The 144,179-nt window shown below is 39.2% G+C and overlaps 7 protein-coding genes, 1 non-coding gene and 2 pseudogenes across 8 annotated transcripts; 5 read left to right on the top strand and 5 right to left on the bottom strand.

Annotated features, from left to right (window-relative positions):
- Positions 1-20,043: 20,043 nt before the first annotated feature.
- LOC131490829 (olfactory receptor 1L8-like) lies at positions 20,044-21,977 on the bottom strand (annotated as a pseudogene).
- Positions 21,978-35,387: 13,410 nt separating this feature from the next.
- Positions 35,388-36,400, bottom strand: LOC131490828 (olfactory receptor 1L8-like). Its single transcript, XM_058693288.1, has one exon. It carries the CDS (start codon positions 36,398-36,400, stop codon positions 35,456-35,458), a length of 945 nt encoding a protein of 314 aa, XP_058549271.1. The 3' UTR covers positions 35,388-35,455.
- A 20,806-nt stretch (positions 36,401-57,206) lies between these two features.
- On the bottom strand, positions 57,207-58,356 carry LOC131491387 (olfactory receptor 1L8-like). Its single transcript, XM_058694244.1, has one exon. It carries the CDS (start codon positions 58,354-58,356, stop codon positions 57,397-57,399), a length of 960 nt encoding a protein of 319 aa, XP_058550227.1. The 3' UTR covers positions 57,207-57,396.
- Positions 58,357-69,008: 10,652 nt separating this feature from the next.
- Positions 69,009-71,220, top strand: LOC131491386 (olfactory receptor 1J4-like). Its single transcript, XM_058694243.1, has one exon. It carries the CDS (start codon positions 69,080-69,082, stop codon positions 70,088-70,090), a length of 1,011 nt encoding a protein of 336 aa, XP_058550226.1. The 5' UTR covers positions 69,009-69,079; the 3' UTR covers positions 70,091-71,220.
- Positions 71,221-76,262: 5,042 nt separating this feature from the next.
- Positions 76,263-77,839, bottom strand: LOC131491388 (olfactory receptor 1L8-like). The gene has a single exon (XM_058694245.1). The coding sequence runs from the start codon at positions 77,621-77,623 to the stop codon at positions 76,679-76,681; it is 945 nt and encodes a 314-aa protein (XP_058550228.1). The 5' UTR covers positions 77,624-77,839; the 3' UTR covers positions 76,263-76,678.
- Positions 77,840-90,927: 13,088 nt separating this feature from the next.
- LOC131490964 (olfactory receptor 1J4-like) lies at positions 90,928-91,896 on the top strand. Its single transcript, XM_058693360.1, has one exon. It carries the CDS (start codon positions 90,967-90,969, stop codon positions 91,894-91,896), a length of 930 nt encoding a protein of 309 aa, XP_058549343.1. The 5' UTR covers positions 90,928-90,966.
- Positions 91,897-96,034: 4,138 nt separating this feature from the next.
- Positions 96,035-111,339, top strand: LOC131491385 (olfactory receptor 1J4-like). The gene is given in 5 exon segments (XM_058694242.1): positions 96,035-96,155; positions 96,158-96,189; positions 96,192-96,354; positions 96,357-96,522; positions 110,397-111,339. Coding segments are annotated over 5 exon segments (1,425 nt in total).
- On the bottom strand, positions 108,312-108,386 carry TRNAK-CUU (transfer RNA lysine (anticodon CUU)). Its single transcript has one exon. It is a non-coding gene; the product is annotated as a tRNA-Lys (tRNA).
- A 4,758-nt stretch (positions 111,340-116,097) lies between the features above and the next one.
- Positions 116,098-117,012, top strand: LOC131490963 (olfactory receptor 1J2-like; annotated as a pseudogene).
- Positions 117,013-138,793: 21,781 nt separating this feature from the next.
- LOC131490962 (olfactory receptor 1J4-like) lies at positions 138,794-139,862 on the top strand. Its single transcript, XM_058693359.1, is given in 2 exon segments — positions 138,794-139,333; positions 139,335-139,862. Coding segments are annotated over 2 exon segments (1,068 nt in total).
- The last annotated feature ends 4,317 nt before the right edge of the window (positions 139,863-144,179 follow it).

Raw genomic sequence — 144,179 nt, 5'->3', positions numbered from 1 at the left:
TCTTCTTTTTTTTTTTTTTTTTTTTCCAACGTTTTTTATTTATTTTTGGGACAGAGAGAGACAGAGCATGAACGGGGGAGGGGCAGAGAGAGAGAGGGAGACACAGAATCGGAAACAGGCTCCAGGCTCCGAGCCATCAGCCCAGAGCCTGACGCGGGGCTCGAACTCACGGACCGCGAGATCGTGACCTGGCTGAAGTCGGACGCTTAACCGACTGCGCCACCCAGGCGCCCCCATATCTTCTTTTTTTTAAGGTTTTATTTATTTATTTTGAGAAAGAGAGAGAGAGAGTGGAGTGAATAAGGGAGCGGCAGAGAGAATCCTGTCAGCGCAGAGCCTGTCATAGGGCTCCATCCCATGAACTGAATCATGAGATCATGACCTGAGCTGAAACCAAGAATCAGATGTTTAACTGGCTGAGCTACCCAGGCACCTCTTGCATATTTGCTTTTATGATGTGCCTGTTCAGACCTTTTGCCCACTTCTAATTGGGTTGCTTGTCTTCTTATTACCATTGTAAGGTACCGGTATTGCAAATATTTCCCCCTATTCTGTGGCTTGCCCTTTCATTTTCTTAATATAATTTTGGAGAACATAATTTAAAACATTCTGATAAAATCCAGCTTACCATTTTTTCTTCATGATTAATGTTTTTATTTTTTTCTTATCCAAGAAATTTTGCTTACTGCAAATATATGTTTTTGCTAGAAGCTTTATACATTTTAGATCTAAAATCCATTTTAACTTAATTTTTGTGAATCATGTGACATAGGGTCAAGGTTTACATAATACATTTAGACATTTAGTTGCATTAGCATTATTTGTTGAATAGACTATTTCTCCTATTGAATTTCATTTGCACCTTTGTAAAGAATTAAGTGACTGCATATGTGTGGCTCTATTTCTGGACTCTGTTATGTTTCACTGATTTGTTTATCCTTATGACCCCATCACACCAGCATGTAGCTTTATGGTACATAGCTTTTTAGTAAGCCTTGAAATTTTTTAACGCAAGTATTCCAACTTTGTTTTTATTTCTAAGAGTATTTTTGCTTTTCTAGGTTCTTAACATTTCCATACAAATCTTGGAATCATCTTGTTAATTTCTATAAAAACACTTGCTGTGATTTTTGATAGGGACTATGTTGAATCTAGAAATTAAATGGAGAAGAAATCTTAATATTGAACCTTCAATTCAGGAGCATGATGTATCTCTTCATTTATTTAGATCTTCTTTAATTTCTCTCAGCATTGTTTTATGTAGTATTCAGTGTACAGGTCTTGCATGATTTTGTTAAATCCATCCAGAAGTATTTCAAGTTTTTGGTATTGTCAATGGAATTGTTTTTAAAATTGATTTGACTTGGATTTTCCCCCCAGGGATATATATTTTATTCATGACAAAGGTAGATCTACAGAATAGTGGTAATATGACAATATTTTAAATAAATGATACTGGGTCTGATATACAATTGTATATTCATATGTAAAAAATAAGAATTTCCCCCTACCTCACACCATATGCAAACAAAAATTCAGGTAGATTGCAGATCTAAACAGGAAAGGCAATCAATATATCTCTGAATAAGGAAAGCTATCTTAAACAGAATATCAAAAGCATTAATCACAAGACAAAGATTGGTGAACTGGGCTGCATTAAAATTAAGAATTTTTGCCCATCATTTACCATTAAAAATGAATGAAATTTATTCAGAATGAAAAAGCAAGGCTTGAATTTTTTTTTTTTTTTTTTTTTTTTTGCTAGTACATATACAGAAATACAATTGATTGATTTTTGGATTCTGTAATCTAGTTAAATTCACTTATTGGTTTAGTAGATTTTTTTTTCTAGATTCCTTAGGATTTTCTATGTAATTAATAGTGTTTTTTGAATAAAAACAATTTTGCTTCTTCCTTTTCAATGTATTTGCCTTTTACTGCTTTTTCTTGCCATGCTGTATGCCTAGGACCTGTAGTACAAAATTTAATAAGATCAGTGAAAGATGACATCCTTCTCTTGTCTTGGAGTGATTGCATTTTTTTTTTAACCATAGATGTTAGCTATAAGTATTTTTGTGGAATGACCTTCATCAGAGAAATTTCCCTTTTAATCTGAGTTTACTCAGAATTCTTTTTTATTGTTGATTTTTTTGTCAATGTTATTTATGTATCTATTGAGATTATCTTTTTTTTTTCATTTTTACTCTGTTGATATGGTGATTTACATTGATTGATTTTTTAAATGACTTTGCATTCCTGGGGTAAGCCTCTTTTGGTCATGAAGTCTTATCCTTTTTATATAGTACTGAATTCAATTTGATAATATTTAAAATGGATTTTTGTATTTATGTTTCATGAACGATATCAGTCTGCAAATTTCTCTTCTTTTTAATATCTTTGGTTTTTGATTCAGGGTAATTAACGCTGGTCTCATAAAGTAGATCGGGAAGTGGTCACACTTCTATTTTCTGAAAGAGTTTTCATAAGGTTGGTATTATTTATTCTTTAAATGTTTGATAGAATTTATCAATAAAGCCATCTGGGTTTGGAGGCTTTGCTTTGGGGGAGGTTTTATATTATTAATTTCATTTTTAAAAGAGTTATTTTTTGGGGCGCCTGGGTGGCGCAGTCGGGCAAGCGTCCGACTTCAGCCAGGTCACGATCTCGCGGTCCGTGAGTTCGAGCCCCGCGTCAGGCTCTGGGCTGATGGCTCAGAGCCTGGAGCCTGTTTCCGATTCTGTGTCTCCCTCTCTCTCTGCCCCTCCCCCGTTCATGCTATGTCTCTCTCTGTCCCAAAAATAAATAAAAAACGTTGAAAAAAAATTAAAAAAAAAAAAGTTATTTTTTTGAATTTTTTTTCATCATTTTGTCTCTCAAGGAATTTGTCCATAGGTTGTTGAATTTATCAGCATAAAGTTGTCATAATATTCCTTCATAATATTTCTAATGTTATTATATGTATATATATATACACACACATACATAATGTTAATAATAGGAATACATCCTTCCTATTGATTTAGATAGGTGAAATTCACTTAGATGTACCCCTATTTTTTCCCTTTCCACCACATTTCATTTCTCCCTGCATTTTCTGTTTCCATCTGGGATCATTTTCCTCTCTCTTTAGTGTGAGACTTCTGAAGCATATGGTTATGCTCTTCTCTTTCCTGATTACTCACCCTGCTCTCAACATCCTGGGTTGTCATGCAGCTAACTCCTCACTGGTTATCTATAACTGGGAGGGTATCTCAATTGTTTGTTTTGGCTATTCTTATAGGTTCTATTTTTTGTGTTCCTCCCCTCCCCCCAAATATCTCTACTATTTTTGTTTTCCTCTTCCCACCAGAGAGTCACTACCACTTTCCTTTGTGGCCAGTCTTCTCAGCCCACCCACCAATAACTCTCTGCATAGCCCCAATTACCCACATCAGTGCAATAATTGCAACAATAAGCTGATGTTGAAAACACAGCAGAGAGAATTATTAACCTGAAGAGTGCTTAGGGAAAGCTATCAGAGAGAAATTAGGTCTTGAAGGATGGCATTAACTAAGTGGAGAATAGAGGTAAAGATATTACAATCACAAAAACATGGAGGTGTGAAAAAGCGTTGTTTGGGGAGTGCAGCATGGTTCATCAGAGTTTGGTATAGGGCCTGCAAGGTGAAGACACAGTGTTCATGCTACAGTCTTCCTATTCCATATCCATGGCAGATATTGTTAATCTATCACATAGCCTTGTTTCTCATTGGGATTGAGCAGAGGCCTTGAATCATTCTCAAATTAGCACTCCAGGCCTCTATTCTTAATTAAATAGTGGTGGCATAAGAGATGAAACCTACTTATCTTGGTAATGGGACAATGATAGGTCATGAAGAGAAATGAGGCTGGGGAGTCAGGCAGGACCCAGGCTGGGACCATGTTTTGATGATGACATTAGTGACTGTAACCACTTGGGGAGGCCATGAAGCTTTGGGTGTGAAATATCAGAAAAGTTTCAGTGCTCTTGGAGCTGCCTCTGTGGGGCCTGTTCTATTCTATAACCTTGCTAATTAGGCCTCAGAGAACTCCATTTGAGAATCTTCTGGCTATCCTGTATTGGCAGTAATTAGCCACTCAGAAGTTCTTCATGGTTTAATTGACATCTGTGGTTAAAAGTTTGGCTTCTGAGATGATTAGGAATTAAGCATTGTCTCTCAGTGGATCAGTCTTTTTACTGGAAACATGGACTTTGGCTATTACTGACTCAAAAGTTGCAGGAACAGAGGCTTTCTCAGCCCCATCTGAGAAATGTAACTCCAGACCAGACCTAGAAAGGCCTAGGGCCTTCCTAAGTCTGGTCTGGAGTTACATTTGAAATTGAGATTAGGATGGAGGGCGGGCCTTGCAAAGCCACAGTCATCCCTTGCAATTTCCTTTGCATTGAAGGAAGTATACAATTGTAAGATGGGATTGGTGAGTGCCCTGAGGCAAAAGTGTGTCTGATGTGTTTGAAGAATAATAAAAGGGCAAGTGGATTGGACTGAATGAGGCCAGAGAGAGGTCACAGGACCAGTTAGTTCATATAGGACCTTGTAGATCATTGCAAAGATTTTGGCTTTAATGCTGGCTATTTTTATCAATATTTTGTTGCCAATGCCTTTTGATCCTATTTAAGAAATATCCCCTTAGCCCAAGGTCTAAAATAGACCTACCTTTATTTTCTACAAAATGTTGTATTTTTTTTTTTTTGAGTCAGGTTTTATGGCACATACATGTATTTATACATTTATGCATTTTATGTATAATAAAATTTATCCATGTTAAATATTCTGTTGGATGAGTTTTGATAAATGTATGCTAGTTATGTCATAATCACAATCAAGATATAGAACATTTCCATCACCCTGTAAATTTCTCTCCTGCTCTTTTGTAGTCATTACCCTTCTCCCACTCCTGGTTCTATACAAATACTGATCTGAATTTTGTTTCCTTTTCCTGAATATCAGATGAACAAAACCACGCAATATGTAGCCTCTTTGTTTAGCTTTTTTCACTTTGTATACTGCTTTGAGTTCATCCAAGTTGTTGCACGTATAAGTAGGTCATTCCTTTGTATTGCTGAGTAATATTCCATGTATAGATGTACCACTTGCTTATCCATTCATCAGTTGCTAGACTGTCTCCAGTTTTTGGCTACTGTGAATAAGGCTATAGTTCCTTGTGTAAACATATGTTTTCAGTTCTCTTGGGTAAATACCTAGGAGTGGGATTACAGGGCTGTGTAGTAGGTGTACGTTAAACATTTTAAGAAACTTTGAAACCATTTTAAGTAACTGCCAAAATAGAAAGTGACTATTCCATTTTGCAATGGATAAGATTTCCAGATGATGCCCTCATCAAGACTTGGTATTGTTAGTCTTTTAAATTTTAGTCATTTTAATGGATGTGTAGTGATATCTCATTGTAGTTTTAATTTGCATTTCTCTAATGACAAATGATGTTGAACATTTTCCATGTGGTTATTTGCCATCTGTATGAGAAAGAGAGCTATTTAGTTGTTTGTTTAAAGGAACTGGCTAAGGCTGAAGACTGAGGGAAGTGTAGTTCAAGTCCAAAGGCAGTCTGCTGACAGAAACTCTTCTTGCTTGGGGGAGGTCAGTATTTGTTTAATAAATATTTAATAAATATTCAACTGATTGGATGAGGCCCACCCACATTATGGAGGATAATCTACTCAAAGTCCACTGATTTATTTTTATTATTTATTTATTTATTTTTAAATTTACATCCCAGTTAGTTAGCTCTTTCCATAATTTGGCTACTTCAATGTTTATTTTCCATTTTTATAAAAAGATTTTTCTTTAATTTTTTTCTACAATATTTTTTATTTTTTGGTAAATTTTTTATTCTATTTTACTTTCTTCATTTCATTTTATTCTATTGTGTTCATTTTTTTAAATTTTCAAACGTTTTCCTAGTTTTTTTTCCTTTTTTTTCTTTTCTTTTGTTTCCCTTTTTTTCTCTATTCTATCAAGCTTCTTCCAACAACCAGACAAAAACGCATCTAGGATCTAGCATTTTTTATTTGATTTTTGTGTTGTTTTTAGTTTTTAATTATGTTATTAATTCTTTTTCTTCCTCCAAAGTGACAAAATGAAGGAATTCACCCCAAAAGAAAGAAGAGGAAGAAATGACAGACAGGGACTTAATCAACACAGTTATAAGCAAGATATCTGAGCCAGAATTTAGAACCATAATAAGAATGTTGGCAGGGGTTGAAAAAAGCATAGAATCCCTGAGGAGATAAAAGAAGTAAAATCTAGTCAGGATGAAATTAAAAATGCTATAACTGAGATGGAATCTTGAATGGATGCCATGGCAGCAGAGATGGATGAAGCAGAGCAGTGAATCAGCGATATAGAAGACAAACTTATGGGGAATAATGAAGCAGAAAAAAAAAAGAGGGAAACTAAGGCAAAAGAGCACGATGTAAGAATTAGAGAACTCAGTGACTCATTACAAAGGAATAACATCCAAATCATAGGGGTCCTGGAAGATGAAGAGAGGTAAAAGAGGTAGAAGGTTTATGTGAGCAAATCATAGAAGAAAACTTTCCTAACCTGGGGGAAGACACAGACATCAAAATGCAGGAAGCTCAGAGAAATCCCATTATATTCAACAAAAACTGACTATCAACAAGGCATATCATAGTCTAATTCACAAAATACACCGACAAGAAAGAATTATGAAAGCAGAGAGGGGAAAAAAGCCCTTAACCTACAAGGGAAGACAGATCAGGTTCACAGCAGACCTATCCACAGAAACTTGGCAGGCCAGAAAGGAGTGGCAGGATATATTCAATGTGCTGAATCTGAAATATATGCAGCCAAGAATTCGTTATCCAGCAAGGCTGTCATTCTAAATAGAAGGAGAGGTAAAAAGTTCCTCCAGATAAACAAACACTAACGGAGTTTATGACCACTAAACCAGCCCTGCAAGAAATTTTAAGGGGGACTCTTTGAGGGGAGAAAAGATGAAACAGAACAAAAAAGGCCAAAAGCAACAAGGACTAGAAGGGACCAGAGGACACCACCAGAAACTCCAACTCTACCGGCAACACAATGGCAATAAATTCATATCTTTCAGTACTCACTCTAAATGTCAATGGACTAAATGCTCCAGTCAAAAGACATAGGGTAACAGAATAGATAATAAAATAAGATCCATCTGTATGCTGTTACAAGAGACCCATTTTATTTATTTATTTTTATTTTTTTTAATGTTTATTTATTTTTGAGAGAGAGAGACAGGTGAGCAGAGGAGGGGCAGAGAGGGAGAGGGAGACACAGAATCTGAAGCAGACTCTAGTCTGCGCTGTGAGCACAGAGCAAGCCCGATGTGGGGCTCGAACCCACAGACTATGAGATCATGACCTGAGCTGAAGTCATATGCTCAACCAACTGAACCACCCAGGCACCCCTACAAGAGACCCATTTTAGATAAAGACACCTTCAGACTGGAAGTAAGGAGATGGAGAACCATCTATCATGCTAATGGTCGCCAAAAGAAAGCCAGAGTAGCCATACTTATATCAGACAATCTAGATTTTAAAATAAAGACTGTAGCAAGAGATGAAGAAGGACATTATATCATAATTACATGCTCTATCCACCAAGAAGATCTAACAATTGTAAACATTTATGCACCCAATGTGGAACGCCCACATATGTAAATCAATTAATCCCAAACATAAGAAACTCATTGTAAGTGATTTCAACATCCACTTACGACAATGGACAGATCATCTAAGCAGAAAATCAACAAGGAAATAGTGGCTCTGAATGATACACTGGACCACATGGACTTAACAGATATATTCAGAACACTCATCCTAAAGCAGCAGAATACACATTCTTCTTGAGTGCACATGGAACATTCTCCAGAATAGATCACATACTGGTCACAAATCAGCCCTCAACAAGTACAAAAAGATCAAGATCATACCGTGCATATTTTCATACCACAACACTATGAAACTTGAAATCAACCACAAGAAAAAATTTGGAAAGACAACAAATACTTGGAGACTAAAAAACATACTAAGGAATGAATGGGCCAACCAAGAAGTTAAAGGGGAAATTAAAAACTACATGTAAGCCATTGAAAATAACACCACAGCCCAAAATCTCTGGGACGCAGCAAAGGCAGTCGTAAGAGGGAAGTATATAGCAACCCAGGCCTTCCTAAAGAAGGAATAAATAATAAATCTCAGATACACAACCTAACATTACACCTTAAAAATCTGGAAAAAGAACAGCAAATAAAACCTAAAACCAGCAGAAAATGGGAAAGAATAAAGATTAGAACAGAAATCAATGCTATCAAAATAAAAAAATAAAAACAGTGGGAATGCAAGCTGGTGCAACCACTCTGGAAAACAGTATGGAGGTTCCTCAAAAAACTAAAAAGAGAACTACCCTACGACACAGCAGTTGCACTACTAGGCATTTATCCAAGGGATACAGGTGTGCTGTTTTGAAGGGACACATGCACCCCCATGTTTATAGCAGCACTATCAACAATAGCTAAAGTATGGAAAGAGCCCAAATGTCCATCAACTGATGAATGGATAAAGAAGATGTGGTTTATATACACAATGGAATACTACTTGGCAATGAGAAAGTATGAAATCATGCTATTTGCAGCAACATGGATGGAACTGGAGGGTATTATGCTAAGTGAAATAAGTCAGTCAGAGAAAGACAGATCATATGTTTTCACTCATATGTAGAACTTAAGGAACTTAACAAAAGACCATGGGAGAAGGGAAGGGGAAAAAATAGTTACAAGCAGAGAGGGAAGGAGGCAAACCATAAGTGACTTTTGAATACAGAGAAAAAACTGAGGGTGGATGAGGGGATGGGGGAGAGGGAAAAATGGGTGATGGGCATTGAGGAGGGAACTTGTTGGGATGAGTACTGGGTGTTGTATGTAAGCAATGAATCACGGGAATCTACCCCCAAACCAAGAGCACACTGTACACACTATGTTAGCCAATTTGACAATAAATTATATTTTAAAAAAGGAAAATAAAAATATTTTTTTCTCTTTCTGTACTCAAGAATAAGAAAAGAAAAAGAAAAAAAAATTGAATATATGGACCAACACAGAATGAAATGTGAATGAAATTATGTCTAGTTTCCCCTAGAAGTCAAACTATGAAGAACTTTATAGTCCATAAACTAAGCAGGCAGAGAGACTTCTGGTGGTCCTCTAGAGCTCAGTTGGCGCAGTTGGATGGGGCTTGGTGTAACAGCTTTGTTCTCCACTAGATGGTGCTGCTTAGTGGGGTGGATTGTTGTGGAGCATATGCAGGGGTAGGTGCATGTCTGGAGGAGGTGAAAATGGTGTCACCCAGCTTCCAGACTCTAGCATCAGAACTCTGTGCTCTCACCTACCGGCAATCAAGCACTCTCCTTTGTCTTTGGCTTCCATCCACTCCCTGCCTCTGTAGTGCCTGAAACCAAGCTATCAGCCTGCTAGGCAGCACCTCCCTCCTGAATTTTATCTCAGATGGGGCTGTGTTTCCAAACCCCTCACTTCTGAGGGCCCTGCAGCTTGGACCTGCTCTGACCCTTTGGGGGAGGGCCTTCTAAGGAATGTCTGGGTGCTGGCCTGCCCCTGGGAATGGCTACCATGCTGCTGCAGAGGCCCAGAGCCTTTGGCTGGTTGCCCCCCCCCGCCCCCCGAAAAAGTTTGCGTGATTGTGCAACAGCAGCATTTCAGGGACTACAGCAAATCACAGCACTCATCTGGCACCAGGCTTCACCACCTCCTAACATCCTTGTTCCAACACCAACAAATGTGGCTGTTCTCTGCGGTTCCCTGGGACCTTTGCCTGTGGGGAAGCCACATGACTTCTACCAAATGTCCTCTCAGCAGGGGAATTGCCTCTTCCCATATGGCCCAAGGACCCCTTGGACCTCTCTGTTCCTAGGGATTTGACCTTCCCACCAGAGCTCTGCCAGATAACAAGCTATGGAGTTTCCATCTCTGTGGCCCCCTGTTTATAGAGTCCTAGTGGTATTGCAACCTTCTCCTTTGTTTCTTGTTCAGTCGCTTGTGGGTGTTTCCACTCTCACTTTCTCTCCAGCTGCTTTTGGAGGGAGTGCTTTTCATATACTTCCCCCCTGTCTCCATCCTCTCTCTGCAAGGAAAAACAGCTCGCTAACCTCCATGGCTTCTCTCTCCCCCCATTAACCTCTCCATGCCACAAACCTCCTGAGTTCTTTGGCTCAATTTATGCAGATTGTTGTGTTAATCTTCAGATCAATTTTCTAGGTGTGCAAAATGGTTTGGTGCTGATCTAGCTGCATTTCAGGGATGATAGAAGAAGAAAACTTTCATACTGCTCCACCATCTTGCCCCTCTTGCCCAAATCCACTGATTTAAATGTTAATCTCATCCAGGGGCACCTGGGTGGTTCAGTCAGTTAAGTGTCTGACTTCAGGATATGATCTTGTGGTTCAAGACTTTGAGCCTTTTGTCAGGCTCTGTGCTGACAGCTAGGAGCTTGGAGCCTGCTTCAGATTCTGCGTCTCCCTCTCTCTGCCCCTCCCCTGCTCATGCTATGCCTCTCAAGAATAAATAAACATTAAAAATAAATAAATAAATAAATAAATAAAGTATGTTAATCTCATCAAAAAATATCTTCACAGAAACATTCATAACAAAGTTTGACTAAATATCTGGTTATCAGGGCTCAGCCAAGTTGACACAAAAAGTTAACTATCTTCGTTCTTTTCCTCTCAAATGTCTCCATCTTCACCTTCAACCTCCATAAATGGACTACACTTTTACCAATATCAAAAACAAAAAACTAAAACTAAATAGAATCTTACATTTTTTTTGTGTATATATATATATATATATATATGAAATAATGCTTATGATCAGAATTGGGACCTTTTATGAAGAAACAAAGTTTAAAAATCTATACTTTCACTACCCAGAGAAAACTATTGTTTCTATGTCTTAGTAGATTTCCTTCTCTGACTTAAAGTTATTTATTATTTATACCAAGTCTTCTTTCTGAAGAGCATAAGACAGCTTAGAAAAATATATAAAATACAAGACAGGATAAACTGAAAATGAAGTTAGATGCAGCCGAAGAAGGTAAAAACAAGGGTGGGAACTTAAAACTGGGCCAGGGATGACTGAAAACACAGAGTGCAATGACTCTTGTTAGGGGTGGGCCTCGTATTTGGTTCCAAGCTTTCCAGTCAGTCACAGAGTTCACAGTAGCCAAAGATAAAAATAAGCCAGTTGCTTTGGTGAAATACTATCATGTGTATTCTAAGAACAGACACATTTCATGGGCTTTCTTTCAATCAGCTTCAAAATAGGCTTTTGGCAATTACACTGGTACATAAAAATTTACATAGGCAGTAATTTGGAGGCAGAAATAATACCATCTAGATGTTCAGGTCTCCAGTGATCTGGGCTGGCAAGATGTTGGATTTTAGATTTGTAGGGAAGTATGGATGGGTTGCATGTCCTTTGCACTATCTTCTCTAAATGATTTTCCTTTAGAATTTTGATATAAACACCAAGTCCTTTGGTTGTCGCCTGAGCTTTGGCTGGTGTTTATTATTACTTGAGTACACATGAGTCCTATTCAGAGTTGGCAATCAAGTAACACACTGTAGTACTGAGAGCTGGGTTTGGAGTCAGACAGATATTACAAAGCCACTCTCTAACTGGGGCCATAAGCAAGTGTCAGGGTCCTCACATGTAGAGAGGAGATAATATTAGTACCCATCTTCTTGGGTTCTGTGGAAATTAAGTAAGATAATACATGTAAAGTATTTAACATAATAACTAGTACATGATAAGGGTTCAATAAATAATAGTTATTAGTTTTATTATCCCTTTATAAAGCTGAGGGACATAACAAGGACTCGTGCTTACAAAAGAATGCCATCAGACATCTGCTTCCAGGTGAGCTGAGGTAGCATCCATTGAATACACTCAAGGACCCAAATAAAATGTCTACCTTAGACTACTTAAATTTTGAACTACCTCTCAGGTTCAAGTGTATTCCATACCAGTGCTTTTCAGATATCAGTCTATAGCCCATTATTGGTCCATGAGGAAGTTTCCATTGGTCTTGAAGTTTTCAAGTGCATGTGGCAGGTCTCTCTCTCAGCTTTTCAGCCTTGACAGAAACATTGTACATGAATAGATTGTAGAGATAATTACCTGTTTTAGTCCATCTGGGCTGCGATAACAAAAATCCCATAGACTGGGTGGCTTAAACAGCAAACATTTATTTCTTATAGTTTTGGAGGCTGGGAAGTCTAAGATCAAGGTCCCTGAAGATTTGGTGTCTGGTGAAGGCTGGCTTTCTGGTTCATAGATAGATGGCTGTCTCTCTGTTGTGTTCTCACATGGTAGAAGGCGCAAGGGAGCTCTCTGGACTCTCTTTTATAAGGGCACTAATCTCATTCAAGAGGGCTTCACCCTTGTGACCTAATCATCTCCTAAGGCTCCACCTCCAAACACCATCACATGGGGGAATAGGGTTTCAACATAAGAATTTTGGGAGGATATAAGAATTCAGTCGCTGTGTTATTTGAGGTATGAGCTCGGTGTATTAATTCATAGAGGCCAATAGCTAGGTGACTCACCTCCAGCTTTACCAAGCAAGGCTAACTTGGTTTCAATAAATTTCAGGCTACTTGCTATATACGGGCTTGAAACACTGCCTCACATTGTACACTAAGTGTATGGATTTAAGTGGAACAAATGATTCCATTAATAATCATAGTAAGATAAGATCCTGAATATTTCATATAAATGGATATACGACAATTAAATTTTTTAAATATTTATTTATTTTTGAGAGAGATAGAGACTGAGTGTGAGCACGGGAGGGGCAGAGAGAGAGAGGGAGACACAGAATCAGAAGCATGGTCCAGGCTCTGAGCTGTCAGCACAGAGACCAATGCAGGCCTCAAACTCATGAACCGCGAGATGATGACCTGAGCCAAAGTTGGATGCTCAACTGACTGAACCACCCAAGCGCCCCAATATACCACAATTTTTATATCCATTTGTCTGCTGATGGATAGCTTAGTTATTTCCAGTTTTTGACAATTTAAAACAAAAGCTTCATACACATGAATGTTTACAGCAGCTTTATTAATAATTGCCCCAAATGGAAACTGACAATACTTGAGTAGATAAACAAACTGTGGTACATCCATACAATGGACTATTACTGAACAATGGAAAGAAATGAACTATCAAGTCATGAAAAGAGACAGAGGAGCCTTAGAGGAAACTTACATGAATATTGCTAGGGGAAAGAAGCCAGTTTGAAAAGGCTGCATACTCTATGATTATAATTATATGACATTCTGGAAAAGGCAAACTATAGAGACAGTTCAAAAGATCAGTGGTTGCCAGGTTTTGTTTGTTTGTTTGGTGAAGGGGGGAGATGAACAGGTGAAATACAGAGCACTTTGAGGGCAGTGAAACTATTCTGTTGTAATCACAGCTCAAATTAGCGTTTCACTGGTACATACACATTCAATTTTTGTATGGAGAAAACATGTCAAATTGTTCTCCAAAGTAACTTAGCTAAATTATCCTCATATGGGCATTGTCAAAGTCCATCATTGTCCCCTACACTTGCCAACACTCAGAATTTCCAGAAATATTTTTTTCTTTGCCAATCTGTTGTATGTGAAGTATCATCTTGCTATGGTTTTGATTTGTGTTTTCCTAATTACTCCTGAGGGTGAGCATCAACCACCTTTTTGTAAAAATCTTTCCAAAATGAATTATAAATTTTTCTTCCTTTTAAGAGTGGCTATTAAATGTAATTTGACTTTTCTGATGGGCCATGGTCTCTATAAAGTCCCATCTTCCTTCAGGGCATAATAGAGTGTGGTTTTTGGACAGTTTGCTCTTCAAATGAATGGCCCCAGTGGAAGTTGGGCAGAGATAAAGAAGAGGAATCATGATGGAGCCAGTAGGTTTGGGAAGGGAAGTGGGAGAAGGAACTGGAAATGTCAGCAGGGTGCTGATAGGTGTACCCAAGTCTACTGATACGTTGTAATACCAGTCAGGGGCCTGTTGGGGCAATTAGGGTGGAGTTAAAGTTGCTGAGCTCTGGCACGTTCTATTTCCTATGTCTTCCGTGTCTTACAGAGTCTCTCCCCTGGAGCATGCAGCTGTACACATCCTGGCATGGAGTGGTCATTCCTAAATGGAGTGGTCATTCCTAAAAGGAATGGTCATTCCTAAATGCTGTTGCACAACACAGTACGGAGTCTGTTGCCTCAGATAATCTGAGGAGCATGTTCAAATCCCCTGAGCCTCTTTCTGGTGATGCTGGTCAACTAGTCTGGGATGGGACCCTGAAGGCTATGTTTTCCAGATCTTTCTGAGAGTTTCCCCAGGAACTGCCCCATGGAAAAGGACATGGTATTTTGCTTAAGCCTCCATGTCATGAGGCTAACCCTTGTGGGCTTGTTGCTTTGATGCATCTGAATAGAGGTTTTGCTGTACCTCCCAGACTGGCCAGAGGAAGGAAACTCCCTGCTCCATATCCACAGCTACATTCCGGAATCTTTCCTAGGTGGCCAGAGCACAGTAAAGAAAAGGATCACCTATTATGATATTAGTAAAGATTCAGAAGTACTAAAAGAAAATTATACCACAGAGGCCACCTTACAAGTACAGCACAGGCCCCAAATTTCTCTAGGAACTCTTACCAGGCCAGTGACTTCCTGTCTTAACAGCGGACAAAGATATTTCACACCCCATCCCTGAGACAGAGGCCTTTTCCTGCCTCAGGGTCAGAGCCAAAGTGGCTCTCAAGACCCACAGAAGGAGGTGTTCCCCTTACCTGTGTCTAGCTCCACACCCCCAGTGTGCTTAGCCATCTAGAATCAGTTTTTATAGTTCTGAAGGAAGGATTAGTGACTAGTATAGAGAACTCTCCAAAGATCGCCTGTAACACCAAGTTTGTAAACAACTACAAGTTTTAAAATACATTAGAAATTTTAAAACGTATCTGAACACATGAACAGAAATTTAATAAATTATCAGAACCTCATGCCAAAATGAATATCCTAGAATTGAAATGAGTTCTAAATAAACAGCCTAGAAAGTTCATAGTCTGGGTTGCGGGATTTGAAAAGTCCCTTGAGGCAGTGTAGTGTAAACCCTGACAGTTGTTTTTTTTCATTTTTTGTTCAACCCTGACTTAAGGTTGGATCGCCATGACATCCATTTCAAAGAAAGATCCACTTCAGACAAACACACTGTGAGCCACACAACCAGATAAAGAGAAAGGCCATCTCCCCTGACTGAGGCTCCTTTGTTTTAGAAGTCTTGGTTGATTTTTTTAAAAATTTCCTTTCTTTTCTTTCCTTTTTAAAAAAAAATTTAAATGTTTATTCATTTTTGAGAGAGAGAGAGACAGAGTGTAATTGGGGGAGGGGCAGAGAGAGAGGGATACACAGAATCTGAAGCAGGCTCCAGGCTCTGAGCTGTCAGCACAGAGCCCGATGCAGGGCTCAAACCCACAAACTGTGAAATCATGAGTCGAAGTTGGACACTTAACCAGCTGAGCCACTCAGGTGTCCCTTGGTTGATTTTGATAAAAGGACCAATTGGGCCATTTGTCTTTTCTCTTCCTTTGCTCTAAATTCCTGCTCTTTAGTTGTTTTTTTTTTTTTAAATGTTTATTTATTTTTGAGAAACAGGTTTGGGAAAAGTATGTTTCTGTCAAAGAACAATTTGCAAGAAGCTCTCTGAAACTAGTTGTGATTATGGGGTACTCTTAGGAGGCCTGAGAAACAGGACAATAAGGTGGCAGAGAGAGGCCACCTTTATATGGACAAAGGTTGTGGTTTAGTCAAAGGAGGGAAAGTCAAAGGAGGGAAAATGAGGCTGTCTTCTCCACAAGCTCAGAGATGCAGAGAATTTCTTCCCACTGCAGGTGAGGACTGAGCCAAGCAGATGACCAAGATGACCTTAACAGTTCCCCTCAGCTTGCATTAAATGGTAGCCTTCTTCCTGAATCTGGGACCCCAACATTCCTTTTATTAGAAAACTTGTAACTGTGAATTCTTTCTCTACCTCTTTGAGATATAAATCTTTTAAAAAACTTCTTGCCAGTTTCTCAACCTAGGCTTATCTTTCTCAAGGACCTGGAGCTAACTCTTTGAAATGTAATCATTTCACATGAGATAGTGCCCCATCTTCCAATGTCTGTGGGTGCCTTGCTCCAAGTTGCAAAATTGCCTTCTATCACCAAGAAACAGGAAGTTTATTTTCCCTTTGCAAAAAGCCAATTAGCAAACACAGATGGTGTATGACTCCCCTAATGTCCTCTGGTACTTTTCCTCTGGCTCAGCCCAGGGCTTACAAACCCTTTCTTTCAGACTGAATTCTGTTCTTTCTCCCTATTTTGAGAGTTTTAAATAAAGTCTTCCTTTATTTGGATTGGAAGAATAAACATCGTTAAAATGTCTATACTACCCAAAGCAATCTACACATTTAATGCAATCCCTATCAAAATGACACCAGCATTCTTCACAGAGCTAGAACAAACAATCCTAAAGTTTGTATGGAACCACAAAAGACCCTGAATAGCCAAAGTAATGTTGAAAAGGAAAACCAAAGCTGGAAGCATCACAACCCCACACTTCAAGCTGTATTACAAAGCTGTAATTATAAAGAGAGTATGGTACTGACAAAAACACACACACATAGATCAGTGAAACAGAATTGAGAACCCAGAAATAGACCCACAAATATATGGCCAACTCATCTTCTACAAAGCAGGAGAGAATATCCAATGGAAAAACGCAGTCTCTTCAGCAGATGGTGCTGGGAGAACTGGACAGCAACATGCAGAAGAATGAACCTGGACCACTTTCTTACACCAGACACAAAAATAAATTCAAAATGGACGAAAGACCTAAATGTGAGACAGGAAACCATCAAAATCCTACAGAAGAAAACAGGGATCAACTTCTTTGACCTTGGTTGCAGCAACTTCTTATTAGACATGTCTCTGGAGGCAAGGGAAATAAAAACAAAAATGAATAATTGGGACATCATTAAGATAAAAAGCTTCTGCACAGAGAAGGAAACAATCAATACAACTAAAAGGCAACCGACAGAATGGGAGAATATATTTGCTAATAACATATTGGATAAAGGGTTAGTATTTAAAATCTATAAAGAACTTATCAAACACAACATCCTCCAAATAAATAATCCAGTGAAGAAATGGACCAGAGACATGAATAGACACTTTTCCAAAGAAGACATCCAGATGGCCAACAGACACATGAAAAGATGCTCAACATCACTCATCATCAGAGAAATACAAATTAAAACCACAATGAGATACCACCTCACACCTGTCAGAATGGCTAAAATTAATAACTCAGGATACAACGGATGTTGGCAAGGATATGGAGAAAGGGGAGCCCTTTTCACTGTTGGTGGGAACGCAAACTGGTGCAGCCACTCTAGAAAACAGTATGGAGGTTCCTGAAAAAATTAAAAATAGAATTAGCCTATGCCCCAGAAATTGCACTACTAGGTACTTATCCAAAGGATAAAAAAATGCTGATTTGAAGGGGAATATGCACACCAATGTTTATAGCAGTGTTATCAACAATAGCCAAATTATGGAAAGAGCCCAAATGTCCATTGACTGATGAATGGATAAAGAAGATGTGTATATATGTATGTATGTACATATGTATGTATGTGTATATATATAATGGAATATCACTCAGTATCAAGAAGAATTAAATTTTGCCATTTGTAACAATGTGGATGGAACTAGAATGTATTATGCTAAGTGAAATAAGTCAGAGAAAGACAAATACCATATTATTTCACTCATATGTGGAATTTAAGAAACACAACAAATGAACATAGGGGAAGGGAAGGAAAAATAAGATAAAAACAGAAAGGGAGGCAAACCATTAGAGACTCTTAAAAAGAGCAAACTGAAGGTTGCTGGAAGGGAGGTGGGTGGGGGAATGGGCTAAATGGGTGATGGCCATTAAACAGGGCACTTGTTGGGATGAGCACTGGGTGTTGTATGTAAGTGATGGATCACTGGTTTCTACTCATGAAACCAATACTACACCATATGTTGACTAACTTGAATTTAAATAAATCAAAAAAGGTCTTCCTTGCCTGTTTCACTGCCTGGTGCCAGTTTTGCTTTGATACATGCCAAATATGTGTTTCTCACATTTACCAATCAGATAAGACACTCATATTCCCTGGGATAGAAACCGAAACAGGGTGGGAAAAAAATGAGACAGTGCCTTAACTAAATCCTCTTCTCATGGAGGAAAAGATTGAGACCAGGAAAGCAGCATTCCCATCAGACAATGATGCTTACTTAAACTTTTTACTCTTAGATGTTCACTTATAATATAAAATTTTCCATCTCATTCTGAATTTTCATTTCTTGCCACTGGAAAAATATCTTCCCAAGGTAATTGAGACTGATATTTCTTTTAATCTCTATTGCCTAATAAAATTATAACAAAATGTCTAAATCTAGGACATTCTCTAGAGTCAGCCTTACTTGGACATATACTTTATTATAAAATATTGTTGCCAGTTGCGAACATGAGGAATTTGAAACTCTTTAGTATTAAATTATTTCTATGAATTGGAAGTGACCTTGAATATCATCTAGCTCAATTCCAGTCTGATATATAAAATGTCTTTGTACTACCCTTCTCCAGTGAGGGTGGATGTCACCTTTCAATAACTCTGACATTTGAGTTTCTTTCCTTATAGTGTGTTAGGAATTACTTTCCCCAGTCTTACAAATATTGTGTCTAGTTCTGTCTTCAAAAGCTACTCAGGGTAAACCTCATTACAGAGAAATTTTTTTCTCACCTTAGAAAATAGATCGATAGATAGTAATGATGTCAGAAATATAGATACTTCCAGGGTGAATGACACCAAAAAGATGCTCAGAAGAGGCCATGGACCAAAAGCTGTCAGAGGAACAAAGGGAAGGAAGCCAGGGAAGACACAAAAAAGTAAACGTCAGTTCCATTGCACGTGGCTGGTCACCTGGAACATTGGACCTAAGTTGTTAAGTCAACCAGGTCCTGAGGGCCAACTCTTGATTCTATACTGTGTTCAGGACCCAAGACACTGCCAAGAGAGATTCCAAAAAACGAGGAGACATTATCTATTCTCTGTCTTGCATGCAAAAACTGTCTCTGCTGTTGGGGAGTTCCTAATCTTACAGGGAAAACAAAATGCACACGCACCTGTGTGTGTGTGTGTGTGTGTGTGTGCGTGTGTGTGTGTGTGCGCGCGCACAATATCACCTTAAGTAATTTCAGGGACGTTGAAATTGCTGAAAATTGAATAACTAATTGAAGACGTTTCTTTTTTTAAGTTTTTATTTAAATTCCAGTTAACATACAGTGTAATATTTGTTTCAGGTGTACAACATAGTGATTCAGCACTTCCATAGTGATTCATCACAAGAGCACTCCTTAGTCCCCATCACCTATTTAACCCATTCCCCACCAACCCCCCTCTTGTAACCATCAGTTTGTTCTCTATAGTTCAAAGTCTGTTTCTTGGTTTGTCTTTCTCTCTTTTTCTATTTTTCTTTTTGCTTGTTTGTTGTGTTTCTTAAATTCCACCTATGAGTGAAATCATATGGTATCTTTCTCTGACTGACTTCTTTCACTTAGCATTATACTATCTAGCTGCATCCACATCATTGCAAATGGCAAGAGTTCATTCTTTTTTATGGCTGAGTAATATTCCATCGTATGTATGTACCATATCCAATCGAAGATGTTTCTTAAATTACATAAGGATACTGGGAGCTCAGGTTTTTTTGTTAAATGTTTACTTATTTATTTTGAGATACACAGACACACACACACACAAACACACACACACACAGAAAAAGAGAGAGAGAGAGAGAGAGGGAATCCCAAGTAGGCTCCAAACTGTGAGCACAGAGCCTGACATAGGGCTCGATCTCACAAATGGTGAGATCATGACCTGAGCCGAGATCAAGTCAGACGCTTAACTGACTGAGCCACTCAGGCACCCTGGGAATTCAGAGTTATTGACAAGGAGAAATCTAGTCAAGAAAAATTAGTGAGAAATTTTTAGTTGCACTTGGAAGGAGTGGATAGGAAAAGGGAATGGGAGTAAGAGAATGAGAAATGGGTGCAAAGACCCTGGGTCAGTTAGGTGGCCCTAATGAGGTGGCTTTGATTGGTGGGTATGTGATAAGATATATTATTATTATTATTATTATTATACTGTAAGATAAATATAAAATATTATGAATATATAAGACTTGGTATATAATATTCTAGTCTGGTCACTTATACAATTTCCCACGAACACTCAGTTTAGGTATGCTAACTTCTAGCAGCTTGGTATGTAGACCAGGAATCAGCAGAAATGAAGGCTCAAAGAAGACCTGCTTCTGAGTGTGCTCACGAAAGTGCTGTCTGGGACTTCCTGCCCATCAGCTTCCTCAGGCCTTGCTTCATGTCTTTGTTCCTCAGACTATAGATAAAAGGGTTCAGCATGGAGGACAGAACTGTATAGATGACTGTTGCCACCCTGTCCTTGATAGTATAGCTAGACAGGGGTCGGAAATAAACATAAATAATGCTTCCATAAAAGAGGGTCACCATGGTGAGGTGGGAGCCACAGGTAGAGAAAGCTTTACGCTTCCCCGCAGCTGAAGGGATCTTAAGAACAGCAATGAGGATCCGGACATAAGAGATGACAACACACATAAAGGGGGTCACCAGGGTTATCAATCCTTCTGTGTTAATTACAATTTCATTGACAAATGTGGGGGAGCAGGACAATTTCAGCAGAGGGTTGATGTCACAGAGGAAGTGGGGGATAACATTGGAGTCACAGAAGGTGAGACGGTTTATCAGAAGAACTAGTAACAGGGAATGGAGGTCAGAGATGGAGCAGGAGAAGGCCAGCAGCAGGACGCAGCGGCGGTGGCTCATGGTGGTGACATAGTGGAATGGGTCACAGATGGCCACAAAGCGGTCAATGGCCATGGCAGCCAGGAGATAACTTTCTGTGTTGGCAAAAGCCAAGAAGAAATACATCTGGGTCATACACTCAGCGTAGGAGATGGACTTCTTCTCTGACAGGAAATTCACCAGCATCTTGGGAATGATGGTTGTTGTGTAGCAAACATCAATGAAGGATAAGATGCTGAGGAAAAAATACATAGGTGTCTGGAGTTGAGTGTCAGAGCGGATGGCCAGGATGATGAGCAGGTTTCCTACCAGAGTGACCATGTACATGATGAAGAACAGGGCAAAAAGTGGCTTCTGATCCTCAGGCCGGGAGGACAGTCCCAGGAGGATGAACTCAGAGACACTGCCGGTTTGATTGACCCTCTCCATAATCCTGCATGTACCAGTGAATATGGAAAATTCCAGAACTTTCAATTCAACAAGTGCCAATTTATTCCTATCTCCCCAAGAATTTCTATAAATTGCCCATGATTCTGTCTTCCTTCCCTTCCACAAAAAGGAGTTGAACAATACAAAAGTTTAACCTGTGTTAAATGCAGGGACATAAGAGAAAGGATTTCCTTTCAGAAAGAATCCTTGGTGGACCTCAGTGACGCATGTTTCTCTAGCTACCCATAAATGCTTATTCAGATATGTCAGGTTGAGGCTCATCTCTCTACCCTCCTTGCAAACAAAACAAAGTAAATAAACGATAACAAAAAACCCCAAATACCTAAGTGAAACAGGTAAATATGAATGCTGACATAGGCGCACAGTGTTTATAGTCAACATTTCAGAGACAACATTTCATTAAAAGCTGGCAAAAAAACCCTCTATTATATGTGAACCTATTTATTAGAACACTCTTAGACACTGGGGATTTATGGCTTCACAATTGTTCAACACCGTTGCATTAAATGCTCACTGGGAACTCAATTGCTTAGGACTGAACTTTGTACTGAGAGTACAAAGATGAGTCATTCTTGATTCCTAATCTTAAGGTGGTTATAGTCTAGTAGAGAAGAACTTTTTAAACAAATAAGCACAATAAAATGCTACAGGTGTAGTGACAGGTGCACTGGAAAGCAATGAGCTTAGTGTGGTGTCTCTGCTAAGAGCACACATTTTGAAATCAGCTCCTTCATTTTCTGGGTGTGTGGTCTCGGACTGATTACCTAACTTTGATTCTTGATGTCCTCACCTGTAATATGGGGACAGTAAATACCTTCTCACCTCACCTTTACTTCACCCTTCTCCACTTGCTTTATTTAATTCTTTACTTCCTGCCAAAATCCTCTTGTCTGTCAGGTGTTCGGGGATGCTCTTGAAAGCAATTATTCTGTGTTTCTTGGCAAATCTCTCAGCCTTTGATTTTTCACTGTTTGACCACCCTTCACCTGAGTTTGTGAGACTTTAAGAGAGAACTATTTTTGTGTGCTTTTAGGATCTTAATGAGTATGCAATTAAGGCAAATAATAACAGGTATGCCTAAAACATATCAAGTCTTTGCTATGTATAAGGCACTGAACTAAATATGTACATTACTCAAAACAACTCTGAGCTGGCTCTCAACAGCATTCCCTTTTAACAGATAAGAAAATTGAGGTTAAAGTGTTGAATACTTTTCTCAAGATCATGCAGCCCACAAAGGCCAAAGCCTGGATCCCAACAAGGATGGTCTTAAACACCAAACGCTACCTCCTCACACTTTAGCAAAGCTTCAACAAATTTATGCCAAAAACAAATTTTTCACTGTAGAAATTTTCTACCTTAACATCCTTTTTCCAGTAACTGATCCACTTTCAAAATCAATGTTGCATGGAGTCCTTTACTGTAATTGCTAGAGACAGGACCTCCTTCAAATCCAGTGTTGAGTGGGGCTGTGTTCATGGAGCTATGGCAGGGTACAGGAAAACAAACTTGGGATGCAGAGAAAGAAGCTGTGGGTTTGAATTTTGGCCCTACTAATCACAATGTGTCTTTGGCAAAATCCCTTCCCTGTTCTGCTTTGCTCTCCTCATACATAAGACAAAATAAAGCCTGTTCTCAAGAGAAAAGTGAGGAAGATGCATGTGGAAGCAGTTCGTAAGCCACAAGCTCAATAAACATTTTGGGGGTGACTGGGAAATGTCTGATAAAGAAGAAGCTGGTGGCTGGGAAGGAGAGGCGGGGCTAGACCAAATACAGAGGGGGAAGGGAAGGTCTTCTGTCTGTGACAACAGAGGGGGCTGGGGCTAGAAGCATGCAGGAAGACTGTGTTGCTGGAATCACAATCATTTTTCCATTTTTTTTCTGTCTAGTGCCCATCAGCATGGGCTTTGTTTCTCTAGGGATCTCCCATGTTTTACCTCATAAATATCTCTTGAATCTTGCAACATTTTTCATCTCCCCACTCTGGTGAAAAGCCATCATTCCTGCCTAGATTATTGCAGTATTGTCCCCATGATGTACTTGGTTCCCACAGCCCCTCTGACACCCCCTCCACCATCCATTCTCTGCACTGAAGCCACAGTGTTCTTTTAATAATAAAAATGTGATCACCTGACTCTTCAGGCTAAAGTCTGGGTTAGCTTTCTAGGGCTTCTGTAATAAAGTACCACAAACTGTGTGGCTTAAAACCATGGAAATATCTTTTGTCTCAGTTCTGGAGGCTAGAAGTCCACCATCAAGTTGTTGGCAGGGTTGGCTCCTTCTGGGGCTGCGAGGGGTCTGTCCCATACCTCTCTCCTTGGTTTGTGGATATTGGTCTTCTCTCTTGGTCTCTTCACATTGTTTTCCCTTATGCATGTGTGTTCCTGTGTCCAAATGTCCCCTTTTCATGAAGACATCAGTCATATTGGATTAAGATCCATCCTAATAACTTCATTTTAACCTGATTAGCTCTGTAAAGACCCTATCTCCAAATAAGGTCACATTCTGAGGTATTGGATATTAGGACTCCAGTGTATCTTTTTTCAGGGACACAATTCAACCCATGACAGACACTTTCCTGCTGCATAAGCCTCCTTATTACCCACAGACTGAAGGCCAATTCCTTCTTGTGGCTTACTGAGCTTCCGTGAGGTAGCTCCTGTGGGCTCTGTGGCTCATCTCCTGCCTCCCTCCTGGCCTTCGCCCATTTCACACTCCAACTGTAAGGCATTTTTTGCTTCTTCTTGACTCAAGCATTTCTTATTCCATCTGCCTAAATCATCCATTCTCCCTGTCTGTTAGTGCTGGTGGGAGGTCCTCACCCTCTAGCCTCCAGTAGCACATTCTTTTGGACCTCCTCCTGCACACACAGTATGAACTGGAGCTGAATCTTAGTATTTACAACACTGTCTTCCCTGCTAGACTGTGACCTGCCCAAGTATGAAGACCGTGTCTGGTTCTTTGTTACACCACCCTCCCTGGCGTGCTGCCTGGAACATAATAGTCCCTTGATAAATATTTGCAGAATGAAAGAATGCCTAGATGGTCATTTTGGGTTCTGAACAGATGTAAGGAAGAAATGCAAAGGACGTCAAGTGGCTGTCTAAAGAACGGCACTCTACTTAATTCACTGCTGGTGGGGCAGAGACCAGCCAGGAATGACAGGAGCCTTCTCTTCTGGAAGGTGCCCCTTGATTTCTTACTGCATCAACTTTAATTGTTTTAATGTTTACTTATTTATTTTGAGAGAGAGAGAGAGAGAGAGAGAGAAAGAGAGGGGGAGCTGCAAAGAGAGGGCTGGACTTGGGGCTCAATCTCACAACTATGAGATCATGACCTGAGCCAAAATCAAGAGTTGGACGCTTAACTGACTGAGCCACCCAGGCGCCCCTGCTTTAAAACAGACTCATAGGGAATCTGTACAGGAGAAACTCTTAGAGATCATGTAGTCCAATCCCTTCATTTTATTTTTTTTGTATTTTTTAAATGTTTATTTTTGAGAGAAAGAGCGTGAGTGGGGGAGGGGCAAAGAGAGAGAGAGGGACAAAGAATCTGAAGTGGGCTCTGTGCTGACAGCAGAGAGCCCAATGGGGGCTTGAACTCATGAACCATAAGATCATGACCTGAGTGGAAGTTGGAAACTCAACCGACTAAGCCACCCAGGTGCCCCCAACCCCCTCATTTTCAAGAAGAGGGAAATTGAGGGCTGCTGGGAAGCTGGACCTTAATTATCATGACCATTTGAATTGGTAGAGTGAAGAATGGAACCCAGGTCTCTTGGCTTCTCCCTGAAGAGAGGAAATGCCTTGCCTGTTATAGAGCTCATAGAGCATGGAGGCAAAGGGCATAGCTCTGGCTCACTTTCTACATATGGGGTCCTGTCCTTATCAGGCAAGTGGTTCAGGGCAAGTAAGTTAACCTCTCTGTGACACAGTCTCTCCATTCATAAAGTAGAGATAATGGGAGAATCTGTTTCACAGCATTGTTGGCTCAGTGAACATGTAAAAAGCACAGTGCCTGGCAGGGGGTCAGCACCCCTACCCCCAAAGTTAGTGATTTATATTACAAGTCAGAAGAAAATATTTTGATAAAGTTAAGTGACCAGTCACGGTCAAATTTTGGAAGTCTGCCTGTTCTGTACTTAGGTTAACCAAACATGTGAAAACCGGAGACTTAGTCATGGTGACCACCCGTTCCTTTTTGTACACATAGATAGCACTTGTCTTCATTGGGCTCATTTTGACAATGACACACGGGTAATCCCTTCCTGATTCACTGATATCTTATCAAAACACTCAAATGATTTTGACATGGACCCTTTGGAACTCACTGTTCTCAGATGGTGGACAACACGGAAGGCATACCTGGTAGGTGTGGACTGTGAATGGAAACTCTAGTCCTGGTTGTTTGCTATGTCCAGATGTTTTCTCTCCAGATGCAGATGTGTCGGTGCCATGTCTGCAAATTTATTCAGAATTTGCACTTTAGCTAAAGGTCCCAGCCTCCTTAGATCATCCCCTCACCTCTGCTGCAGGAAGCCAAGGAGAACAGGGAGGAGCAGCCCACATGCTCAACAGGTTTTCCAACACTGCTTCAAATTTCTTACTTGTCCCCAGCTCCAGCCTGACTCCTCACTTCAGGAGACCATTACCCAGAGTAATGTGTCCAGAGACCTCTCCCAGCCTGTAATGGTTTAATTCCTTCACTGGGCCTCCTTGGGGCTGCTTGTGCTCTGAGGGAACAGGGTATTCTCTCTATCTGCTATTCCCTTGGGGAAGTCTGCTTGGTGCCCTCTCCAAGGTTAGAAAGCAAAGCAGAGCCCAAGGGGATGGAGAATGTCTGGGGCCTCCTACTTGGTGTTGGCAATATTCTCCGAGCCTGCGCAGATTCATGGCTAGGTCTCATAGGTGTGACTCAGAACAATGGTGGGTATTTTGGAAGATGGGGATGTCAATGGAGGAGACTTGGTATTTTCATTTCAGGAGGGATAGTCTAGGTAATTAGGGGGGCAACAGTTTTCAGATAGTGGAAAGGTGGGTGTGTATGCACACACATAAGCATGTGGGTGTTTGTGCTAGTCCAGGGACAAGTGATAAAGGTAGATTAGAGTCTGATGTTGGTTTATGAGGTAGTATCATGTTCATTGGGTTCAAGGGGTATTGATGATGTCAGGGGCTCTTAAGTTTTGGATTTCCAGTATGAAGTCAGAGTAACATTTTACATGGTTTATCCATTGGGAAAGCTCTTAGACTTGTTCCAGTTTCAGCTGAAGTAGTGGCCCAGCTGATGTGGAGACATCTGTCCTCTGAAGAGAACCTCTGACTCCTGGGTTAAGGAGGAGTGTGCAGGCATGGCTCTTTGGATGCAGGGAAGCATCCTCAAGAATTTCTGTACAGATCAAAGGAGGCGGGAGCATGCTCAGGAGAAGGACCGGACTTTCTGTTAATCTATATGTTGGGGGTCCTGAAAGTTATCCTCTGAAATACCCTAGTCACATGAAAAAGAACTAGTCGAATGCTTGGCTCCCTTCCTTGTTTGCTCTCTCCTTCACTTTCTTTTTTTTTCTTTTTTCTTCCTACTTCATCCTCTCCTGAAAAGAATGGAGTTGTTTAGAAGACACATACAATAAACAAGAAAATAAATATATTTAACGACTAAATATCTAATTAGAAAATAAATTAAAAATAGCTGAGGGGCAAGACACAAAAAAGCAAAGTGTAGAAGATGATAGCCAGTGTGAGGGTGGGCACAAAATCAGAAGGAAGCTCTGATACCCTTGCTGGAAACGCATTTAGCTCTGCGTTCGCTAATAAGCAAAGTGGAGAGGGTAAGAAAGTCATGCATATGACTCTCAGCATCTAAGAGATAGAAGCAAATTGGTTTTGTAGGAGATGTATTACCAATTCTGGCTCTCTGATCTGAGAGAAATATCTCTTGTGGGTTTTCACGAAGAGATTACTGTGCACTGCAAACAAAGCCTTCTCTACAAGACCCTTAGAGGAAACAGAAAATTCTTCTAACTGCATCAGTGGAGGCTTTGGGGGCATCCTGCCAGGATCCAATTTAGTCAAAGTGATCCTTAGGAGGCCCATAGTGTAGGCAGGTAGGCAGTTCTCTGATGATCTGGCTTGCCTCAGTGTTAGTCTTTACTGAAGGACAGCAATTTTTTTTTTAACGTTTATTCATTTTTGAGAGACAGAGACAGAGTGTGAGTGGGGGAGAGGCAGAGAGAGAAGCAGAATCTGAAGCAGGCTACAGGCTCTGAGCTGTCAGCACAGAACCTAATGCGAGGCTTGAACTCACAATGCGAGATCATGACCTGAGCCGAAGTTGGACGCCCAACCAACTGAGCCACCCAGCTGCCCTGACAGCTACTCTTAATGTAGAGACATGCCTGACTCTCCCAGTGCATTGTTAGGCTACAAGAGACTGTGCACCCTCTGACACGGTGTGTACATTTCCTATGTATGTAGAAATGTGCTTTTTTTTTTCTTTCTGGGGATGACATACACTGTTTTCATTAGATTCTCACATGGATCTTGACCTAAAATGGAGCTGTCTACACAGAGCGCTGGTGCTTAGGACATTCTCCATGAATGTCGTTTATCTCCACTAGGTTTTTTTTTAATGTTTTATTTTTGAGAGACAGAGAGACAGAGAGAGAGGGAGGGAGAGAGTGGGGGATGGGAAGAGACAGAGGGAGACACAGAATCTGAAGCAGGCTCCAGGCTCTGAGCTGTCAGCACAGAGACCGATGCGAGGCTCAAACCCTTGAACTGTGAGATCATGATCTGAGCTGAAGTCAGATGCTCAACCGACTAAGCCACCCAGGTACCCCAAATCTCCACTAGGTTTGATAGTTGTGTTAGTGATGATGAGTTCTGGATTAGCAGGTTCTCAGAAGGTCACTCCTCTGTGTCTGGTGATGTCTGTCAGCCATGCTGGGCTAAGACTGAGATGTACTTGCCAGGTTAAGAAGCTTAATGAGGACAGGGCCCTTTGCACATTCTATTTAATGCAATTGGCATCCTGTGGAGTGGGGCAATAGACCCTTGCTTGCTCAGGAGGTTAATTCACCTCTGCTTGGTTGTGAGACTGGAACATTCTGCTGATAAGTCCAATCCTCCCATAGAGAGGAATCTGGAATCTGCTCTAACACAATGATCAAGGCCACCAAACTTCTGTGCCCAAAGCAGGATCACCATAATTTTAGCCTGGAACTTTCTTTTTGTAGCTCTGTTTTTAAATTTCAGAAGTAGTACATGCTCATTCAAATAATTTAGAAGTTTAGTTAGTGAAAGTGAAGAGTCTCCCCTTCAAATCTCAATAGAACTCTTCCCTTTATACACAAACGTGTTTATATACAAATGAAGCCTTGCTATTTGTATTGTTCTGCAACTTCTTCCCCCCATGAAATATTCTATCAGTGCATATAAACAGCACTGATATTAAAAATTTCTAACAACTGGACTACTGATATAAATTAATTTATAAATTTAAAACATATATTCCACTTAGTGTCTAACTCAACTTAACTGTATACATCAGGGGTTATGAATTATATGGCCTGCTGGCCAGATTATGTCCACCACCTGTTTTTGTAATGGAATTTTGCTGGAACACAGAATACTCATTTGCTTACATTTTGTCTGCGACTGCTTTTGCACTACAGTGGCAGGGTTGAATAGTGACAGAGACTGTATAACCTGCAAAATATTTACTATCTGGCCTTTTACAGAAAAGTTTGTCAAATCCTGATAAATATTATAGAGTCCCTTAGCAAGTCATTACAAGCTGTCAGCACAGAGCCTGATGTGGGGCTCAAACCCATGAACCATGAGATCATGGCCTGAGCTGAAGTCAGACGCTTAACTGACTGAGCCACACAGGTGCCCCACATGTCTCACTTTTCTAGAGGTAAATTCACTTCTTTCCCTGGTTAATAAGTCTCCCTGGGTATTACATCAACTGGAAATTTTGGTTTGGTTCCCTAAAAGATATTTTAATTCTGGAAAATATTTTATACCTATGTTCCATTTCCATTCATTTTTATAAATTGATGTAAAAATTTTTTACTATATAAAGCTGAATAGCTGCGACAGAGAGATTAAATAATGTTTAACACATCCTCATTAGTTATTATAACAATGCCACTTTCCTAACCTTCCCAGAAAAAAACACCATTTTCTTGTATACCATACATTTCTTGTAACTGGTGTAATTACTAAAGATCATTCCTCAGCAAACTCTAGTTTCTATCTGGTCTGGGGCATAATTATACTTCATTCACCAAAAAACGAGTTTTCTATTAACCTAGGATTTAGGTATCATTGTGGAGCACTGTCCATTTGTCTCCCATGGGGATGATCCAAAGTTGATCCTTTACCTGTTCAAAATTACCAATAGTATCGCGGAAAGCCAAATTCCTTTTTTAGAAGTGTCAGTAAACACCATCCTTACCAGTAAAATCTTGCCTTGGTTTAGGCTGGCCATACTGTTCCCACAAATGAACCTCCTCTTGTCTGAGCCTGTAGCACAACTGGCCACTGCTGTTTAAATATATCAGATGTTATTGCTGTCAACATGGCGATTGTTCCCTCCTGGGTGAGGGTGTGTGTTTTTTCCCCGCGGTTATTGACAAACAAGGTGTTGAGTCAGTTTAGTAAAGGCACAGTCCATTCAAATATTGCTTCATCATATTTCTGGGCCAAATGCCAAGTTCAGGCAGTTTACTAGAAGAAAACTCCCTCTGGTGACCATTTAGAATGTAACAGTGAGACTTCAGGATAGTAATTTCTCTTGACTCCATACACTTAATCAAGCTCCTGACTCCTTAACGACCTGTTAGTCCTCAGAGCCAATGCTGTATGATCACAAGTGTTGTTGCCATGAATATTTGTGGTGCAAGACTAATTCAAGTACACTATATTCACCAAAAAAGTGTTATGTTCCTCAAGGAATTGCCAGGTGAGCATGTTCACATAGCAGGTGCAGTTAAGTTCAAGTATCCCAAAGCCTTCCCACAATTTTTTTCGGAGGGGGGGTACTTTGCAGAGTGCAATCATCATTGATATGTGACAACTCTGTAATGTCAACGTTCCCCTCTCGTTCTTAGGTCTCTTCTTTTCTTGTTCTCCCTTCCATTCCTTTTTATGTCCTTAAATCTTAGCTTTAATATGAGATCAAAATTTTAAAAAAACATTTACCTCTTGGACATCATTGTAATTCCTTGAATACCTGGTGGTATAGTTTTCCATCCATGTTTATATCTGGCAAGTTAAAAGAGCAAATTAAATTCCAACATTTTGGCAGATGACAACAATGTGTGTCCCTCATATACAGGTACTTGCTTTAATAAAGGCGTCATCCTGGTTAAAGAAACATAATGTAGCAGTTGTTAGCTAACAGTCACAGTATTCCCAGTGAGGTTCAAAGGCAGGAATCAAAATGATAAACATAACAACATGGCACTAAAATAATAATTCCAATCTACTATTATCTAGACAGCTCATCAAGGAACACTGAGTGATGTCTTCCCTTCAAATTGTATGTATAAAGGGCAGTGTGGCTTTGGTCCAACTGTCCTTGGGAAAATGAGTCCTGGGGCATATTCTAGTATTGGCCATGACTAAACACTACATATGAGAGAAATAGCTAAGTCTATTACTGTCATGCACTGAGGTGGTTTTTAAGGAAAGAGTGACAACTCCCTTTCCAGCCAGTATTTTCCATTATGTTATTTCTTTTCAACTGCCACAGGTCTCTCTCACTTATTCTAATCATTACTTGTCTTACCTAAACTGGGCTTCACTGAATAGACATCGCTGGTTCAGCTATACTGCCCTCTAGCGGCACGTAGCGGGATTAGGCTCTCCAGAGCTGCTGCTTTTGTTCATTTCTGGGAAGGAGAAGAAAGGCAAAGGATGATGGGCGAATCTCCACTAGGAAAGAGGGAGGCATCACCTATGGCCACTCTTAATTTAGGGCCGCTAGGTGAAGTCATTATCTGGCTCATTTTTCTTTTAAGAATATGCACAAGTTTAGAGGAATTTAAGTTGAATTCTGAGCTGCAATGTCTCCTTCTGGACTGGATGTGCAGATGTTATCCTGGACTCAAGTCAATTGGATTGACAGGACACAGAGGCATTTTGTGAGGTGCAGATAACTTTTGTGAGGTGATAGGTAGCATCATCTCTGTCCCTTTCATTCCTACCTCTGAATGTCCCAAATTTTCAAAGATATTTCCCTAATACTGTCCCTTGTATTCAGATGAAGCACATATTTGCCTGGTGTTAATCTGTCCTGTGCACAGGTGCTGATAGTCCCAAAGCCACTTCTCATTATCTCCAGGTCATCCAACTTCTTTTAAAATTGAAATGTAGTTTACATCTAGTAAAATAGTGCAAATCTTAAGTGTATACCTTTTACTAATGATTTGTTTATCTAATTCCTGTTAATGAACATTTGACTTGTTTTTAGTCTGCTCTATTATGAATAAAGCTGGTGTGAATATTTTGTACAAGATTTTTTTGTATAGACTTAGGGTTGTTTTATATTTAATTTTATTAGGAATTGCCAAACTGTTTTCCAAAGTGATTACATAATTTCACATTCCCACTATCAATATATGAGAATTTTGGTTGTTCCAAATCCTACAAAAATTGTGTATTGTCTTTTAAATTGTAGCCATTCTTTTGAGTATTATGTGGTATCACATTATGACTTTAATTTCCATTTACCTGGTAAGTAATTATGCTGAGCATCTTTCACATGCAGTATTGGCCACTTGAATATCTTCTTTTGTAAAGTGTCTTTCAATTTTTATATCTACTTTTAAACATTAAATTTATGCTTTTACTTTTTGATTTGATTAAGTTCCTATATATTTTAGATATGTTTTTTGTCTGATATATGTAGTGTGAATATTTTTCCCATTTTTACTTTCTTTTTTTAAGTTTATTTATTTATTTTGAGAGAGAGAGAGAGAGAGCTGGGGAGGGGCAGAGAGAGAGAGAGAGAGAGCATCTCAGGCAGGCTCTGTGCTGTTAGCACAGAGCCCAATGCAGGCTACAACTCTCAAACCATGAGATCATGACCTGAGCAGAAATCAAGAGTCAGACACTTAACTGACTGAGCCACCCAAGCGCCCCTCCATTTTCACTTTCTTAAGGTGACTTTTGATAAGCAGAAGTTTTGAATTTCATGAAATCTACTCAATAATTTTTCTCTTATGGTTAGTTCTTTTGTTTCTTGACTGAGAAATCATCACTCATGTCAAGGTCACAAATATATTTTTCTATTATTTTTGGATAAAAAAAAATTAACAGTTTCAGCCCTTACATTAAATCTATGAGCCACTTTGAATTTATTTTCATGTATGGTGTGCAGTAATTAGTAGGCTAATTATTTTCTGTGTGCATATCCAGTTGCTCTAGCATAATGTATTGAATGGGTACTCCTTTCTCCACTAAATTGCATTGGCACTTGGTCAAAAGTCAAGTGATTATATAAATAAGTATATATTTCTGTGTTCTCCATTCTGTTACCTTGATCTATTTATCTATTCTACACCACATAAATACTGCACTATATTAATTATGTCAGCTTTGTAGAAATCTTGAAATTTGGTAATGTGTTTCCTCCAACTTTGTGATTTTTCTTCAAGGTTGTATTAGCTGTTCTAGGTTGTTTTAATTTTCATTTAAATTGGGCTTGTCAATTTCCAAGGACAATGACCAGGCTCCTGCGCTGAAATTTGGAGTAAAGTGCATGGAATCAGAGTTCACTCTCCCACAGCTTAAGCAGTAGCAGCCTGGTCACATTTGGTGTAGGGTATCTATAGACTGTGATTAGGGGAGGGGGTCACAAAGGAACATAAATTACAATGACCTCTTGTTTCTCAATGGAAACACTTGATGCAGTAGGACAATCCAGGTTTATCCTTAAACTTTCAAAACTTTTGGTTTCTAGAATGTTATATACCATCAAATTATAATTCGAGTGGCAGAACCAAACTATGATGTGTTTCAGATATGCACACACATAGAAAGTTTCTCCTCTTTGGTACCTTGCAAAGAAATTCCTTCACCATTGCATTGGCCATCTGATTTATTAATAGGTTTACATTTAATGTGCTATCAATATTTATTTAAATGAATTAGAGATTACAAGTGTGCATTAATTGGAAATTCTCTCTGTCCCCTACTACACTTACATTCTTACTGCACTGACTATACCCACATATACATTTCTACAATCTTTAAAAGCATAATGAATTCATACTTTTATACTTGTTCTATATCTTTATTTTTCCACCTAATGGGTTTTCAAGGAAGTAATAAACATTTATTTGATTCTTTCAACTTGCTACATATTCTTTTTTAAAAAAATACTTTTTGAGAGAGAGAAAGCAAGCAGAGGAGAGGGGCAAAGGGCAGGGGGAGAAAGAGAGAATCTTAAGCAGGCTCCATGCTCAGCACAGAGCCTGATGCAAGAGTTCAATCACATGACCCTGGGATTATGACCTGAACCAAAATCAAGAGTTGGATGCTCAACTGACTGAGCCACCCAGGCGCCCCTCAACTTGCTGCATATTCTTACATTCTATGTAACTAATCATAATATCTCCATTCTTCATAGATAAGATTTTAGGTTGTTGCCATTAAAAAAAATTGATGTTTTTATTTATATTTGGGAGAGAGAGAAAGAGAGAGCGTGCAAGTGGGGGAGGGGCAGAGAGAAAGGGAAACACAGAATATGAAGCAAGCTCTAGGCTCTGAGCTGTCAGCACAGAGCCTGAGCAGGGCTTGAACCCACAAACAGTAAGATGACCTGAGCCAAGGTGGGACGCTTAACCAACTGAGCCACCCAGGTGCCCTGACTGTTTTGCCAATTCTTATCTGTAATAACTGGAAATCAGTGAAAAAATGTATCTCAATATCCAATATACTTTTATGATACTATTTCCATAGGTTAAAACCCGAAGAGTGGGAGTTTCTAGAATAAAGTATTAAATCACATATTTTTAAACATATATGTTTAGGGATAGATGGAGGAATGAGAGGTTCCAACTTCCTCCTTGTGGAATGGATAACTTTCATATAATCACTCTTGGTTCTTGTTCTTTCTGGCTATTACCATTTTTAAGTTGTATAGTAAAAAAATAAGAGGAAATATAAGAGAAATAAGGCCACAGCAACATAATCAAGAATAGAAAGATAAGGAGCACATGGGTGGCTTGGTCAATTAAGCATCTGACTTCAACTCAGGTCATGATCTCACAGTCATCAGTTTAAGCCTTGTGTCAGTCTCTGTGCTGACAGCTCAGAGCCTGGAGCCTGCTTCAGATTCTGTGTCTCTCTTTCTCTCTTCCTCTCCCCCACTTGCTCTCCCTCAAAAATAAATGGACATTAAAATTTTTTTTAAAGAATAGAAAGATAAGAGTAAAGGCAAATTTTAATTTTTAAGCAAGAATAAGTTTTATGAAGGAAAAAAAATAAGAAATTGTAAAAATCCTCATAAGAAAATTAGCTAAAATTTAATTCCTCTCCTCCCCTTCCCTCTCTCCCTCTATTCTTTCTCCCTTGAAATGTTTACAAAGATATTCAACAGCTTTAAATTAGGTAATCGTTTTCAGCAATATACTGAAATGTGAAAGGTATTGGAGAGTAAGTCTTAATAAAAGGACAGCAATTTTTTCAGGAAATATTAGTTGGAAATGGTTAAAATATTATTTAGAGGATGAGAATGTGATGCATCTTTGTGAGAAAGTTGAGGAATAGTAAGGAAGAGTATCATGATTTAAACAGAGCGGGGGACAATTGTGGGCTGTCATCAATGCATGTGATCACCCACAATAGCCGTGTCTCACATGGATTAAAAAAAACTAACCTCTAGCAGTTCAGTTGTTCACCAAGATCTAGTAGATATTAGATTCAAGTGAAGCAGATTCCACTTGCGTGTTTGTCAAGAGGGTGCTGCCTGGGATTTCCTCCTGCCCATCAGCTTCCTCAGGCCCTGTTTCAGGTCTTTGTTTCTCAGGCTATAGATAAAAGGGTTCAGCATGGAGGTAAGAACTGTGTAGACAAGTGTTGCTATGTGGTCCCTGGCAGTGTAGGTGGACAGGGGCTGTAAATATACGTAGAAGATGCTTCCATAAAAGAGGGTTACCACAGTGAGGTGAGAGCCACAGGTGGAGAAGGCTTTGCGTTTCCCAGCAGCTGAGGGGATCTTGAGAACTGTGATGAGGATTCGTATGTAAGAGAAAGTGATGCACAGAAAGGGGGTCACCAAAACAACAGAGCCTTCTGACATTATCACAATTTCATTGAGAAATGTGGAGGAGCAGGACAGTTTCATCAGGGGACTGAGGTCACAGAGGAAGTGATGGATAACATTGTTGTCACAGAAGGTGAGACGATTCAGTAGCAGTGTGTGTAGGAGTGAGTGGAGGTGAGGAAGTGAGCAGGAAAAGGCCACCAGCAGGACACAGCGGTGGTGGTTCATGGTGGTGACATAGTGGAAGGGGTCACAGATGGCCACATAGCGGTCAAAGGCCATGACCGCCAGGAGGCAGCTGTCAGTGTTGCCCAGAGCATAAATAAAATACATCTGTGTCAGACACCCAGCATAGGAGATGGTCTTCTCTGACAGAAAGCTCAGTAGCATCCTGGGGACAATGGTTGTTGTAAAGCAAATGTCAGTGAAGGACAGGAAACTCAGGAAGAAATACATGGGGGTCTGGAGTTGGGGGTCAGAGTGGATGGCAAGGATGATGAGCAGGTTCCCTGTTATGGTGACCAGGTACATGGTGAGGAAAAGGATAAAGAGTGGCTTCTGGTCTTCAGGCTGGGAGGAGAGCCCCAGGAGGATGAACTCAGAAACACTGCTGGTTTGGTTGACTCTTTCCATTGACTTGAGTCTAGTTATATACAAGACGTTTATTTTTTTTACCATACTGTAAGACCAGAGCCCAAATCCTGAGAACCCAGCAAGTCTGTTTTTTCTCTGGTTGCAATTAGTTGCTCTGTAGGGACAGCTTATTAGTCTCATGGTCCTTGATGTGGTCCTTCCTTCCCAAATCCATGGGCATCACAAGGGCCTTATATTGAAGGCTGGAGGGATAGAAGAATTTACATTTAGAAACCATATATGTATGCAAAAATACCTATGAAAACATATTAATTTTATATATATTAACTGTTGACATATATGTGCTTTTTCTCAGTCATATCCAATTACCCAGTGATGGATATCAAAGTGGCCTCCATTTATTGCTACTACAAAAGTTTCTGCAATGAGAGATCTTGAATAAACAAAGTGTTTTAAATCAAGTTTTTGGAGTCAGCATATTCATCTATATCTCACCAATGAACATATTACATAGAGGTTCTCAAAGTTTGAGACACTGTTTATTTATATATTCGTTGTTGCCATAAAAATCTCTACAACGAACATGCTTATATCATGAAAGTGTTTGAAATAATTTCTTTAGAAGCAGCATATTCTTTCACACCTTTTCAATGACCCATTTACATTAGATTTTCATGCATTAAAAATTCTTATTCTATATTAATATATTCATTTATTTAATGTTGAAATATCAATGTATTAATTCATTTAACAGTTAAATGCTGTACAGATATTAACAATTCTATAATGTCATGTACATCATGGCGATTATAGTTATAACATTGCATTGCATATTCCAAACTTGCTAAGACAGTAAATCTTTAAAAAAAAAATGCTTACAATGCAATGGTAAATTGCTAAACATCTTTATACCTCAGATTCACTATGTATGATATTGGACACAAATATTCACATGCTCATGAGAATTTAGTGAGAAATGAGAAGACAGAAGAGAGACAAGCATATTGTGAACACTCAGGAGAAACCCTTTAAAAAATTTTTTTTTAAATGTTTATTTACTTTTGAGAGAAAGAGAGAGACAGAGGCATGAGTGGGGAAGGGGCAGAGAGAGGGATACACCGAATCCAAAGCAGGCACCAGGATGCAAGCTGTCAGCACAGAGCCCGACGAGGGGCTCAAACTCACAGACTGTGAGATCATGACCTGATCTGAAGTCGGACGCTTAACTGACTGAGCCACCCATGCGCCCAGGAGAAACTCTTGATCATCATCAATCCCATTGTTGCTTTCCCTTATCTGCTATGACTGGTTGTCCTCAAAATCAATTAACTCACATGCTTGAAGTGTCATATCCCTCAATGCCAAGTTGTCAGACTAACCTCATGATTTTGTAAGATCCTATGGAAGGATGATTTGTTTAGGCATTGAATGATCTGAGTGAACCAGTAGTTAAAGTTAAAAACAATAACCAATATTATTGAAAATGTACTACATGTCAAGCTTGTGCTAAGCACCTCACAAATTCCCACGATGAGGGATCACAACGTATGTGTTGTTATCAGAAGCCTGAGGCTTAGAGTGAAGTGGTTTGCTCAAGGTCACTAAGTAAGTGAGTAGCAATCAGGATTTGAACTCCAAGAGGAATCACTCTGAAGCTCATGCTCTTAACCCTCAGGCTACACCTCCTCGTGTTTTGGTGTATATACTGTCTGTCACAATCATGCACAGGCACTGTTTTCCTCACTGTGTCATTTCCTAAATGACCTCCCTTTCTTTCCCTCTTAACTAACAATCTTTCTTTTCCCATGTTCAGAATCTATCCTTGTAGTGGCTGAAGAGGTGACCGATCTTGCTGTGTTACACAGATTGTGGATTTGAAATTTTGAACATCTATGATTAAATGGCCAAAATCAGGTGGAAAAAATTGGCCATGCATGTCTGGGGCATGTCTGGCATGGAGAGTTGTGGTTGGTGCTGGACAGTGTCCTCGAGTTAAGACAAAAGATGGAGGCTTGATTTGTCCTTGGTCACCTGCTCAGAAGCTGATTCCGGATGTTTTATGAATAGCAAATGAGACACCATGTCTGCAAGACAGTTTTTTAAACACAGGTCAATATTAAAAAGTGAGCCATCTATGAAAAGGCTGCCTGTGGAAATAAGAAATTAGTGGAGATTTGGTTTAATTAATGATATTGGGTGATCCAGGTCATAAGTGAGAGGATCACCTATTCTGATAACTAGAAAAAAGGAAGGTCTTGAATCTGAGAATCAGGAAGAACAGTTCTCAAAGCACAGGGTAAGTGTGTAAGACTGGGAATACAATAGTTTTCTTTCTTTCTTTCTTTCTTTCTTTCTTTCTTTCTTCCTTCCTTCCTTCCTTCCTTCCTTTTCTTTCTTTCTTTCTTTCTTTCTTTCTTTCTTTCTTTCTTTCTTTCTTTCTTTCTTTCTTTCTTTCTTTCTCTTTCTTTCTCTTTTCCTTCCTTCCTTTCTTTCTTCTTTCTTTCTTTCTTTCTTTCTTTCTTTCTTTCTTTCTTTCTTTCTTTCTCTTTTCCTTCCTTCCTTCCTTCCTTCCTTCCTTCCTTCCTTCCTTCCTTCCTTCCTTCCTTCCTGTGTTTTGCTTCTAGCAAAGCACATAGGGTAGATGGTCTTGAGGTCAAACTGGATGGACTGAAAACCAAAAGCTGGGCGGAGGTTTTAGTTGGACCCTATGACTGCTTAATCCACACAATATTTGAAAATTCAGGGAGGAAAGAGTAAGTGCCAGAGGTTGGAGGAGCCAAGAGGGTGGCCAGCTTACTGAAGCTCACCTCCAGATCCAGATGCTGCTCTTGCCTTCCCATTTTCTCCAGAAGCTGGTCTGCACCACATCTGCTACTCAGCTGCAAGTCTGCTTCTCAGCCAAGCACAGCCCCCTCATGTTTCTTCCATGACACTCTGGGCTGATTAACAAGGAGAGGAACAGGAAAGGCGGGGGAGCTGATGTGCTACTTGGAAGGGATAGCACATTTCCCCTCACTGGCCTCCAATCCCTCAAGTCTGGCCCCCAGCATGCTGCTGCTTTCCCAGCTCCCCATTTCAGAAGACAGAGACGTCTTGACTCAAGGGGCAAGGACCGTCTTGATGGCAGAAGCTCAGGCAGCGAGTGTCTCCTGAGTCTGAGCTCTGCTCTGCTGGCCTCGGGGGCCCTTGTTAGGCTGAAGGAGTTGTGGTGTGATGACCTCTCAAGGGAGCTGGTCCTGTGATTGCTCTAGGCAGAGGAAGCAGACTGGAAATCACACCTAGCATGGCTGACTCAAGGGGACAGGGGAGACCTGAGGCTTTCTGTTTTGATGTGGGGCTCATCCCAGAGCCACTTAACCTCACTGCAACATCTCAAGGGTGTGCTTTAGTCTCCCCAACTCTGGGTTATCAGGGGTGGACAAACATTTATGTGGGTGAATATTTTTTGTTTGGGGATGCAGGTGTGGACCGCGGTATATTCTAGAACAGGGAGGTGGCAGTTTCCAGGGGATTCAGTGGGGGTAGATCAGTGGTATGTATGTGTGTTCCAGTGTCTTGGCAGGCATGTGGATCTGATTATTTTTTTTCCTCTGTGGGATTAGTTTAATGTCGGTTGATGTATGTTTAAAGCACAGTGTATGCAATGGTTGTTGTCATATTTAGCTAAGAAAAATAGTACATGTGTTTTCAGAGTTTAGGCTCAGAGCAGTCTTTTAAGGGTTAGTGTTAAAGAAAGAAGATTAAAAAAATTTTTTTAATGTTTATTTATTTGAGAGAGAGAGAGAGAGAGAGAGAGAGAGAGAGAGAGAGAGAGAGAGAGAATGAGTGGGGGGGGGCAGAGAGAGAGGGAGACACAGAATCTGAAGTAGGCTCCAGGCTCTGAACTGTCAGCACAGAGCCGGATGTGGCGCTCAAACCCATGAACTGCAAGATCATGACCTGAGCCAAAGCCAGAGGCTCAACTGACTGAGCCACCCAGGCGCCCCAGAAGAAAGAAGATTTTAATAGATTGCTGGCATTGCCAGTAAGTTAGTTGCTTTTAACAAATTACTTAGCCTGCATAATAGAGCCTCAGTTTTCATCTGAAAAATGAGGATAATGACTCATCCTGGCATTGAAACCATATAGAAAATTTACTTTGGAATTTTATAGACAGAATATTGTATATCATGGTGAACACTATCCATAACAAGATGTAGGAAATGAAACACATTTTGCTGTTGTCGCAATACATGTGTGTGTCTGCTTCCTTAGCCTCAAGGTTAATTTTTCAGCTTTAATCTATGTATTAGAGTAGGTACTACAGAGATAGAAAGTCCTGGATTTTTACTCCTGCCTCTTCCTCTTACTAGTCATGTGGCTGTCCTTTCTAATCATTCATTCAACTTTTTCTCATTCTTTCTTCTTCCTCCCTCCCTCCCTCCCTCTCTCCCTCCCTCTCCCTCCCCCTTCCTCCCTCTCTCCCTCCCTTTCCTTCCTTCCTCCCTTCCTTCTTCCCTCCCTTCCTCCCTCCATTTCAGTTCCTTTTCTTCTTCTTCTACTCCTCTCCCCCCTCCTCCTTCTCCTCCTTCTTCTTTATATTTTGGTTACCATACAGTGTAATGTTAGTTTCAGTAGTAGAATTCAGTGATTCATCACTTACATTCAACACCCAGTGCTCATCACAAGTGACCTTCTTAATACCCATCACTCATCCAGCCCACCCCTCCCTCACCCACCTCCCTCCACCAACCTTCAGTTTGTTCTGTATTAAGAGTCTCTTGTGGGGGCACCTGGGTGGCTCAGTCAGTAAAGTGTCTGACTTTGCTTCAGGTCATGATCTCACAGTACATGAGTTTGAGCCCTGCATTGGACTAGCTGCTGTCAGTGTAGTAGGGCCTGGAGCCTGCTGGATTCTGTGTCTCCTTCTCTCTGCCCCTCCCCTGATTGTGCTCTCTCTGTCTCTCAAAAATAAACATAAAAAAATTAAAAAAGAGTCTCTTGTGGTTTATTTCCTTTTCTTATCTTTCCCCCTCCCATATATTCATCTGTTTTATTTCTTAAATTATGTATATGAATGAAATCATATATTTGTATTTATGATTGATTTATTTCACTTAGCATAATAGATTCTAGCTCCATCCATGTCATTGCAAATGGCAAGATTTATTTTTTTGATGGCTGAGTAATATTCCATTATATGTATATACCACATCTTCTTTATCCATTCATCAGTCAATGGACATTTGGGCTCTCTCCATAGTTTGGCTATTGTTGATAATGTTGCTATAAACATTGGGGTGCATGTACCTCTTGGAGTTTGTATTTTTGTATCCAATGGGTAAATACCTAGTAGTGCAATTGCTGGGTTGTAGGGTAGTTCTACTTTTAGTTTTTTGAGGAGCCTCCATACTGCTCTCCAGAATGGCTTCACCAGTTTGCATTCCCGCCAACAGTGCAAGAGGGTTCCCCTTTCTCTGCATCCTCGCCAACGTCTGTTTATCTACAGTTATTAATTTTAGCCATTCTGACAGGTGCAACTTGGTATCTCATTGTGGTTTTGATTTGATGGTGAGTGATGTGGAGCACCCTTACATGTGTCTGTTGGCCATTGGGATGTCTTCTTCGGACAAGTGTCTATTCATGTCTTCTGCCCATTTCTTCACTATATTATTATTTTTTGGGGGGATGTTGTATTTGATAAGTTCTTTATAGATTTTAGATACAACACTTTATCTAATATGTCGTTTGCAAATATCTTCTCCCATTCTATCAGTTGCCTTTCAATTTTGTTGGTTGTTTCCTTCTCTCTGCAGAAGCTTTTTATCTTAATGGTGTCTCAATAATTCATTTTTGTTTTTATTTCTCTTGCCTCCAGAGACATGTCTAGTAAGAAGTTGCTGTGGCCAAGGTTACTGCCTGTGGTCTCCTCTAGGATTTTGATGGTTTCCTGTCTCACATTTAGGTCTTTCATCCATTTTGAATTTATTTTTGTGTATGGTGTAAGAAAGTGGCCCAGTTTCATTCTTCTGCATGTTGCTGTCCAGTTTTCCCAACACCATTTGCTTTCAGCTGTTTTTGTGTCAGTACCATATTGTCTTGATGATTACAGCTTTGTAATACAGCTTGACGTCCAGAAATGTGATGCCTCTAGCTTTGGTTTTCTTTTTCAACATTACTTTGGCTATTTGGGATCTTTTCTGATTGCATACAAATTTTAGAATTATTTGTTCTAGCCCTGTGAAGAATGCTGTTGTTATTTTGATAGGATTACATTGTATGTGTAGATTGGTTTGGGTAGTATTGACATTTTAACAATATTTGTTCTTCCAATCCACGAGTATTGAATGCTTTTCCATTTCTGTCTTCTTCAATTTCTTTCATGAGCATTCTATAGTTTTCAGTGTACAGATCTTTTACCTCTTTGGTTAGGTTTTATTCCTAGGTATTTTATAGTTGTTGATACAATTGTAAATGGGATCAATTCCTTGATTTCTTTTTCTGCTTCTTTATTATTGGTGTATAGAAATGCAACTGATTTCTGTACATTTATTTCATATCCTGTGACTTTGGTGAATTAATGTTTGAGTTCTAGCTGTTTTTTGGTGGAGTCTTTTGGCTTTTCCCCATAGAGTATCATGTTGTCTGCAAACAGTGAAAGTTTGGCTTCTTCCTTTCCATTTTGGATGCCTTTTATTTCTTTTTGTTGTCTGATTGTTGAGGCTAGGACTTCCAACACCATGTTGAACAACAGTGGTAAGAGTGGACATCCCTGTCATGTTCCTGATCTTAAGGGGAAAGCTCTCAGTGTTTCCTCATTGAGGACAATATTAGCTGTGGGTCTTTTGTATATGGCCTTTATGATCTTGAGGTATATTCCTTCTATCCCTACTTTCTTGAGGGTTTTTATGAAGAAAGGATACTATGTTTTGTCAAATATTTTTCTTCATCTATTGAAAGGATCATATAGGTCTTACCCTTTTATTAATGTGATGTATTACATTGATTGATTTGTGGATATTGAACCACCCCTGAAGCCCAGGAATAAATCCCACTTGATTGTGGTGAATAATTCTTTTAATGCATTGTTGGATTTGGTTTGCTAGTATCTTGTTGAGAATTTTTGCATCCATGTTCATCAGGGGGGGTTGATCTGTAATTCTCCTTGTTAGTGGGGTCTCTAGCTGGTTTTGGAATCAAGGTAATGCTGGCCTCATAGAATGAGTTTAGAAGTTGTCTTTCCATTTCCATTTTTTGGAACAGCTCCAAAAGAATAAATACTAACTCATCTTTAAATGTTTGGTATAATTCCCCTGGAAAGTCATCTGGCCCTGGAATCATGTTTGCTGGGGGATTTTTGAATCAATTTATTGATTCAATTTCTTTACTGGTTATGGGTCTGTTAAAATTTTCTATTTCTTCCTGTTTCAATTTTGGTAGCTTATATATTTCAAGGAATGTGTCCATTTCTTCCAGATTGCCCAATTTGTTGGCATATAATTGCTCATAATTTTCTCTTATAATTGTTTGTGTTTCTGCAGTGTTGGGTGTGATCTCTCCTCTTTCATTCTTGATTTCATTTATTTGGGTCCTTTATTCGTTTTGATCAATCTAACAAAATCAATCAATTTTGTTAACTGTTTCAAAGAATAAATTTCTGGTTTCGTTGATCTGTTCTGTTTTTTGTTTTGTTTCGATATCATTGATTTCTGCTCTAATATTCATTATTTCCCTTCTTCTTCTGGTTTTAGGTTTTATTTCTTGTTCTTTTTCCAGCTCCTTTAGGTGTAAGATAAGGTTGTGTATTTGAGACCTTTCTTCCTTCTTTAGGAAGGCCTGGATTGCTATATACTTCCCTCTTATGACTGTGTTTGCTGCATTTCAGAGGTTTTGGACTGTTGTGTTTTCATTTTCATTGGCTCCCATGTATTTTTTTTTTTTTTTTTTCACTTAACAAAATGCATTTAATTTTCATTAACATTTGGAAAGCATTCCATTATATGGACGTACCACAGTTTGTTTCTAAATTTCAGATTAATTGTATTGTTGTTGGAATTTTTTTTTTTTTTATTAGGATTGCATTAAATTTATTTATTTATTTATTTATTTTTATTTTTTATTTTTTATTTTTTAATATATGAAATTTACTGTCAGATTGGTTTCCATACAACACCCAGTGCTCATCCCAAAAGGTGCCCTCCTCAATACCCATCACCCACCCTGCCCTCCCTCCCACCCCCCATCAACCCTCAGTTTGTTCTCAGTTTTTAACAGTCTCTTATGCTTTGGCTCTCTCCCACTCTAACCTCTTTTTTTTTTTTTTTTTTCCCTTCCCCTCCCCCATGGGTTTCTGTTACGTTTCTCAGGATCCACATAAGAGTGAAATCATATGGTATCTGTCTTTCTCTGTATGGCTTATTTCACTTAGCATCACACTCTCCAGTTCCATCCACGTTGCTACAAAAGGCCATATTTCATTTTTTCTCATTGCCACGTAGTATTCCATTGTGTATATAAACCACAATTTCTTTATCCATTCATCAGTTGATGGACATTTAGGCTCTTTCCATAATTTGGCGATTGTTGAGAGTGCTGCTATAAACATTGGGGTACAAGTGCCCCTATGCATCAGTACTCCTGTATCCCTTGGATAAATTCCTAGCAGTGCTATTGCTGGGTCATAGGGTAGGTCTATTTTTAATTTTTTGAGGAACCTCCACACTGCTTTCCAGAGCGGCTGCACCAATTTGCATTCCCACCAACAGTGCAAGAGGGTTCCCGTCTCTCCACATCCTCTCCAGCATCTATAGTCTCCTGATTTCTTCATTTTGGCCACTCTGACTGGCGTGAGGTGGTATCTGAGTGTGGTTTTGATTTGTATTTCCCTGATGAGGAGCGACGTTGAACATCTTTTCATGTGCCTGTTGGCCATCCGGATGTCTTCTTTAGAGAAGTGTCTATTCATGTTTTCTGCCCATTTCTTCACTGGGTTATTTGTTTTTCGGGTGTGGAGTTTGATGAGCTCTTTATAGATTTTGGATACTAGCCCTTTGTCCGATGTGTCATTTGCAAATATCTTTTCCCATTCCGTTGGTTGCCTTTTAGTTTTGTTGGTTGTTTCCTTTGCTGTGCAGAAGCTTTTTATCTTCATAAGGTCCCAGTAATTCACTTTTGCTTTTAATTCCCTTGCCTTTGGGGATGTGCCGAGTAAGAGATTGCTACGGCTGAGGTCAGAGAGGTCTTTTCCTGCTTTCTCCTCTAAGGTTTTGATGGTTTCCTGTCTCACATTCAGGTCCTTTATCCATTTTGAGTTTATTTTTGTGAATGGTGTGAGCAAGTGGTCTAGTTTCAACCTTCTGCATGTTGCTGTCCAGTTCTCCCAGCACCATTTGTTAAAGAGACTGTCTTTTTTCCATTGGATGTTCTTTCCTGCTTTGTCAAAAATGAGTTGGCCATACGTTTGTGGGTCTAGTTCTGGGGTTTCTATTCGATTCCATTGGTCTATGTGTCTGTTTTTATGCCAATACCATGCTGTCTTGATGATGACAGCTTTGTAGTAGAGGCTAAAGTCTGGGATTGTGATGCCTCCTGCTTTGGTCTTCTTCTTCAAAATTACTTTGGCTATTCCGGGCCTTTTGTGGTTCCATATGAATTTTAGGATTGCTTGTTCTAGTTTCGAGAAGAATGCTGGTGCAATTTTGATTGGGATTGCATTGAATGTGTAGATAGCTTTGGGTAGTATTGACATTTTGACAATATTTATTCTTCCAATCCATGAGCAGGGAATGTCTTTCCATTTCTTTATATCTTCTTCAATTACCTGCATAAGCTTTCTATAGTTTTCAGCATACAGATCTTTTACATCTTTGGTTAGATTTATTCCTAGGTATTTTATGCTTCTTGGTGCAATTGTGAATGGGATCAGTTTCTTTATTTGTCTTTCTGTTGCTTCATTGTTAGTGTATAAGAATGCAACTGATTTCTGTACATTGATTTTGTATCTGGCAACTTTGCTGAATTCATGTATCAGTTCTAGCAGACTTTTGGTGGAGTCTATCGGATTTTCCATGTATAATATCATGTCATCTGCAAAAAGCGAAAGCTTGACTTCATCTTTGCCAATTTGGATGCCTTTGATTTCCTTTTGTTGTCTGATTGCTGATGCTAGAACTTCCAGCACTATATTAAACAGCAGCGGTGAGAGTGGGCATCCCTGTCGTGTTCCTGATCTCAGGGAAAAAGCTCTCAGTTTTTCCCCATTGAGGATGATGTTAGCTGTGGGCTTTTCATAAATGGCTTTTATGATCTTTAAGTATGTTCCTTCTATCCCGACTTTCTCAAGGGTTTTTATTAAGAAAGGGTGCTGGATTTTGTCAAAGGCCTTTTCTGCATCGATTGACAGGATCATATGGTTCTTTTCTTTTTTTTTGTTAATGTGATGTATCACGTTGATCGATTTGCGAATGTTGAACCAGCCCTGCATCCCAGGAATGAATCCCACTTGATCATGGTGAATAATTCTTTTTACATGCTGTTGAATTCGATTTGCTAGTATCTTATTGAGAATTTTTGCATCCATATTCATCAGGGATATTGGCCTGTAGTTCTCTTTTTTTTACTGGGTCTCTGTCTGGTTTAGGAATCAAAGTAATACTGGCTTCATAGAATGAGTCTGGAAGTTTTCCTTCCCTCTCTATTTCTTGGAATAGCTTGAGAAGGATAGGTATTATCTCTGCTTTAAACGTCTGGTAGAACTCCCCTGGGAAGCCATCTGGTCCTGGACTCTTATTTGTTGGGAGATTTTTGATAACCGATTCAATTTCTTCGCTGGTTATGGGTCTGTTCAAGCTTTCTATTTCCTCCTGATTGAGTTTTGGAAGAGTGTGGGTGTTTAGGAATTTGTCCATTTCTTCCAGGTTGTCCAATTTGTTGGCATATAATTTTTCATAGTATTCCCTGATAATTGTTTGTATCTCTGAGGGATTGGTTGTAATAATTCCATTTTCATTCATGATTTTATCTATTTGGGTCATCTCCCTTTTCTTTTTGAGAAGCCTTGCTAGAGGTTTGTCAATTTTGTTTATTTTTTCAAAAAACCAACTCTTGGTTTCGTTGATCTGCTCTACAGTTTTTTTAGATTCTATATTGTTTATTTCTGCTCTGATCTTTATGATTTCTCTTCTTCTGCTGGGTTTAGGCTGCCTTTGCTGTTCTGCCTCTATTTCCTTTAGGTGTGCTGTTAGATTTTGTATTTGGGATTTTTCTTGTTTCTTGAGATAGGCCTGGATTGCAATGTATTTTCCTCTCAGGACTGCCTTCGCTGCGTCCCAAAGCGTTTGGATTGTTGTATTTTCATTTTCGTTTGTTTCCATATATTTTTTAATTTCTTCTCTAATTGCCTGGTTGACCCACTCATTCGTTAGTAGGGTGTTCTTTAACCTCCATGCTTTTGGAGGTTTTCCAGACTTTTTCCTGTGGTTGATTTCAAGCTTCATAGCATTGTGGTCTGAAAGTATGCATGGTATAATTTCAATTCTTGTAAACTTATGAAGGGCTGTTTTGTGACCCAGTATATGATCTATCTTGGAGAATGTTCCATGTGCACTCGAGAAGAAAGTATATTCTGTTGCTTTGGGATGCAGAGTTCTAAATATATCTGTCAGGTCCATCTGATCCAATGTATCATTCAGGGCCCTTGTTTCTTTATTGACCCTGTGTCTAGATGATCTATCCATTTCTGTAAGTGGTGTGTTAAAGTCCCCTGCAATGACCACATTCTTATCAATAAGGTTGCTTATGTTTATGAGTAACTGTTTTATATATCTGGGGGCTCCGGTATTTGGCGCATAGACATTTATAATTGTTAGCTCTTCCTGATGGATAGACCCTGTAATTATTATATAATGCCCTTCTTCATCTCTTGTTACAGCCTTTAATTTAAAGTCTAGTTTGTCTGATATAAGTATGGCTACTCCAGCTTTCTTTTGGCTTCCAGTAGCATGATAAATAGTTCTCCATCCCCTCACTCTCAATCTAAAGGTGTCCTCAGACCTAAAATGAGTCTCTTGTAGACAGCAAATAGATGGGTCTTGTTTTTTTATCCATTCTGATACCCTATGTCTTTTGGTTGGCGCATTTAATCCATTTACATTCAGTGTTATTATAGAAAGATACGGGTTTAGAGTCATTGTGATGTCTGTATGTTTTATGCTTGTAGTGATGTCTCTGGTACTTTGTCTCACAGGATCCCCCTTAGGATCTCTTGTAGGGCTAGTTTCGTGGTGACAAATTCCTTCAGTTTTTGTTTGTTTGGGAAGACCTTTATCTCTCCTTCTATTCTAAATGACAGACTTGCTGGATAAAGGATTCTCGGCTGCATATTTTTTCTGTTTAGCACACTGAAGATATCGTGCCAAGCCTTTCTGGCCTGCCAAGTTTCAAAGGAGAGATCAGTCACGAGTCTTATAGGTCTCCCTTTATATGTGAGGGCATGTTTATCCCTTGCTGCTTTCAGAATTTTCTCTTTATCCTTGTATTTTGCCAGTTTCACTATGATATGTCGTGCAGAAGATCGATTCAAGTTACGTCTGAAGGGAGTTCTCTGTGCCTCTTGGATTTCAATGCCTTTTTCCTTCCCCAGTTCAGGGAAGTTCTCAGCTATAATTTCTTCAAGTACCCCTTCAGCACCTTTCCCTCTCTCTTCCTCCTCTGGAATACCAATTATGCGTATATTATTTCTTTTTAGTGTATCACTTAGTTCTCTAATTTTCCCCTCATACTCCTGGATTTTTTTATCTCTCTTTCTTTCAGCTTCCTCTTTTTCCATAACTTTATCTTCTAGTTCACCTATTCTCTCCTCTGCCTCTTCAATCCGAGCCGTCGTGGTTTCCATTTTGTTTTGCATTTCATTTACAGCGTTTTTCAGCTCCTCGTGACTGTTCCTTAGTCCCTTGATCTCTGTGGCAAGAGATTCTCTGCTGTCCTGTATACTGTTTTCAAGCCCAGCGATTAATTTTATGACTATTATTCTAAATTCACTTTCTGTTATATTATTTAAATCCTTTTTGATCAGTTCATTAGCTGTTGTTATTTCCTGGAGATTCTTCTGAGGGGAATTCTTCCGTTTGGTCATTTTGGACAGTCCCTGGAGTGGTGAGGACCCGCAGGGCACTTCCCCCGTGCTGTGGTGTATAACTGGAGTTGGTGGGCGGGGCCGCAGTCCGACCTGATGTCTGCCCCCAGCCCACCGCTGGGGCCACAGTCAGACTGGTGAGTGCCTTCTCTTCCCCTCTCCTAGGGGCGGGATTCACTGTGGGGTGGTGTGGCCCGTCTGGTCTACTTGCACACTGCCAGGCTTGTGGTGCTGGGGAGCTGGCGTATTAGCTGGGGTGGGTAGGCAAGGTGCACGGGGGCGGGAGGGGCAGGCTTAGCTCGCTTCTCCTTAGGTGATCCACTTCAGGAGGGGCCCTGTGGCAGCGGGAGGGAGTCAGATCCGCTGCCGGAGGTTTGGCTCCGCAGAAGCACAGAGTTGGGTGTTTGCGCGGAGCGAGCAAGTTCCCTGGCAGGAACTGGTTCTCTTTGGGATTTTGGCTGGGGGATGGGCGGGGGAGATGGCGCTGGCGAGCGCCTTTGTTCCCCGCCAAGCTGAGCTCTGCCGTCCGGGGGCTCAGCAGCTCTCCCTCCCTTTGTCCTCCAGCCTTCCCGCTTTCTGAGCAGAGCTGTTAACTTCTGACCTCCCAGACGCTAAGTCGCGCTTGCTGTCGGAACACAGTCCGTCCGGCCCCTCCGCTTTTGCCAGCCCGACTCGGGGGCTCTGCTTGGCCGGCGAGCCGCCCCTCCGCCCCGGCTCCCTCCCGCCAGTCCGTGGAGCGCGCACCGCCTCGCCGCCCTTCCTACCCTCTTCCGTGGGCCTCTCGTCTGCGCTTGGCTCCGGAGACTCCGTTCTGCTAATCCTCTGGCGGTTTTCTGGGTTCTTTAGGCAGGTGTAGGTGGAATCTAAGTGATCAGCAGGACGCGCGGTGAGCCCAGCGTCCTCCTACGCCGCCATCTTCCCTGGATTCCCATGTATTTTTTAATTTCTCCTTTAATTTCTTGGTTAACCCATTAATTATTTTCATAGGATGTTCTTTAATTTCCAAGTATTCGTGGTCTTTCCAAATTTTTCTTTGTAGTTTATTTCAAGTTTCATAGCGTTGTGGTCTGAAAATATGCATGGTATGATATTGATCTTTTTGTCCCTATTGAGGGCTGATTTGTGACCAGTATGTGATCTATTTTGGAGAATGACCCATGTGACCATGAGAAGAATGTGTATTCTGCTGTTTTAGGATGAAATGTTCTCAATATATCCATTAAGTCCATGCGGTCCAGTGTCATTCAAAGCCATTGTTTCCTTGTTGATTTTCTGCTTAGATGATCTGTCCATTGCTGAGTGGGTGTTGAAGTCCCCTACTATTATGGCATTATTATTAATGAGTTTCTTTATATTTGTGATTAATTTATTTATATATTTGGGCTCTTTCAAGTTGGGGGCATAAATATTTACAATTAAAAATTTTTTAAATATTTTTTTAATGTTTATTTATTTTTGAGACAGAGACAGAGTGTGAGCGGGGGAGAGGCAGAGAGAGGAAGACACAGAATCTGAAGCAGTCTCCAGGCTTTGACCTATCATCACAGACTGATATAGGGCTTGAACCCACAAACTGTGAGATCATGACCTGGGCCAAATTTGGACAATTAACAGACTGAGTCACACAGGCGCTCAAAATATTTACAATTTTTAGATCTTCTTGGTGGATAGACCCCTTAATTATGATATAATGCCCTCCTTTCTTGTTACAACCTTTGTTTTAAAAGCTAGTTTTTCCGATATAAGTATGGCAACTCCAGCTTTCTTTTGACATCCATTAGCATGTTAGATGGTTCTCCATCTCCTTACTTTCAATCTGCAGGTGTCTTTAGGTCTAAAATGAGTCTCTTGTAGGCAGCATACAGATTTTTTTTTTAATCCATTCTGAAACCCCATGCATTTTGATTGGAGCATTTAGTCCACTTACATTTAGAGTGATTATTGAAAGACATGAATTTAGTGTCATTGTGTTTCCTGTAGTGTTGCTGTTTCTGATGGAAAAGATTTCAACCTTTGACCATTGAATATATTAGCTGTAGGCTTGTCATATATGGCCTTTATTATGTTGATGTATATTCATTTTATATACAATTTATTGAGTTTTTGTCATGAAGGAGTTTGCATTTTGTCAAATGATTTTTCTGTGACTATTGAGAGGATCATATGATTTTTAATCTTTCAGTGCAAAGCCCGAAGTGGGGCTCAAACTCACAAACTGTGAGATCATGACCTGAGCCAAAGTTAGATGCTTAACCGAGTCACACAGATGCCCCCAATGGATTTATTCTTAAGCATTTTATTTTGCAACTTGCACTTCATTTATAACATTCTATACGTGTGGTGTATCATATCTGTTGATTTGTGTATAGGGAACTATCCTTGCATGCCAGGGATAAATCCCACTTGATCACCATGCAAGATTTCTTAAATGTTTTGTTGGGTTTACTCTGCTCACACATTGTATTCCTAATTTTGTTTAGTTGTCTATCTGTGTGTTCTTGTACTTTATTAAACTTCTTCAAGAAAATTATTCTGAATTCTTTGTCACACAATTATAGACCTCACTTCTTTTGGATCAGTTATTGGAGCTTTATTAGTTTCCTTTGGTCGTGTTATGTTTACCTGATTCTTTATGGTCCTTGATTCCTGGCATTGGTATCTGAATATTTGAGTAAACAATCTTCTAGACTTCCTAGATTTGATTTAGCAGGGACAGTCCATCAGTCAGTTCAGCTTGGGTTTATGGATGGGCCAGTTGGTAGCAGCTTTAAGCAAGTGGGGCTTGCTAGTGGGGATTCTATTGGGTAAGGCCACTGCTGACTCTGATGTCAGGGAGGCTGCAGTGGCCCCACTGAAGCCCCACATTTGAGTGTGCCTGCTTACTGTGGTCCATGATCAGTGGTGACTCTAGCTAGGGTCTGTTATCATCTCTGTTCAGGCAAGGTGCTGGCTATGGTGCTATGTTGAGCAAAGACCGTAGGAGTGCAATGGTGAAAGTAAGAACAGTTGCAATAATGCAGGTGAGAAATGATAGTGGCTTGAATGAAGGTGGTTGCAGTGAAGGTAGATATTTTGTGAAGGTAGAACCAACAAGACTTTCAGATACATTGGTTGTGGCATGGGCAAAAGAGAAATGAGTCCAGAATGACTCCAAGGTTCCTGGCCTGAGCAACTGCAAGGGCAGAGTCCTCATTAATTCAGATGAAGAAGCTTGTAGGGAAGAAGGTTCAGAGGAGATCAAGAATTTGGTTATTAGAGCACCTGGGTGGCTCATTCTGTTAAGCATTCAGCTCTTCATTTCAGCTCAGGTCACAATCTCACAGTTCATGAGATTGAGCCTGGCATCAGGCTCTACACTGACTACATGAAGCCTGCTTGGGATTTTCTCTCTCCCTCTGCCTCTCCCTCACTTGTGCACACTCTATCTCTCTCTCAAAATAAATAAATAAACTTAAAAAAGAGTTTGGTGGGGGTGTCTGGGTGGCCTCTAACTCTTGATTTCAGCTCAGATCATGATCTCACAGTTCGTGAGTTCGAGCCCTGTGTTGGGCTCTGCACTGAGGTGTGGAGCTTGCTTGGGATTCTCTCTTTCTCCCTCTCTCTTTTCCCATGCTCTCTCTCTCTCAAAATAAATACATAAAGTCAAAAACTTTAAAAAACCCCAAAAATTTGGTTATTGACATGTTTAGTTTCTGATATTTATTAGACATCCAAGCAGAAATGTTGAGTAGACAATGGATGTACAAGTCATAAATTCAGGGAAAAATCTGTGCTAGAGAGATACTTCACCTATTGTGCCCTGTTTCCTTACAAAACAGGGATTATAATAAACACCTCAAAAAGTTTGGTCAGGATCAATCAAGATGATGCACATACTGTTAAGTATTCCATTATATAAATATACCACACTTTATACAATGAATTTATTCATCCTACCATAGGTGAATATTTAGATTATTTCTAGTTTGTGGCTTCGTAAGTTTAAATTTTTTTTTAATGTTTATTTTAGTTTTGAGAGAGACAGAGTGTGAGTATGGGAAGGGCACAGAGAGAGGGAGACACAGAATCCAAAGCAGGCTCCAGGCTCTGAGCTGTCAGCAGAGAGCCTGACATGGAGCTTGAACTCATGAACGTTGAGATCATGACCTGAGCCAAAGTCGGACGCTTAACTAACTGAGACACCTAGGCACCTCTAGGGCCTCATAAGTTTAATTCCTGTATTAAATGTTTTTATTCATGTCTCTTGTTGGACATGTACATGTTTTTCTCTGGAATATATACCCAAGAATGGAATTAATAAATTGCGTAATTTTACTATGTTTTGTAACAACAAATTGTTTTCGAAATTGGTTGTACCAATTAATACTCCCATTAGCAGAATAATGATCTACTCTTCCACTTTTTTTTTCTAACCCTTGATATTTAACTTCTGAATTCTAATTTTGTTTATCTGGTAGGTGTGCAGTGGGTTCCCATTATGATTCAGTTTGAATTTGAATGAAACTCAGCATCTTTTAATGTAATTATTGGCCATTTGGGTGTGTGTGTGTGTGTGTGTGTGTGTGTGAAAAGCTTAATTCCTTTCCATAGTTTCCTCCATCACTTTCTTTTCCTTCTTGATTGCCCAGGATCTTTATGTATTCTTAGTTTGGGTGTTTTGTTGGTTTTATGAATTTCAAATATCTTTTACCATTTTGTCTTTTTACTCTATAATGTCTTCTGACAAACAGACATAAATTAGTATTTAACTTTAACACGTCCAATTTGCTATTCTTTTCTTTTATGGTTAGTGCTTTCTGTCTACGTCTTAAGAAATATTTTTCCACTTCAAGAAGACAAAGATATTCTCCTAATTCTTTTATGTAAAGGTATAGTTTTAATTTTTATATTTAAGTTTAGAATTCAATTCACAGGTAAGTTTAGTTTTTGCATATGGTGTGTAATAGGGATCCAATTTCATTTTTCTGTGTGAATTCCTAACTGTCTTAGTTCCATTTATGAAAATATGCTCTCCAGTGCCTCATTCATAAATCAAGTATACACTAATCTATGGATATGTTTCTGGGCTCTCGATTTACGGCATTTGTCTTGTTCATCTAGACTTTCAGAAATATCCATATAGTTTTAGTTACCATAGATCTATAGGAGGTCTTGATATCTAGTAGCCTAGTTATTCTCAAAGTATTGTTTCTAAATCCACACATCAGCATTAGCTAGGGACTTGTTAGAAATGTAAATCATTAGACCTCACCCAGACTTATTCAAGGGACAAAGGACCATGGTCAAAGGCCTATCTATGGCTATGCCCATTCTTGGAGAAAAAATGATCAGAATTTTCTCTTCCAACGCCAGAGTGTTGATAGTAATAAAAGACAACTATGGTTGTGTGGAGGTGAGATTGCTGCACACGTGGAATGTTCCCCTTTACTGGCTTCTCCAACATAAGAATTAGGACATTGAATGGAGGGTGATCTGACCTCCTTTATATCAACCCTTTCCTACCATGCATGATATTATTTCTGTTTAAACAAAAGTAGATGCTATGAAAAACAGAGCAATAGATTATGTTACACTTTCCTTAGTGATTAGTAGTTTTAATCTACAAAAAATATGTGTGCCATTTTAACAACTTCCAATATTACAGATATATACAAAGTAAAAAGCAAACATTATCTCTTGCTTCCCTATTCCATGTCCTCTCCTAGAATTAACAAATTTCTTTAAATTTTTTAAATGTTTATTTATTTTTGAGAGAGAGAGAGAGAGAGAGAGAGAGAGAGAACGAGAAGAGGAGCAGAGAGAGGAGACACAGAATCTGAAGCAGGCTCCAGGCTCTGAGCTGTCAGCACAGAGCCTGATGTGGGGCTCTAACTCACGAGCCATGAGATCATGACCTGAGCTAATCAGACACTTAACCTACTGAGCCACCCAGGTGCCCCTTTAAAAAAATTTTTTTTAATGTTCATTTATTTTTGATAGAGAGAGACAGCACAAGCAGGGGAGGAGCAGAAACAGAAGGAGACACAGAATCTGAAGCAGGAATTAACAATTTTCGGTGGGAGATTTTCTTACTGAATATATAATCTCACTTATTCAACATACACATTTAAAACACAGATTTATGATTCAGCATTTTATTTATTATTAGGCTTATTCTTTTTTTTAAATGGGTTTATTCTTGTTTTTAAATGTTAACTTATTTATTTTTGAGAGAGAGAGAGAGAGAGAGAGAGAGAGAGAGAGAGAGAGATAGCACAAGCTGGGGAGGGGCAGAAAGAGAGAGGGAAACACAGAATTCCAAACAGGCTCCAGGCTCTGAGCTGTCAGCACAAAGCTCGACGCGGGGCTCAAACTCACAAACTGTGTGATCGTGACTTGAACCAAAGTTAGATGCTTAGCCGACTGAGTCACCCAGGACCCCCAAAATGGGTTTATTCTTAAGCATTTTATTTTGCAACTTCACTCATAATGGCTATTCAGGGCAGTGGTAGAGATACACCTTATTATTTATAATTACTATATATTATTTCTTTCTATGGAAAAATTGAACCATTATTTGTCTATTCTCCTATTGATGGGCATTTAGGTTGTTTCTAATTTTTCACTATTACAAACAATGCTGTAATCAATGAGTGTCTGTGTACATGTAGCTTGATAACTTGATATACTATTACTATCGGACATAAGTCTTAGAAATACAAACATCGAGACAATGAAAGATTGGAAATTTTCAAACATTCAGCTGCTCACATAAGGCCAAGTTAGTTTTCTCTATGGGGTGTTTATTAAAATCCAGGTTCACAGCCCCCCATGTGAGACCTGCTGAGTAATATCTTTGGAAATGATATAGAACAGTAAGTGGCAAAAATATTAAGATACAAAATATTGCAGAGTCTAAAACCCCTGAAAGAATAATAGAGAATAAAGAATGAAAAGAAAAGTAAACAGAATCAAGTCATTGCCTGTAGCACTGGATGACTCTACATCCCAGAGCCTCTATGTTTGGTTCTGGAATCTCCTAGTTATATATCTGCCTTCAACGTTCACATACGGGTTTTAACTCTCTCTTCAAAAAATATGGAAGATAATTCTAAGTACATACAACAAATCTTTCCTTGTGAAGCAGACAGATTTCAGAGGGGTAGTGATGGTAGAAATAGAGGGGTCTGTAAGAGGAGTTGAAGCTAAGAGAGGGCTCAAGGGGAGTGAGTGCCTATGAGGGACAGACAACAGATGACCAGGGTAAAGACCCAGAGGCAACTCCCCGCTGCATGCTGGCCTGATCATTGGTTCAGTTGTGTGCTGAACTACTAAGTCATTTAGCTAATCAGGGCTAAGAGATGGGCCTGTGTTCCTACAGAGCCCAGAATATTCTGGAATATCCTGCTGTCAATGATAGAGAAGAAGGAAGAGCAAAATCCCTGCATAAAGTGATGGGCCAGACACATTGTTTGCTTTGGTGAAAGTTTCCAATTGATGAAATTTTCAATCTATCTCTGTATCTCTCTCTCTTTCTCTCCCTAAATTACTGTAATTATTTTCAAAAAGCTAGCAAAACTGATTACAGAAGTTCATTAAAGTAAGAAGGATACTAAGGGAATCAAAGTCCTTGAACCGTTATGAATTAGTTCCAGGAATTTATTTGGAAACAGGTTTCAACTGTACTTAAAGGGAATGAAAAAAGATATGGTTTCCTGGAGAAGAGGAAGTAGAGAGAGGTAGAAATGTGAAAACTGGAAGCCAAGATTTTGGTAGACCTTGAGCCAATTATTGAATCATAATGATCTCAATGGAAGATAGTTGCATATGCAAAGAAATGGATACAATCCAACATCCATGACACATATAAATTATCCCTCCTGAGCAGCAGAAACAGGGTCCAAAGGAGAAGAGACACTCATGAACATGCTTCCAGAGGTTCTGGCTAGGACTTCCTCCTGCCCATCAGTTTCCTCAGGCCCTGTTTCAGGTCTTTGTTTCTCAGGCTATAGATAAAAGGGTTCAGTATGGAGGTAAGAACTGTGTAAACAAGTGTTGCCACACGATCTCTCACAGTGTAGTTGGACAGGGGCTGTAAATAGACATAGAAGATGCTTCCATAAAAGAGGGTTACCACAGTGAGGTGAGAGCCACAGGTGGAGAAGGCTTTGCGTTTCCCAGCAGCTGAGGGGATCTTGAGAACTGTGATGAGGATTCGTATGTAAGAGAAGGTGATGCACACAAAGGGGGTCACCAAAACAACAGAACCTTCTGACATTATCATGATTTCATTGAGAAATGTGGAGGAGCAGGACAATTTCAGCAGAGGGTTGATGTCACAGAAGAAGTGATGGATAACATTGTTGTCACAGAAGGTGAGACGATTCAGTAGCAGTGTGTGTAGGAGTGAGTGGAAGTGAGGAAATGAGCAGGAAAAGGCCACCAGCAGGACACAGCGGTGGTGGTTCATGGTGGTGACATAGTGGAAAGGGTCACAGATGGCCACATAGCGGTCAAAGGCCATGACCACCAGGAGGAAGCTGTCAGTGTTGGCCAGAACGTAAATAAAATACATTTGTGTCAGACACCCAGCATAGGAGATGATCTTCTCTGACAGAAAGCTCAGTAGCATCCTGGGGACAATGGTTGTTGTAAAGCAAATGTCAGTGAAGGACAGGAAACTCAGGAAGAAATACATGGGGGTCTGGAGCTGAGGGTCAGAGTGGATGGCGAGGATGATGAGCAGGTTCCCTGTTATGGTGACCAGGTACATGGTGAGGAAGAGGATAAAGAGTGGCTTCTGGTCTTCAGGCTGGGAGGAGAGTCCCAGGAGGATGAACTCAGAAACACTGCTGGTTTGGTTGACTCTTTTCATGATCATGAAGCCAGCTAAAACAAAGAACATCTTACCATTTCACACAAATTGCTTTCATAACAAGCCAGTAAGTATGTTTCTTCCTATGCTTACTTTTCACCCATAAGGTCATGATTAGCTACCACATTGGCAACTTGTCAACTCTGTGGTCCCTGATGCTGCCCTCCCCTCTCAGCTTTCAGATTTCACACACTTCTGGTATTGATAGCATGGACTTTGGGAACAAGAATTTTCTTTCAGGAACAGAGTTTAACTTTCCTAATTCAGCTTAATATTAAATCTTAAACATATTTGCCTATTGAGCACCTACTTTGTGTAAAGTGCTCTTCTGGGAGTAGGGACACCATTGTGAAAAAGGCAGAGACAGCCTGGCTTTTAGATCTTCCCTTTTAATAAAGAATCTATCTATCTATCTATCTATCTATCTATCTATCTATCTATCTTCATCATCATCATCATCATCATCATCATCATCATCTATCACCTATCATCAGATAGTTCTACATTCTATAAAGAAAAATAAACCACATAAGGGGATAGAGACTGACAAAAGTAGAGTGGAGTTATTTTAGATTAGATGGTTTTATTTTTCTCTGTATCAAAACAAATGCTCAGTCATGTCATTCTGAGCTTTACCTTTGAAACTACTTGCCAGAAAAAGGGGGTTGATGAAATGTTCAACAGGGAAATCAGAGGAATAATGAACCTAGGCCAACAAAGTTTTGTTGTTGTGCTTCGTTTATCTTTAGCAGTACTTATTTAGAAGCTCATGTTCCTTAGTGAATGTCAACCTATCATTATCAGTCCATACAAATCCTTATTTATTTATTTATTTATTTAAAAAAAATTTTTTTAACGTTTATTTATTTTTGAAACAGAGAGAGACAGAGCATGAACGGGGGTTGGGTCAGAGAGAGGGAGACACAGAATCTGAAACAGGCTCCAGACTCTGAGCTGTCAGCACAGTGCCCGACACGGGGCTTGAACTCACGGACCGCGAGATCATGACCCGAACTGAAGTCGGCCGCTTAACTGACTGAGCCACCTAGGCGCCCCCAAACCCTTATTTTTAAATTTACTTTTTACCTATTTTTCTTCTAGTTTCCTAAATCTGATCATGTTCCCATATCCTGGACATCCAACCATTAAGCAAGCATATGTCCTTCTATGCCAGCATCCATTTATTTAGTTATGTCGATAGCCTTATAAAATATCTATTATTGCTTTGTCTAGGTATTTTTCCTTCCACTTACTTCAACAATTACTTCAATAATACTGTGGCATATATCTCATTCTTTCTTTTTCTATCTATGTATAATTTTGGAGATCTACCAATGTTCTGGCCCTTTACTTCTGACTCTTTCCATTGTACGCATGCAGCACACTTACTATGTTTCCCTAAATGTCCTCTAAATCTTTGTTACCATGAACAACATAAACTCAGATATCCTCATGCCTACAAAGTGTTTTTATTTATTTATTTATTTATTTATTTATTTATTTATTTATTTAAAAACATTTTTTAATGTTTATTTTTTACAGAGAGAGAGAGACAGATTGATAGCAGGGGAGGGGTAGAGAGAGAAGGAGGCACAGAACCTGAAGGAGGCTTCAGGCTCTGAACTGTCAGCACAGAGCCCGATGTGGGGCTTGAACTCATGGACCACAAAATCATGACCTGAGGTGAAGTTGGACACTTAACCGACTGAGCCACACAGGTGCCCCTACCTACAAAGTGTTTTAAATTATTCATCAAGACATTGAGAATGGACAAATTGGATAGGCATTTTTTAAATAGCAGTTCAAGGGGCGCCTGGGTGGCGCAGTCGGTTAAGCGTCCGACTTCAGCCAGGTCACGATCTCGCGGTCCGTGAGTTCGAGCCCCGCGTCAGGCTCTGGGCTGATGGCTCGGAGCCTGGAGCCTGTTTCCGATTCTGTGTCTCCCTCTCTCTCTGCCCCTCCCCCGTTCATGCTCTGTCTCTCTCTGTCCCAAAAATAAATAAAAAACGTTGAAAAAAAAAAATAAATAGCAGTTCAAAGAATCACCATTTGTTTATTCATTTGGTCATACAACAATTAAATGCCCACTTTGCAGCTGGTTAGTATCAGGCAAATAATTAAGTATCTTTACATTTCAGTTTTCTTATCTGTAAATAGCTATACTAGTATTTTTCCCCATAATATTTTTATGATGTTTTCATTTAAAAAATGTGCTTAAAGCATTTAGAATGATTCCAGGGACAGAGTAAATATTTGATACCATTGTCTTTTCCCCATCACTGTTGGTGCCAATGACTTTTTCTCTAACTAGGTATTTGTACATTTTCTCAGAAGTAATGAATCTGAATACTAAAACAACACCAGTCCCCACACGTTAATGCTTTTATGGCCAGATTAACCTTAATATGAAGTTACAAAGCTTTCTTAGATGGTGTATTTGTCCATATTTTGAATAATCTGAGAGTGAATCAGTAATTAAATACTTATCTCATACAGGTAGAATTTTGTTTAATCCTCACTGCAAACTTGTGAGGCATAAGCTATTTTTTTATTTGACCGAGAGAGAAAGATAGAGCATGCAAGTAGGGGATAGGCAGAAGGAGAGGGGGAGAGAATCTCAAGCAGGCTCCATGTTTAACGCAGATCCTGATGCAGGGCTTGATCCCACGATGCAGGGATCATGACCTGAGCCAAAATTAAGAGTTGGACACTCAACCAACTGAGCCACCCAGGTGCCCTGGCATAAGGTATTATTATTCCTATTTCCTTTTTCTAATGAGGAAGCAGATACAGAGATAAAATAATTTGCTAAACTCACACATCAAGTAAATGTCCAAAAATAGGTTTCAAATTCAGGATTAACTCTGAAACTCAAGATTTAAGTATTAATCACTTTTCATCTTCTCATATTTTTATAAAGCTATAAAATATGTCTGAAACAATCATGCACAGGATCATTTTTTTTTCCAATTTGATCATTTTCTATTTTAACACGTACACATCCCACACATTTTGTTTCCTTAAATGTTTCTCACCCCATGTTAAAAACAGACCTTTGCTGTTATGGTGGGATATCTTTTTTTTCTGTGTTAAACAGATTGCAGAATTTGAAAATTCTCATATGTGTGATTGGCAACAAAAATGGGGAATTTGGTCTTGGATGGCTGGGGCACTGTGTGTATATTAAGTCAAGGGTGTGGTAGAAAGTGCAATGGACTTGGAAGCACAGGTGGGGGGTGTACTTGACCTCTATTACTTGTGCATTGAGTGATTTTAGATATTCTAAAGAGCAAATAGAACATATAAGTGCAGTTTGTAAAATATACATCAGCAAAAATAAGTTATTTATGAAGGGGATACCTGGAGAGAGTGAGATGAAGATTTAAAGGGATCAAGTAAGGTTGGGTACCACTGTGTCTCATCTGGGCGAGTACGTGGCAAAATAGAAGCTTTGGAAGTGAGAATCTGAGGGAATCATTCTCAAAGCGTGGGATGTGTTAGGGAGGGGGACTTTTGTGTATGTATGTAGCTTTTCCACTAAACTCCCCATATCTACTTATTGGGAATCTGATTCCTTAAAAACCATGGTATAGGGCACCTGGGTGGCTCAGATGGTTGAGTGTCCAGCTCTTGATCATAGCTCAGTCATAATCTCACTGACTTGGGATCGAGCCCCACTTTGAGCTCTGTGCTGAGCATGGAGCCTGTTTGGGATTCTCTCTCTCTCCCTCTCTTTCTGCCTCACCTCTGCTCATTCTCTCTCTTTCTCTCTCTCTCTCTCTCTTTCTCTCCCTCTCCCTCTCAAAATAAATAAATAAGTACCCTCCTCCCAAATCTTGGTATAATAACATACTGGCATAGGGATCAAATAGGGTGATCATAAAATACAAAGCCAGACTTAAATGTTAGGCTGAACTCTCATATACTGTGTCCATGTGATTTTTGGAGCTAAAGGAGCTAAAAGGTGGCTGAAATAAGTACCCAGGTCAGGTGGATGGTCAGGTGGGCAGCCAGCATGCTGGTGTTCACTGTCCATATCCAGATATCGTTTCACCCTTTCTGGTTTAAAAAAATCTTTTCTCCCTCCTGAACCCCTTTTCCAAATTGGTTAAGTTTATCTATCCATCAAAGCTGATCTTTGACCTTCTAGCCAGAGATAGCAAGAGGGGTTGGGAGGAAGGAGGAAAAAGCAGATAGGCAGATTGCTCTAGATTCCAGAGGGAAAATGTTTTCTGATATTGCCTCACATCCCTATTCCTCACCCTCTGTCTCTCAGCATCCTTCAGTTGTTCTCTGTTCTGCAGAAGGCAGAGATGCCCAGATTCACTGTAGCAGGAACTCTCCTGGTCGGGGAAACTCTGTTGGCTTCTCATGAGTTTGCCTCTGCTCTCCTGGACTCCTTTGGGTACTTGCTGGGTGGAGAAAGCTACAGTGTGTTCATTCCAACCGGACCCCTCAAGAGAGATTGCACTGTGACCCCTCTCTCAATACAGAAATCACAATGGCAACAGAATTGAGCGGAGCTGCCCTTAGGGGAACAACAAACTCCTGAGGCCACCTTCTGAAGATAGAGGTTATTTCCAAGCCTTTCAAACTTACCATAACATCTCCAGGGCATGCTTTAGTGTCCTCAAGTATAGAGTAATCAAAGGGGAGGATGAGAGAGAGAGAGAGAGTGTGTGTGTGTGTGTGTGTGTGTGTGTGTGTGTGTGTGTGTGTGTGAGTTTGGTTGAGTAGGGAGTGTTACAGTTTGGGTTCTCCAGGAACCTGACTTTCAGATGGAGATTAGCCTGTGGGGCATTTATTAGAGAGGGCTGTAGGGATCTACATCTGTGGAAGGGAGAGGAAGAAAGCAGAGTTGGGCAGAGAGAGAAGTTGGGTTGTGATACAGTCCTCATGAAGGTCTCAGCTGACCCTACTGGGAGCTCTGGAGCTAGGACATTGAGGGGGATGGCTCTTTATATCCTCATGTTGATCACTGGGTGTAGGCTGCCCTTGGATGGAAGAATATTTATGTGAAGCAGTTTCTTTCAGTCAAGGCTATCCCCAAAAAGAGCTTAAAGCTGAGGGCTACCTTACGAGGCAAACCTTGATGAATTATAGTGGAGTCATTATTCATTTTTGATCTGCAATTACACAGTGAGCTGATCTATTTATGAACCATGCTCAGGAGTTTTCTTCCTGTCAGCTGGTTATAGGGGATATTCTGTGCAGCCATAGCTTTCTGATCACTCTCCTAGATCACTGGGTTTCTATAAATGATACTGGTATAATGGGTCCCCTGCATTTTTGCAGTGATTATCTTTCACCCTCAAGACTGTACATGTCTTTCTAAAGCTCCAACTTGCTAGTAACTTCTTGGTTATCTGATCCATTTACCATGGTGTCATTGATACAGTGGACCAGTGTGATGTTCTGTGGGATATCTAGATTTTCTGCATGTTTTACAACTATATTATGACAGAATTCAAGAGAGTTAGCAGAACCCTGGGGAAAACCATATACCATTTCCATTCAAAGTACACGCAAGCTGTTTCTGATCCTTTTGTGTATTAGAGGTGGAAAAGAATGCATCCACCAGATCAGTGGCTGCAAACCATGTAGCTAAGACCACATACTAGTCCTCAGTAGCAAATATACCACATCTGGGAAGATGGCTGAGATTGAGGCTACTCCTCGGTTGAGTTTGCAATAGTCCACTATCACCTTCCAGGGTCTGTCTTTTGTAGGGACTCAAATGGTGAATGAAGGAGAGAAATGATGGATATCCTCTCTGGCATGCTTTCTCTGCCATTCCCCTCGGATTATTATTTTTGATTTATTGCCCTGACTTGGTGATGGGCAATTTCAGAGGATCCCCAAAGGTCAGGGATTCAATATTGGGGATGTGCCAACTGCCAAGCATTCTTTGTAATTATATTTAAGGAGACTACTGAAGTCACACAGTGAATCTGCAGATTAAGTGGACCCACTCTATAACCGATTTGGCCAGCACTCCATTTAATACCTTGTCCCCATTTGCATCCTCTCTAACAATGACACCATGATGAATTTTCCCCCATCATGGTGGGGGGATTTGCCCAAGTAAATGGCCATAGGTACCTCTGGGGAAGGACAGGGAGAATCATCATGAGTGCACTCCCTGTGGTGTTGCATGGCTTTTCCTTCTTGGGACGTGGTCTCTCCATCCGTCAGTGGATTCTGGGTCTGAAAAGTGGCTCAGGTCTAAAAAGCAAGCAAGGACTAGAATGTTTTATTGAGTACACTCAGTCTCCTCATTCATCCTTGATTTTCTTTGTTCATAGAGATGGAACAGTATCCCTTACTGGTTGCTGATCTATTTTCGCATAGCAACCCTATCTCCATATTTTTCCCAAGTAAGGATTCCTTGACTGGCACTCTGACCTCACCACTTGTGATGGTTAATTTTGTTTGTGAAGCTGGCTGGGCTATGGTACCCAGTTACTTAACCAAATAGTAATTCAGGTGTTGCCATGGAGGTATTTTGTTGATGTGATTAACATCTACAATCAGTTGACTTTAAGTAAAGGAATATAATTTAAGTAAATGAAGTAAAATATTTTATAAAGTAAATATATGTAAGTAAAGTAGAATAATGTTAAGTAAAGGAAATTACTCTTATTTAATCAGCTGAAGGCCTTAAGAGTCCAAGCAAAAAATGAGATTTCTTGGAGAAGAGACTCTGCCTCAAGACAGCCTGAATTTCCAGCCTGCAGATCTGTCTGCCCTGTGGATTTTGGACTTGTCAACTCCCACAATGGCATAGGCCAATTCTTAAAATCTCTATCTCTCTTCCTCTCTCTGTCATATATACATTTCTGTGATAGTATATATTACCATTATTCTGACTTTCAGAAGAAAGAAGACCCATTATCAAAAGCATAAAATGAAAAATAAAGTCTTGTGCTCCTGTTTCCCATCCACAGTCTGCTACTAGCATAATTTAAAATTAAATGAAGACTTGGGTTGGTATGTTACAAACTTGAACAGTTATTAAAGTGAATGCTTCATTTGGCAAATTCATTAGGATGTTTGTCCCTTAGGCCAGCTTGTCTTTAGGAAACTGGCTGGGTTTAGTGCTTTAGCACCAGTATCTCATTTAATGCTGACAATAACCTTGCAGTCAAGGAACTGCTACCACCTGCCATAGGTCTGAGGGAGCAGAACGTAAGTCCCTTGCTTAGATGACCCAGTGGCAGAGCTTGTACTGATCTCAGGTCAGTCTGTGTCTAATGCCCTGGGATCAATCTCACCATTTGACTCTTTCCTGATCAAGCCTCAGCTCCTGCCCTGCAGAGTATCTCAGGGGAGTGAGGAGACCTGCAAGCTCTCAGGTGGCAGTGGAATGCTTGCTCTGATGGAAGCCAGGTCTTAAATTTGGGAGTCTGCAAGGGCCAGGTCTTATCCTGTTTTGGCCATTCTGTAAGGTATGGAAAGGCTGCCCCCATAGCTATTCAGAAGCCAAGGTGGCCATGGTCACTTCTGCTCTTCATGACATCAACATCAAGGACACCTTCTCCTGGGACTTGTGACTCAGCTCCTCTGGTTCCTTCACAGGTTACCTCCCAAGGGAAAGGCCAGAAATTGGGCAATTAGCCTATATAGGCTTCTGCTATATAGGAGAAGCTTGGGCTGTTCCCCCGGGGTATTAATCTTCTTGGTGAATGAGGATCTTCTTGCCCATTTTTCTGCTGCTGGAAAACAGGGATGAAACCTTCACAAGGTCCCTAGGTCATGAGAAATTGTTCCTTGGATACCAAGTGTCCTGAACAAAAAGTGAAGGCCCAAGGAACAACCTCGACCAGAAGTGTCTGAGCTCACCAAGGAATGTTGCAGGTCAGAGGAAGATGGAGAATTACCACCTGGCACTGGATGTGTATTTTTTTTGTTGTTTGTGTAACCCAGTGCACTTAGTGGTTAACTGACTCACATACCAACTCTGTTCATGTAGAAAGGGTTTCAATAGATTATGGAAGGAAAACTCTTCTTGGTAGTGTGTGTGTGTGTGTGTGTGTGTGTGTGTGTGTATTCCTGTGCTGTTTATGCTTATGTTTGTGTGTGGTGTATTTGCATTGCTGCACATGTACCTATCTGTAGATAGTATGTGCTTTTTTGTGTGGGTTGTGCTTTGTTTGGATGACTGTGATGTTTATGTATTGTGTTGTGTGCAACGGTGTTTTATTTATCCGTTGTGTGTAAATTCATGTAAAAGCAACACAAACCCTGAATGTGTTTTACCTAGAATGAGTTTATGTCGTGAAGAGAATGCATATAGATCTGAGGTCTGTGATGGTGTGCATGTGTGTGTGACTACATGTGTGTTTTTACGTATAAAACACTCACACTGTATTTTAACCAAGAATGGGTATAGAAGGGAGAGAACTAAAACCATGATAAGGCAACATGTGTGTGTGTGCATAGTTTTGTGTGTATGTCCATGGGTGTGTGTATGTGCATGGGTGTGTTTATGATGTGTGTGTCTATTTGTATGTGTTGGATAAACAGTCTGATAGTTACATTCTCCTCTTATGTCTTCTCCTTTTATTTCAGACAGAGATATCCAGCTCCAAGAAGAGTCATTCTCAAGCCAGGTTGTAAGCCATTTGTCCATGTGATTTGAAGACCCCACAGTGCACTGAGGGCACTTTTCTTCATTGGTCTTCCAAAATGCCATATTTCTACTCTTTGAAAAATTTTGTTTCAATGTTTACCTATTTTTTTTTTTTTGAGAGAGAGAGAGAGAGCATGAGTGGTGGAGGGGCAGAGAGGGAGACACAGAATCTGAAGCAGGCTCCAGGCTCTGAGCTGTCAGCACAGAGCCCAACTCAGGGCTCGAACCCACAAACCGCGAGATCATGACACAAGATGTGAGACCATGGCCTGAGCCAAAGTCGGCTGCCCAACCGACTGAGCCTCCAGGTGCCCCAACCATATTTCTACTCTTGAGAGAATGGTAGTGGTTAAGTGCTTAGGCTCTGGTGTCACACACATTTTATTTCAAATTCTTATTTTGACACTTCATTTTGGACTGTGGGCTCAACCTCTGTGAGGCTAAGGCTGAACTGTAAAGTGATAGGATTATTCCACCCAGTATGTGGCATGTGATAAGCATGCACTAAATGGGTGCTAGCATCATGATTATTCCCTAAATGCATGAGATTTTAAACTTGCTAGTCATTTCTTGACTGTTCAGAGTATTTTGTGCAAAGGCAGGGGAAACATCCAGTCTCTTTCAAACTCCAGCAGACAGCTTCCCTTTCTCCTTCCTGAGGCATGTATCCAGCTGTTTCTTTCACACAGGGGTGGCTTGCATCAGGGTTCTATTCTTCCTGGTCCAATCATTGAAGGTGAAGATTCTACCTGACACAAAACTTTTGGATTTCACCCCCAAAATGCTTGAATTCCAAAGAGGAGTTTTATCCAATGAATGTCACTGGGCAGCCACGTATCAGCAGAAGGTTTAAGTCACTGCCCTCCATCTGGTCCCACTGACTGAGATGAGCTCAGAAATAGCTGAGCTTATCTGTGTTCTTTGAAGAGACTCTTCTATCAGATCCCTATCGTTAGAATGATGCTGTCTCACTGGGTTCCATCGTAGGGCTTCTGTATGTGGCCTCTAAGTCTGATTTAATTCCCAGCAAGGGAGCCTGGCCTTTAGTGTAAAGACTATCAGAATCTCTATGCTTTATATCAGAGTCTATCAACCACTACATGCCATGGAGTATGTGACTTCACACCTGTTTCCACTATAGTAAGATGAAAGAATTAACTGCTGGAATTTCTGCTTTACAGGCACTCAATAAATGTTTACTAATTAATGTAATTAAGTGCATGTGAAAGACCTTTGAAAATTGTAAAGTGTGGTGTAAGTAGGTGACCATACATTGTGGCTTGCCTAGGAAAATCTTGGTGTAGACCTATTGTTCTGGTATAATTATTATATAACTTCTCTCCTCAATCTTTTCTAAAAATTATTTTTAGAGGGAAAGGGAGAGTTCCTGGGCAGAGGGAGAGAGAGAGAAATCTTAAGCAGGCTGCATGCTCAGTGCAGATCCCGACATAGGGCTTGATCCCATGACCCTGGGATCATGACCTGAGCCGAAATCAAGAGTTGGATGTTCAACCGACTGAGCCAGCCAGGTGCCCCTCTTTTCACTCTTAAAGCATGCTGGCTTGGATAAGATAATATAGGGTCATCATATGTATGAGTATAAGTAGGTAATCAAGCAGGTGGCTGGGGTAATTTTGAAGCCCTGAAACAATTCCAAACATGGACTAGAATATTCTGCCAAATGAATGAAGGGCAGGAACAGCAGAATGCTGAAGAGTAGGATCTCTGATTATGGTGACAAAGAGAAAGTCCCCAGGGTCATTCAGGGAGTAAATTATTGAGGTTGGAGTCCAATTCAAGATTTTTAGCTACAGAGCCCTAGCTCCTGATCAGTACTCTATATTGTGCTCAATAATTGTGAGCTCTAAGGAGGAAGAGGATTGCATATTTTATTTTCTGTTTTATTCTCAGTGCCAAGAAAGTATCTGGAACATGGTCAAGTAAGTAAAGAAATTTAGGCTGGCCTCCTTTGAAGGAAATCTTGTTTGCTGTTGGAAATCTGATGTACTCTGTGACCACAATGGGGCAGATGGAAGACTCAGACAGCAAAATGTGTGGTGTGTCTGAATTTTGATACAGTTTCCAGGAGAAACAGCATGTGGCTGTAATGTACACATAGTGATGATAAACGCCATATCTCAGTCTCTGACACTTCCTACTCCTTCCATCCCCAGCAGAGATAAGAACAACATGAGACCTAAGAACCAGAGCAGCATGTCCGAGTTCCTACTCCTGGGGGTCCCCATACGGCCAGAGCAGCAGGGCATGTTCTTCTCCCTGTTCCTGGGCATGTACCTGACCACGGTGCTGGGGAACCTGCTCATCATCCTGCTCATCAGGCTGGACTCTCGCCTCCACACGCCCATGTACTTCTTCCTCAGCCACTTGGCCTTCTCTGATATCTCTTTCTCATCTGTCACCGTCCCAAAGATGCTGATGAACATGCAGACTCAGCACTTATCCATCCCCTATGTGGCATGCATTTCCCAGATGTATTTTTTCATATTTTTTGTCTGTCTTGACAATTTCCTTCTTGCAGTGATGGCATATGACAGGTATGTGGCCATCTGTCAACCACTCCACTACACCACTGTCATGAGGGAGGAGCTGTGTATCTTACTGGTGGCTGGATCCTGGTTCTTCTCATGTGCCCATGCCCTATTGCATACTCTCCTTCTGTCCCGCCTGTCCTTCTGTGCTGACAATACCATCCCTCATTTCTTTTGTGATCTCACTGCCCTTTTGAAGTTGATCTGTTCAGACACCTCCCTCAATGAGCTAGTTATCTTCACCGAGGGGGGAGTGTTTGCCTTCCTGCCATTGTGTGCTATTTTGGGCTCTTATATTCACATTGGGGCCACCATCCTAGGGGTTCCCTCCATCAAGAGGATCTGCAAAGGCTTGTCCACCTGTGGCTCCCACCTCCTTGTGGTGTTTTTGTACTATGGGACTCTTGCAATGATTTACTTCATTCCTTCATCAAACAATTCCAAAGTCAAAGATATAATTGCTTCAGTTATATACACAGTGGTGACACCCATGTTAAACCCCTTTATCTATAGCCTGAGGAACAGGGACATGAAACTGGCTCTGGGGATACTTTATAGGAGGAAAATTATTTTTTCTAAGTAACAGTTACTCACTCATATTCTTAATTTTCCTAGTGATGTTTCTAGAGACACCTCCTTGAAAAATTGTGTAGGTGACTGTTGTAGATAGCAAAAATGGCCAAATTACTTCACTGCCTCTCTTATAAATGTGGTTTGTTTCCTTACCCACTGAATTGGGACAGGACTTCTGACTGACTTTGACTAATAGATTCAGTGAAAGTGGTGTGAGATTTCCAAGCCTATGTAGACTCTGTTCCTTCTCCTCTTGGAACCTTGAGACCACCATGTGAAATAGTCCAAGCTAGGGTGTGTGAAGATGAGGGCCATGTGAGGGAGAACCAAGATGCTCCAGCTAACAATCAACCAACTCCCTGGTGACCTGGTAGGTGACAGCAGAAGCATGAGTAAGCCCTTGTTGTGGTCAGTTGAACCAAACCCAGATGAGAAGCCCTATCCAGCTAGCACATTCCCTGCTCAAATTGCAAGTGCATGGAATTGTCATATAAACAAGTGGCTGTTGTTAAGCCACTAAATTTGGGGATGGTTTGTTATGCAGCAAAAGCTAACTGATACATTGACTGCCTTTGTTTCCTTGTTTTCCTTGATTTCAATGGTCTCTCCCCCCTTTTTGGATCCCTACTTGGATTGTATTCCCTGCCTATTTTTCAGGTTATGATCTCCATAACCTATTGCCTTAGCTTTAGGTATCTTTTCTTGTCCTCATTATTCTCCCATAAGCGTTGGTATATGGCATTGTCAGCAACTCTCATTTTTGTCAAGTCAACATTTTAAGGTATGGCCTTATCTATCTGAAGAGATATAAGTGAATTGCTGTGATATCAAAACACATGAACTTCTTTTTCTGAAAGAAGGTTATACATTCTGTTTCTTCTTGAAGAAGAGAAACAATCTTAGACTAAGATTTGCGGTCTAAATTATGTTGCATTTTGTATAAGTTATACCTTCTGACCCCGTAACTTACTGATGCCAAGTTAAAGAGATAAGAATTCTCAAATGTGAGGGGCGCCTAGGTGGCTCAGTCAGTTAAGTGTCTGACTCTTGATTTCAGCTCAGGTTACAATCTCATGGTTCATGAGTTTGAGTGCCACATTGGGCTCTTTGCTGACAGTGTGGAGCCTCCTTGGGATTCTCTCTCTCTCTCTCTCTCTCTCTCGCTTGCTCCCTACCCCTCCCTGCACTCTCTTTCTCAAAAAATTAATAAACTGTTGGGGCGCCTGGGTGGCTCAGTTGGTTAAGCGTCCAACTTCAGCTCAGGTCACGATCTTGCAGTCCGTGAGTTCGAGCCCCGCATCAGGCTCTGGGCTGATGGCTTAGAGCCTGGAGCCTGCTTTCGATTCTGTGTCTCCCTCTCTCTCTGCCCCTCCCCCATTCATGCTCTGTCTCGCTCTGTCTCAAAAATAAATAAACTTAAAAAAATTTTTTTTTAATTAAAAAAAATTAATAAACTATAAAAAGTTTTTAAAAGAGGACTTCTTAAAATGATATGCTACTTGTTTATAAAACAAAACTAATATCTGGGCCATTATAGCTGAGTTAGTATTAAGGTTTGTGAAATATGTTTTTGATAAACAAAAAGGCATAAAAATAGTTAATATGACACTGAATAATGAATAGAATTATTGAATCACTATATTGAACACCTGAAACTAAGATAACATTGTATGTTAACTATACTGTAATTAAAATTAAAAATGGTAAATAAATGCTATTGTTTGTATAAAAAATGACTAATATGAAATTTAATGATAATTCATAGTGTGTATAAATTTATGTAAATGAGATAACAATAAACAATTTAGTGTTTTTGTCCTTTTGTCTATCATGTCTATAGTTATAAAAAGTAAGTATTGCTCTAAGTGTTTAAAGTAAAGAAGTTGAGACTGCATTTGTAATATATTTGCTAGTTACATATTGTGTCTAAAAGTAAAACATTTGCAAATATTTTGGCTTTATTATCCTTAAGTTAGTTTTTGCCTGTGCTAAAAACTCAGCAGAGAGGCACAGTGCATTCAATCTCATTCCCAAATTCCCTAAACCAATGTAGGATGTATTTTTTTTTAACTGGAAGTTTCTTTGTGGGGACAGCTTACTTACTTATGCCTTCTTAATTCTAGGTTATAAAAATGGGTTATCTTTTGCTCCACAAACAGCATGACCTGATTTCTAGAAAAGAAAACTCTAAATGTATATAAAAATAATTGATTTTTTGACAGGTATTCAGGACGTGTTTCCTGGGCTTATGGAAATTTCTAGAAGAGAACAAATCAGACAGAAATACTTTCCTTTTGTAGAGCTTATATTCTAGTAGAGGATGACAATGAAAATAAACATAATATGTGAGTAAATTTCATGGTTTTAAGTGCTACAACATGCAACACTGTGAAGAAATCAGGAATCCAGGGCCCAGGCTGCTATTTTAAATAGTGTGATGAGGATTGGTCTCACCAAGAAGGTGCTATTTGAGCAAAGAATTGAAGGCATCAGAGAACGGAGCTACAGGGATATTTGCAGGAAAAGCATGTCAGGGAGCAGATACAGCAGCTGCAATGCTCTGAAATGTGACAATGCAGCTATGTTCCAGGAACAAAAAGGAGACTGGTCACTGAAGAGGAGTGAGCATGTAGAAGAGCAGAAGGAAGGTGGTCCAGTTTCATTCTTCTGCATGTTGCTGTCCAGTTCTCCCAGCACCATTTGCTGAAGAGACTGTCTTTTTTCCATTGGATATTCTTTCCTGCTTTGTCGAAGATTGGTTGGTCATATATTTGTGGGTCCAATTCTGGGTTCTCTATTCTATTCCATTGATCTATGTGTCTGGTTTTGTGCCAATACCATACTGTCTTCATGATTACAGCTTTGTAATACAGCTTAAAGTCTGGGATTGCGATGCCTTCAGCTTTGGTTTTCTTTTTCAACATTACTTTGGCTATTCAGGGTCTTTTCTGGTTCCATACAAATTTTAGGATTGTTTGTTCTAGCTCTATGAAGAATGCTGGTGTTATTTTGATAAGGATTGCATTGCATGTGTAGATTGCTTTGGGTATTATCAACATTTTAACAATATTTTTTCTCCCAATCCATAAGCATGGAATGTTTTTTTTAAAATTTTTTAATCTTTTTTATTTTTGAGAGATAGAGCATGAGCAGGGGAGGGGCAGAGAGAGAGAGAGGGAGACACAGAATCTGAAGCAGGCTCCAGGCTCTGGGCTGTCAACATAGAGCCCGATGCAGGGGTCAAACTCACAGACCACAAAATCATGACCTGAGCTGAAGTTGGATGCTCAGTTGGACGTTCAGTTAACCAACTGAACCACCGAGGCTCCCCAGAGCATGGAATGTTTTTCCATTTCTTTGTGTCTTCCTCAATTTCCTTCATAAGTATTCTATAGTTTTCAGCATACAGATCTTTTACCTCTTTGGTTAGGTTTAGTCCTAGGTATCTTATACACAAAAATAAACTCAAAATGGAGGGAAGATCTAAATGTCAGAAGGAAAACTATCAAAATCCTACAGGAGAAAACAGATAGTAACCTTTTTGACTTAGGCTGCAGCAACTTCTTACTTGACATATCTGCGGAGGCAAGGGAAATAAAAGTAAATATGAACTATTGGGACCTCATCAAGATAAAAAGCTTTTGCACAAAGAAGGAAACAATCAATAAAACTAAGAGGCAACAAATGGAATGGGAGAAGATATTTTCATATGATACATTGAATAAAGGGCTAATATTCAAAATCTATAAGGAACTTACCAAACTCAACACCCCAAAAAACAAATAATCCAGTGAAGAAATGGGCAGAAAACATGAATAGACAATTTTCCAAAGAAGACATCCAGATGACTAACAGACACATGAAAAGATGTCACCATCACTATCATCAGGGAAATACAAATCAAAACCACAATGAGATAGCACCTCACACCAGTCAGAATGGCTAAAATTAACAACTCAGGAACAACAGACGTTGGCAAGGATGAGGAGAAAGGGGAACTGTTTTGCACTGCTGGTGGAAATGCGAACTTGTGTAGCCACTCTGGAAAACAGTATGGAAGTTCCTCAAAAATTAAAAATACAGCTAACCTACAACCCAGCAATTGCACTACTAGGTATTTATTGAAAGGATACAAAAATGCTGATTTGAAGGGGGGGTACATGCACCCCAATGTTTACAGCAGCACTACCAATAATAGCCAAAGTATGGAAAGAGCCCAAATGTCCATTGCCTGATAAATGGATAAAGAAGATGTGGTGTGTGTGTGTGTGTGTGTGTGTGTATAATGGAATATTATATATATATATATATTATATTATATTATATTATATATGCATATATATATTCCATACATATAATATAATATATATTCTATATATAATGGAATGTGTATATATATATATAATGGAATATTATTCAGCAATGAAAAAGAACGAAATCTTGTCATTTGCAACAATGTGGATGGAACTAGAATACATTATGCTAAATGAAATAAGTCAGTCAAAGAACAATAAATATATGATTTCACTCATGTGAAATTTAAGAAACAAAACAAATGAACATAGGGAAAGGGAGGGAAAAATAAGATGAAAATAGAGGGGGAGGTAAAACATAAGAAACTCTTAAATACAGAGAACACACTGAGAGTTGCTGGGGGGGTGTTGGGTGGGGTTGATGGGCTAAATGGTGGATGGGCATTAAAGGGGGCACTTGCTGGGATGAGCACTGGGTGTTATATATGTGATGAATCACTAAATTCTACTCCTGAAATCTATTACACTATATGTTAACTAACTTGGATTTAAATAAAAGAAAAAAGAAAAAAAAGAAATATTCACTCATCTGAAGGTCACAAATACATACATACATTTATATATATATGTACATGTGTGTGTGTGTGTTTGTATTCTGTTTTCTTTGGTAAATTTTAGTTTTATCCCTCTCATTTAGGTCTATGAGCCTATTGTGTATGGTGTGAGTAAGGGGTCAGGGCTAATTATTTATACTATGGCATATCTAGTTGTTCCAGCATAATTTATCAAATGGCTGCTTCTTTCTCCATTAAATTGCATTTGCACTTAGGCAAAAATCAATTGATTATATAAATAAGGATTTATTTTGGGTTCTCTATTTGTTACAGTGTTTTATTATTTATTTATTTGGTAATCTAATATATTAATAGGTTTATATGAGCTATATATATTAATTTAAAGAAATTCAGATGTTACAACCATGTATTAATTGGAAATTCTCTCCCTCTCTCCCCCACTGACCTTTCATTCTTACTCTAGTGACTATACACATACACAGATTTATACAATTAAAAAAAATGAATTCATACTTTTTTACTTATGCAACATCTTGATTTTCCTACCTAATGGCTTTTCAAAGAAGTAATAGACATCCATTTTATTCTTTCAACCTGCTGCATATTCTTACATTCTATGTGATTAACCATAATTAATTTCTCTATTCTTTATTGGTAGGATTTTAGGTTGTTCTGAATTTTTATCTGTTATAATCTGGGAATGACTGAAAAAAATCTCAATATCCAATATATATTTATGACAATATTTCCATAGATTAGACTCCTCAGAGTGGGAATTTCTAGAATGAAGCATTCAATCACATATTTTTAAACATATACCTTTGAAGATAAATGGGAATAAGAAATGTCCCAATCTCCCCGCTGTGGAATGGATAACTTTCAAGTAATTGCTCTTGGTTCTTGTTCTTTCTGGCCATTCCCATTTTTTAAATTGTATGGTAAAAAAAAAAAAAAAAAACCCAGGAAACTAAACAGAACAAAAGCACAACAATTTAAAAAGGATATAAATTTAAGAGAGGAGTAAAAGTGGGGCACCTGGGTATTCAGTCGGTTGAGTGTCCGACTTCAGCTGACGTCATGATCTCATGGTTCATGAGTTCAAGCCCCACTTCAGGCTCTGTGCTGACAGCTTAGGGCCTGGAGGCTGCTTCAGATTCTGTGTCTCCCTCTCTCTCCACTCCTCCCCTGCTCACACTCTGTCTCTCTCTTGAAAATAAATAAAGATTAAAAAAAATTTAAGAGAGGAGTAAGGGTAAAAATTTTTAAGGAAGAAAACGTTTTTTGACCGAGAAAAATGGGGAATTATAAAAATCCTCACAATGAGAAAAGTTGCTAAAATGTAATTCTCCTCCTTCCCTTCCTTCTCTGCCTCCATTCTTTTCCACATGAAATATCTGCAAAGACATTCAAAAGCTACACATTCAGTAATCATTTCCAGCAATAGGCTTCCATGTGAAGGGTTTTGGAGGGCAAGTCTCAATAAAAGGAGAGCAATTTGTTCAGGAAATATTTGTGGGAAGAGAATTAGTTTCAAGCAGTATTTGGAGGATGAGCTGATGAGTCTTCATGGGGAAATGGAGGAATGGTGAGGAAGAGTATCATGATTTTAGCAGAGAAGGGGACAATTAGTGGGCTGTCATCAATGCATGTGAGCATCCACAACAGCCTTGTCTCACATGGGTTAAAAAAGCTCATCTCCAACAGTTCAGTTGTTCACCAAGATCAAGCAGATATTAGATTCAAGTGAAGCAGATTCCACTTGTGGGTTTGTCAAGAGGGTGCTGCCTGGGACTTCCTCCTGCCCATCAGCTTCCTCAGGCCCTGTTTCAGGTCTTTGTTTCTCAGGCTATAGATAAAAGGGTTCAGCATGGAGGTAAGAACTGTGTAGACAAGTGTTGCTATGTGGTCCCTGGCAGTGTAGGTGGACAGGGGCTGTAAATAGACGTAGAAGATGCTTCCATAAAAGAGGGTTACCACAGTAAGGTGAGAGCCACAGGTGGAGAAGGCTTTGCGTTTCCCAGCAGCTGAGGGGATCTTGAGAACTGTGATGAGGATTCGTATGTAAGAGAAGGTGATGCACACAAAGGGGGTCACCAAAACAACCGAACATTCTGACATTATCACAATTTCATTGAGAAATGTGGAGGAGCAGGACAGTTTCATCAGGGGACTGAGGTCACAGAGGAAGTGATGGATAACATTGTTGTCACAGAAGGTGAGACGATTCAGTAGCAGTGTGTGTAGGAGTGAGTGGAGGTGAGGAAGTGAGCAGGAAAAGGCCACCAGCAGGACACAGCGGTGGTGGTTCATGGTGGTGACATAGTGGAAGGGGTCACAGATGGCCACATAGCGGTCAAAAGCCATGACCGCCAGGAGGCAGCTGTCAGTGTTGCCCAGAGCATAAATAAAATACATCTGTGTCAGACACCCAGCATAGGAGATGGTCTTCTCTGACAGAAAGCTCAGTAGCATCCTGGGGACAATGGTTGTTGTAAAGCAAATGTCAGTGAAGGACAGGAAACTCAGGAAGAAATACATGGGGGTCTGGAGTTGGGGGTCAGAGTGGATGGCAAGGATGATGAGCAGGTTCCCTGTTATGGTGACCAGGTACATGGTGAGGAAGAGGATAAAGAGTGGCTTCTGGTCCCCAGGCCGGGAGGAGAGTCCCAGGAGGATAAACTCAGAAACACTGCTGGTTTGGTTGACTCTTTCCATTGATTTGGGTCTACTTATATACAAGATGACTTATTATTTACCATACTGCAAGTCCAGAATCCAAATCCTCAGAACCCAGCAAGTCTTGTTTTTTCTGTTTTGTTGCAATTAGTTGTTCTGTAGAGACAGCTTGTAAGTGTCATGGTCCTTGATGTATTTCTCCCTTCTCAAATCCATGGACATCACAAGGGCCTTATACTGAAGGCTGGAGGGACAGAAGAATTTACCTTTAGAAACCATCAGAGATGGACCTTGTTGATTGCAGTTCATTAGTTCTTATTCTGTGCAAAGCCTGTTCCCTTGTTGGGGATGTAGTGATAAAAACAGGCAAATTCTTGCCATTGTGTAGCTCGTGTTTAGTTGGGGAGACAGATCATCAACAAACAACATAAAGCAGTATATAAGGGATGAAGATGAATGGCGAATGGAGTGGAGGTATTTTTGGTACGGGAGGTCACAGGACACTCATTTCCTATCAAAGGAAACCCAGTGGTGGCATTGTAATGTTCATATTTGCGTTGATTTGGAAAAAAATAAGGGTTTGCCAAAATAACCAACAGGGCAAATCTAATGGGAATGTTGAACCTGTTTCAACAAAGTGGGCTTTTCCTCCTCTGGACATAGGATGAAGAGTTCATCCTCCTTAGTTCATGGTATGCTATCATCACCAGTGTAAGTCTCCCCTTTTTTTGTAAATTGTTTTCCTTTCTTTAACTCTATGTTCTGAATCATATTTGTACAGGATGAGAATCCATTTGTACAGGATTTTGGATCGTTGGGTATTCAACAATTTTTTGTCGAATCTTTATAATTCACCTTTCCTATGTGTATGCAAAACTATCTATGAGAAATATGTTAATTTTCATATATTAACTGTTGAGATATCTATCTATCTATCGATCGATCGATCTATCTATGCTTTTTCTCCAGTCATATCGAGTTATGGACAATATCACTTTGTGATGGACAAAAAAGTTGTCTCCACTTATTGCTACTACAAACATGTCTGCAATGGGAGATCTTGTATAAACAAAGTGTTTTCAACCAATTTTTTAGAGTCTTATATTTACCCATACCTTCTTAATGGACATATCACATAGGGATTTTTAAAAATTTTGAGATATTGGTTACTTATATGTTCCTTGTTACCATAAAAATCTCTATAGTCACCATACTTATATATCACCAAAATTTTTAAAATAATTTCTTTTTCTTAAGTTTTATTTAAGTAATCTCTATACCTCACATGGGCCTCAAACTCATAACCCTGAGATCAAGAGTCACATGCTCTTCCAACCGAGCTAGCCAGGCACCCCTAAAATAATTTCCTTGGAAACAGTATATTCTTTCACACTTTTTGAATAATCACATGCATTGGAATTTTCATGCATTAAAAATTTTATTATATATTAATATATGAATTCATTTAACAATTAAATGTTGTATTTACATTAACAACTAAATGATGTCCTGTACATCAGGGTAATTATAGGTAATAGCACTGCACTGCATATTCAAAACTCGCTAAGACAGTAAGTCTTAAATGTGCTTACAACTTTATCATAAATAACTAAACATCTTTACACCTCAGATTCACCATGTATGATATTGGACACAAATACATGCATGCTCATGAGGATTTAGTGAGAAATGCATCTACACTCAGGAGAGAGACAAGCATATTGTGAACACTCAGCAGAAACTCTTGATCATCATCAATCCCATTGTTGCTTTCCCTTATCTGCTATGACTGGTTGTCCTCAAAATCAATTAACTCACATGCTTGAAGTATCATATCCCTCAATGCCAAGTTGTCAGACTAATCTCATGATTTTGTAAGATCCTATGGAAGGATGATTTGTTTAGGCATTGAATGATCTGAGTGAACCAGTAGTTAAAGTTAAAAACAATAACCAATATTATTGAAAATGTACTACATGTCAAGCTTGTGCTAAGCACCTCACAAATTCCCACGATGAGGGATCACAACGTATGTGTTGTTATCAGAAGCCTGAGGCTTAGAGTGAAGTGGTTTGCTCAAGGTCACTAAGTAAGTGAGTAGCAATCAGGATTTGAACTCCAAGAGGAATCACTCTGAAGCTCATGCTCTTAACCCTCAGGCTACACCTCCTCGTGTTTTGGTGTATATACTGTCTGTCACAATCACGCACAGGCACTGTTTTCCTCACTGTGTCATTTCCTAAATGACCTCCCTTTCTTTCCCTCTTAACTAACAATCTTTCTTTTCCCATGTTCAGAATCTATCCCTGTAGTGGCTGAAGAGGTGACCGATCTTGCTGTGTTACACAAATGGTGGATTTGAAATTTTGAACATCTATGATTAAATGGCCAAAATCAGGTGGAAAAAATTGGCCATGCATGTCTGGGGCATGTCTGGCATGGAGAGTTGTGGTTGGTGCTGGACAGTGTCCTCGAGTTAAGACAAAAGATGGGGGCTTGATTTGTCCTTGGTCACCTGCTCAGAAGCTGATTCCGGATGTTTTATGAATAGCAAATGAGACACCATGTCTGCAAGACAGTTTTTTAAACACAGGTCAATATTAAAAAATGAGCCATTTGTGAAAAGGCTGCTTGTGGAAATAAGAAATTAGTGGAGATTTGGTTTAATTAATGATGTTGGGTGATCCAGGTCATAGATGTGAGGATCACCTACTATGATAACTAGAAAGAAGAAAGGTTTTGAACCTGAGAATCAAGAAGAACAGTTCTCAAAACACAAGATGAATGGCTGAGGCTGGGAATATAATAGTTTTGTTTTGTTTTGTTTTCTTCTTCACTTTTCCCTCCCTGCCTCCCTCCATCCCTCCTTCCTCCCTTCTTCTTCCTTCCCTCCCTCCCCCTTCCTTCCTTCCTTCCTTCCTTCCTTCCTTCCTTCCTTCCTTCCTTCCTTCCTTCCTTCCTTCCTGTGTTTTACTTCTAGCAAAGCACACAGTGTAGATGGTCTAGAGGTCAAACTGGATGGACTGAAAACCAAAAGCCAGGTGGAGGTTTTAGTCGGACACTATGACTGCTTAATCCACAAAATATTTGAAATTCTCAGGGAGGAAAGAGTAAGTGCCAGAGGTTGGAGGGAAGCTGGCCAAAAGGGTGTCCAGCTTACCGAAGCTCACCTCCAGATCCAGATGCTGTTCTTGCCTTCCACTTTCTCCAGAAACTGGTCTGCACCACATCTGCTACTCAGCTGCAAGTCTGCTTCTCAGCCAAGCAGAGCTCCCTCATGTTTCTCCCATGACACTCTGGGCTGATTAACAAGGAGAGGAACAGGAAAGGCGGGGGAGCTGATGTGCTACTTGGAAGGGATAGCACATTTCCCCTCACTGGACTCCAATCCCTCAAGTCTGGCCCCCAGCATGCTGCTGCTCTCCTAGCTCCCCATCTCAGAAAGCAGAGACATCTTGACTCGAGGGGCAAGGACTGTCTTGATGGTGGAAGCCAGACTATCTCCTGAGTCTGAGCTCTGCTCTGCTGGCCTCGGGGGCCCTTGTTAGGCTGAAGGAGTTGTGGTGTGATGACCTCTCAAGGGAGCTGATCCTGTGCTTGCTGTAAGCAGAGGAAGCAGACTGGAAATAACACCCAGCATTGCTGACTCGAGGGGATAGGGGAGCCCGGAGGCTTTCTGTTTTGATGTGGGGCTCATCCCAGAGCCATTTAATCTCACTGCAACATCTCAAGGGTGTGCCTTAGTCTCCCCAACTCTGGGTTATCAGAAATGGACAAATATTTATGTGGGTGAATATTTTTTGTTTGGGGATGCAGGTGTGGGCCGCGGTATATTCTAGAGCAGGGAGGTGGGCGTTTCTAGGGGATTCAGTGGGGGTAGATCAGTGGTGTGTATGTGTGTTCCAGTATCTTGGCAGGCATGTGGATCTGGTTTCTTTTTCCTGTGTGGGATTAGGTTGATGTTGGTTTATGTGTGTTTAAAGCACAGGGTATGCAATGGTTGTTGTCATATTTAGCAAAGGGACTTTGGGAAAATAGTGTATGTGTTTTTAGAGTTTAGACTCAGGGAAGTTTTTGAGGATTAGTGTTGAGGAAAGAAGATACCTAATAGAATGTTGGCCTTGCCACGAAGCTAGTTGCTTGTAAGCCTGAGTTTCTTCATCTGAAAAGTGAGGATAACAACTATTATTGGCACTGAAATCAGAGAGAAAATTTCCTCGTGGGTTTTATATAGAGAATATTGTGTATCATGGTGAACATAATCCATAACAAAGTGTAAGGAATGAAACACATTCTGCTGCAGCCTTCAGCATAAACTACTGTCTCACACAATATATGTGTGTCTTTTTCTTTAGCCTTTAGTTTAATATTTAAATTTTAATCGACATATTAAGAGTAAATAATACATAGACAAAAAGCCTTGGGTTAGAGTCCTGCCTATTCATGTGGCTTTCTTTCTATTCATTCACTTAATTCTTTCTTTCCTTCTTTCCTCCTTCACTTCCTTCCTTCTTTCCTTCCTTCCTTCCTTTTTTCTAGCTTTATTGAGATATAATTGACACAGAACATAACTTTAAAGTGTAAAACACAGGATAAACTGAGAGCTTTCCCCCTAGGGCCAGGAACAAGACAGGGATGTCCACTCTCACCACTGTTATTCAACATAGCATTGGAAGTCTTAGCATCTGCAATCAGACAACACAAAGAAATAAAAGGCATCCAAATCAGCCAGGAAGAGGTCAAACTTTCACTCTTCGCAGATGACATGATACTCTATATGGAAAGCCCAAAAGATTCCACCAGAAAACTGCTAGAACTGATTTATAAATTCAGCAAAGCTGCAGGATGTAAAATCAATGCACAGAAATCAGTTGCACACCTACACACCAACAATGAAGTGACAGAAATCAAGGAATCGATCCCATTTACAGTTGTACAAAAAACCATAAAATACCTAGGAATAAATCTAATCACAGAGGTGAAAAAATCTATACACTGAAAACTACAGAAATCTTATGAAAGAAATTGAAGAAAACACAAAAAAATGGAAAAAGATTCCATGCTCCTGGATAGGAAGAACAAATATTGTTAAAATGTCGATACTACCCAAAGCAATCTACATATTCAATGCAATCCCTATCAAAGTAACACCAGCATTCTTCACAGAGCTAGAACAAATAATCCTAAAATCTGTATGGAACCAGAACAGACCCCGAATAGCCAAAGCGATCTTGAAAAAGAAAACCAAAGCTGGAGGTATCACAATCCCACAGTTCAAGCTATACTAGAAGGCTGTAATCACCAAGACAGTATGGTACTGGCACAAGAACAGACACTCAGATCAATGGAACAGAATAGAGAACCCAGAAATGGACCCAAAAACGTATGGCCAACTAATCTTTGATAAAGCAGGAAAGAATATCCAATGCAATAAAGACAGTCTCTTCAGCAAGTGGTGCTGGGAAAACTGGACAACAACATGCAGAAAAATGAACCTGGACTACTTTTTTACACCATACACAAAAATAAACTCAAAATGGATGAAAGACCTCAATGTAAGACAGGAAGCCATCAAAATCCTCAAGGAGAAAGCAGGCAAAAACCTCTTTGATATTGCCCACAGCAACTTCTTACTCAACACGTTTTGGAGGCAAGGGAAACAAAAGCAAAAATGAACTATTGGGACCTCATCAAAATAAAAAGCTTCTGCACAGCGAAGGCAACAACCAGCAAAACTGAAAGGCAACTGACAGAATGGGAGAAGGTATTTGCAAATGACATATCAGATAAAGGACTAGTATCCAAAATCTATAAAGAACTTATCAAACTCAACACCCAAAAAACTAATAATCCAGTGAAGAAATGGGCAAAAGACATGAATAGACACTTCTCCAAGGAAGACATCCAGATGGCCAACCGACGCATGAAAAAATGTTCAACATCACTCATCATCAAGAAAATACAAATCAAAACCACACTGAGATACCACCTCACACCTATCAGAATGGCTAACATGAACAACTCAGGCAACAACAGATATTGGCGAGGATGCGGAGAAAAGGATCTCTTTTGCATGTTGGTGGGAATGCAAGCTGGTGCAGCCACTCTGGAAAACAGTATCGAGGTTCCTCAAAAAATTAAAAATAGAGCTACCCTATGACCTGGAAATTGCACTACTAGGTATTTATCCAAGAGATACAGGTATGCTGTTTTGAAGGGATACATGCACCCCAATGTTTATAGCAGCACTATCGACAATAACCAAAGCATGGAAAGAGCCCAAATATCCATCCATGGATGAATGGATAAAGATGATGTGGTATATATATTCAATGCAGTATTACTCGGCAATCAAAAAGAATGAAATCTTGTCTTTTTCAATTATGTGGATGGAACTAGAGGGTATTATGCTAAGCGAAATTAGTCAGCCAGAGAAAGACAAATATCATATGACTTCACTCATATGAGGACTTTAAGACACAGAACAGATGAACTCAAGGGAAGGGAAGCAAAAATAATATAAAAACAGGGAGTGGGACAAAACATAAGAGACTCTTAAATATGGAGAACAAACAGAGGGTTGCCGGAGGGGTTGTGGGAGGGGGGATGGGCTAAATGGGTAAGGGGCATTAAGGAATCTACTCCTGAAATCATTGTTGTACTATATGCTAACTAATTTGGATGTAAATTTAAAAAATAAAATTTAAAAAATAAGTGTAAAACACAATAATTTTATATATATATAAACAAAATTACCACAATCATACTAGTTGACACATCCATCACCTCACATTGTTACAACATTTTTAGTGTGGTGAGCACTTTTATAATCTACTCCCTTAGTAATTTTCATACAGTCTTGCTAACTATCATCACCATGCTGTAAATTACATCCCCAGAACTTATTCATCTTACAGCTGGAAGTTTGTACCCTTAGTCCTCATCCATTTCTCTCACCCCCTATCCCTCACTCATGGCAACCAACCATCTATTCTCAGTTTTTTAGAGTTCTATATTCTTAGATACCACATATAAGTGAGACCACACAGTATTTATTTTTATTGTGGTCAGACTTATCTCACTTAGCATAATGTCCTTGAGGTTCATCCATATTGTAAATGACAAAATTTCCTTCCTTTTTGTGGATGAATATTATTCCATTATATATATCAATATTCATTATCCATTGGTAAATATTTAAGTTGTTTCCATGTCTTGACTATTTAAATAAAACTGCAGTGAACATAAACATTCAGATATCTCTTCAAGATAGTGATTTCAGTTCTTTTGGATATATATACCCAGATGTGGGATTGCCGGATCATATGGTTGTTCTATTTTTCATTTTTTAAGGAACTTCCAGACTGTTTTCCATAGTGGCTTCACCAGTATACCTTCCCACCAACAGTGCCATGGGTCACTTTTGTTCACATCCTCAACAGCACTTATTGTCTCTTATCTTTTTTAAAAATGTTTATTTATTTTTGAGAGAGAGGCAGTGCACAAGCAGGGGAGGGGCAGAAAGAGAGGGAGACACGGAATCTGAAGCAGGCTCCAGGCTCTGAGCTGTCAGCACAGAGTCCAATGTGGGGCTCAAACCCACAAACTGTGAGATCATGACCTGAATCGAAGTTGGACGCTTAACTGACTGAGCCACCCAGGCAACCCTCTTATCTTTCTGATAATAGCCATTCTACCAGCTGTGAGGTGATATCTCATTCTGTTTTTAAATTTTTTTAACTATTAATTTTTATTTTTTCAAATTTTTATTTAAATTCCAATTAATTCATGTACAATGTAATATTAGTTTCAGGTATAGAATTTAGTGATTCATCTTAACATAATATCCAGGGCTCATCACAACGAGTGAACTCCATAATCCCCATCATCTGTTTAAACTATTTCTCCCTCCAACTCTCCTCTATCAACCCTCAATTTGTTCTTTACAGTTAGGAGTCTGTTTCCTTGTTTGCCTCTCTTTTGTTCCCCCCTAAGTTCACCTGTTTTTTTCTTAAATTCCACATAGGAGTGAAATCTTATGGTATTTGTCTTTCTCTGACTGACTTATTTCGCTTAGCTTAATACACTCTAGTTCCAGCTAGAGTTGCAATGGCAAGATTTCATTCTTTTTGGTGGCTAATATTTCATTGTACATATACACCAAATCTTCTTTATCCATCCATTAGTCAATGGACTAATGGGCTCTTTCCATAGTTTGGCTATTGTTGATAATGCTGCTATAAACATCAGGTGCATGTACCCCTTTGAATCTGTATTTTTGTATCCTTCGAGTAAATACCTAATATTGCAATTGCTGGGTCATAGGGTAGTTCTATTTTAAAATTTTTGAGGAGCCTTCATGTCGTTCTCCAGAGTGCTGCACCAGTTTGCATTCTCACCAACAATGTAAGAGGGTTCCCCTTTCTCTGCATACTTGCCAACACCTCTTGTTTCCTATGTTGTTAGTTTTAGCCATTCTGACTGATGTGTATCCCAGTCTGACTGGTGATATCTCATTGTAGTTTTGATTTGTATTTCTCTGATGATGAGTGATGTTGAGCTTCTTTTCATGTGTCTATTGGTCATCTGGATGTCTTCTTTGGAAAAAAAATGTCTGTTCATGTCTTCTGCCCATTTTTAAAAACTGGATTATTTGTTTTCTGGGTGTTAAGGTTGATAAGTTCTGTATAGATCTTGAATACTAGCCCTTTATCAGACATGCCATTTGCAAAAAGCTTCTCCCATTCTGAGGTTGCCTTTTAGTTTGGTTGATTATTTCCTTCACTGTGCAGAAGATTTTTATTTTTGTTTATTTTCATTAATGTTTGTGTATTTATTTATTTATTCAAAAATGGGGACTGTGTATATATTCTATATGGGAAAATATAATTATACTTCATTCATACAAAAAACATTACTAAAACTTTTATTTTTATTACATTTATTTATTTTTGAGAGAGACACAGCACAGTGGGGGAGGGGCAGAGAGAGAGGGAGACACAGAATCTGAAGCAGGCTCCAGGCTCCAAGCTGTCAGTACAGAGCCCAATGCGGGACTCCAACTCACGAGCTGTGTGAAATCATGACCTGAGCCAACATCAGATGCTTCACTGACTGAGCCATCCAGGGGCCCCAGGAGGAGATAATTTTAAAGCTAACAGGGGCTATGTCCTTTAGGCATTGTGATTTGATTTTTGTTATGAATTATTTGTGTAGTCCTTGGAAGCTTTTCAGCAGAACGGTAACAAGATTCAGATTTAAAAAACATCACTCTGGCTGCTGTATTGAGAATAAACTGAAGGAGAAAGGGGATGTGTGGAAGCAGGGGACCACCTAGGAACTACTGCAACAATGCAGTTAAGAAATGATAGGCTGGGACGATAGCAGACGAAGTAGTGTAATTTTGGTGAATACTGTATTTAGTTGTAAGTTGGAACCAACAAGAGTTGCTGACAAATTGAGAATTGTGAAAGAAAGGTTGGAGTCAAGGATTCCTATATTTTGGTTTGAACAACATGGAGTTATCGGTAACTAAGACGGTAATGAAACAAATGTGTGAGCAGCTGAATGCAATGAGTCTGTAATCTATAACAATAAGATAACCAAAGTTTATTGAGGATTTACAAAATGCCAGACAATGTTCTAAGTTCATTCTGTTTTAACTCATTTAATCTCTTAAGGTGGGAATATGCTGTTACTATAAGATGGAATGAATCAATCAATTAATTCACTCATTTATTCAATATCAATCCTATGGCAATGTCAGTGATTTTAGATATCATTATCTTTTTTGGAAGATAAAAAGATAAAGATAACAAGAGTTGATATCTGTTGTGCATTTATTATGTCCTTTAGCATGAATCATCTCATTTAATTTCAATAATAACTTCTGAGGACAATGTAATTTTTATCCACACTTTACAGCTGATGTAACAGGGCTGAGGGGATGCTATATGTGCTCAGGGCCAACATTTAATGAGTGGCATAGCCCAGACCCAGTTCTTCTGAGTACTGAGCCTAAGGACTCAATTTTCCCCCTCTACACTCTCTTAGAAAAGGCACACCTCTATGACTTGAAGTCTCTCCCAAGGGAGGAGGGGACCTGCAGGATGCGAAATTAAAGCTAGATTTGTGTGCTCATGGTAGCAAGTGCAAATGGTGTGGGAGTTTGCAAAAGCCAGACTTACTCTTCCTGGACATAATGTGGTGTCAGGAGAGGCTGACCCAGTGCATTGGCAACACTGGTGATGGAAGCTGACTAAGCCATTCCTAATTTCCCCCTGGAACTATGAACAGGCAAAGAGGAGCCCAGAGTATCCTTGAGATATGGGTCAGCCTCTCAGGTGGCTCTAGCAGCTCAGTCCCTGTTGCCCCTGCACAGGCTCCTCCCCAAGGTCTTTTAGGAAGTTGAGGCCATTAGTCTGTTTTGATTCTTTACTTAACCAGGAGCTTAGAGACTTATCATGAGTGTTCTCCAAGGCTTGTAAAATGGTATCTCCTGCCTGTTTTTCTGGAGCTCAAGGACAGACAGAGAGCTCATGAGGTCATGGGCTCACAGAGGCTTTCTTCTTACTTTTTGTTCCTGGTGTTCTCAACAGAAGCTGAGGATGCAGGAAATTGTATTAGAAGGTACCTCAGCTTGCTAAGGAGTGGCACAAGTCAGAGTGAGCTAGGAATTCTAGGCAGGCAAGGTGTGTCTCTGTGTCTAGAGGTCTGCATATGTATTCCATGTGGGTCTGTCTGGTGTTTCCTTGCTTGCACAATGTGGACATATGTATGTTTTCTTCTTGAGTTGTGTGTGTGTGTGTGTGTGTGTGTGTGTGTGTGTGTGAGATTGACTCTCGGTATTATTTTTTCCCTCTCTTAGACCAAGAACATAGAAGTCTAATAAGAGCTGCCTCATTAAACAAGTGTAGGGCATTTGTGTACATGATCTGGGGTCTCCTAATCAGTCCCTCTGAACTCAAGTATTTGCCCCACTCTCTTTCTATAACTCCTTCTTCCATCTTTGTACAGACATCATAGTAAATTAAATGAGATTGCATAGTCTGAAGAGAGGCTGATCACCAATCTGGGGGAGAAGTTTCCTGAATTTACTCATGACCAGCAATACATAAGAAGTCTTGACATCTCAGCTCAATGGTGTGTGTATGTGTGACATTGCATTTTGTTTATAAGATATATATATATATATATATATATATATATATATATATATATATATATAATTCCAAATGTTAGAATGTGTTGTTGTTGTTGTTGTTGTTGTTTTTCATGTACATGTTTTAGGGGCTCTGGTTCTTTCCTGTGAACTCAAATATTTCCTTAACAATCTTTCAATAGTAGCCATATATATATTACTGTATTAAGGAGGTAGGTTCCTATGCATTTTCACTCCTGGGCAGGTGTCATATACTAACTCAGTGTCTGCAGTATGGCAGACTGGGCCCCAATCCTCAGTCTGGCCTTCATATATTTTGTGATCTTAGGAAGTGACTTCATCTCTCTGAGGTTAAGATTCTTCACTGGCAAAGGAGAGGCAACTATTCCTACTTCAAAATGCTATTTTGAGGATTAAATGAAGCAATGCACACAAATTGTTCAGTCCCATGCCTGGCACAATTGGTGCTCAGTAAAAAGGAGGTATTTTTATTATTTTTCCCCAAATCCAATGTTTGCCTCGTGGAGGTTCCTGTTTCACCATTGTCTGGAGCAGGACAAGTAGAATTCTGAGAGGACAGGCTTATCTTAAGGCTCCCTCTCATACTCCAAGGTCACAGTCTGACCTCCTTTCCACAGCTAATGGCCCAACTACCTCCTTCTCGAGGTCCTGCCTGAATCAAAGTTCCTGGTTTGTTCCAGCCCTCTTGTTTTTTTCTGGTTTCTAAGTAAGGACTGACACAGCCTACATCGGTGAGCAGCCAGGACTCTGCATGAGGTTCAAGCACTGTCCTCCTTGGTAGCCATGAACAGATAAAACCAGTGCCACTGAGGAAGCTTGTGGTACTTGAGGATAACTCACTGTCCTGCTCCTACTCTTGAGTGAGAATGTCAGTCTTGATTCCCTCTTCAGGGCTATGTGGTTATCCTAACCTCTAGTCTAACTTCCAAATACATACTGTATCTGGAATCCACCATCAAACAGCCAAGTCATGGTGGGTATCAATTATCACTTTAGCTTCAATTTTCCCATCTATAAAATGAGGACATGAAGTTTGCCTTGTGTACTGAACAGTCCCTAAATATATACTTATTGTTTTCAGAGAAGTTAAAGCATGTGAAAGTCCTTTGTAAATTGTATGATGTATAAATGCAAATGGTCAATTTTTCTTAGAGGGAGTTAATGACATTTTGGACAAAGGTAGTTGACAAATAGCTTCTTTGGACACTCTAATAACGTTGTAATTTCTATGCAAAGTAGTTGAGTAGGAATTTTGTCAGACATATGTCGTGATTCTATCTGTTGCACTTAATTGTGCGTACCTTTGCAATTTAGATAATGTGCTCTTTGTAGTCTCATAGTTAAAATGACTCTAATAATACCCATTTGTTAGGACTATAATGAGGATCTGATTTGAAAGGACATGTAAAACACATGGAATAGTGCCTGGTGCTATTCTTAATTTTGGTTTGGAAACCTGGATTGGACACTTTTGGTAACAGGGAATTTTATATGACTTAAAGCAGGACTCAGACAATTACACCAAAAGCCTGTGACATAGCCTTAGTAATTCTGTTCCAACTTAGGGAGATTCACCCCCTTTTTAAGAGGAAATGACTGATATTTCTTTTCTGGTACTCATTTCACATTTGAACATGCTTTGACATTAAGATGTCAACTCCTTGAACATAAAGACTTCCCATTTCTTGGCGCCTGGGTGGCTCAGTCAGTTGAGCGACCGACTTCAGCTCAGGTCATGATCTCACGGCTAGTGAGTTCGAGCACCGTGTCGGGCTCTGTGCTGCCAGCTCAGAGCCTGCAGCCTGCTTCTGATTCTATGTCTCCCTCTCTCTCTGACCCTCCCCCACTCATGCTCTGTCTCTCTCTGCCTCAGAAATAAATAAACATTAAAAAAAATTAAAAAAAGACTTCCCATTTCTTGTTCACTGCTATTATCAATATGGGACTAAGCTGTTTTTCACTAAATATTTGTTGAATAAAGAATAAGTGCTGTTTGTTTTTTGGAGAGGAATAAACCTGGTTAATGTGAGGGTCTCATGTATATTGGAGCCAGAATGGGGCACACTCATGTACCAAGAGTTGTGAAAAATAAACAGAAAGGTAGTTAAAAAAATTTGCATAGAAAGAACCTCACTATAATGTTATGACATGTTCATGAACATTCTCCACTTTTCCCCATTGCCAGCAGAGAAAAAACAACATGAGGAGGGAGAACCAGAGCAGCGTGTCCGAGTTCCTCCTCCTGGGGCTCCCCATCCAGCCAGAGCAGCAGGGCATATTCTTCACCCTGTTCCTGGGCATGTACCTGACTACAGTGCTGGGGAACCTGCTCATCATCCTGCTCGTCAGGCTGGACTCTCGCCTCCACACCCCCATGTACTTCTTCCTCAGTCACTTGGCCTTCACTGATGTTTCCTTTTCATCTGTCACAGTTCCAAAGATGCTCATGAACATGCAGACTCAGCAACAATCCATTCCCTATGTGGGGTGCATTTCACAGGTGTATTTCTTAATATTTTTTGGTTGTCTTGACAATTTCCTTCTTGCAGTGATGGCATATGACAGGTATGTGGCCATCTGTCAGCCACTCCACTACTCTACTGTCATGAGGCAGGAGCTATGTATCTCATTAGTGTCTGGATCTTGGTTCTTCTGTTACATTCATGCCCTGTTGCACACCCTCCTTTTGGTCCAACTGTCCTTCTGTGATAAGACCATCCCTCACTTCTTTTGTGACCTCACTGTGCTCCTGAGGATAAGCTGCTCAGACATTTCTCTCAATGAGCTGATCATCTTTACTGAAGGAGGAATTCTTTTCATCTTGCCTTTGAGTAGTATCTTGGGCTCATATATTCGTATAGGGACAACTGTCCTAAGGGTCCCCTCCACTAAAGGACTCTTTAAAGCCTTTTCTACCTGTGGCTCCCATCTTTTTGTGGTGTCTGTATACTATGGGACACTTGCAGGTGTTTACTTTTTCTCCTTATCATGGAACTTTAATGACAAAGACATAATTGCTTCAGTCATGTACACAGTAATTACCCCTATGCTGAACCCCTTTATCTATAGCCTGAGGAACAAAGATATAAAACAGGCCCTACAAATATTTGTCAATAGGGCTAACTTTTAAGTGACAATCACTAAATCCTCTTATTGCAGTTATGCACAGTGAGATACATCGACTAAAACTACTGTGTGATTGGCAACTCTGTGTAACTTAAAAAGAATATACGTTCTTCTGTCATGTATGAGGTGTTGTCAATTGTCAACTAGGTCAAATTTGTCGCTTGGATTGTTAAGTATTCTTTACCCTTAATTTTTTCCTGCTTGTTCATCATCTCTTATGTGCACAAAATCTTATGCAAAACATGTTGCACAATTATAATTGTGAATTTGTTTCCCCTTTTAGACATGCCCAGTCATTGCTTGTAAATGTTATATACTATGTTATTGAGGACATGAAGATTTAGCATCATGATCTGCTCCTGTGTACTGACTCTTTTAAAAAGTGGTGTGCTGAGGCTGGCTTGCATTGGCTTCAAGCTAAATGTGAATGTCTCTTTCCGACTCCATATTCAATGACATCATGTTGGTGGACTGAAATCAGCCATAGTGGAAATAATTACACTGTAGAAATTGGCAAATGCTACAAAACAAGGCTCCTCAGAGAGCCATTTTATTCATTTAACATACGACTGTATTTATAAATAGGAGATATTTCTCTTTATCTCTAGCAGCAGCTCTTGCCTTAATATCTCATCTACTTCTTCTGATATTAGTATAGATATGCCAGATTTCTTTTGGTTACTGTTTACATGGTATTTCTTTTCTATAACTTTAAACTGTTCTATGTCCTTATATCTGTGAGGTGTCCCTTGTTAGCACTGTGAAGTTTTGTTTTGTTTTTTATATAGATTCATAATCATTGTATTTATGGAGAATTTGATCTAGTAATATTTAATTATAATATATTTGGATTTATGTTTTTCATATTACTATATGTTTTCTATTTGAGACATCTGTGTCATATTTATTCTTTCTCCCTTTTGATTAATTAAATATGTATTTTTTAAACAAAGAAAAGAGGAGAAAAACCAAAAAACACACTCTTAACTACAGAGAACAAATTGATGGCTACCAGATGGGAGGGGGATGGGGGATGGATGAAATAGGTGAAGAGATTAAGAGCACACTTATCATGATGAGCACTGAGTAATGCATAGAATTGTTGAATCACTATATTGTACACCTGGAACTAATATAACACTGTATGTTGATTATACTGGAATTAAAATTAAAAACAAATATATATTTTGTTATTCTATTTCCCCCTCTATTAACTTATTAACCATACTTATTATTAATATATGTTTTTCCTGTGCTTTATGTAGAGATGACTTCTTGCTTTCTCTTTAAGATTTTTTAATGTAGTATAATATAGATAACATGAAATTTATAATTTTAACTGCTTGAGGTATACAATTCAATGGCATTTAGCACATTCATCCCCACCATCTCATTATAGGACTCCAAAAGGAAACTCTATGGAACATCAATGCAGTTGTCTACTTTGTAGCTATGAAAAAATAATGACAAAGATAGCTATGAACCAGTGTAGAGGGATCGCCAGGATAAATTGTTAAGTGGGAAAAAAGCAATGTATAAAGCATATGCTGAGCATCTATAACTCAGTACTTTTTTTTTTGTAGCTCACTACTTTCTGTATAATAATGAAGGGGAAATAAAATATGCATGTATCTGCCCATTAGAGCAAAAAGAAACACAGGAAGAATAAATCAGAAACTAGTGAGATTGCTTACCAACAGAAGGTAGGCAACAATGGGCAAGAAAGGATGGGGAGATGAGTCTATTTATTTGTATGATTTTGACTATGTTATCTTTTACCTAGTAAAAATTAATATGGGGGAAAACAAAATAGAATAAAACAAAACAAATAAACCTAGCTATATTCCAAACTAATACCATAATTAGACTAAAGGGGAAAATAAAATACCTAATCTAAGTAATTCTTGAACACAGAATTTTATCTATATACCCATAGTAAAGAAAAAACTGTAAGCAAAGTTTTTAAGCTTCAGTTAATTTGTCATTACAGTGGTATGAGTTGAAGATTCTAAAATTACTTAACATGCATTCACAGATATAGTAAATAAATAAACATATTGTAGAAAAGGGAATGACTTCTCACTATCAGGGAAAGGAGCTATGTACATGGAAAAGGAGAGGCTAGAAAGAATTCTATGGCATCAAACTGGAATTGGAGATATCAGTTTGAAATCATGGGTTTTAATATGTATAAATAGGTTGAATTTACATTATAGTAGTATCCATACTATTCCCAGTTCTCCATTCTTTCCATCTGTCCCCTGACCCACTTTCTATGGGTAACCATCCCTTTAGTTTATAGTTTGTAGTTTCTCTTTCCTGTGTTTCTGTTACATATATTTCCTGGTTGCATCCTCAGATCATTTAGAAGCTTTGTAAGCTATGAACACACCTCATGCCAAATGTGTTTTTTACCATTCTCCTTTAAAAGGGACCAAAGTTAACCTTCTGGAGAGGTCTCTGAACTTGAGGATACCAGGCATATACCCTCATCCTGGCCCTAACCCTAAACCTAACCCTAGACTTGAGAAAAAAATAAAATGTGGTATATATATATTACAATATATATTGCACATATAAATATACATTACATACACATACACACTTATACACACAATGGAATATTACTCAGCCATAAAAAAAATGAAATCTTGCCATTGGCAATGGGTGGAGCTACAGAGTATTATACTAAGTGAAATAAGTCAGTCAGAGAAAAATAAATATCATATGATTTTACTCATATGTGGAATTTAAGAAACCAAACCAAGAACAAAGGGGAGGGGATAAAGAGGGGGCAAACCATGAAACAGACCCTTAACTATTGGGAATGAACTGATGGTCACCAGAGGGGAGGTGGGTGGGACATTGGGCTAAACATGTGATGGGTATGAAGGAGTGTACTTGTTGTAATGAGCATGGGATGTTGTATGGAAGTGTTGAAGGTTGTGCACCTGAAACTAATATTAAACTGTATGTTAACTAACTAGAATTTAAATAAAAAATAAAACATAAACATAAAAATACAAGAGACAAAGTTACTAGGAAAATGGCTGATTCCAGGACTGGAGCCAGGACTTGACAAGATTATCCAAGAAAATTTTGCTGAGCCTGAAAGGAAGTGCTCAATGAATCATAGAGACTCAGGAGCCAGCATGAAGGAGCTCCCAATGACCAAATCTGGAATAGTTTGAGCTTCAAGATGAAGAGCAAATGCAGTGATTATAACTCAAAGAATAAAAAAGAATTCATAAGTCCACAAAAATATAAATCAATGAAAAAAACAAATGAATGTGGGATAAGAGAAAGTTCCTTCTCCTATATAACAAATAAAGGTAAAAGAAATGATAGAATTAGAAAATCATCATTTTGCCACCACATTTGCAATAATTTTTCATATAAGATTCACCAATGGATGTTAAACATAGTGGGTGAGATTTTAATGAGAAAAAATTATAGTTATATGGTTTTAAAATACTACATATTTAAAATCCAGATGATACAGATTAATTACAAAGGTTAAAATAGTAATTTTACAGTAGAGAACCTGGAAGACACACCTTAACCAACTGATCAGGATAAAATCACTAGTTTGGTATCATGAAGCCAGCTTCACAGGAGGAGAGTGACAATGCCCTAAAAATGCCACCTCAGCACTGGAGTCTCATGTCACTTTAAAGAAGAAACAGCTGCTACCAGTTTTCCAAGAATCATCTACATTTCTGCCACAGTGAACTATTATGATTTGTTTCTCTCTTGGTGTAGTGAGTTATCTCTCTACACTCATCAAGATCTACACTCATAGAGGGCAGGGTCTTTGCCTTTCTTGTTTATGGCTACATTCTCAGCCCTTAGTAGATGTCCAGATACAGACTCAATGTTCAATGGAACAATGGATGAATAAAACAGCATACACTCTCTTGCTTCTGTGCAATGGAGTCTTGTTGGCTGCTCTTGGGTGAGATGTTTTCCTGGAGCCAGATTTCGGCAGAGTGAAGATATGTGAATCCACAGGTGTGAGTAATTAATGAGTGTGGTTAAAAATTTATTGTTTTCTCAGAAAATTGCAGTTTGAGATGTGAGAGTCCTTTCTAGGTTTCTGAGATTCCCAAAACATCTTCATCCCCAACAAATAGAAAAGCATTATGAGGGCAGAGAACCAGAGAAGCAAGTCCAAGTTCTTTCTCGTGCACTCCCTTATTGGGTGGGAGCAACAGGGTGTGTTTTTCATCCTGTTCCTGGGCATGTATCTGACCCCAGTTCTGGGACCCTGTTCATCACGCTGGACTCTCACCTCCTAAGTATATTCCTATGTATTTCTTCCTCAGCCACTTGGCCCTCATGGATGTCTCCTTTTCATCTGTCACCATTCCTAAGATGCTGATAAATATGTATATTCCAGAAGAATCCATTCCCTATGCTTGGTGCATTTCACAAATGTATTTCTTCATCAATTTTAGTTGTATTGTAGCTTTCTTCTCACAGTGATGGCATATTACAGGTGTGTGGCCATCTATCACCCTCTTAATTATACCACCATCATGAGGGATGAGCTTTGTATCACCCTAGTGGCTAGGTCCTCATTTTTCTCTTATACCCATGCTCTGTTGCACGCCTTCTTCATGGAGCAGTTGTCCTTCTGTGCAGGAGCTGTCATCCCCCACTTCTTTTGTGATCTTGCTATTGTGCTGAAGTCCTCCTGCTCAGACATCTCCTGCAATAAGCTGCTTATTCTCACTGAGAGAGGACTGATCTTCATCCTGCCATTGAGTGGTGTCTTGGGCTCATATGTCTACATGGCAGGCATCATTCTGAAGAATGATTTGAGAAAGTCTCCAGAGCCTTGTCTATATGTGACTCCTACCTCTTTGTGGTGTTTTTGTACTATGGGACAATTGCTGGTATCTACTTTTTCCCTTCATCAGGCAACATAATTGCTTCTGTGAGGTACATGGTGGTCCCCCCATGCCAAACCCCTTCATTTACAGCCCGAAGAATAAGGACATGAAACATGTTCTTCAGAAAATCTTTAGAGCCAAGGATATACCTCAGTGTTGTTCGTTCAACCTTGCTGTCAGAGGTACTCATGGGGGCTGTCAACACGTCTCTTTAAAAAGTTGTAGTTTGGCCAGTTCTTATTAAGAATACTTTTAACTCTTAACCTTCTTTTCTTGGTCTCGTGTTATGCTTCCTCTCATATTTATGTTCATCTGATTGTTCTTTTTCCTTACCTGCTATCTGATTTGTGTGCATTAATGCTCTGCAGTGAAAATGCAAGCCCTCCTGTAACCTGATGAAATTCTCTGCAAGACTGTGAAACTTTGGCACCCATTTCTCTGGGCTTTAGGAAGTTTTAAAATCCTCATTTTTTCCTTTATAACCCTAGCTGGTATTGATATCAACACATATTTTTAATTTTTTAAAAGTATTTGTTTATTTTTGAGAGACAGAGTGGGGGAGGGGCAGAGGGAGAAGGAGACACATAACCTGAGGCAGGCTCCTGGCTCTGAGCTGTCAGCACAGAGCCTGACACGGGGCTCAAACTTGTGAACTGCAAGATCATGACCTGAGCCAAAGTCAGATGCTTAACCATCTGAGTCACCCAGGCACTCCTATATCAACAGATAATCTGAGTTTTCACAGTATCATTAAAGTTCACTTATTTCATGTGTGAGAAATCCAGAAGTTACCAAACTGCTATATATCTGAAAGACATGGGAGTAGCTATTACATTAATCAAGCATTTAAAGGTATATTTATTTACTCCTCAGAACATTTCTCTTACAAAGGTGCCAATATTTTTCAGATTTACAGAGAGTCAAACTAAAAGCCAGGGATATCAATTAAGCAGTTGCCCCCCAAGACTTAACCTCAGATATGTGTGAATTCAAAAAAATCATTCTGTTTAACCATATTACTTTATTGCCATTATTCTGATTTCATATATGATTGGACACTTTGGCTGTTTTATACATAAAGCATAGAGTATATACTCTTTTGTGTTCCCATTCTGTTTTGTTCTCTATAGTTATGGTTAACTCATTCTCATGGCTTTATTGTTTTCAATTGTGTCTATATTCCTTAATTTATTTATCCACTCTAGTTCTGATTGACATTGGGTAGTTCCCAGTTCAGGGCTTGTGTATATACCTCATGATGGAATTTTTGGAAGAAAATATATGTATACTTCAATTAACAGATAATATTTTTTTTTTATTTTTTTTTTTATTTTTATTTTTTTATAATTTTTTTTTCAACGTTTTTTTTTTTTTTTTTAATTTATTTTTGGGACAGAGAGAAACAGAGCATGAACAGAGGAGGGGCAGAGAGAGAGAGGGAGACACAGAATCGGAAACAGGCTCCAGTCTCCGAGCCATCAGCCCAGAGCCTGACGCGGGGCTCGAACTCACGGACCGCGAGATCGTGACCTGGCTGAAGTCGGACGCTTAACCGACTGCGCCACCCAGGCGCCCAACAGATAATATTTTTAAAAAGTTAGACAAAGTGCTTGCTTCAGTTTCCACTGCTCCCCGTAATATACTTACTCACCAACTTTTATACTGTCCATCTTCTGTACTGTACACATTCTTATGGGCTGGTAGGAGTCATGAGCTGTGGTCTGAATTTGCATTTGTCTGATAACTCATGTACTTTTACCTTCTTTGCCCATACTTACTAGGAATTTGGGTATCCTTTCTTGTAAATGGTCTGTTCTTAGTCACTTGGTGCTGTTTTATTGGGTAGTCTGTTTTTTTCTTATTGGTTTCTAGGAGTTCTTCATGTATATGTGGATTCCTGGAAATAAGCCATTTGCTGGGAATATGTATTGAGAATATATTCTTTTGTTATGTGGCTTGCTTTTTCATAATCTTTATGGGTCTTTTGAGGAACAGAGTTTATATATCCTAACTTAGTCCTATGTATTAAATTTTTTCCCTATGTGGCTAACTTTATCTATACCCAATTTAAGAGATTTTTGTCCACCAAAAGAACTTGATATTCCCCTAAATATTTATCTTAAAAAGATTCTTCTCTTGCTTTTAATATGTGTATCTAAAGTCTGTCTGGGTTCACTTTTGGTGTATTTTTTTTTTTAGGAATATTTATTTATTTATTTATTATATAATTTATTGTCAAATTGGCTAACATACAGTGTGTAAAGTATGCTCTTGGTTTTTGGGGCAGATTCCTGTGGTTCAAGGCACAGACCCAAATTAATTGTATTCTGTATGAATATCCAATAGATACATATTATAATTTATTAAAAATGCTATCTTTTCTTAGTTGATCAAGTTTGCAACATAACAAACTTCTCTGTAGTCTATCCAAGAAAATCAATTTTAATTTTTTGTCCTAGAGCTCACTTATCACAGCCCAGATAATCAAGACTTATTGTACAGCAGTTATATTTACAGCTAGACACAAAAATGAGGTAAAAAGATAAGGTCAGGATAAATGATTTACACACACGTTGCATCTCAAAGGTAGAAGCAGTAATTCCTATGTATAAAATTCATAAAATATTTTTAGTATATTTAAATAAAAGATACTATTATAAAATAATACATTGTCTTGATCTTTATCATTGCTCAAATTTTATTGTCTTGCTTAACAGTAAAAATTACAATTGAAAGTACTAATTTTCCAAACAATAAATCATGTCCATGAAAATTGTATGGTACTGAGGGGCATAGATTCTTTTAATTCTTGAATATCTACTGAATACAAAATACTCTTGTCTCTCGTGTAGTGCATTTTGTCACTTTACAGATTTGGAAACCAAGCCCTAATTAAACTTGGTTAAATGATATTGCTAAAGTCAGAGAGTAATAGTTAAGAACATAAATTAAAAGTTAAAACATATAATTTGTATTAAAACATTTTTAATTTTTAAAAAAATTGAATGCACTGTGATGAACTGAACCTTGTATTAAGAGCATCTTTAAATAGTGCCTGAGATTCAGAATAGTGTTATCAGTCTGGATATATATCAGTCTGGGTATATATATATATATATATATATATATATATATATATATATATATAGCTATATCCTATATAGGAGGAGGAGAAAAAAAAATCCATCCTTTCTCCATTCAAGGAATCAAATGATTGAATATGAGTTATCTTGGCTTTTTTTTCTTGAATTTCCATTTGAATTTTAGATTCTGCTTGACAATTAAAAAACAAAACAAAACTTGGTTTTTTATTTAGGATGGTATTCAAAATATAAAATAGCTTAAAGAGAACTAACATTTCAAAAATATTGACTCTCTAATCTGGGAACATGTATATATATCTTTTTTATTTTTATCTTCTTGTTTTCTTTCAAGACATTTTTTAGTTTTAAGATACAGGAATTACACATTTTTCATTCAAACTTTCCCTGGATATTTCATATTTGTGTGTAATTTAAAACTTTTGCAATCATTTAACTTTCATATTCAATTTTTTCTACAATATAGAAATACAGTTGACTTTTCTATGTCAAAGTCAATATATAACTATACTAAATTCACTATTCTTATAATTTGTATATTGTTTTTTGTATTTTAGGTAAGTGATAATATTATCAGTGAACAATAATTGAATTCTACCCTCTCAATATTTAGACTCCTTATTCTTTATATCTACATAATGTACTGGTTAAAATTTCTGGTACAATCTTTTGTTCTTGTAACTTTATATAATAAAATCCAGCTCAATGATTTTTAATAAGTTTAGTGAGTTGTAACTTGGATGAAATTGATAAATTCCCAGAAACATACAGCCTACCAACATTGAATGACAAAAGAATAGAAACCTTGAAGAGACCAATAACAAATAAGGAGATTGAATCAATGATCATAAACCTCCCAATATAGAAGAGCCCAGAACCAGATGGTTTCACTGGTGAATTTTATCAAATATTTAAAGAAGAATTAGCACCAGTATTCTTAAAATCTTGCAAAAAATTAAGAGAGAACACTTCCAAACTCATTTTAGAAGACAAATATTACCCCAGTATCAAAGCCAGCCAAAAGCACCATATGAAAAGAAAACTAAGAGCCAATATCTTTTGCACAGTGAAAGAAACAGTCAACAAAGCTAAAAGACAAACTGTGGAATAGGAGAAGATATTTACAAATGACACATATGATAAAGGGTTAGTATCCAAAATATGTAAGAACATATCAAACTCAACACCCAAAAAACAAGTAATCCAATTAAAAAATGGATAGTGGGTGGTGGAGAGGGGTGATGGGCATTGAGGAGGGCATTTGTTGGGAGGAGCACTGGATGTTTTATATAAGCAACGAACCACAGGAATCTACCCCAAAAAACAAGAGCATGCTTTACACCCTGTATATTAGCCAATTTGACAATAAACTATATTTTTTAAAAAAAAGGAAAGACAGTATTTACAAATAGGAAAAAAAAATGGACAGATGACATGAATAGACATTTCTCCAAAGAAGACATCAGATGGCCAACCTACACATGAAAAGATACTCAACATCACTTATCATCAGGGAAATGCAAATCAAAACTACAATGAGATATCATCTCACACCAGTCAGAATGGCTAAAATCAAAAACACAAGAAACAAGTGTTGATGAGGATGTGGAGAAAAAGCAACCCTCTTGCACTGCTGGTGGGAATGCAACCTGGTGCAGCCACTGTAAAAAACAGTATGCGGTTTCCTTAAAAAGTTAAAAATAGAACTCTCCTATGACCCAGTAATAGCACTACTGGGTATCTACCCAAAAAATAGAAAAACAGTAATTCAAAGGGGGTACAGACACTCCTATGTTTAGAGCAGCATTATTTACAAAAGCCACATTATGGAAAGAGCCCAAGTGTCCACTGATAGATAAGTGGATAAAAAAGAGAACACACACACACACACACACACACACACACAGAGGAATATTGTTCAGCCATAAAAAAAAAATGAAATCTTGTCATTTGCAGTGACATGGATGGAGCTAGAGAGTATAATTCTAAGGAAATAAATTAGTTACAGAAAGACAAATACCACATTATTTCACTCATATGTGGAATTTAAGAAACCAAACAAATGAGCAAAGGGGAGAAGAGAGAGAGAGAGAGAGAGAGAGAGAGAGAGAGAGAGAGAGACCAAGAAAGAGAGTCTTAACTACAGAGAACAAACTGATGGTTAACAGAGAGGAGATAGGTAAAGAATTGGTGAGGGGCGCCTGGGTGGCGCAGTCGGTTAAGCGTCCGACTTCAGCCAGGTCACGATCTCGCGGTCCGTGAGTTCGAGCCCCGCGTCGGGCTCTGGGCTGATGGCTCGGAGCCTGGAGCCTGTTTCCGATTCTGTGTCTCCCTCTCTCTCTGCCCCTCCCCCGTTCATGCTCTGTCTCTCTCTGTCCCAAAATAAATAAAAAAAAAAGTTGAAAAAAAAAAAATTTAAAAAAAAGAATTGGTGAAATAGGTGATGGGGATTAAGGAGAACACTTGTTGTGATGAACACTGGGTGATATACGGAACTGTTAAATCAGTATATTGTACACCTGAAACTAATGTAATACTGTATATTAGCTATACTGGTATTAAAATAAAAAAATAAAGCCAATATCTTAATGAACATAAATGCAAAAGTCCTGAACAAAATACTAGCAGACCAAATTCAAAAGCACATTAAAGGTATCATACACCATGACCAAGTGGGATTTATCCCTGGGATGCAAAGATGGTTCAACATATCAAATCAATTAATGGAATATACCACATTAACAAAGTAAAGAAGAAAAAACACATATCATCTCAATAGTTGAAGAAAAAGGATTTGACAAAATTCAACACACTTTTATGAAAAAAACTCTCAAAAAACTAGGCGTAGAAGGAATTTACTTCAACATGATAAAGTTTATATAGGATAAGCCCACAACCAATATTATATTTAATAGTGAAAAGCTGAAAGCTTTTCTTCTAAGATCAGTAACAAGACTGGGATGCCCACTCTTGCCACTTCTATTTAACATAGTACTGGAAGATCTAGTCAGAGGAATTAGAGGTGATATTTATAACTATAAAGGTTGTTAGTTAACTTAAAGGAGAACAAAGTGGGAGGCATTTCACTCCCTGATTTAAAAACTTACTGTAAAGCTTCAATCATCAAGAAAGTGTAGCACTGACATAATAATAGACATATAGAACAATGAAACAGAATTGAGGGCCCAGAAATAAACCTCATTAAGGAATAAGCCTTATTTTTGTGGTCAACTGGTTTTTGACACAGGTGTGAAGGCAATTCAATGGGGAAAGGATAATCTTTTCAACACATAGTGCTAGGCAACATGGATATCCCCATGCAAAACCCTCAACTTAGACCCTTACTTAATACCATACACAAAAAAAACTTAACTCAAATTGGGTCACATACTGAAATATAAGAACTATAAGGGTTTTAGAAAAAAATAAGAGAAACTATGTGTTTCCTTGGGTTAGGCAAAGATTGCTTAATGATTCATAAAAGAAAAAAATTAGAAATTGGACTTCATCAAAGTTCAAAACTTCTGCTCCAAGAGACAAACCATTAAGACAATGAAAACAAAGGGGTGCCTGGGTGGCTCAATCAGTTAAGCATCTGACTCTTGATTTCTGCTCAGGTCACGATCTCACGGTTAGTGAGTTCGAGCCCCACATCAGGCTCTGTGCTGACAGCGTGGAGCCTGCTTGAGATTCCCTCTCTCTGTGTGACTGCCCTGCTCTTGCACGTGCTCTCTCTCTCTTTCTCTCGAAGAAAGGAAGGAAGGAAGGAAGGAAGGAAGGAAGGAAGGAAGGAAGGAAGGAAGGAAGGAAGGAACTGAAAAGAAAGATACAGATTAGGAGAAAATATTTGAAAATTATGTGTATGATGAGGGTCCAGTCTCCACTTAGAATAGATAGAAAACTTCATACACAAATATCCCATGCTGTAGTGCATGTGCTGTCAAGACGGGAAGAAGAACAGGAAGAAGAGCAGTGCAGACACAGTGAGAGGTAGCATTCAGAGAACAGGTTGTGAGTGAATAAAGAGTTCACATGGCTTTAATCCTGAACCGGGTACCAGACAGTTCTAGGCCACCTTCTCCTCTACCTCCTACTCCAACACCCTCTTCCTTGACCCTGGAATCCTGGTATTGCTGGTACTCAGACACCAGGTCATTCATGCTGCTCTTGGCCTAAGTGAGCTTCATCTCATCCATGCCTTCCCTCGTGTACCAGTGCAGGAAGGCCCTGCACTTGAACAAGGCCATGAACTCCCATGAGATGTGCACTGAACACAGCTGTGCTGTGAGATGTGCTCCTGGGTGGTGGTGCTGCTGCTACTGGAGGTGGTGGACATTTTTGGCTCCTGGGGCTGAATGTCACAGACAGATATTTTTACATCATTAGGATCCATTTTCATTCTTTTGCATGTGGATATCCAGTTTCTTGACACCACTTATTGAAGAGACTATCCTTTACTTATTGTGTATACACTTGGCTCCCTTGTCAAGGATTAGTTGATGGCATATGCATGGGTTTATGTCTGGGCTCTATTCTGTTCCATGGTCTACACGGTTTTATGCCAGTAACATATATTGTTGATTACTATAGGTCTGTATTATAAAGTCAGGAAGTGTGATGCCTCCCACATTGTTCATTTTTCTCAAGTTTGCTTTGGCTTTTGTGGCTCTCTTGCAGTTCTCTAAGAATGGAATGAATGGTGGCAGTGGAATATGTGCTTTAATGCAGTTTGGGGTTAGTGGTTTGGGAGTCTACAAAGGCTAGTACTACTCTATCTGTGCCTTTTTGTGATGTATGGAGAGACAGATTCCATTGATGGATTCTTCAGAGGTCAAGGGTGTTCGTGGCCCCTCCACCTTCTCATGACCAGGCAGAGGGGAGGCTGATGTGTCACTGATTTTAGGGACACTTTCTTCTGGGACCCTTTTGTCCCTGCATAGAATCCATCTCAAGAGGGAGGCAAGAAATTGCACAATTAGTTCTGTTGGCTTCTTCTCTAACAGAAGGTTGGGGTTGTGTTCCCCTGGGTCTTTTTCTTGTTGGTAAATGTGAATCTTCCTGCTCGTTATTCCAGTGCTTGTGAACAGGAATGAAAGGTGTTAAAGACCATTAGGCCATAAGAGAGGAGGCATCTCTAGAGGGAGGCAAGAAATTGCACAATTAGTTCTGTTGGCTTCTTCTCTAACAGAAGGTTGGGGTTGTGTTCCCCTGGGTCTTTTTCTTGTTGGTAAATGTGAATCTTCCTGCTCGTTATTCCAGTGCTTGTGAACAGGAATGAAAGGTGTTAAAGACTATTAGGCCATAAGAGAAGTGTATTCAGGTAACAGCCTGGACCAGCAAGAATTGGCATCCACTGGAGGAAGGTGAGGAACCATCACTTGGCCTAGAAATGTGTGTGTATGTGAGGACTAGAGACAGAAAGAGAAAATGGGTGTTTACATTGCTTGTGTTTTTAGAGGCTAAGTGACTTTCACACTGACCTCTATGATACTGCTAGCCACATGTGGTCATAAAGTTAAATTTAATTAAAATTAACTGAAATTACAATTTTAGTTCCTCAGTTTCAGTAGCTCTATTTCAAGTCTTCAGTCACATGGGGCTAGTGCTGCTATAGTGGACAATGTAGATACAGAGCATTTCTACCATGGTAGAAAGTCCTAATGTATAGTGCTAATAGTAGACCGTGGAGGGCTGGAAATCTTTTGCTAATGTGTGCATGTGTGCTTGTGTGTGTTTGTGTGTGTGCATGTGTGTGCGTGTGTGGTTTGTGAGTTCCCTGGATGACTGGATGTGGTGTTTGTATAATTTTTTAAAAAATATAATTTACTGTCAAATTGGCTTACCTGTAACACCCAGTGCTCATCCCAACAAGTGCCGTCTTCAATGGCCATCACCCATTTTCCCCTCTCCCCACCACCCCCCCCATCCACCCTCAGTTTGTTTTCTGTATTTAAGAGTCTCTTGTGGTTTGCCTCCCTCCCTCTCAGTTTGTAACTATTTCTTCTCCTTCCCTTCCCCCATGGTCTTCTGTTAAGTTTCTCAAGATCCACATATGAGTTAAAACATATGCTATTTGTCCTTCTCTGAGTGACTTCTTTCACTCAGCATAATACCAACCCTCTTGCACTGTTGGTGGGAATGCAAACTGGTGCAGCCGTTCTGGAAAACAGTGTGGCGGTTCCTCAAAAAATAGAACTACCTTACGACCCAACAATAGCATTACTAGGAATTTACCCGAAGGATACAGGAGTGCTGATGCATAAGGGCACATGTACCACAATGTTTATAGCAGTGTTTTCAACAATAGCCAAATTATGGAAAGAGCCTAAATGTCCATCAAATGATGAATGGATAAAGAAAATGTGCTTTATATGTACAATGGAATACTACTGGGCAATGAGAATGAAATCCTGCCATTTGCAGCAACGTGGATGGACTTGGAAGGTATTATGCTGAGTGCATGATTTTTTTAAACAGCTTTATTGAGGTGTAACTGATACAAAAATCTGTATAAAGTTAATGTATACAATTTAATGAGTTTGGACCTATGCATATACATTTGAAGCTATCACCACAATCAAGGCAATAGACATATCCATCACATCCCAAAATTTCCTTGTGCCCCCTCTTTTTTTGAGGTTAAAATAGCTTAAAATGAGATCTACTCTTTTCATGAATTTTGAAGTGCACAATAAAGTACTGTGGACTGCAGGCACTATGCTGTATACCAGGCCTCTAGAACTAATTCATCTTTAATAACGAAAACTTTATATCAATAACAGCTCTACCTTTCTCCCCCTCCCCTTGGTAACTACTGTTTATTCCCTGTTTCTACGAGTTTGACCCTTTTAGATACCTCATAAAAGTGAAATCATGCAATATTTGTCCTTCTGTAACTGGCTTATTTCATTTAGTATAATGTCCTCCAGGTTCATCCATGTTGTCACAGATAGAAGGATTTCCTTCGTATTTAAGGCAGAATAATATTCCATTGTATGTTTATACCACATTTTCTCTACCCATTCTTCTCATTTGGTTGTTTCTATAACTTAATTATTGTGAATAGGACTGCAGTAAACATGGAAGTGCAGATATATCTTTGAGATCCTGATTTCAGTCCTTTCTGGTATATGCCCACAAGTGAGATAGCAAGATCATGTTGCAATTCTATTTTTAATGTTTTAGGGAAACTCCATTCTGTTTTCCATAGCAGCTGAGCATTTTACAGCCCCCAAACAACATAGAAGGGTTCCTTCTGCATGTTTTTTAAAGTTGTGTGTGACAAAATATTTCATCTTAAGGAGGAATGTAAGTTAGTATGAATCCATGCAAACTTCTACACTTTTGAACTAGAGATGAGTATAGGTCAGAGAGAGCCAAAGCATAGGACCTTGGGTTTGTTTCTGTGTTACTCTGTGTGTCTGTTTTTGTGTCTAACACACTCACATATGTGCGGGACATAGCAATATGTGTATGCACTCGACTTAGGGAAACAGCCCCAGAGTCTTGTCTCAGCCCTCTTGTCTTGTCTCCTCTTGTCTCAGCCCTAGACATAAACAGGAAGCTCTAAGCAAAGTCCTCTTTATGCTAAGTTGGTGGCAATTTGTCCATGTGGTTTGAAGACTACTGAACTTCTCCAGGGCCCCCAATTTTCTTCATTGACCTTCAGTAATTTCCAAATTTCCACTTTGGGGAACATGGTGTAGTTAATTCTGGAACCTTGTCTAGTTACTCAGATGACTATGAATTCTGATATAACTCCTCAGTCCAATACCATCTGTAATATCTTGATTCTCTGGCCACACCATTGGGCAAATTCTCATGTCACTCACATTGCATGTGTGCTTAGAACTTAGCCATTTTGGGGGCACCTGGGTGGCTCAGTTGGTTAAGCATCCAACTTTGGCTCAGGTCGTGATCATCGAGCTATGCATTGGGCTCTCTACTGTCAGCACAGAGCCTACTTCATATCCTCTGTCCTCCTCTCTCTTTACCCCTCCCTGCTGGTTCTCTCTCTCCCAAAATAAATAAATAAACTTAAAAAGAAAAGAACTCAGCCATTTTGAAGTACTGGAGATAAAAGGGGAGAGAGATGATGGCAGACATGAAGAAGTTATTTATTGGAAAATTTATTTAAAATGCGGTGAGTCAATTGCTGCGGATGAAGTAATCTTCAGGGGCCATGGTCTGGGCCTTCACTGTTTCCCTGAATGTATGAGAGAGACCACAGAAGTAAACACATTTTCAGTAAGCTATTTGATTTTGCTTGATGGCCTATTCATACCTCCGTTATCTTGAATTCCTGACCTGTGGTCTTGGTCACTCATCCTGCCAAAACAGTGAGTTTATTTATTTTTTGGTCACCCTTCATTCATTCATTCATTCATTCATTCATAAAAGATTTTATTTTTAAGTAATCTCTACACCTAACGTGGGGTTTGAACTCACGACCTCGAGATCAAGAGTCTCATGCTCTCTACCAACTGAGCCAGCAAGACACCCCTGACTATTATCTTTAGTCAATAATTTATTAACTCTTGCTGATATATTTTCCAACTTAAAGGTTTTTTTTTATTTTGGTGAAATATGCATAACATAAAATTTACCATGTAAGTAATTTTTTAAGTGTGCAGTTCTGTGGCATTATGTACGTTTACAACATCACCACCATCTACTTCCAGAACTTTTTTATCTTCTCAAACTGAAACTGTATACACTGAACAATAATTTCTCATTTCTCTTCTCCCTAACTGCTGACCACCACCATTCTACTTTTTGTCTCTATGAATTTGACCATTCTAGGATCTCATGTAAGTGGAATCATACAGTATTTATACTTTGGTGACTGACTTATTTTAGTCAGCATAATGTCAAGGTTCATCCAGGTTGTAGCAGGAGTCAGGATTTCCTTCCTTCCATTCCATTGTATGTATATACCACATTGTGTTTATCCATTTATTTGTCAATGGACACAGGTTGTTTCCATCTTTGGCTGTCATGAATAATGCTGTTTTGAGAAAGAATGAAATCATGCCATTTGCAGCAATGTGGATGAAACTGGAAGGTATTATGCTGAGTGAAATAAGTCAGTCAGAGAAGGACAGATGTCATTTGTTTTCACTCATATGTGGATCTTGAGAAACTTAACAGAAGGCCATGGGGGAAGGGAAGTGGAAAAAATAGTTACAAACAGAGAGGGAGGGAGGCCAAAAAAACCACAAGAAGCTCTTAAATACAGAGAACAAATTGAGGGTGGATGGGGGGATGGGGGAGAGGGGAAAATTGGTGATGGGCATTGAGGAGGGCACTTATTGGGATGAGCACTGGGTGTTGTATGTAAGCCAATTTGAGAATAAATTATATTCATAAAAAATGAATACTGCTGCTTTGAACATGGGTGTACAAATATTTAAGAACCTTATTTCAATTGTTTTGGATATATACCCAGAAGTGGAACTTCTGGATTTATGATAATTCTGTGCTTAATTTTTTTAGGAACTGCCATAGTGTTTTTCATAATAACTGCACCATTTTACATGTACCAGCAATACACAAGTGTTCCAATTTCTCCACATCCTCATCAACACTAATTTCCTTCCTTCCTTGCTTCCTTCCTTCCTTCCTCCCTCCATCCCTCCATTTTTCTCTTTTCTTTTCTTTTCTTTTTTCTTTTCTTTTCTTTTTCTTTTCTTTTCTTTTCTTTTCTTTTCTTTTCTTTTCTTTTCTTTTCTTTTCTTTTCTTTTCTTTTCTTTTCTTTTCTTTTCTTTTCTTTTCTTTTCTTTTCTTTTCTTTTCTTTTCTTTTCTTTTCTTTCCCTTCCCTTCCCTTCCCTTCCCTTCCCTTCCCTTCCCTTCCCTTCCCTTCCCTTCCCTTCCCTTCCCTTTCTTTGTGATGATAGTCATTATAATGGTGTGAAGTGAGTTTGTGTATTGAGGGCTTATTTTGTACATGGTATGTTTCTTTAATCTTCTCAATGCTTAAGTGGCAAGCATGTGTATGTGTGTATGTGACAGACAGAGAGACAAAGATAGAGACAGAGACAGAGAGACAGAGAAGGCAAGCAACAATCAGGATAAGCAAGAACCAGATGCAAGCTCATAAGCAGTCTGGCTGCAGAGCTATGCTCTTCATCAGTGCTGTGAGGCTGCTTACTCGAATGTGGGCTCCCCAGAGGAAGGGATTTATTCATTACTTTCTTCCTAGTGCCTATCACAGTGTCTCCACATGTGTAAAAAACAAAATCAAAAAAGAATGAGTTGTTCCTGATTTTGACTGAAGAGTTTGGTGTCACATACTTTCTCCAAGTGACTGTCAAGGTTCACACAAATCTCATTGCATCCCTCTCACGAGACTGGACGAGGCATCCATATGTGAATTGCAAGGCAATATTTGCCTGAATGCTGACAGTCACTTGGAGAAAATATGTGACTATACAGTAATTGCTATGCATAGTATTTCTAAGTACTGTCATTTCCCATTTCTCTTTATTCCTAGAGGAGAGAAAGCAGCATGAGGAGGGAGAACCATAGCAGCGTGTCTGAGTTCCTCCTCCTGGGGCTCCCCATCTGGCCAGAGCAGCAGGCCGTGTTCTTCGCCCTGTTCCTGGGCATGTACCTGATCACGGTGCTGGGGAACCTGCTCATCATCCTGCTCATCAGGCTGGACTCCCGCCTCCACACCCCCATGTACTTCTTCCTCAGCCACTTGGCCTTCACTGATGTCTCTTTCTCTTCTGTCACTGTCCCAAAGATGCTGATGAACATGCAGACTGAGCACCTATCAATCTCCTATCCAGGATGTATTTCACAGATGTATTTTTATATACTTTTCGGTTGTGTTGATAATCTCCTTCTTGCAGTGATGGCATATGACAGGTATGTAGCCATCTGTCATCCTCTATACTACACCACCATCATGAAGGAGGATCTGTGTGTGCTGCTGGTGGCTGGCTCCTGGATTCTCTCCTGTGGCAGTGCCCTCTTACACACCCTCCTCCTGACCCAGGTGTCCTTCTGTGCTGACAACATCATCCCCCACTTTTTCTGTAGCCTCCCCATCCTACTCAGGCTGTCCTGTTCAAACACCTCTCTTAATGAGCTGGTCATATTTACTGCAGGGGCTGCAGTTGTCATTTTCCCGTTGACTGGCATCCTGGTCTCTTATGGACGCATTGGGGCTTCTATTCTGAAGGTGCCCACTACCAAAGGTATCTGCAAAGCCTCGTCCACCTGTGGCTCCCACCTATCTGTAGTGTCTCTATTCTATGGAACAATTATGGCACTGTACTTTTCTCCCGCATCGAGCAACTCCAATGACAATGACATGATTGCCTCACTGATGTATACAGTGGTCACCCCCATGTTGAACCCCTTCATCTACAGCCTAAGGAACAGAGACATGAAATTGGCTCTGGAGATTCTTTTCAGAAACAACATTGTTTTCACCAAGTGAGAATCACCTAATTGTATTACTTTACCCACTGACCTTGTTAGAGATGACTTCTTGCAAAATTGTTTGTTGACTATCCATGTCTCTTGCATTTTCCCAACTACTCTTTAAATGGACAGTTACGTTATAGGACCTGACCCCTTTCACTTTGGTCATACCTAGCTTTTAATTATAACCCACAGTTTCTATTTGTTGAAGTAAATGAGATATAAACAAGCTCCTTATTTCTTGTTTCTTGTCTACAAATATTCAGTCAAGTTTCTAATGTTTAATTTTAGAAAGTCCAGAATGCTTACCTTCTAAATGCAGTAGCTAGATAATAAAGTGATTTTGATGGTTTGTTAAAACTTAAATGAACTTGGGGCGCCTGGGTGGCGCAGTCGGTTAAGCGTCCGACTTCAGCCAGGTCACGATCTCGCGGTCTGTGAGTTCGAGCCCCGCGTCAGGCTCTGGGCTGATGGCTCGGAGCCTGGAGCCTGTTTCCGATTCTGTGTCTCCCTCTCTCTCTGCTCCTCCCCCGTTCATGCTCTGTCTCTCTCTGTCCCAAAAATAAATAAAAAACGTTGAAAAAAAAAAAAAACTTAAATGAACTTTAATTTGATTGTGCCTGTGACAAGAAGTTAATAGGGGAGCACAGAGGAGTCAATTCAATTACCAAATTTCTCCATGCTAGAACGATTATGATTTTCTGCTCTAAGTTGGATTTTTGTGGTGAGAACAGCCTCTATCTGCCTGATTAATTTTAATCTGGGAAAATAAGTGTTGTCTTATTCCCAAACAGAGAGCTTCTACTTCTGAGAAGGAAAAGATAAATGTGTGAATTCATAACTCATGCACACAAAAATATTTACCATGACTACTATATGCTAGGCAATTTTCCAAGCTCTGGGTGTGCAAGTTAAAAAACAGAAAGACCTGCAAATCGATTGCCATGCAGAATTTACATTCCAGCATTCCTGACCCCACTCATCATGCTCCTTTTTTTTCCATAGCAGTTTTCAACCTTCTAACACACCATGAGCTTTACTTATTTCCTTTATTGTCATTGTTTCTTTACTAGAATGTAAGCTCTGTGGGAGATGAGTTTTTGTGTCTGAATTAAATGCATAAATTTTAAGTTTTGTTTGTAGGTAAAAACTGCTGTAGGTAAAGGAAGCATTAAAGTGGGGAACAATATGATTTAACTTATAAGTGGGATCTAAAAACAAAAAAGAAATGAATAAACTAACAAAAACCAGAATCAGACCTATAAACACAGAGAACAAACTGATGATCGCTAGAGGGAAGGGGGGGTCAGTAGTGAGCAAAATGGGTGAAGGGGAGTGGGAGAATCAGCCCTCCAGATATGGAATGAGTAAGTCATGGGAATAAAAGGCAGAGCATAAGGAATATAGTCAATGGCATTGTAATAACAATGTATCAGGACAGATGGTAGCTATATTTATAGTAACCATAACAATGTGTAAACTTGTTGAATCATTATGTTGTACAACTGAAATTAATGTAATATTGTATTCAACTATACTCATAAAAAAAAAGGAGGGGGAAATGAGAGTTCTGGTGGGGGGTGGTGCTTTATAATTTAATGGTCACTGGAAAGGTAACATTTAAACTAAGACATTAGTGAGGACAGGTAAGTGAGCCATGGGTATTTCTGAGGAAAAAGCATCCCAAGCATGAAGATCAGCAACTAGAAATACCCTGGGGTAAGATGGTATCAGGCCTATTCCAGGAACATTAAATGGGCCTCTGTAGCTATACAGGGATGAGTGGGGGGTGGGTGGTAGACGATACGTTAAAGATATCAAGGAACCACATTTGTAAGGCACCTCAGGTCATAGTAAGCGTATTAGTCAAAATTCTCCAGAAAAATAGAACCAAGAGGGTTTGTGTACGTTTGTGGGAGAGAGGCGCATGGGGGGAGATTTTAAGGAATTAGCTCATGTGATTATGGAGGCTGGTAAGTCCCAAATCAGCAGGGTGACAGGCTGGAAATCCAGAGAAATGTTTCAGTTTGAACCCAAAGGCAGTTTTCTGGCAAAATTGCTTCTTCTTTGGGGGAAGGCAGTCTTATGCCCTACAGATTGGATAAGGCCCATCTGCAGTATGGAGGGCAATCTACTCAAAACCTGCTGATAAAAATTAAATGATTGAGAGGGAGGCAAACCAAAAGAGACTCTTAAAAATTCAGAGAACAATTGATGGTTGCTGGAGGGGGGGGGGGGATGGGCTAAATGGGTGACCGAAGGCATTAATGCCATGTAAATGGTATTAACGAGGTAACGAGGGCAATTGTTGGGATAAACACTGGGTGTTATATGTAATTAATGAATCACTAAATCCTACTCCTGAAACCAGTACTACACTATATGTTAACTATCTTGAATTTAAATTTTAAAAAATGTTCATCTCACTTAAAAATGCCCTCATAGAAACATCTAGAATAGTGTTTGTCTAAATACCTGGTTACTGTAGCCTAGCCAAGCTGACACATAAAATTAAGCATCGTAGTAGAGTTTCATCTTTAGTGTGAGTGATTTGGGAATCCACTGGATGCTATTCAATAGAGGAATGGCAAGATCCTTTTGACATAGGTATACATCTATGAAACTATCAAAGATAAACCATCAAGATAATGAAGTTTCCTCAGGCTTACCCTCCTGCCCCTCTTTGTTTCTCCCATCTGTCCCCAGGGGGAACTACTGATCTTTTTTTTTTTTTTTCCACATTGATTAGTTCCCATCTTCAAGAAGTTTATCTAAATGGAATCAGCCAGTATGTTTTTTTTTTTTTTTTTTTTTTTTGCTGCTGTCCTCTTTCACTCAGCATAAGCATTTTGAGATTCACCCATGTAAATTTTTATCAATAGTTCATTCTTTTTATTGCTAAGTAGTATTCCATTATAAGGATATCCCACAACCCTTCTGTCCATTTACCTGTTGATGGATGTTTGGACTGGTTCCAGTTTTTGGCTATTAAATAAAACCGTTATGAACATTCTTGTATAAGTCTTTGTATGGACATCTACATTTTCTTTTTCCTTTGGGCAAATACCTAGCAATATGCTAGCTATATATTTAACTTTTAAAGAACTTGTAAACTGTTTTTCAAAGGGTAGCACCATTTTACACTGCCACCAGCCGTGTATGAGAGTTACAGTTCCTTCATATCTTCAACGACATTGGATAGCAGCAGTCCTTCTAGTTTTAGACATTCTAATAGGTGTGTAGTGCTATCTCATTGCAGTTTAATTTGTATTTTCCTTATTAATTGTAATTAATTAGGGTTATCAGTAATTACTAACCGCCTTATCTCACTTCTGTGACCTCGCCTGCTTACTAAATAGATAACTTAGGATGCAAAACGCTCCCCCACCCCCTCTACCAAGATCTGGCCTAGGCAAGACCAACATGTAAAAAGTCATGTACTCAAAGCCCTACAGCATCTCAGTTGTCTAACTATGATTGGTCATTTTAAACCCTCTTAGGACAAAGACCTTTAAAATTTATAGGTTCCCGCTAAAACTAACGTCTGTGTGTCACAATATAATTGGCTACCATGAAATGCTGTAAATTGTAATTGGTTAACCAAATAATGATGTATTCTGACTTGCTAAAATCCATATAAGCCCGCTGCTGCCTTTGTTCAGGGCCATTCTGCTGCAGCAGCAGCTGCAGTTTGGGCCACAGTTTGCCCATTTTTAAAGTTAAAAAAAAAATAGTTACAAACAGGGCAGGAGGCAAACCATAAGAGACTCCTAAATACAGAGAACTGAGGGTTATGGGAGGCAAACCATAAGAGACTCCTAAATGCAGAGAACAAATTGAGGGTTGATGGGAGGGTGGGGGAAAGGGGAAAATGGGTGATGGGCCTTGAGGGGGGCACTTGCTGGGATGAGCATTGGGTGTTGTATGTAAGTGATGAACCATGGGAATCTACCCCAAAAACCAAGAGCACACTTTACACACTGTATGTTAACCAATTTGACAATAACTCATATTTTAAAAAATAAAAATAAATTCCAGTTTAATTCTAATATTAGTTTCAGGTGTACGATATAGTGATTCAAAACTTCTATACAACACCTGGTGTTCATCACAACAAGTGCACTCATTAATTTCCATCCCATATTTAACCCATCTCCCCACTCACCTCTCCTCTTGTAACCATCAGATTGTTTTTTATAATTAAAAATCTGTTTCTTGCTTTGACTCGCTCTCATTTTTTCCTTTGCTTTTTTGTTTTGTTTCTTAAATTCTACATATGAGTGAAATCATATGGTATTTGTCTTCCTCTGTCTGACTTATTTCATTTAGCATTATACTCTCTAGCTCCATCCATGTCACTGCAAATGGCAAGATTTCATTCTTTTTTATGGCTCAATAATATTCCACTGATAGAGCAATCTGGCTGTAGATCCATACCTTAAGTCTGTATTCTGTCAGGCATGCTCTGGAGGGTCAGTATCCTGGAGGAAGATGCCCTGTGTGTCCTATTTACTCTTGTATCTCCAATTAGTAGCACAATGCTAGGAACATGGTAGGTTAAAAATAAATAAGAATAATTTTGCTGTGGTTTTCACTGAAAGGAATCATGTTGGGCATTGAGGGTGTTGATGCTTTGGCAACACTAGGGAATGATAGAAATTCATGCATTTATTATTTTTTTCAGGAGAAAATAAGAAATGATAATGGTGGCCATTGTCAACTTCCAAAGTCTCTGACATTTCCCTATCCCCTTACTCCCAGTAGACAGAAAAGCAGCATGTAGAGGGAGAACAAGAGCAGCATGTTCTTCCTCCTGGGCTCCCCAATAAGGCTGGAGCAACAGGATGTGTTCTTCACCCTGTTCCTGGGCTTGTGCCTGACCATAGGGCTGGGGATCCTGCTTCTCATCCTGCTCGTCAGCCTGGACTCTCACCTCTACATTCTCATGTACTTCTTCCTCAGCCACTTGGCCCTCACGGATGTCTCCTTTTCATCTGACACCATCCCTGAAATATTGATAAATATGCATACTTGAGATCAACCCATCCCTTATTCAGGGTATGTAACACAGATGTCTTTCTTTTCATATTTTTTTTGGTTGTATTGGTAATCTCCCCGGAGTGATGGCATATGACAGGTATGTGGCCATTGCCATCTATACTACACCACCATCATATGAGAAAACCTGTATGTCTCATTAGTGATTGTGTCCTGGTTACTCTCATGTAGCAGTGCATTATCCCACAATCTCACTATCCCTCATTTCTTTCATGATCTTGCTGCTCTGCTCAAGTTGTCCCGCTCTGACACCTCCATCAATGGGTTGGTTATGTTCACTTCCCAGTGGGGGTTGCTGGAAATCATCATAACACTGACTGGCATCCTGGTCTGTTATGTCTGCATTGGAGTCTTCATCCTAAGAGTTCCCTCAGGTTTACCAAGGGGATCTGTAAAGCCTTGTGCACTTGTGGCTCCCACCTCTCTGTGGTATTTCTATTTTGCAGGACAATTATGGCTCTGTGCATGTTTCCTATGATCAAACAACTCCATTGAGAAAGACATAATTGCTTCAGTGATGTACACTGTGGTCACCCCAATGCTGAACCCCTTCATCTACAGCCTGAGGAACAGGGACATGAAAGGGACTCTGGGGGGACTTTTTAAGAGGGAGATCTTTTTCTCCAAGTGACAATCACCTTACCTCAGTTCTTAGTTCACCAAATGGCACTGTCAGAGATTCTTCCTCGGAATACTGTGCAGAGGACCACCCTTGTTGCTGGCACCCTCTCCACTTCCCTGTTTCCAGGTTACGGGCTTTTACGGTTCTTCCTGTTTGTTCTCCCTAAACCCAATGAGTTAATTTAACCTCCAGGCCAGACACATCAAGTGATAGTTGCTGTAACCATCTGCATTCTGTGAACCAAACTTCTGTTTACTTTATTTTATACCTCTTTAGGTTTTCTTAAGCCCAGGCATTTGGCACATACAGAAACACCCTTATCTCAATTGTCTTCAAAGCACCAAACTTTTTTAAATCAGGAGAGGGAATCTTCCTTAACAATTAATTGCCTCTTATTCATGAATAGACCAAAAAAAAAAAAAAAATCCTTGCTTTCCTCTTTAAGGAAAAAGGCATTTGATTGCAAATTTATTTGCTATTTGGATCTGTTAGGCATTTTTATTAGCTGTATCTTCTCATTCTTTACAATTCTCATGCCTATGTTGAAGAATTTTGGAGATGTCAAATGTGATGTAGTTTGGAAATATCAAGACTTTATGTGGACCTCATATGAAAATGTACCAACATTTGTGAACCTTAATGGTGTAGATAATTAGCACACCTTTAAAATGGCTGTATAAAGTTAATGATAATCCATATTTTAGCAATCTGCTTGTTAGTTTCACTTTCAATTCTTAAAATATTTTTTTCTAGAGTTATAAAATTTAAATTTAACTCCAAGTATTAAGATAAGGACATTCAGAATGCTGGCTTACCAATTGGAGTAGCTGACTAACTAAATGCTTCATATGTTTTCCCCAAATCTAAATACAATACAAAACTTTTGGCAGGTGATTCTAATGTGCAGTGGAGGTTGAGAACACTTGGATTAAGTGAGTTGGAGCAAGCATGTAACTGAATCAAGAAGTCCACTGGAGGGGCGCCTGGGTGGCGCAGTCGGTTAAGCGTCCGACTTCAGCCAGGTCACGATCTCGCGGTCCGTGAGTTCGAGCCCCGCGACAGGCTCTGGGCTGATGGCTCGGAGCCTGGAGCCTGTTTCCGGTTCTGTGTCTCCCTCTCTCTCTGCCCCTCCCCCGTTCATGCTATGTCTCTCTCTGTCCCAAAAATAAATAAAAAACGTTGAAAAAAAAAATTAAAAAAAAAAAAAAAAAAAGAAGTCCACTGGAATAAACTGGGAGTTTAAGGCATAGTGGCTTTTCATTGGCTGAATTATGACAGTGTCTCATTGGCTGGGCTGTTGCTAGGGTATGAGAGCAACTTTCTTCTCCTGGTGGGCCTAGTAAAGTGGTGTATCTACTTGCAAGACTTGCAAGGAGCTCTCTCTTCCTATTGGGGTCTGCAATTGATGACCAGGGGTAGGACGTGACAGCTCCCCCTTCTAGCCTCTAGATTTCATTTTAAATGAAATTTCCTTTCACCAATTTTCACTGAACCAACTCTGCTAACACCTAGATTTTGGATTTTTAGCATCTACAAATGTGAGAATAAATTTCTGTTGTTTTTTTTAAATTTTTTTTTTAACGTTTATTTATTTTTGAGACAGAGGGAGACAGAGCATGAACGGGGGAGGGGCAGAGAGAGAGGGAGACACAGAATCGGAAGCAGGCTCCAGGCTCTGAGCCATCAGCCCAGAGCCTGACGTGGGGCTCGAACTCATGGACCGCGAGATCGTGACCTGAGCGAAGTCGGACGCTTAACCGACTGAGCCACCCAGGCGCCCCTCTGTTGTTTTTTTTAAAAAGATGCATATCCTGAAAATAAACATCTACACCAAATGCTGGGAATGTTATAGGTAATTGATGTGGTATAACACAGGAGGAAAATCCTGCCAACATTTCCAACACAATGAAAGAACCTCTTGTCCTTGGAGGCAATGTAGGTAATGAAACATGGACCAAATATAAAGAATCATCCCTTCATAACACATTGGAATAGAGCAGATGTCACTCTGATCTCCCATCCTTTAGATTGTGACTGGGTGGAAAAACCTCATTCTTCCAAAGGAATATGCTCTGAAAAATGAAGATAGAGAAAAATAGTCTTCCCATGTTAAATTTTGCTGTGAAATATGCTTGTGTGGAAAGTCTTCCCTGCTGTGAAGATTGTTCAATTAAGATAATGAAAGAAAGGTCTCAATGGAAATACTTCTTTTTGTCCAAGGGGACTCCTGCTTATTTCTTATTTCTTTGCTTTCACTTACAGTTTTATTGGGATGTAATTGACATACAGTTTTTAAATGTTCAACTTAATGTATTATGATGTATATACATGAAGCCATCACCACAATCAAGACCACAAACATCTCCATCACTCTCAAAAGACACCCTCATATGCTTTTCTAAGCCTGCCCTCCTTCTCCATTTTTCAATATGTTTTATTTTATTTATTTATTTTTTTTTGAGAAGCGGGGGCAGAGAGAGAGGGAGACACAGAATCTGAAGCAGACTCCAGGCTCTGAGCTGTCATCACAGAGTCTGACATGGGGCTGGAACCCACAAACTGTGAGATCATGACCTGAGCCAAAGTTGGACACTTAACTGACTGAGCCACCCAGGCACCTTTCCTTATTCTTAATAATAGTAGTGGGTACCTTTTCTCTTTTTTTCCCCTTGATCCATCTGGCTTACCAATTTTATCATTTTTCTCAAATAACCAACTTTTGGTTTTACTGCTATTACATATTATTTTTCTGTGTTTCGTTTCACTATTTTCTGCTTTTCTCTTTATTGCTTCTTACTTTATTTATATTTCCCTACTTTGAGTTTAATTTGCTCTTCTCTTTCTAGTTTCTTAAGGTGAAATTTTAGGTGACAGATGTGAGACCTTTATTCTTTTCTAATATAGGCATTTAGTGCTATCGATTTCCCTCTAAGCATTCCTATTTGTTTATCTTACAAATCTTGATATGTTCTGTTCTCATTTTGAAAGTATTAACTGAAAGTGTTTTCTAAAAATCCTTTAATTTTTTCTTGACCTATGACTTATCTCTCTCTCTCTCCTTTTATTTATAATTTTTCAAGTTTTTATTTAAATTCCTACTAGTTAACATACAGTGTAATAATAGTTTCAGGTGTAGAATTTAGTGATTCAACACTTACATACAACACCTGGTGCTCTTTGCAACAAGTGCACTCCTTAATACCCATCACCTGTTTAACCCATCCTCCTGCCCGCCTCCCCTCTGGTAACCATCAGTTTGTTCTCTCTAGTTAAGAGTCTATTTCTTGGTTTGCCTCCCTTCTCCCCCACCCCCCACCATGTACATTTGTTTTGCTTCTTAAATTGCACACAGGAGTGAAATCATATGGTACTTGTCTTTCTCTGACTGACTTATTTCACTTAGCATAATACTGTCTAGTTCCAACCATGTCATTGCAAATGGCAAGATTTCATTCTTTTTGATGGCTGAGTAATATTCCACTGTATCTATACACCACATCTTTACACATTCATCAGTCAATGGACATTTGGGCTGGTTCCATAATTTGGCTAGTGTTGATAATGCTGCTATAAACATCAGGGTGCATACATCCCTTTGAATTAGTATTTTTGTATCCTTTGGGTAAATACAGTAGTGTAATTTCTGGGGTCATAGGGTAGTTCTATTAACTTTTTGAGGAACTGCCACACTTTTGCAGAGTAGTTCTGCCAGTTTGCCTTCCCAACAATAGCATAAGAGGGTTCCTCTTTCTCCATATCCCTGCCAACACCTCTTGTTTCTTGTGTTGTTAATTTTAGCCATTCTGACAGGTGTGAGGTGATATCTCATTGTGGTTTTGATTTGTATTTTCTTGATGGTGAGAGATGTTGAGCATCTTTTCATGTGTCTGTTGGCCATCTTGATGTCTTCTTTGGAAAACTCTCTGTTCATGTCTTCTGCCCATTTCTTAACTAGAATATTTGATTTATGGGTGTTGAGTTTGATAAGTTCTTTATAGATTTTGGATACTAACCCCTTATTAGATAGGTCATTTCCAAATATCTTCTCCCATTCCATAGGTTGCCTTTTAGTTTTATTGACTGTTTCCTTCACTGTGCAGAAGAGTTTTATTTTATTGAAGTCCCAATAGTTTATTTTTGCTTTTGTTTCTCTTACCTCAGGAGACATGTCCAGTAAGAAGTTATTACAGCTGATGTCAACAATGTTACTGCCTTTGTTCTTCTCTAGGATTTTACCATTTCCTGTCTCACATTTAGGTCTTTCATCAATTTTTAATTTATTTTTGTGTATGGTATAAGAAAGTGGTCTAGTTTCATTGTTTTGCATGTTGTTGTCTAGTTTTCCCGACACCATTTGTTGAAGAGACTATCTTTTCTTCATTGGATATTTTTTCCTGCTTTGTTGAAGAATAATTCACCTATAGCTGTGGGTTAATTTCTGGGTTTTCTATTCTGTTTTATTGATCAATGTGTCTATTTTTGTGCCAGTACCATACTGTCTTGATCACAACAGCTTTGTAATATAACTTGAACTCCAGAATTGTGATGGACCTATGGCTTTTTTAGAATTGTGTTATTTAGTTTTTAAATATTTAGAGATGTTTTTTTCTGATGTCCTTTACTGATTCTTAAATTAATTCCATATTTGTCAGATAGCATACTTGGTATGATTTGAATCCTTTAAACTTCATGAAACTTGTTTAATGGTCCTGCATATGGTCCATCTCGATAAATATTCCCTATGTACTTGAGAAGAATGTGTATTTTGCTATTGCTGAGTAGAATATTTTCTAAGGCCATTAGGACAATCTGGTTGATAGTGTTCAAGTCAACTCATTCTTCTCTACTTGTGTACTGATTATTAAGAGAGGAGTGTTGAAATCTTCACTTAGATGTTTAGGAAAGATGGTGGCATAGGAGGACGCTGGGTTCACCTCATCTTGCTGATCCCTTAGATTCCACCCACATCTGCCTAAATAATCCAGAAAACCTCCAGAAGACTAGCAGAAAGGACTCTCTGGAGCCAAGCATAGACGAGAGGCCCATGGAAGAGGATAGGAAGGGCAGAGAGGTGGTGCATGCTACACAGACTGGAGGGAGGGAGTCGGGGTGGTGGAGGGGCAGCCCGCCCAGCAAGGCAGAGCCCCTGAGTCTGGCTTGCAAAAGCAGAGGGGCCTGACCCTGTGAGTTCTGACAGCCAGCAGGACTTAACATCTGGAATGTTATAAGTCAACAGCTCTGCTCGGAGAGTGGGGAGGGTGACAGGACACCAGGAGGGAGAGTTGTTGAACCCCAGAAGACCGAGCTTAGCTCGACAGGGAACAAAGGCACTGGCAAGCACCATCTGCCTCTCCCATCCCCAAGGCATAATCCCAAAGAGAACCAGTTCCCATCACTGAACTTGCTTGCACTGCGCAAACACCCAACGCTGTACTTCTGTGGATCCATCCCTCCGACGGGTCTGCCTGCCTCCCTCCCCATGCTGCAGGGCCCCTCCCGCAGGGGACCACCTATGGCAGAGCGAGCTAAGCCTGCCCCTCCCACCCCTGTGCGTGTGTGGGTGGATACCCACCTCAGCTAATACGACCTTGGCCAGATCCCATCGAAGTAGCACCACAAGCCTAGCAGTGTGCAAGTAGCCCAGATAGGGGCCACACCACTCCACAGTGAGTCCTGCCCCTGGGAGAGGGGAAGATAAGGTACACACCAGTCTGACTGTGGCCCCAGCGGTGGGCTAGGGGCAGACATCAGGTCTGACTGCAGCCCCACCCACCAACACAAGTTTCTCCAGACAGCACAGGGAAGTGCCCTGCAGTTTGGAGCTACCACAGGGACTACCGTAAATGATGAAACAGAAGAATTCTCCTCAAAAGAAACTCCAGGAAGCAGCAACAACTAACGAATTGATCAAAAATGATTTAAGCAATATAATGGGTCAAGAATTTAGAATAGTAGTCATAAAATTAATCACTGGGCTTGAAAAAAGCTTAGAGGATAGCAGAGAATCTATTGCTACAGAGATCAAGGGACTAAGAAGTAGTCATGAGGAGCTAAATGCTATAAATGAGGTGCAAAATAAAAGGGAGGCGGCCATAGCATGGATTGAAGGCAGAGGAGAGAATGGGTGAATTAGAAGATAAAATTATGGAAAAAGAGGAAGCTGAGAAAAAGAGATAAAATATCCAGGAGTATGAGGGGAGAATTAGAGAACTAAGTGATGCAATCAAATGGAACAATATCCATATCATAGGAATTCCAGAAGAGGAAGAGAGAGAGAAAGGGGCAGAAAGAGTACTTGAACAAATCATAGCTGAGAACTTCCCTGATTTGGGGAGGGAAAAAAGCATTGAAACTCAAGAGGCACAGAGAACTCTCTTCAGATGTAACTTGAATTGATCTTCTACATGATATATCATCATGAAACTGGCAAAATACAAGGATAAAGAGAAAATTCTGAAAGTAGCTAGGGATCAACACACTCTAACATATAAAGAGAGACCGATAGGACTAGTGATGGATCTATCTACTGAAACTTGGCAGGCCAGAAAGGAATGGCAGGAAATCTTCAATGTGATGAACAGAAAAAAATATGCATCCAAGATTCCTTTATCCAACAAGTCTGTCATTCAGAATAGAAGGAGAGATAAAGGTTTTCCCATACAAACAAAAACTGGAGGAATTCATCACCACTAAACCAGCCCTACAAGAGATCCTAAGGGGGATTCTGTAAGTGAAATGTTGCAAGGACCACAAAGTACCAGAGACATCACTACAAGCATGAAACCTACAGACATCACAATGACTCTAAACCCATATCTTTCTATAACGACACTGAATGTAAATGGGCTAAATGCTCCAACCAAAACACCAATCTATTTGCTGTCTACAAGAGTCTCATTTTAGATCTGAGGACACCTTCAGATTGAAAGTGAGGGGATGGAGAACTATTTATCATGCTACTGGAAGTCAAAAGAAAGCTGGAGTAGCCATACTTATATCAGACAAACTAGACTTTCAATTAAAGGTTGTAACAAGAGATGAAGAAGGGCATTATATAATAATTACAGGGTCTATCCATCAGGAAGAGCTAACAATTATAAATGTCTATGCACCAAATACAGGAGCCCCCAAATATATAAAACAATCAATCACAAACATAAGCAACCTTATTGATAAGAATGTGGTAACTTCAGGGGACTTTAATACCCCACTTAAAGCAATGGATGGATCATCTAGACACAGGGTCAATAAAGAAACAAGGGCCCTGAATGATATATTGGATCAGATGGACTTGACAGAAATATTTAGAACTCTGCATCCCAAAGCAATGGAATATACTTTCTTCTCGAGTGCACATGGAACATTCTCCAAGATAGATCACATACTGAGTCACAAAACAGCCCTTCAGAAGTATACAAGAATTGAGATCATACCATGCACACTTTCAGACCACAATGCTATGAAACTTGAAATCAACCACAGGAAAAAGTCTGGAAAACCTCCAAAACCATGGAGGTTAAAGAACACCCTACTAAAGAATGAGTGGGTCAACCAGGCAATTAGAGAAGAAATTTAAAAATATATGGAAGCAAATGAGGATGAAAATACAACAATCCAAATGCTTTGGGAGGCAGCGAAGGCAGTCCTGAGAGGAAAATACATTGCACTCCAGGCCTATCTCAAGAAACAGGAAAAATCCCAAATACAAAATCTGACAGCACACCTAAAGGAAACAGAAGCAGAACAGAAAATACACCCCAAACCCAGCAGAAGAAGAGAAATAATAAAGATCAGAGAGAAATAAACAATATAGAATCTAAAAAAACTAGAGAGCAGATCAATGAAACCAAGAGGTGGTTTTTTGAAAAATAAACAAAATTGATAAGCCTCTAGCCAGGCTTCTCAAAAAGAAAAGGGAGATGACCCAAATAGATAGAATCATGAATGAAAACGGAATTATTACAACCAATACCTCAGAAATACAAGCAATTATCAGGGAATACTATGAAAAATTATATACCAACAAACTGGACAACCTGGAAGAAATGGACCAATTCCTAAGCAACCACCCACTCCCAAAACTCAAACAGGAAGAAACAGAAAACTTGAATAGACCCATAACCAGCGAGGAAATTGAATCAGTTATCAAAAATCTCCCAAGAAATAAGAGTCCAGGACCAGATGGATTCACTGGGGAGTTCTACCAGACATTTAAAGCAGAGATAATACCTATCCTTCTCAAGCTATTCCAAAAAATAGAAAGGGATGGAAAACTTCCACACTCATTCTATGAAGCCAGCATTACTTTGATTTCCAAATCAGACAGAGACCCATCAAAAAAGAGAACTACAGGCCAATATCCCTGATGAATATGGATGCAAAAATTCTCAACAAGATACTAACAAATCGAAATCAACAGCATATCAAAAGAATTATTCACCATAATCAAGTGGGATTCATTCCTGGACTGCAGGGTAGGTTCAACATTCACAAATCAATCAACGTGATACATCACATTAATAAAAGAAAAGAACCATATGATCCTGTCAATCGATGCAGAAAAAGCATTTGACAAAATTCATCATCTTTCTTAATAAAAACCCTCGAGAAAGTCGGGATAGAAGGAACATACTTAAACATCATAAAAGCCATTTATGAAAAGCGCACAGCTAATATCATCCTCAATGGGGAAAAACTGAGAACTGTCCCCCTGACATCAGGAACATGACAGGGATGTCCACTCTCACCGCTGTTGTTTAACATAGTGTTGGAAGTTCTAGCATCAGCAATCAGACAACAAAAGGAAATCAAAAACATCAAAATTGGCAAAGATGAAGTCAAGCTTTCACTTTTTGCAGATGACTTGACATTATACAGGGAAAACCTGATAGACTCCACTAAAAGTCTGCTAGAACTGATACATGAATTCAGCAAAGTCTCAGGATACAAAATCAATGTACAGAAATCAGTTGCATTCTTATACACTAATAATGAAGCAACAGAAAGACAAATAAGGAAACTGATCCCATTCACAACTGCACCAAGAAGCATAAAATACCTAGGAATAAACCTAACCAAAGATGTAAAAGATCTGTATGCTGGAAACTATAGAAAGCTTATGAGGGAAATTGAAGAAGATATAAAGAAATGGAAAAACATTCCATGCTCATGGGTTGGAAGAATAAATATTGTCAAAATGTCAATACTATCCAAAGCTATCTACACATTCAATGCAATCCCAATCAAAATTGCACCAGCATTCTTCTTGAAGCTAGAACAAGCAAACCTAAATTTGTATGGAACCACAAAAGACCCTGAAAAGACAAAGTAATTTTGAAGAAGAAGACCAAAGGGGGAAGCATCACAATCCCAGACTTTAGCCTCTACTACAAAGTTGTAATCATCAAGACAGCATTGTATTGGCACAAAAACAGACACATAGACCAATGGAATAGAATAGAGACTCCAGAATTGGACCCACAAAAGTATGGCCAACTAATCTTTGACAAAGCAAGAAAGAATATCCAATGGAAAAAAGATAGTCTCTTTAACAAATGGTGCTGGGAGAACTGGACAGCAACATGCAGAAGGATGAAGATAGACCACTGTCTTACACCATTCACAAAAATAAACTCAAAATGGATAAAGGACTTGAATGTGAGGCAGGAAACCATCAAAACCCTAGAGGAGAAAGCAGGAAAACAACCTCTTTGACTTCAGCCACACAATTTCTTGACACATCTCCAAAGGCAAGGGAATTAAAAGCAAAAATGAACTATTGGGACCTCATCAAGATAAAAGGCTTCTCAACTGCAAAGGAAACAATTAACAAACTAAAAGGCAACCGACGGAATGGGAGAAGATATTTGCAAATGACATATCGAACAAAGGGCTAGTATCCAAAATCTATAAAGAGCTCACCAAACTCCACACCTGAAAAACAAATAACCCAGTGAAGAAATGGGCAGAAGACATGAATAGACACTTCTCTAAAGAAGATATCCAGATGGCCAATAGGCACATGAAAAGATGCTCAACGTCCCTCCTCATCAGGGAAATACAATCAAAACCACACTAGATATCACCTTATGCCAGTGAGAGTGGCTAAAATGAACAAATCAGGAGACTATAGATGTTGGAGAGCATGTGGAGAAATGGGAACCTTCTTGCACTGTTGGTGGGAATGCAAACTGGTGCAGCCACTCTGGAAAAGAGTGTGGAGGTTCCTCAAAAAACTAAAAATAGATCTACCCTATGACCCACCAATAGCATTGCTAGGAATTTATCCAAGGAATACAGGAGTGCTGATGCATAGGGGCACTTGTACCCCAATGTATATAGCAGCACTTTCAACAATAGCCAAGTTATGGAAAGAACCTAAATGTCCATCAACTGATGAATGGATAAAGAAATTGTGGTTTATATACACAATGGAATACTACGTGGCAATGAGAAAGAATGAAATATGGCCTTTTGTAGCAACGTGGATGGAACTGGAGAATGTGATGCTAAGTGAAATTAGTCATATAGAGAAAGACAGATACCATATGTTTTCACTCTTGTGTGGATCCTGAGAAACTTAACAGAAGACCATGGGAGAGGGGAAGGGAAAAAAAAGAGGTTAGAGAGGGAGGGAGCCAAAACATAAGAGACTCTTAAAAACTGAGAACTGAGGATTGATGGGGGGTTGGAGGGAGGGGAGGATGGGTGATGGGTATTGAGGAGGGCACTTGTTGGGATGAGCACTGGGTGTTGTATGGAAACCAATTTGACAATAAATTTCGTATTTAAAAAAAGTTATTTTCACTAGTAAAAACTTCAAAGTTAACAGTTTTTTCTTTTAGTAGTTTTAAGGATGTTGATTCATTGTCTTATGGTTTGAAATACTTTCAATGAGAAATTTGCTGTTTTTCTTGCCCTTCTTCAAAATGTATTTTTTCCTCTGAGTCTGCTCTCAAGATTTTCTTTTTATCACTGGTTTTCAAGTAATTTGATTATGATGTGCTTCATCATAGCTTTTCACATTTTTTAGAAAACCACTTTTTTGAGGTATGATTGTCATACAAAAAGCTGTACATATTTCATGTGTACAAATTGTTGAGGTAAGTAGACAATCATGAAATCATCACCACAATCTATGCCATAAACATATCTACCCTAAACAAAATATTAGCAAAGTGAACTCAACAATGCGTTAAATGGATGATACACCATGATTGAAGTGGGATTTATTCCAGGGAAACAAGAATGAGACAACACCTGCAAATCAATCAATATGACACACCACATTAATAAAATAAGGGCTAAATATCATATGATCATCTCAATAGATGCAGAAAAAGCATTTGACAAAATTCAACATTCATTTGTGATAAAAATTCTCAATGAAGTGGGTATAGAGAAAATGTACCTCAACATAATAAAGGCAATATTTATAAGCTTACAGCTAACATCATACACAATTGTAAAAACATGAAAGCTTTTCCTTTAGGACTAGGAACAAGACAAAGATGTCCACTCTCACCACTTTTATGGTATTGAAAGCCCCAGCCAGAGCAATCAGGCAAAGGTAAAGGCATTCAGACTGAAAGGGAAAAAGTAAAACTGTCACTATTTGCAGATGGCATGATATTATATATAAAAACCCTAAAGACTCCACCAAATTATTGAACTATTATCTCCATTATTAGAACTAATAAATGAATTCAGTAAGGTTGCATGATATAAAATCAATATACAAAAAAATATGTTGTGTTTCTATACACTAATACCAAATGATCAAAAAGAGAACATTTTTTAAAATCCCCTTTACAATTGCATCAAAAAGAACAAAAGTTCTAGGAATAAATTTAAGCAAGAAGGTGAAAGGCTTGTACACTGAAAACTATGACACTGATGAAAGAAATTTAAGAAGACACAAATAAATGGAAAGATAGTTCATGCTCATGGATTGGAAGAATCAATATTGTTAAAATGTCCATACTATCCAAGGCAATAAATAGATTCAATGCAGTCCCGATGGCATTTTTCACAGAACTAGAACAAAGAATCCTAAAATTTGTATGGAATCACAAAAGACCTTGAATAGCCAACACAATCTTGAGAAAGAAGAACAAACCTGGAAGCATGACACCTCCCAATTTCAAACTATGTTACAAAGCTATTGTTGGCATAAAAACAGACACATAGGTCAATGGAACAGAACAGAGAGCCTGGAAACTAACCCAGGCAAATATGGTCAGTTGGTTTATGGCAAAGGAGCCAAGAATAAACAATGGGGAAAGGACAGTCTTTTCAGTAAACAGTGTTGGGAAAACCAGATAGCTACATGCAAAAGAGTGAAACTGGATCTCTATCTTATAGCATACACAAGAACTAACTCAAATAGATTCAAGACTTAAACATAAGATGTGAATCCATAAAACTCCTGGTGGTAAGCTCCTAGACATTGGTCTTGGTGGTGATCTTTTTTGGATCTGACACTAAAAGTGAAGAAACAAACACAAGAATACACAAGTAGGACTATATCAAACTAAAAAGCATGTGCACAGCAAAGGAAACCATCAACACATCAATAAGGCAACCTGCTGAATGGGAGAACATATTTGCAAAGTATACATCTGATAAGGTGTTAATATCCAAAAATATATTAAGAACTCATACAACTCAATAGCAAAAAAGCAAACAATCCAATTACAAAAAGGGCAGAGGATCTGAATAGATATTTTTTCTAAAGAAGATATTCAGGTGGTCGACAAGTTCATCATTAATCATCAGGAAAATGGAAATCAAAACCACACAAACACAGAGAGGGATGTATTTTATCAGATTATTTGATATGATGATTAATTAGGAAAAAAACCCATAGTTTTTTCAGAGTCACTTTGAATCATATCTTTAATAGACTATAGTTCTAGTTACTAATTCAATTGGAATATATTTTTTCTTTCTAAAATCAAAAAATAAAGTAGTGAATTAAAGAATAACTCACCGTTTGGTATGGCTGTTATCAAAAACACAAAGAATGACAAATATTGGATACAATTTGGACAAAAGGGGAACTCTTGTACAATGTTGGTGGGAATGTAAATTAGTGCAGCCACTATGGAAAACAGCAGAAAGTTTTCTCAAAAAGCTAAAAATAGAAATACCATATGATCCACCAATTCCACCTCTGGGTATTTATCCAAAGGAAACAACAGCATGAACTTGAAAAGATATCTGCACTCCTATGTTTATTGCAGCATTATTTACAGTTGCCAAGATGTAGAAGCAACCTAAGTGTCCACCAACGGATGAATGGATACACACACACACACACACAATGGAAAATATATACATACAATGGAATATTATTCAGTCATAAAAGAAGGAAATTTTGCTATTTGTGACAACATGGATGGAATTTGAGGGTATTATGCTAAGTGAAATAAGTCAGACAAAGAAAGACAAATATTGTATGATCTTATGTATATGTGTAACTCCCCCGCTCCCCAAATCCCCAAACCCTGAACTCATAGATAAAGAACAGACTGGTGTCTTGCCAGAGGTGGTGGGTGGGATGTTGGCAAAATGGGTGAAGGAATCAAAAGGTACAAACTTCCAGTTATAAAATAAATAAGTCCTGGGAATGTAACATACAGCATGGTGACATAGTTAATAACAATACTGTATTGCATACTTGAAAATTACTAAGAGAGTTGATCTTAAATGTTCTCATAACTAGAAAAAATTATAATTATGTGTGGTGATGAATGTTAACTAGACCTAGTATGGTGATCTTTTTCAGTATATACAAATAACAATCATCATATTATACATCTGAAACTAACACAATGTTATGTCACTTATATCTCAGTAAAACTTTTAAAGATAAAAAGGAAATATACAAATATAAGGAACAAAACAGGAAGCATTATTATAGATGCTCAAATATTTAAAGGATGGTAAGAGTTTCTTATGGACCACTTTGCACTAGGGCATTTGAAGATTTAGATCAAATAGAAAAATCCTTGAGGATACCATTTATTAAAGCTGACAGAAAACATTGAAAATGGGAATACTGATATCTTAAGGGAATTAAGTTTATTATTAAAATGCTTTTCACAAAGAATCTCTAAGCCCAGATGGCTGCACTGGGAAAATTTCCAAATATTTAAAGAGAAAATAACAATAGTGATAGTTTTTAATCGAAATAGAGCATACATCCCAACTTGTTTTATGAGTATAACATCACTTTGATACCAAACCTGGCAAAGGAAAAAAAGGAAAATTACAGACAAACCTCTCTTTTGAACATGGATGCAAATGTCATGAAAAAATATTAGAAAAAGAAATCTAGAGATACATAAAAAGAGTACTATAACATGATCGAGTGGGATGCATTCTAAATATGTAAGAATGATTAAACATTAGGGAAAATAATCAATGTAATTCACCACAAAAACACAAACTATTACAGTTATGTAATTATCTCAACAAATGCAAAAATGTGTTCAATATATTCAGCACCTGTTTCTAATAAAAACCCTTATAAAATAGAACCAAACTTGACAAAGAATATCTATTTAAAAAAACTAAAGAAAACACCGTATTTCATGATAACATGAAATAGCTTAAAAAGCTTTCTTCCAAGATTTTTATGGGACAATAATTAATATTTTTCCTTCTATTTATTCCCAACCAAGGCCTTTGTATTAGCATAAGAAAACTGCTGGTGTCAGCATGTAATTCAAATTTTAATATTACGATCCTTTACAACATGGTTTTGGTCTGATTCTCAGCCATGGCCACCTGTGAATACATGAGATAAAGAGAAAAGTTTCTATTTATGGTGCCCTAGAGGCACCCTGATGCTTGTCCTTAAAGCTTTAGTTTTTTTGCTTGTTTTGTGTGTACTAATTCAACAGTCAGCATCAGCTATCCCACCCCATAAACATTGTGACTATTGTTGTCTTAGTGCCTCTGTACCATGGTCACTTGATCCTCTAATGCTTTCCCCTCCATCTCTATTCCATATCCAGCTACAACCAGTGATAATTTGAACATTCAGAATGCTATTATATCCCAAAGATTAGCAGTCTTCTATCGCCTCTCTTGTCATGAAAGTGATACATTGTTCTTCAAATATATGAGCAACTCCATCCCAGGTCCCAGGATTCTATTTAAAGAGTCTGCATCAAGGGCAAAGCCTGGTATCAATTACTTTATTAGGTAGAGTCCTGTCAGCAAATGATTAGACACTCAGATGATGAGAAGCAGTTACCATCCACAGTTCTGAACAAAATGGTGAACAAGCAAAAGCACTGTTACACATGCCATGAGTGTTCTAACTGAACAAGAGTCCCCTGGAATGAGCTAGTCATTTGTAGAAGAATGTAGGTGAATGGAGCTCTAGCCTGGCAGGGAGGAGGGAATCTTGATTTCAGGTTTCACATGGCTTAACCTAACAGGAAGCCAGAATCCAGAAGTCAAAGAAAAAAAAACCTTAAGGTTGAAATAACACCAAGAAATAAGTGAAAAAACTCTAAAATTTATTGTGTTTGAAAAGTGTAGAAAATGGCCTTTAGAAACATATCAAAAAATTCAGAGAAAAGAAAAAAGAGGTCAGTCATCTTGGTAGCAGTATTATCTAGTTTAACATGAAATGGGAAATCATCCAAAACAACTGAAATAAAGTGAAATGCTCAGAAGGAATTGTTCTAATCCACTGCTTAATTAGTATATGCTATAGAAAATTGATATGTTGAAACTTAGTCCCCAATGTGATGGTATTTGGGGGTGGAGCCTTTGGGAGGTGATTAGGTCATAAGGTTGGGGCCCTCATGAATGGGGTTATACAAGTGATCCCAGACAGCACCCTTGCCCCTTCACCATGTGAAGACACAATGAGAAGACAGATGGTTGTCTGTGAAATAGGGAGAAAGCCCAAACTAGATACCCAATATGCCAACCTCCAGAACTATGAGAAATAAATTTCTGTTGCTCATAAGCCACCCAATCTGTGATATTTTGTTATAGTATCCTGGGAGGACCAAGACAGATACCCTGTGAATTTCCCTCCAGATGCCCCTCAAGTATTCATTCACCTGCTAAAGGGCATCTTGGTTGCTTCTAAGTTTTGGCAATTATGACTAAAGCTCCTATAAACATCTGTTCAGGGTTTTGTGTGGATATAAGTTTTCAACTCATTTGAATAAAAAGCAAGGAGTGTGATTGTAAGATCACATGATGGTAACAGTATGTTTAGTTTTATAAGAAACAGCGAAATTGTCTTCCAAACTGGCCGTATCAGTTTGCACTCTCAGGAGCCATGAATGAGACTTCCTCTTGCTCCACAACCTTGTCAACATTTGGTGTTGTTAGTGTTGGATATTGGCTTAGTGTTTTTCCCCTCTTGTCTATAGGAAGGGAGCTGATATGCCAACTTCAATGGTTATTGTATCCCTTCTATGTGTCCAGACATACATGCTAGACAACTGGGCAAAGAGAATAGTCAACTGAACGTTACTTTCTTTGGTATACCTACACATTTTTGGGGGTAGAGTAAATGAGCCCCATCATATCTGGGGGGAGATATATGTGTTTCAAGATTGATGATTTAGGAAGCTTCTGGACTGAGAGAGCCTTTAGCATGACCTTAGAAAATCATGCACTTTTGAGAGAGAGAGAGAGAATCTGAGGCAGCCATCTCAGCAATTACAGTGCTGGAAGCTATAACCATGAGTTGACATTGAGAATAATAGGGCAAAATGTAGATTTTGTATTATGAGTCAGTTTTCTGTAGATTTAATAAGTTCTTTGCTGGAGTCTGAGGTTTCCTCTTCAGATAATAGAAGTTTAATAGAAATATTCCCATTCTAATCAACTATTTTTTAAATCAGGGGCACCTGGGTGGCTCAGTCCATTAAGCATGCGACTTTGGCTCATGATCTCACGGTTGGTGAGTTCGAGCCTGGCATCAGGCTCTGTACTCATGGCTCAGAGCATGGAGCCTGCTTTGGATTTTGTGTCTCCCTCTCTCTTTACCCCTCCCCTGCTCATGCTCTGTCTCTCAAAAGTAAATAAATGTTAACAAAAAGAAAACAATTAAAAAATTTTTACATCATATCTCACCTTCCCCAGACACCTACTTTTAGGTGTCCTAAAGGTGCCCCCGGACACCTATTTAAATCTGGATTGGAGTACTTGGCTGGCTCAGCCAAAAGAGCATGACTCTTGATCTCGGGGTTGTGAGTTCAAGCCCCACAATGGGTGTAGAGATTATTAAACATAAATGAATGAATAAACTTAAATAAAAAATACATAAATCTGGACTACTTCATGTCTCTTCCTTGCTTTGTTTTACTCCATGACACTTTCCACTAGTTACCATGTCATGGATTTTGCTGTTGTGGTTTTTGTGTGTTTGTTTTGTTGTGCATTGATTTTTTTGTTTTGGTTTTTGTTTGCTTCCTCTCCTTAAATTTAGGCTCTGCCAGATGACGTATTTCTATTTTATTTATTGCCGTGCTCCATAGCCTAGATTGTCACCTTTATGAAATCTTTAATAAATATTTATCAAAAAAAGAACAAATGAATGAATGAATTGATTTAATAATTTCCTCACGCTCAAGGGCTCTGAGATCAAAAAATTATTGGTGATAAACCCTAATACATATGGACATTTACATGTACCAAGAGCTATGAGAAGAACTCTAAATAGATTGTTTCGTGCAATCCTCACAACAAGCTCATGAGGAAGATACTATTCTAACCCCAATATCCCCACTTCAACACTGAAAGCCTGAATGTTATAGAACTGAATTAAACTGTTCAGGAGCTCACAGTAAGTGGCAGTGTCCGAACTCAGTTGTAGGAGTCTCTTTGTCAAAACCCCATGGATGTCCATCATTCATTCTGAGCAAGGCGCAGCCCCTGCCCTACAGAGCTTCTCCAGGTAATTAGGGGATCTGTGAGCTTCAGAGGAGGCTTGCATAGAAGTCTTGCTCTGTGATATAGGGACAGGCCATCACTGTGGATACTTACAATGCCCAGAATGATTTTGGTTCCTCCTGCCAAAGAGAGCCACCAAACCAAATAGAAGGGAGCCTAGAGTGTCACCTACATCAGAGACATTGTCCCTAATACTCCAGGGGTTCAGCCCCCCGGGCTCCTGCACAGGTTTCTCCCCAAGAGGCTACAGGAATTTTTTCAATTAACTTATGATGACTGTTTCTTTATTGAAGATCCTGGGTGTCTTTCCCCCTGTGTTTTATGTCTGCTGTAAAATAAAAACCTCTGCCCACTGTTCTGTTGCTAGTAAATAGACATGCAAGTCTGTGAAGGTCCTCAGACTAGAGAGGGTGCATCTTGTCCTTTGATCCCTGGGTCTCTCGGACCGAAAGTGAGGACTAAGGTAACAGCCCAGAACAGAAGGTATTTGAGCTTACTGAGGGGACTGAAGGGGCCAGGATTCTGCCCCTGTAAATAGGTATATATGTGAATATGAGACTAAGTGCATGTGTTCTGTGTATTTCTATACTTGTGTGTCACTGGCACACACAGAAAATTTCCACCTGGAATGTGCATTAATCAGGCAAGGCTAGAAATCTCCTTTGAGCAATGTGTGTACTTTAAAGATTACATCTATGCTATCTGTGTATTTTTTGTGTGATTCTGTGTGTTGTGATTTGAATATCTGTGACTGTCTGGGAGTACCTATGTGTTTGCATCTCAATTATATGTTGTTTGTTAGTTCTTTGTATGATTCTGTGCATTGTGTTTTTCATATATGACTGTGTGTTTATTTATGAACTTTGTGTGAAATGTATTTGTACCTTGATTATTTACATCGAAGGCATGAATCTAGACATGTAGGAGAGAATAGCAAATCATCCAACAATATGTGTGTTGGAGTGTGTATGCGTGTGAAGGAAAGAGAGAGAGATTGACTATAGGTATAGAGGTGTCTTTATTATGAGTTTTACAAACTTGCACTCCTACTAAACTCACCCAGAAGGGATGAAAGAAAAGTGAGGGCTTACAACTCTAACAAAGCAGTGTGTGTGTGTGTGTGTGTGTGTGTGTGTGTGTGTGTGTGTGTGTAGGTGTGTGTGTGTGTGTGTGTGTGTGTGTGCGTGCATGTGCATGCCTTTGAAAGGAACAGTCTAACTTTCTGATGTTCCCTTTGATTCAGACCAGAACCCAGCAAAGCACTTTTAAATTGGATCTTCCTTAAGCCCCACTGGGTTCATCAGACTATGTGAGTTGAGTGTTCCGATAATGGACCCATAGCCCTAGATATTTCTCATTCCAGACTTTAGCATTGTCCACATTTAAATTTTGGGAGCAGGGTAGTCTGGGTAAGTGTTCAGGTTCTGGTGTCCTCAGAATCTGGTGGTTGCCACACAACAATTTTGCAACCTGACATTTGATCTGAGGTCAGCAGCCTTAAAAATAAATGAGGATAATAATGGCATTTGCAGGATATCATTTACAACAGTTTTATCCATTTCAGGCACATAGTGAGCACCCAGTAAACAGTAGCCTGCTGTGTAATTATTCCCCCAATGGAGGCTGACTGAACTGACTACATTCAGGTAACTCTAAGGCAGGAGAATATGTTGTGACAGTTGTAACAGCAAGCCTGTGCAAGGATCCTCTCTCAAACCTTAGGTTACAGCTTCACTGCTGAGTATAGGTCACAGTGACATTTATACACAGGTGAAGTTTCCCTTCCTACTGGCTTGCCCCTGATGTCTTGGCACCATTCCTGCATCAGGATTTCTGGCTCTCTCTGCAGTCCACCCCAGAGAAGGCAGAGGTCTTGACTCTAGTCCCACCCAGCAACTGTCAATAAGCAGCCAGTCCTCAGTAGGGGAGTAATGTCACCTCCTTCCTCCCAATGTCCTAGTGTCCCTGAGAATCCCCCTGGCCTGGAATAAGAATCTACTACTAGATATTGAGCCCTGTGTGTTAATGCCAGTTTCCTTCTCCAGGAGTGTGGGTATTTGAACTCTATTGGCCACTGTCCCTCACAGCAATGGGAAGTGTCTGCCTCTAGTGACAAGAGCATCCAAAGACTTGCTTCTGAGATCAAGTGCCACCACCACATAGACTACAGAGTGTATGTGTAGAAGTGACTTCACTTCTCATGTTAGGAGAATGGAAGGAAAAAGTCACTGTGCTCTGTCCTTTTCAGACACAATAGATATTGATTGCATACTATTGACAGTATGTGAAAGGCATTTGTAAGATGTAGGCTGTAGGAACATAGATGGCTGCAGGAATGAGTGATGGCAGACATCTGAGCTGGTGGTTGAGGTGATACAGAGCACAGAATTCCTCTTTCAAACACTGAAATGTGTCTCAAAGTGTCTCACTGAAATTTGAGCTCAAACTGAGCTCTTCTGCTCAATTACAGAAGGGGAGGAAGAGTATGTTCAATAGCAGCAGAAAGTTAAAGAAATGAATAAAGAATGGTGACTCCAGCAGTTCCTGGCTGTGTGACCACGGGCTGGTTTCTTAACATTTCTTAACTTTAGCACACATGCACATGCACACACATACACTAGATGCAGCAATCACACATATATATGCAATATGTATGTGCAAAAATCCCTTTGTTTTGTCTGGCATATATTAGAATACTTGTTCGATAAGTTGCAATTACATTAAGATCACTAATGGAAAATAGTCATGTCAATCAGGTCAATATTAATTCTAACAGGCATCACCAATCATAGCATCTACTAGCTCTCAGGCCCCAGGACAAATATTCACATGCTTTACTACATGTGAATACTTAGATCTGAGCCAGTTCGATTTGCTGAAGATAGAAGCAGAGAAATGGACAAATATAGAAATGGGTGAAGTATAATTTATTTTTCTCAAATTAAATAAAATATGGCAAGCTAAATTCCATTGGGAAATTAACCCCAGGCTTTAGGAGGTGTGTCTGTGCAGTTTCCTTGGGAAGGTGAGAGCTCACATAGGTTAACACAACTTTTAGAGCAGCTACCTGTTTCTTGCTAGTGCCCACCTCACATTTCTGGTATATTGGGTTTCTAAAGATCAACCCAGGATTTATTTGGACACCTACGCTGGAATGAAGATGTCAAATGACACATCTGTGTGTTTACTATATGAAGAACTCTGTTCTAATATTCTAACTCTCACTGAGTCACTTAGTTCTTCTGCAAACCTTATGTGTAGGCATGCTATACTTACCCTGCAGAGGTGCGAACTGAGGCTAAGAGAGAGTAAGCTGTGGAGACTAGCTAGAAAGGCATGGGGCCAGAACTTACCAGAAGTCTAGTCACAGATACACTGCTCTGAACCTGTGCTTGAACAGGCTACACTTTTTTTTTTTTTTTAAATTTAATGTTTATTTATTTCTGAGAGAGAGAGAGAGACAGTGTGAGCAGTGGAGGGGTAGAGAGAGAGAGAGGGAGACACAGAATCTGAAGCAGGCTCCAGGCTCTGAGCTGTCACCACAGAGCCTGACTCGGGGCTCGAACTCATGAGCTGTGAGATCATGACCTGAGCCCAAGTTGGACACTCAACCGACTAAGCCACCCAGGTGCCCCTTGAACAGGCTACTCTTTAGAATGTGAGTCTCTTTCTTTTTTTCTCCAGGAAAGAATATGGTGTCCAACACATTGTTAGATGAAGAAAGAAATTTCCCCTGGTTTACATTGCTGGGAATTTTCTTGGTCATTGGAGCTCTGATGGGGAGGGTGGGGATTCAGGCCATAGCATGTGGGAAATACCCTGAGGAATTCCTTAGTAGGAAGTAAATAACCCTGCTATGATTGCCTGCTATGATTTCCACTATTGCTATTTATCATCTAGAACATTCCCTATATTCCTTCAATCTAAGCAGACAGAAGGCAACATAAGGAGGAAGAACCAGAGCAGCATGTCCGAGTTCCTTCTCCTGGGGCTCCCCATCCAGCCAGAACAGCAGGCCATGTTCTTCACTCTGTTCCTGGGCATGTACCTGATCATGGTGCTGGGGAACCTGCTCATCATCCCGCTCATCAGGGTGGACTCTTGCCTCCACACCCCCATGTACTTCTTCCTCAGCCACTTGGCCTTCACTGATGTCTCCTTCTCATCTGTCACCATCCCCAAGATGCTGATAAACATGCATACTTGGGATCAGTCCATCCCCTATGCAAGCTGTGTAACACAGATATATTTTTTTTCCATATTTTTTGGCTGTATTGATAACCTTCTTCTTGCAGTGATGGCATATGACAGGTACATGGCCATTTGCCACCCTTTACACTACACCACCATCATGAAGGAGAAGCTGTGTATATTTATTCTGGCTGGATCCCGGTTCCCTCTCCTGTACAAGTGCCCTGTCCCACACCATCCTCCTGGCTCAACTGTCCTTTTGTACTGACAACACCATCTCCCACTTCTTCTGTGACCTTGCTGCCCTGCTTAAACTCTCCTGCTCAGACACTTCCCTCAATGAAGTTTTTATCTTCCCTATTGGGGGATTGGTCATTACCCTGTCATTTATTGGTGCTCTAGTCTCTTATGGTCGCATTGGGGCCACCATCCTGAGGTTTCCCTCGATCAAGGGGATATATAAAGCTTTGGCCACCTGTGGCTCCCACCTCTCTGTGGTATTTCTGTTCTGTGGGACAATCATGGTACTGCACTTTTTCCCATCATCAAGCAACTCCAATGACAAAGACATAATTGCTTCAGTGATGTACATAGTGGTCACCCCCATGCTGAACCCCTTCATCTACAGCCTGAGGAATAGAGATACAAAAGGAGCCATGGGGCAACTTCTCAGAAAGGAAATCTTATTCTCCAAAGTGACAGTCCCCTATTCTTGTTCTTATGTCATTCACTGACCCAGAGATCTCCTCAAAAACTGTGTACTCAGGTGACCAATGTTACTTTTTGCTCCATACACCCTCCTTTCAATAGTCCTTCCTATTTGTGATCCCTATACTCCCAGGGGCTATAAGTATGAAATAAAATTTCATAAAGCTCTCCTCTCACTCTTTAAATTCTTAACTTCCAAGCTGAATATTGGAACTGTCAAATGTGTTTTTATTTTTATTTTTTTTTTAATTTTTTTTTTCAACGTTTTTTTTTTTTTATTTATTTTTGGGACAGAGAGAGACAGAGCATGAACGGGGGAGGGGCAGAGAGAGAGGGAGACACAGAATCGGAAACAGGCTCCAGGCTCCGAGCCATCAGCCCAGAGCCTGACGCGGGGCTCGAACTCACGGACCGTGAGATCGTGACCTGGCTGAAGTCGGACGCTTAACCGGCTGCGCCACCCAGGCGCCCCTCAAATGTGTTTTTAAAAATGATTTTAAGTAATCTCTGCACCCAAGTAGGACTTGAAATCACAACCCTGAGATGAAGAGTCACACACTCCACTGACTGGGCTAGCCCAGTGCCCCTGAGACAATACTTGTTAAATACAGAGTGAAATGTGTATTTGACATCTTATTTGAGTTACTTAAAAAAAAATTTTTTTTTTAACATTTATTTATTTTTGAGAGACAGAGAGAGGCAGAGCATGAGCAGGGGAGAGAGAGACACACACAGAATCCGAAGCAGGCTCCAGGCTCTGAGCTGTTTGTTAGCACAGAGCCCGACCTGGGGCTTGAACCCACGAACAGCAAGACCATGACCTGAGCCGAAGTCCGACGCTCAACCGAGCCACCCAGGCACCCCTTATTTGAGCTACTTTTAATGTTTATAAAATTGAGTTGCTTTAGCAATTAAGGTGTCATTAAAAATCATTGCATAAAAATTAATGATAGTCTATATTTTAGTTTCTCTACAGAAACTAGTTCCCCAGAGCTATAGAAACATAGTGTAGTTCCTAGTTTTCAGAGCAAGGAAGTTTAAAATGCTTGTCTTCCTAATGAGGTAGCCGATCAATAAAGCATTATATTACAACTTCCTAAACACTCAATAAAATGCAAAGCTTTTAGCTTCTCTCATTAATTTTATTGTGCTCATGGTGGAAAGAACCCAACAGAGATGTGTAAGGGAATCAATGCTCTTAACACAGTTCATGATCCTAAGTCTTTTTCCCTCTACAGGACTCTCCTTGGTGCAATTGTCTCTATTTTTCTTCCTTCTTGTTTGGAAAAATGAGGATTGTTTCTGTCCAAACTGAGATAATTCATTTCTAGTTGAAGCAAAGATAAATTTATGCTTGGGATATCACTTATTAAGTAAACTTGTATTCTAGGGGCACCTGCGTGGCTCAGTTGGTTAAGCGTCTGACTTCAGCCCAGGTCATGATCTCTCAGTTCATGAGTTTGAGCCCCGCATCAGGCTCTGTGCTGACAGCTCAGAGCCTGAAGCCTGCTTTGAATTCTGTGTCTCCCTCTTTCTCTGCCCCTCCCCTGATTTCCCTCTGACTCTCTTTCTCTCAAAAATAAATGAACATAAAACATTTTTTAATCAAAAAAATAAATTTGTATTCTATAACTACTTATATTCTAACAAGTCAAATTTTCTCCCTTTGAGGAATTGATGTTATAGAGGGAGGACACTATCATTCAAAAAAATATGTAAAGCATATGATATGTTATGAGATAATGAGTTTTATATCACTTAACTATATTAAGTTATATATAAGTTTCTATTATGAGCAAGGTGACAGGGACAAGGAGTGTTGAGGATGGCACAGAAATTTCAAGTGGTCTAGTGTCAGAGTAGGCTTCTGTAAGAAGGAAGGATTTAAGAAAACAGCTTAAGAAGAACAGGAAAAAAAAGTTGCTGTCTTTATCTGAGGGGAGGAACATTTTAGACCGGGGGAGTAGAAACTGCCAAGGGTCTGAGATGGGAGAATGCTTCGCATATTGGAGAAACTGAAAGGAGGCTAGATTGACTATCAGGATTGGTAGGAGATAAAGGTTAGAAGTAATAAGGAATCTGTTTGGGTAAGGCCTTGTAGGCAGTTATGGTCTTTGGTCTGACTGTGCATGACTTGAGAAACCAATAGAAAGTCATCAGTAGAGGTTGATCTGTCTTAAGTTCAAGACCATGTCTTACTTTCACACTTGTCTTCTTCCTATCTAGTCTCAACAAAAGAGCCAGAAAGAGTTTTAAAAGTATCCTTCTGGCTCTTTTGTTGAGACTAGATGGGAAGAAGACAATTGTAAAAGTAGGGAAATTATAATACTGGAATAATATAGACAAGGGATTTAAGTCTCTCATGTCAGGATGGTAGCATTAGAGACCAGGAGAAATGAATGAACTCTGAACAATCTAATAAGTCTCAACTAATTTAAAGAAATTTAAATCATACAAAGAGCATTCTCTGACCACAATGTAATTAAATTAGAAATCAATAACAAGAAGATATCTGAAAATTCTCCAAATATTTGGAAACTCAGTAGCACATTTAAAAATAGCCCATGAATTGAAGAAGAAATAAAAAGTGAAACCATAAAGCTTTAGAATGGAGTTAACATAAAAACAAAACATACTGAACATGTGACATGCAGCTAAAGCAGTAAAGGGGGAAAAAAAGAAAGAAAATGGAAACAGACTCATAAATACAGACAAGAAATTGGTGGTAGCTGGAGGCAAAAATTTTGGAAGGATGAGAAAACTAGGGGGAAAAGTTTAAGAGGTAACAACTTCTATTTATAAAATAAATAAATAACAGGGATGAAAATTACAGCATACAGAATATAGTTAATGATACTGTGATATTTATAGTGATGGATGTTAACGACATTTATCGTGGTGAGCACTGAGTAATGCATTGAACTGTTGAGTCACTAGTGTTGAACATCTAAATCTAACACTATGTCAACTATAATTCAGTAACCAAACTTCAAAATAATATAGCAGTAAATGCTTACATAAAAGAAAAAGAATGGCCTTGGGGAATGCATGAAGAGGTGAAGGAGATTAAGAGGTACAAATTTCCAGTTATAAAATTGAAAACTTATGGGGATGAAAAGTATAGCATAAGGAATATGGTCGATAATATTGTAATAACATTGTATGGTGACAGACAGTAACTATACATGTCATGATGAGCACTGCATAAGGTATGGAACTGTCAGTGCACTGTGTTGTACATCTAAAAATAACATAACATTGTGTGTCACTATACTTCAAGAAAGAAAGATCAAATTAAACACAAAGTAACCAGAAGAAACAATAAACTAATGACAAAATTAATAAAATAGAAAAAGGAAGAATAACAGAAAGATTTAATTAAACCAAAACTTGGTTCTTTTAGAAGAACAATAAAATCAATAAGCCTTTAGCCAGATTAACTGGGAAAGATGAAAGAAAAAGATATGAATTACTGATATGAAGAATGAGAAATGACATCACTACAGATTCTATAGATATTCAAAGAAAAATAAGAGACTGTTATGAATAACTTTGTCAACAAATTTGACAACTGTAATGAGACACACAAATTCCTTGAATCACAAAAAATCCCAAATCTCACAGAAGAAGAAATACATAAGAAATTATGTATTAAAGAAATTGAATTTGTGGTTAGGATGAGCACCCGGTGTTATATGTAAGTGATGAATCACTGGGTTCTACTCTTGAAACCAACACTACATTGTATGTTAACTAACTTGAATTTGAATAAATTAATTTAAAAGAAAGAAATTGAATTTGTAGTCACTGCATAACAAGAATTACAAGCACAGATGGCCTCATGTGTGAATTATACTAAACATTTAAAGAAGAAATAATACCAGTTCTCCACAAGCTCTCCTAGAATATTGTAAAGAAAGGAATTTCCCAAACTATTCTCTGAGGCCAGCATTACTCTGACACCAAATCTGTAAAAATATAAGAAAATCACAGACATCTTTTTGCGTTGGTGCAAAAATCATTACCAAAATTTTAATCAGTCAAATCCAACAATATATAAAAAGGCTAAAGCACCTTGGCCAGCTAGGTTTCATTGTAGCAATGCATTTGGTTTAACTTTTAAAACTCAATTGTTGTGATTTATCATTTTATTTTATTTTATTTTATTTCATTTTATTTTTAAATATAATTTATTGTCACATTAGCTAACATACAGTGTATACAGTGTGCTCTTGGCTTCAGGGGTAGATTTCCATGATTTATCATTTTAATAGACTACTAAAGCAACTCTAATGATCATCTCCATATATGAAGAAAAAATTTTTGACAAAATTCAACATCCA

This window comes from Neofelis nebulosa, chromosome 12, assembly GCF_028018385.1.
Source record: "Neofelis nebulosa isolate mNeoNeb1 chromosome 12, mNeoNeb1.pri, whole genome shotgun sequence".
Taxonomy (NCBI): Eukaryota; Metazoa; Chordata; class Mammalia; order Carnivora; family Felidae; genus Neofelis; species Neofelis nebulosa.
Note: the sequence above shows the minus strand (reverse complement) of the source record. Positions and strands in the feature narration are given on the sequence as shown.

Coding starts and splice junctions, on each gene's coding strand:
- LOC131490828 (XM_058693288.1), bottom strand. CDS start 36,400: ATGGAAAGAGTCAACCAAACCAGCAGTGTTTCTGAGTTCATCCTCCTG.
- LOC131491387 (XM_058694244.1), bottom strand. CDS start 58,356: ATGTTCTTTGTTTTAGCTGGCTTCATGATCATGAAAAGAGTCAACCAA.
- LOC131491386 (XM_058694243.1), top strand. CDS start 69,080: ATGATAAACGCCATATCTCAGTCTCTGACACTTCCTACTCCTTCCATC.
- LOC131491388 (XM_058694245.1), bottom strand. CDS start 77,623: ATGGAAAGAGTCAACCAAACCAGCAGTGTTTCTGAGTTTATCCTCCTG.
- LOC131490964 (XM_058693360.1), top strand. CDS start 90,967: ATGAGGAGGGAGAACCAGAGCAGCGTGTCCGAGTTCCTCCTCCTGGGG.